A 117,500-nucleotide genomic window follows, 5' to 3' on the forward strand; every position below is an offset into this window, starting at 1 on the left:
AGTATGCATTTATTACATTATTGATACAAGGCGTTGTTGCGACAATAAAAGTGGGCTCGCAAAACATACATCATGCGTCTCAAAAGTAAATTCAGGCCAGTAGCTACAATGCTATAATGTTTAAATATGTTATAATCTGATGTACAGCTATTGCGCCACTGTACCCGTATCCCCTGTACGTCTAATAAATGCTTGCGTACTGCGTGTACCCCTACCCGGTTACTGCTGCTGTTTGTATTGTTACATTGGTGCTTTTTAAACAACGCTATGAGGCTTCTTGCGCCATAAATGAAATATAATCCAAGGGTATCATTTTAAAGCCTTGTCTTGATTACAGTCAACAGCAAAACCTGGCCTTCGGAAAAAAATACAAATAAAATTAAGACGCATAACACTAAGAATGAAAAATAACGGGATGCACGGCTGCTGTGTCGATACAATTCTGAATTAATATTAACGGTTTTATATCATACAATTCTGAATTAATATTAATGGTTCTATATCATACAATTCTGAATTAATATTAACGGTTCTATATCATACAATTCTGAATTAATATTAACGGTTCTATATCTTACAATTCTGAATTAATATTAATGGTTCTATATATCTTACAATTCTGAATTAATATTAACGGTTCTATATATCTTACAATTCTGAATTAATATTAATGGTTCTATATCATACAATTCTGAATTAATATTAATGGTTCTATATATCTTACAATTCTGAATTAATATTAACGGTTCTATATCATACAATTCTGAATTAATATTAATGGTTCTATATATCTTACAATTCTGAATTAATATTAACGGTTCTATATCATACAATTCAAATCCAGGTAGGTACCGGCCTATATAGGGGATATACTGAAAAACTATACATGTATGTACTATATAAGAAGCTAATTATACATATTCATATCGGTTTCTCAGAGTCAGCATGTTTCAACGCACAATATTTCACGTATTAAGTTGTCAAACCAGCTGTTGGTTTTTGTATGTTTGTTTTTAACAAGGAAGGCGTTAATAAACGTACACTCACATTAAAAAGAGTTCTTAAATGGTTCTTTGGGTGTTGTCAAGGTTCTCTGAAGAGCCTTTTGTGTGTGAAGAACCTTATACCTTATCAGATCGTTCTTTTTAAACCATTTAAAAAGGTTCTTTGAAGAACCAAAAAAGATTCCCCTACGACATCGGTGCAAAGAACATTTAATGGTACCAGATAGAGCCCTTTTTCAAAGAATGTAAACCACATTAAAACACTTTTCATCTGGAATACCTGGAAGCATTTTCTTTTACTGTCTATTTAGTATTGCGATCAAACATGCAGGCCTAATAAATACTGAAATCCTGCATTTCAAGCAATACAGCCTAATGATGGCCGTGTGTGCTACTTGTGAATAATGGAGTTAAGTGCAATGCTTTAATTTTTAATGATTCATCTTGGGGTTTAACGCCGGATTTAATAATGGAGCCGCAGCTGTGCAAAACTAAACGAAACCCCAGACTTCACAGGGCTATTTAAAGAGATAGACTATAGTCTACAGTGATATTAAAATGCATTATTGTATTCGCTTCAGTCTCCACACTCATTTAAACGGAAGGTGGGATTTTTTTCTAAAATCGCACACTGTAGTTTTGTTTTTCTTCTTTGCCCCTCGACCGATGCTTACAGTGCTTGTCATTTTATATCAAATGCCCAAAACAATTTGAATGGCTCCGTGGACATTTTAAAATAAATACGTGTTCGAAATTAAAGGGCTTTTTATGTTATGAAATATACAATAAATAGAGGTAACGCATATTATTATTATTATTATTATTATTATTATTATTATTATTATTATTATTATTATCATGCAATTGCAAATGCAATGGATTTAGGGCCGAGTATCTTTCATTGTGTTCAGGCAGTAATGTTTTCTAAAATATAATTAGTGTTTTTATAGTTTCATTAGTGTGAAATGAGAAGTCCTCGCTTGCTGTCCCGTGTGTATTTGTGGGATGAGAAGTCCTCGCTTGCTGTCCCGTGTGTATTTGTGAGATGTCCTCGCTTGCTGTCCCGTGTGTATCTGTGGGATGAGAAGTCCTCGCTTGCTGTCCCGTGTGTATTTGTGAGATGAGAAGTCCTCGCTTGCTGTCCCGTGTGTATTTGTGAGATGAGAAGTCCTCGCTTGCTGTCCCGTGTGTATTTGTGAGATGAGAAGTCCTCGCTTGCTGTCCCGTGTGTATTTGTGAGATGAGAAGTCCTCGCTTGCTGTCCCGTGTGTATTTGTGAGATGAGAAGTCCTCGCTTGCTGTCCCGTGTGTATTTGTGAGATGAGAAGTCCTCGCTTGCTGTCCCGTGTGTATTTGTGAGATGAGAAGTCCTCGCTTGCTGTCCCGTGTGTATTTGTGAGATGAGAAGTCCTCGCTTGCTGTCCCGTGTGTATTTGTGGGATGAGAAGTCCTCGCTTGCTGTCCCGTGTGTATTTGTGAGATGAGAAGTCCTCGCTTGCTGTCCCGTGTGTATTTGTGAGATGAGAAGTCCTCGCTTGCTGTCCCGTGTGTATTTGTGAGATGAGAAGTCCTCGCTTGCTGTCCCGTGTGTATTTGTGAGATGAGAAGTCCTCGCTTGCTGTCCCGTGTGTATTTGTGAGATGAGAAGTCCTCGCTTGCTGTCCCGTGTGTATTTGTGAGATGAGAAGTCCTCGCTTGCTGTCCCGTGTGTATTTGTGAGATGAGAAGTCCTCGCTTGCTGTCCCTTGTGTATTTGTGGGATGAGAAGTCCTCGCTTGCTGTCCCGTGTGTATTTGTGAGATGAGAAGTCCTCGCTTGCTGTCCCGTGTGTATTTGTGAGATGAGAAGTCCTCGCTTGCTGTCCCGTGTGTATTTGTGAGATGAGAAGTCCTCGCTTGCTGTCCCGTGTGTATTTGTGAGATGAGAAGTCCTCGCTTGCTGTCCCGTGTGTATTTGTGGGATGAGAAGTCCTCGCTTGCTGTCCCGTGTGTATTTGTTGTAAAATGTTTGAAAGGGTTACACTGGTTCCAGCGCACAGACCTCTGGGGCTGAATTGCTTCTCTGTTGAGTCTGCCAGTGATGTTTAATTTATAATATGGTTTATTCATTACACAAAATACAATTGACTAAACATTGAATTTGTTTTCATATTACTGTGCAATAGATCTCCGTCTTGTAGGCATTTTAGATCTATGCTGTATTTATTATTATTATTATTATTATTATTATTATTATTATTATTATTATAAAATGTTGCTATTAGGAAATCAATCACTGCACTCCTTTATATTATATATATTAGATATTATATATATATATATTATATATCTATAATTATATATCTATATATATATATAATATATCATATCTATACCTACTTACACTACTTGACCTACTGCTGTACTTGATACAGGGAATTGAATTGTGTTCATTCGTATGGGATATTGCCCAGCTTGCTATCATTAAAAAATAATGAACACATATATAAATAAGTAAATAAAATACCATGTATTCAATTCAATTTATTTACTTTAAATTTTGGAGTTAAGATTTGGGATTATTTTTCAAAACCCAGCTACTGTTAATGTATTAAAAACCATTCTGTTACTTCTTCTTCTTCTTCTTCTTCTTCTTCTTCTTCTTCTTCTTCTTCTTCTTCTTCTGTATTTAGAGGAAATAGTGTGTACAGTCCATTATCTAGAAATCTGATAACTCTGTTAACCAGACTGCATACACCGCCCATTAGTCCAGCTGTGCATCATACCTGCTGCTTGTCTTCAACTGAACTAACACAATGAAATGTTGCAACAGTGAAACGGCAGCATACCACCATGATAAACAAATGGCCAAGCATAGGCAAGCACCGCAAAAAGTATGGTAAGAAACGGGTACGGTCGTGGTAGATCAAGATGAGAACACGGGGCAATAGCAGATCTGCTGTGCGTGTTTCCCCTGGCTGATCCAGTGGCAGGCACTGCAGGTGCTGAATGATGTCCTTCCTCTTGCAGGGTTTTTGGTGCCGCTATCTTCCTCACCTCGATTCTTAACATGCTGATCCCCTCAGCGGCTCGGGTGCACTACGGGTTAGTGATCTTCGTCAGAATATTACAAGGGCTTGTTGAGGTAGGTCGGGATGCCTTGATACTTTCTCATTATTGGTATGCTTTTACAGTATTCAGCTTCTTTAAGGTGCAATAGATTTTAGCCACAATAACGGAAATGCTAGAATTTTTTTTCTACATGTGGTAAAAACGTTTCTTTATGCACAGCCATCTCTTCCAGTTTCCCCAAAGACCAGGCAGCTTTTACAATGTAATTTACCACCCTGATCCTAAATTTCCTGCAGCGCAGTTTACGTTTGGCAAGCTAGCGCAGGATCTGGGTGGATTTAGCATCAGCAAATATCAAATCTAAAAGAGAGAGGTGCCCTTTGCAGCACTCATTTACACAAGTCACTTGTATAATATATTAAATCAATGCTGCAGGATATAGCTGTCTGCTTTGCAATCTCAACAGAGATTGATATTGCGAGGGACTGGGTTGCCATCTCTGCTGGCATGTGATAAAGTTGGAATCCTTTTTAATTACTCTCTGAAGGAATTTTATTACAGTCGCCATGGGCATCAATCAAGAATATAGGAAGTCTTTTGCAAGAATGCAAAACAAACAGGAGAAAAAATGACGCAGAAGCAACATGAAAGTATGATCCCTGTGACTAAAAACACAAAACAGTTTTCACCCCCCTCCCCTTGCGTTTATTATTGAAACACAATTGCTTTAAAACAGAAAGAAAATAGGAAATGTCAAAGTGAAGATGGTGCTTAGCTGTCACTTTCTTCAATATATGTGCCCAGGGGATAATGAATTCCATGTTTTTCCATCCATTGGAACATGCAGGTGAAACACACAGGTTTTGTAGATTATCAGCGATTGGGACTGGGTTGGAGAGTAGTGGAAAGGGTTGGATTGGAAAGCCTGTCACAAGCAGACCCAGGCCCTCACTGTGTGGTATGTTTCCACTGACCCTCTGCCAGCAACTAGGCAAGCCCTGGGCAGAACCAGGCTGTGTGCAAAGGAGGCAGGTCAGCCTGGGGTTGCAATGCGGTACACTATTCGTCAGTGTAGTGTGTGTGTTTCAGTGAATTTGAACCCAGTAAGCGCTGAGGGTTAGAACTGGAATTTGAGTCCACTCAGACCTTACCTTGTCTGCGATTTTCACAAAAGATCATGTCGGACACAAAGCTTCATTTAAGATGAAAAAAACTCCAATTCCCAATTATACGAAGATATGTGATGAAAATGGTTAAGGACTATTTTTCTAAGTGTGTTTGCAAACATTCCCTAAAAAGTTAGAGAATGTTTTGAAACCAATGAGAAAGTATTAGTTTTTACAAACCTTCTTTAACTGACCCTCAAACAGAGAACTCATGTTACTCTGCATAGTATTCTAACTACAGGATATTAAACAACGGATTTTAAAACATAGGCCTATTGCAAAACAAACCCTAGCAATTCACATTTGTCAATAGTTTGATTGTCTGGCAATTAACACATAATGAAAATTGAATAGAAAAGTCTCTTCTTACCAAATAACTAACTGATCTGTTTGATTGTGCTGCGAATCTCTAATTGAGCCATTAATCTTAAATAAAACCTAATTTACAGGAACAGTGTCGTTGTAATTTAATCTTATTTGGGAGTCACAATGAATCTCAGGCAGCCTCACTGCGTCCACAGAATGCTATTAAAACCAATCTGTGTAGCATTCTCTTGATTGGCAAAGCACAATATGGAGGCACTCACATGTGTGCATGTATATCTGTAAATGCAATCTGCTCCCCCCCACTCACTAATATGTAAAACAAGGGCTCTCTAAGAGCAATTTATCCATTTAAGAGCCAGGCTTTTTGCAGTAAATGGTTGAATTGTGATTAATCTGAAACTAATGCACAAAATGGAAAATTACTGGCAACACTAATAACCAAGAAACTAACCCGCATTAGCACTGTACAATACAGTGTTGTGATTTTATTCTTGTGCACTCATTCAACAAGCAATGAGCATGTTTCATTCATTAATCTCCATTCTGATACCTGAATGAACCTAGCTGATCAATCATTGCTTCCAAAACAGGGTTTTGGTGCTGTAGAAGCTGCTTTGTTTTCCATTTTCATCTATAACTATTAAACTCTCAGGAGCGCTAAATTGTGGGGTTGTGATGGGTTCTCTTTACAGGGAGTGACCTATCCAGCCTGCCATGGAATATGGAGTAAATGGGCTCCACCCTTGGAGAGAAGCAGGCTAGCTACAACTTCTTTCTGCGGTAAAGAGAATCCCGTGTTTTAAATATATAAATACAGGAGGAATCCTCATTTCACTCTATAACCATTTACAGTGCCATTGAGGGGTTTACAAGGCTTCCTGGCCAATGTTTGAGCTGATCTTATGGAACTTTCTCCAGAATTACTCTGCGTTGCAAGAGAACGAGCACTCTGTTTAACACTAACTGCAAAATATATTGCTGAAGTTAGGAATACTGCACTAAGAACAACTTCAATTCAATGAAAAACATTTTAACTGGAAGACCTTAAAAAAAGACTTCTGGGAGAAACATGTGCCATTGGGTTTAAGTTGTAATATTTCTAAAGTCTGAAAGACCCCTAGACTGCAATGTAGGTAAATGTACGTGGTCCAAGATGTGTATGTTAGCCCCTTAATATGCCATCTCTCCTCTCTTTTGACAGGTTCCTATGCAGGAGCTGTGATAGCCATGCCTTTAGCTGGGATCTTAGTGCAATATAATGGGTGGTCTTCTGTCTTCTATGTTTATGGTATGTTCAATATCTGGTTTTTCTATTATATTAAGTACTTTTATCTGCATTAATCTTAAATTGCTTCTACCAACAGAATGACAGGGAGACCTAGAATAAACAGCTAATTATGGGTCATACCAAATGAAAGGGGGGTGGGGGGGTGGACCATTTGGCTCCATCAATTACTTTTTTGTTGGAAAGCTTTAAAATGATATACTATCTTTCATGTTACTGTCTAGGTCAAATATCATCAAAATGGGCATTTTGGCAAACTACAGGCTCATAGTCTCATGCTAGTCCCCTTTGGTTTATCAAACGGGGGAAACAGTCTTGCCAGAATTCTGACCACTTGAACACGGATGAACCCTCTCTCTGCATTTTTTCTTTACATGATGCTTTGAGTTTGCTCAATGGATCCCCGAGTCTCGTCTGTAAATCCAGCCCCCATGCTCTTTCTCTGATTGTGCTAACAGGCTGTTTCGGGATATTGTGGTACATGTTCTGGATCCTGGTGTCCTATGAGAGTCCGGCTGTCCACCCCTCCATCACGGCCGAGGAGCGCACCTACATTGAAGAGAGCATCGGGGAGAGCGCCGGTCTCCTCGGACCAGCAGAAGTAAGGCTGAAAAGTGACCGCTGAACTACGTTAATAAAAAAAACATGAATCCCTTTTTGCAATCTGATCTCACGCATTCTCCTGCATGGAAACCAATGAAGGTGGCAGTAAAATGTTTTTGAATATAAAATGTGTGTCTGGATTATAATTTTTTAATAAATCATCAGTAAAATATATATTTCAATAATACGTGGGGTTGATCATATCCTTGCTTGCACTTCTTCAGTCACGTTTTTGGTTTCCTCTAGTCTAAATTCTCATGAGACAGTTACACCATGGGAGAACAGCTGAACACTATTGTGCTTGTCTTATTTTCTTTGAGCTGGCATCCAGCTTTCTAAATTGGTTGCTTCCCGTATAAACTTGTTTGTTGGTCCCAAGATTTTATGAGGTAGTACAGAGGTTTTTTAAATTGTTCCACTTTCATATAATCAAATACATGTGCTGCTTCCTTTGCTGTTGGTAAGTGATGGATTGATAACAATCTGTCTGTGCCATAGGGCTGCTTTGGCTCTGAGGTGCAGGGTAGGTGGCAACCGTCACACTAAAGTCGGTCTGCTTGTAAAAGGAAGACTATCCTGCTGTTGCTGCTGCTGCTGCTGCTGCTGCTTCCCCCACTGCATACGAACACTTTGACAATTGCAAGATGTGCACATTGCACCCTGAATAGCTGTGAACTGCATGAGCAGATCATACAAGAAGGCACCAGCTACAGCATAGAATTGATCTCCCAGCTAGCTAGCTAGCCCAGCCTCGGTTCCATTAGGCAAAGGGAAGTTAGAGATTTCTGGAATCAATCTGGCATTTGTGTGTCTCCATGCCTTGATCAAGGTAACATTTTATTATTATTCCCATTTAATTTCAGAAGTACAAGACCCCGTGGAGAAAGTTCTTTACTTCCATGCCTGTCTATGCAATCATTGTTGCAAACTTCTGTAGAAGCTGGACTTTCTACTTGCTGCTAATCAGTCAGCCTGCCTACTTCGAGGAGGTCTTCGGGTTCGAAATCAGTAAGGTACATGCCGGGAAAATGAAGCTGGCCAGGAATTATAGGAAACAGGGGTCTGTCACGAATTGGGATCAATATAATGAACAGATGAATGCAGTGCGCCCTCATTATTTGTTGATTTGATCATTCACAAATTTGGTTATTTCATGGTTAGACCATGTTGACAGAAAATGTTATAATGTTTTTATATGTAAGAATGACACAATACTTTTTGTATTGTTAGGCTACATGAACTAATTCAGGTTACAGCACTGTACCAGCAGTTTCAGTGTAATTACAATCTTACCTGAACAAAACATTTACGAATACTAAAATAAACTTAGGACATTCAATGTACTAAGAATGTAATTTTATTGGCATAAGAACGAATAAAGGATGCACATGCTAAATTCACATGTGATGCATCCCGAGATGTAAATGCCTTTTTTTTTGCACTTTAATTTATTTGCCCTTTGCACTCATGACCATTGAAGCAGCTGAGCCAGGCTGTGTCTGGGGCTCTCGTTCTGTTTGCATTTGCATTCATTTGTTGTGACTTGTCAGTACAGAGCACCACAGGGAAATGTTTAATCTGCTACCTGAGCTACAGCTCTTCTGCTGTGATTTGCATCTTCCAAGATTTATGTGCATCAAGACTTTCTGTAATTACATATTCTCGTCTCTTAAATGCTAATACAGAGCCTATTTGCTGTGATCTGCATAAAATATGCCATTGGTTTGATGAATGAGGACTAAGAGGAAATAAATTAGCACAGAGGTGAATGTTATAAATCTATCCAGATCCGTTCTCTATCTGTGACTCGAGTTGCCATTCATTTTTAATGACCGGCATTTCACTTATCAGAATTCAGACTGGGATGGGTGTGGGGAAGTGGGAGGGTAAGGTTTTAGAATAAGACAGATACTTGCTGCAAGATGACATGCTGAGTTAAACATTTTACCTTTCTGTCATCCTTCCAAGCTCCTCTCAGCTGAGTTTTATCCAGCAGTGGAAACCCGACTTTTCTGAATGGTCACTTGTTTTTGTTTTACTGTTTAAGGTTGGCATGCTCTCAGCTCTGCCACATCTCGTCATGACAATTATTGTGCCCATCGGAGGACAGATTGCAGATTACCTCAGAACCAAGAACATCCTTTCAACCACCACCGTCAGGAAGATCATGAACTGTGGAGGTAACGCCTTTGTCACAGTCTCTTACAGCAGCACACCTCGGCAAATAATGCCACAAGGCCACTCAATGAACCCCTTCAGGTACACAAGGAATTGAGCACTTGTTGTTCAAATGGTTGCTTAAAATACATTCAAGAGTGAGTATCATGAGGAGGAAGCTGAGCCAACCAGTCAGTACATTTTAAACCCTGTTTCATGCACCTCATTGCAAAAATAAGACAGTTAGCATCTTTTTTATTTGTGGGGCACACCTGTCCTTTGTACCTTAAAGGTTTACATTATTGCCAAAGTTTAATTTTTGGAAGATGCTGAGATAAGAGTGTAAAGTACAGATTATTTACCGCCTTCCTGTCAGTCTAGATGATCCCACTGCAAACACCAATATGCTCATCCAAAAGTCCATGTTTTTTATCGAGTTCTGATAAAATGTGTTTAAACGGCCTGCAGGTTTTGGATTGGAAGCAACGTTTCTCCTCGTGGTGGGATACTCTCACAGTAAAGGCATTGCCATTTCATTCCTGGTCCTTGCAGTGGGCTTCAGTGGGTTTGCTATATCAGGTAAGAAGTTCTTTCCTGCTAATGTCTTACCAGTTGTGCTTTTACCGGTATCCACAAAGCCATTAATTGCAACGCAGGTTAATGTCATTGCAGTAATTATGTCTAAGAAGACTATGGGTCATAACTGGTTAGAGGGAAATGAAAAGAGTGGGGACTTGAACAAAATCTTCCATGTCAACGTTCAACAACATGGTCCACAGCCATGATATACATAACATCCTCCAAGAAGAACTTGGGCAGAATTTGAACAAAGTGCAAACGCAGTGGTTTCGTGTAAAATCAGTTTAAAAGAAATAACAGCAATCGCGTCTGCATAATGCATGTGTTCTTTTTTATAACTGAAATTAACTGCATGTGACATTGTCACTGTACAAATTTGTGTTCCATTAACAGATGAAATGATGAAAGGGAATATTAAAAAAAAAAAAAAAACTGTAAAAAGTACTCCAGTGAGAATTCTTTGTATCGCATTGTAATGTTCTTCAGTGCATGTTCGATTTTCACACCCTTGAGAGAACCCCATTACAGTCACTGCATATTGCTGGTCTTCTTCAGGTCTTTGTTCATTTAAAACAGCACCACTCAGGTACCACAGACCTAGTAAGTTAAAAGGGTCTTCATGGGAAGCTTTGGTTGCTTTTCAGAGAATAACACAGAGAAGGATTTCAGGGAATTTTATTTCAAGCAAGCAAAAAGCAACATTTATTTATTTTCTTTTAGAAAAGAATAATAATTAAAGATATAAAAATAGGAAGACGCTGCTCAGAAATGTGAACAGATGTTTCTTACTAGTTGCTTGCAATTACTCTTCTAGTACTTGCATAAACACACAATATTAACAACCTATGCATCGTATCATGCTGAGGCTTCCTCGAGGTTATCTGTTTGAAAATGACCCTAACCATAAAGATTCTTCCAAGTGTAAACAACCTTTGTTCAAACCAGAACCATGCAGGCAATCCCAAACCCATGTACCCAGAGAAGCATGGTGCCAATGGTGATTTTCCTTTTCTTACCATAGGGTTCAACGTCAACCACTTGGACATCGCGCCACGATACGCCAGCATCCTAATGGGCATCTCGAATGGAGTGGGAACGCTGTCAGGAATGGTGTGCCCACTGATAGTTGGGGCAATGACGAAGCACAAGGTACTGTTTCTACCAAAAAAGAATGCAAGGGGTTCACTGAACTAATAGACAATGATATAGGATGCATGCACACTGTGACAATCACCTTCATAATAGCCAATATAAAGGTATGAGTAGAAGGGGGAGTAAATTTTAAACAAAAGGTTATCCACTTGCAACCTTCATCAAGGTAGTATTTTTGAAAAGTAATGAACTTTAGACTTGATGGCCAGCACTAAGAGCATCACAGAAGTCATACAACTTCTTCTTTATCGGCATAGAACTGCAGTCAAAATTAGCATGCTTGAAACAAAGAGTTAGTTTGCTGATTTTGTGTGTATGTGATGCTGGGCAATGTCAGCCAGTCCTGCGGGTGGACCACGGCTTGCTAATAAACTTGTGTTCTTGTCCACAGACTCGAGAGGAATGGCAGTACGTCTTCTTAATTGCTGCGCTGGTCCACTACGGGGGAGTCATCTTCTACGGGATCTTCGCTTCAGGAGACAAGCAGTCGTGGGCAGACCCCGAGCTAACGAGCGAGGAGAAGTGCGGATTCATCAATGAGGACGAGCTGGCGGAAGAGACTGGGGACATTACTCGGGGCTATAGCAACCTGGGGACGGCCAAGACCTACGGTGCTACAACTCAGCTTAATGGAGGGTGGCCTGACGGCTGGGAAAAGAAAGAGGAGTATGTGCAAGAAGGACAAGATGCTCGCCGTTACAAGCAAGAGGAGGACTACTCATAACAGAAACACGATACAGCTGATTTTTTTTTTGTAGTGTTTGTGACGATATTCCATTGTGGTTGTTTGCACAAAAAGAAAAAGAAAAAAAAGAAGTGGTGTAAAAAATATATATTTATTGTAAAACATATCAAAATGGCAGTTATAATGTATAAATGAATATATTAATTTAAGTGCAATCTGTATAAAATTGTGACACATTATCACCTCCATTTAGGGTTACCCATGGTAGAAGACTTAGGACTGATGTATGGTTGGATTACCAAATCTGTATTTGGCAACTAATCCTCACTCTATGAGCCAGTGTCTGGTTGTACCACCGACCGTTTTAGTATCAAGCAAAGAGAAAAAAAAAACAAAGTATTTTTAAATGTGTTATTGAATGCACTATACTATGTCTTGGCCATCCTTTGTGCTGTGTTTTACATGTCGTAGATGGCAAAAAAAAAAAAAAAAAAGAGATTTCGTTTTCTAGGGAGTGTCATGGTCTCAAACCATTTCAGTGATCTGTCTGCCAAACAGGTCCTTCATATTTGTGTGTTACTAATGATCAAAATGTAGACAACAGAATGGGTACTCTTGACTGAGAGTGTTGGGACGAGTACGGCGAACAATGAAAATTAAAGGATTTTACTCAGATTTGCAAAGCACACTTTTGTAAAAGACATTACATTTATGCACATGTTACTCCAAGTCTTTGGAAGCCTCGAGCAACATTGACATTCCATTAAATGTATATGGGTCATTAATTTAGTCAGCCAGGTGCTTACTAGCACCAGCTTGCACAAAAAACCAAAGGTAACATCAAGAGTAGGATTCTAGGAGGAAAAAATCGCTGCAGCTTCAGTACCTGTTTTCATACTGTAGCTAAGAGACTTGCAGCATTTGGTGTACCAAGCAATAAACCGATGGTACTGAGTGGTGTTATCCCATCTTCTAAAATATATGTAACAATGTAGCTTGATGTAGATGTTTTGGGGTTGTGTTTAAAATAATAATACTCATACTAAAAAGAAACTAAAGTCAGCAGTCTATTCCAGCCGTTGGGTAAATGACACTGCAGGGCTGTGAATGGATGGTTCCTAAGACACAAGCCAAACATTCTGTTGGTGTTCTATATGTTCTAAGTAATCTTATTTGAAGGGGTGTTTTATTGGTTTTTAATTTATTGGAATGTATTAGTGCTAGTGGTTGGAGCCCCCCCCCCCCCCCCCCCCCCCCCCCCCCCCCCCCCCCCCCTGCAGTTGCATTGTGATGACTTGAGGATGACTTGTTTTCAGAATATTCTATTTGAACTCAAGGTTCCTTCCTTTGCTTCGTGCCTCAAAGTGATGTAAAGTGGGTTTTGTTTCCGTTTTTTCTGCTGTGTTTATTGGAGAGATGTGGATGTCACCTTTGTTGCTGTGGAAAGTGTTAATAAATGCTCTGTTTATCTTTTTATAAAAAAAAAAAAAAATGATGTCGCTTACAGTGTTGTTTCTTTGAGGTAGTGTGAGAAAGCTTTGCCTGTGAGTGAATGTGCTCAATCTAGCAGCTCCATCCTAGAGAGAGAGAGAGAGGGAGAGAGAGAGAAAGAGAAGAGACCCAATAAATGTTTTTCATTTTCTATATGGATTGTTGCTATGGGGCAACTCTTCAATATCATATCCTGTAAATAATAACATCAATGTACCCTTCCCTTAGGCACAACTTTCATGATATTGCTGGTGTGATTGTTTCTCCCTAGAATAAAACGTTTCAATCCAGGCCTTCTTCACATATGACAAGTCATACATTCTTATCCTGGAACCCGAAGCAGTACCGTCCCCAAGAATGAGGGTTTGGGATCTTTCTCGAATGGGCCTTAAATGCAATTCGGTATGGTTCCCATATTCTAGATTCAACTTCTTCTCTAATGGACCTCCAAACAACAAGCAGAAAATGAAACAAACTTTTACCTCAAAATAACAACACACTTCCTTTGCCATGGTGACTGCTGATGTGCTGCTTCTTCTTAAACTGTGTATAGACTTTTGATTGCTGTGATTGAGAGCATTTCAGTAAAGACAATTGTAAATTAAACAGGTAGGTCTGAAGATCACAGCAAACATGAAGATCAATTTATTGCACAGTTCAGTACACTTGATAAAGATCTAAGATGACCTGATTTATCCAAGCAGGGCACGGTTCTACTTTGGAGCGATCAGCTCCAGCAAATTGCATGTGTTGTTCCTAAAAAGCTGCTCACCAGCAGGCTGTCTGCTATTTCAGCTCCCTGCTTGGGCAATCAGATAACAGATGTGCAGCTAATAGAAACACATTTGTGAAAAACAAATAAAAACATATTCTTGGCTGGTGCTGCTGAAACTGGAGACAGCCGACACTAATTCTGGGACAAAGCAACAGTGATGATCCTTTACGATTTACAAAGAGCATCGACTGTTTTGAAAGGCAAAAATCGCACAATAGCTAAAAAGGTGGACTGTGTTGTAAGTCAACAGAAGGAACAAAGCAATGTTTACAAAAGACTCAAGGCTATGTCTCCGTCAGTGGGGTCCAACAATGCAGTCAGTGACTCATGGCTGTTTATAAAACGCTTCTAAAGCTGATGGCTGAGCAAATGTTCAGACAACAATGAGAAGAACAGGCCAAGGCTGCACTTCCTTTCGAATATAAAAGGCATTACATAGTTCTGTTCATTACCAATCAAAACATTGAAATAGGATGCTCTGCAAATTGACTTTACAAATGTGTAGGAGGCTGTCTATTGAATCAATGAGAAAAGTGAGGAGACAGAATGTTATTTCACATGGAGGGTTACATTCATACCCTATTAGCATTCCTGAAAACGCCTAAGATGCTGTACTGAGGCTTTGGAGAACGTTCAGAGGAGAGCAACTTGACTAATCTAAGGGCTAAAGATACAAGCTGTGAGCAAGAGTCGAGGAAACTCAACCTCTTTAGCCCAGGAAAAAGAATTTTTAAAACTAAAAAAGGCATAAAGTCACCCAATACAGTCACCATTTCAAGCTCAGCAGAGCCCAGAGGCCTCATTTGGAAAGGAGACAGACTGGTAGGAGTCACATTTTCACACAGTGAGTTGTGGGTGTAGGGAATCTGTTGCCAAGCTAGGTTGCTAATTCATCAGCATCCTTTGAGAGCCACCTGGAAACAACAAGCTATTAGGAATCGAACATGCATTGATGAAAATCTTCTGTGTTCAGAACTTTTCAATTTGTTCTTATGTTCAATAGTTTTTATTTCCTGGCAAGCCGAATCAATTTGTCTACGAACCCCATGAACACAAATGTTTATTACTAGTTTGTGCCTCATTAAAAGTGTTTTCATTCTAAGGAAGAAAATAAGGATGCAGGTTTTGGAGCACAATGCTTCTTGTCACCTGGCCCAGTGTGCCTCTCAATGTGTTTTCAGTCTGATATTGATATCTCTGGTTTGAGTAATATGAATGATATCCAATGGTTCTTTTCTTGATCGTCGCATCATAGTGGCTTTTGATAGTCCAGTACCCTGCACTCCACTCGCTCAGCCATACTCCAAGACACAAGCAGTCTGAAAACCACCCCTTCGGTAAAGCAATGTGTGGAGCTGTTTCTACAGCAGGGCTCAGCCTCTGTGTCTTAGAGCCAAGACCCTCCCAGGGGAACCAGGCCTCATGGCAATCAATAGCCTGACTTGTCACAATGCTCTATCAGACAAAGTTATTGACCCGGAGCTAGTGAGGATAAATTAACAGCTACAAATCAAACTGAAATGAATTCCCAATCTATACCATTTAACACCCAAATCAGCGTTCTCGACACGCACACACACACTCACGCTATGGAAGGCTGTAATGTGTGTGTGTGAGAGACTTGGGAACGGAACCCAATCTAGACACTGCTGAGACAAGTTGTTTTCAGAACTGTGTCTGCTGTGTTAGAAAGAGCCAGACTCAGCTTTGCAGAGCAGATGGACAACCATATATTACTCAACTCAGTAATTATTATAATTTTTTATAAACTTATAAACTTGCTTACTAGGTTGAAGTGTTACGTTAATTGAAGTTTCACTCAGATATCGGTAGTCTAATTTTTTTCATGTTTTCTTCCGATTCAAGTCAAGGACATTTTTACTGGAACAATGCTCTCCAAAACAAGAGGCTTAAGTGTACAAAACTTCATCAAAACGAGCTTCAACAAAAGCGCATTATCTCCCAGCTTTAAATCTTGCTCAATTCGCCTGACCCATCTTTATTCATGTAGCCTTGCCACCTGACACATGGAAAAGGCCACCAATGTGGGACAGACTAAATGTCAGCAGAACAGCTCCTTGACGCCCCAGGTCCTCTGCAATGATAAACAGCTCACCTTCGGCTTCAATCTTCCAGCATGCCTGGACGGCAGTCAGCTGAGATGTATTGCCTTGGGACGCCGGTAAATCTCCAGGGATCTGACACCGAGCCATTAAGGCTCCCAGCCCACACCATTGAGGCTGTTAATTTGACAGGGCTGTGTCACATTAAGTCGAACAAACATGTTTTCACCGGCTCAACCAGCCCGAACGGTCATGGCTGTTACTTTAATAACTGGCTGTTGACTGGAGCTGCTCTCTCTCTCTCTCTCTCTCTCTCTCTCTCTCTCTCTCTCTCTCTCTCTCTCTCTCTCTCTCTCTCTCTCTCTTTCTGACCTATAGCTAGACAGAGGATAGAGTGAAGGGGCTGCTGACTTCACAGTGCGTGCAGCGTAGAATCTCACTGTGATACGGTCAGAATTCCAGTTCTGAGGCGGGGCGGAATTGTGGACAATATTACAGACCATTGCAGAACTGGCTGAGAAATGCAGAGAAAAAAAAAAAAAAAACCTAATAGAATTGCACCCAGGAAATCCTCTTTTTTAATTTCTGTTTTGCAGCCTGTAACACAGCTGAACTATGAGTGCACTTGTCACATGCTGTATTTTTAACCTGCATTGGCAGCCACCTAGTTTGACTGATGCAGAGACTTGGGTTGCATGAAATCTTTGAAAAGGAAATTAATACATAAATAGGAAATCCTTCTGCCTGAATAACCTTGTACCTTCATTATGGGTAGCTGTGGACATGAATCAATTTTAACATCTACCAACAACTTACTAGAGATGAAGAGATAACCAAACCTCACACCCAAGTGAAAAATATTGGTTTTTGGTGAAGGAAAATCAATCTTGCTCTTTGACTTTCCCTGTGTGTAAATCAATCAGGGAACGAAGAGAGAAAGAGAGCGACAGAGAGAGAGAGAGAGAGAGAGAGAGAGAGAGAGAGAGAGAGAGAGAGAGAGAGAGAGAGAGAGGGAGAGAGAGAGAGAGAGAGATTAGATCTTTAAAGAAATTTGTAGGTTTACAATAAAAACGTGTGTGTTTTTTATTGCAAATATGTTTAGATATTCATGTGGATGTACATTTTAAATAATGCTGTCTGCGCTATTTAATGGTGTTTAATGGTGTTTGCCAACAGGTTTAATTTAAAAAAAAAAGTAACCTCTCAATGCATGTAAAACAGTCCAACATGTTTTGATAAAATGTATATGTATATATATATATATATATATATATATACAATATCAGTATATATATATATATATATATATATATATATATATATATATATATATATATATATATATAGAGTATTGAATGGCTTAATGCAACAATGGAATATAGACTGATAGATATAAAATCAGATATAGACAAGCAGCAAAACATGTTCTACTTTGCAATAAGTTGTAAGCATAGAGTTTCAGAAACACACACTTGTGGTAACATGCAGAAGACAATAATCAAGAATTCATTTGAGAAGCACCTTCGCTATATTCTCATACTCTTAATGATTTTTACTGCAGTGTGAGTCTGCACTCTGTCGCCCGACTGCACAGAAGCGTGCACTGTTCTTGTGGATTCTGGTATCTAGTGAAATCGATTAACCGCTGCTTTTCTTGTGCTTGTGATACTCATTTCTGATGAGGTCTGGCACCGTGGCGCAGACACGGATTTAGGATTCATCAGAGGTTTGGGGCAGTTGGCTGTTGCAGAACGAGCCACCAGGGCGCCATAAAGAGCTAATGTGAATCCAGAATAAGACCGGAATTATTTTTTGATGGTAGAGGCAGGGGTGTTGAGAGAGAGAAATATTCCATCCACAATCCTGTCTTATGACTGGAGATGAGGAAGGGGAATTACACTGGGTATCATTCTAGGTAAGCTGCAGTTATACTGTGATTAGGTGCTGTAATAAAATCTGAATAATTTGGCTGCATATGCTTGCCTTCCCATTATTCTTACAGTCACCAGTGGCCAGACATTACTCGATATTGCAGTATGAATGAGACTGATATATGCTAATGGTGCAGCAGACAGGTTCTGTACAATTAAACATTCAAAGTTTAGCTGAGGCAGCACTTGCCTGTCAATGCAACATGTTTTATTTTCCTTTCATTTCATCCCTGCATTATTAAACTCCTCTTCTTGCATTTAGACAAGGGCACGGCTCTCCCATGAAGCACCAGAAAAGGATATTCAAACATTTTAACAGCAGCTGCTTTTAACAGCGTAACATCCAGCGTTCATTTTTCATTAAGGGTCAGTAAAAGCTTTGGTTTTAATGGAGATGCGCCTTGAAAGTTATCACCATTACTAGTAGCTGCTTTATAGATGCTTTCTCTCTTTCAATGCATTCAAGATTACAGCTGCTTCCTTTCTTCCAGCACAAGTAAGTCTTTGATCTGGGACTGCCCATTATTTATTTAGTCATTTTTGAATCTAGGATGTTTCTTATTGATAGGAAAAGTCACGTTGTGCAGTTTGGGGTCCATCTGCTCAACTGGTAATCGAGTCAAATTCCTCGGCAATATTACCCACAATACAGACATGCAGTTCAGGGCAGAAAATTGGAGGGGAATTCTGAAACGCTGCTGTCCTGTGACAGGATCACGTAACTCCCTGGATTCCCAGCAACTGGGACATCAGAGGCCATCTAGACATCACCTCTGCATAAATCAAACACCTTCGAACACAGTTTCAAGTATTTGAGAACAGCATTGCATCAAAGTTAAGATTCGCTAAAAAAACAAATGAGTCATCAGGAACATTTTGTATTCTGAATGGCACGGAAGTGTGAAGAGGAAAGTGAGAATCTTCTGCCAGTGGGAACATGTTTTCCTGCTTCATACTCTGAGAAGCACACAGACACACTCCCCCGCACACCCTCTCCCACGCACTTCTCTTATTTTCTTTCAATTAAATGGATTTTCAAGTTACCAGCTAGTTTAATAGGCAATATCAAAGTCATTGGAGATGAGCCAAGTCAAATTGGAATAAACTATTGGCAAGACCATGGACCGCTGCTGTTCTTCAAAGGGTGCTTTCAAGTTGGTTTTGTTTTATTGTTTTTCAATTCACATTAGACGTGTGAGTGCTGCTCAGCTATGCCGTGCAGAATTGACCTGGCCTAAATAATGCTATAAAAACCACAACAGAATCCATTCATCAAACAATCTGCTAGCAACACCTCTCTTCTGCATGATCCGTCCTCTTCATGAAAGATTTTGCTCTATTGGTCTGTCATCACAAGATGTCAAGAACACACATCTTGTATTACTGCAGTACTGTGTATGTTGGTAACAGCTTAGCATGGAGGATTTTGAGTAAAGCAGAAGGTACAGCAAAGGAAAAAACAACCAAGGATATATTTCGTAAACTAACAGTATGTGCACGGCAAATAGAAAAAGGACAAAGAAAGAAGGGAGTGCTGGTGGACACAGGTGGATGCCACAGTTTCTCTGACACTCCAGGCAGCCCCAGGGCCCTGGGGAGGGTGAAGAGATGGAGATTGAAAAACAGGCCCCCTTTCAATCAAAGAGAGGCTTAGCGCGTGTAGAGGGAGGCTCTCTCGGCTCAGAGAACAAGTCCCCTGAGGAGCCTGCTGAATTGAAGCCTGCCTCTCAATGCCGCAGGCCCAGATGGGGGCGAGACGGTTCATTCGATTAAGGCTTTCTACCCCCCTTCCTTCACTTGCACAGAGTCATCACTCCATGTGTGTGAATGAGAGCTGAGATTTCAGATAAAGGAAAAAAAAAAAGCAGTTTGACGTTGAAACTGGAGCGTGCCAGCCATCGATGTATGCTCTTCAAAACAACAGGAGAGGAAGGAGAGGGGCACACAAGAAATCAGATTACAGCGCAATGCATTGATATAATCAATCTTCATTCATATGGCGTTGTATCGTGAGAATCGCTACTAAAGCATATTAAAAGCATTTGCTATCAATTTTGTATTTAATACGAATTGCCTGGAGGAAGGTGGAGAGAGATCAAAATCATTCTATTTCTGCGATTCCCATCTACCCATTGCAACAATTGTGCACAGAATGCACCGTCTGTAATCGATTACTATAATGTCCAGGGAGCCCCAAATAGCAAGCCAACCACCACTAGCCCTTACACAGTACTGTAGTAAACCTAAGCCTTGAGTCTAGATTTAAAAATCGAGATTTAGACTATAGGTGAAGGTTTAAATAAAAAGCTGCAGCGACAAGGAGTGCAGTAAACAGCCTGCAGTCTTCAAGATTATACTTGGTACTGGCGCAAAGCTTGTCTCAGCAAGTTCAACAGAAGAGAGTTTGGGACGACAGGCTTGAGCTGAGAATTTAGAGCTATATAAGAGATCTGGGGTTCGAATGACATGAGGTGCATGATGTCAAAAGTGTTTATTCATTCCTCAAGTATAGCGGGAAGTTTACTCAAAAGAAGGAGATCAGGGGTAAACCGGCATTCATGAAACCGAAAGCCAGTGTCCAAACCAGGAGGAGGCACACTCCTGTACTTAACTTCGCCCTTACTATTCTCCATCTAGCATTGTTATTTTATTGGTCAGAAGCGCCACTGAGACACACTGGAGTGTGCGGGCAGGAGACGCTGGGCATGACGCGTTAACCTCGCTCGCGGTTCGTGAATAAACAGGCTCTCAAAGAGATTTGTTTGCACTCAATCATTCATGCCAGAGGGGAGGTGGAAAGGGTGTCACCAAGGAAGAGATCTGTGTTTATGACGTGTGTCTGATCCCAGAGGGAGAGAGAAGTGCAAATTAGAGGACGGAAAAAAGATGCTGAGATAAAGAACGTTCCTTGACTGTAGCCTCGTCACATTACTCACTGTTTTTTTAAATCAGCCTCTGCATTGGGTTTTCACAAAGGAATCATCAACATACCTTATACTTTACTGTCTCCAAACTAGCCATTCTTTAAAAAATAATTCTACACACACAAACTAATGCAGAACTGTGAGCTAGATTCTCAGAGTTATTTACTTCAAATTATCATCAGAGCATTTTTTAAGATAGACTCTGGTATTGCAATTGTATACAATTCAGATCTGTTACTACTCTACGACTTGATATGAATGTCTGGATTTATTGCATCACTTTTAACTCCTTGGACTAAGAATAAAAGCAGAATTATAGGAGAACAGCACTGTGAAGTGTGCTCCTTCCTGGATCAGAATTAAAATCAGCCCTTGTTGCTTCCTGCATGATAAAAACCTATTTAAAAAAGTACATGGTAAGCACTGTGTTGTAACACCACCATGCCGTCTGAGTCATCCTAGTGCCCCACTGCGGCCAACGAGAACCATAGTAATTCCAAGCTGCTCATCAGAATGACCAACATGCTCCTAATGCTTCATACAATCAACTGTGCACCAAGGTAGCACTTTGCCTCTTTAGAATTCAATGCCTGGCAGTTGCAGATAGATTTTATTCCCCCTACAGCTTCCATAAATCATCAAGACAGTGTGGTTGGGTGGTGCTGACAGTTCAGATGACATAGTAAACTGTTGTTACAGGATTCCTGTTGAAGTACAGGACTTGGGAAGTGTATCTGAAGGGTGACAAAAGAGAGCCACACTTCAGTGTAAGGGGAGGGGGGCTGCAGTAATGATTTAAAATTGCACACAGGTCATTTATAATCCATTAAAAATGCATTACTCAAGTATTGTTTTCACTGATGCCAGGCGTGTGTAATGCATCTTAATTGCGTTTTAGAATAAAGATTGATACAAGTATGCATCTACATATATGATTGCACCATGCACTGTTAATATAATAATACTTTAGTTCTTCAAAGCACCGGCAGAAATATTATAAAGTAGTTCCACGCAATTACACAGATGCATCTGCACTGCAGTAATTCCGTTAATGAAGTCTGCAAATGCTTTTAATTTCAACTTGAATATTCTTAGGAAATCTATCATTCCAGAGATTTGTTACAAGTAAATAAGATGTGGTGGCTATTTGCTTGTGATGACTCCTCGTAAAATAACACAGTATAACAATCTCGTAAAATCAAATTATAATTGATTAAATAAGTGGTGTTCTCCAGACAGGCAGGCAGAGAAATGAGGGCAAATTGAAACTCGGGCAGCACACTGTAATCAGATAACGCCAGCTTCAAGAGGTTCTGAATTCAGAGGTCTGTTGTGTTTATGACACAGCCCTCCAAAGCCAGCGTGTCATTTTCTCCCTGGAATGACAGCAGGGAGGAGACCTGTAATCTCACTCACTGGAAGATTACAGAGTCCTTCAGCGGGATATTGTCCTATCTGGGTAATCACAATCCTCGTGCTGCAAGTGGCTGTTTGCAGGTCGTAGCTGTGAGGTAGCTGGTTTGCAGGGATAATAAAGAAGCTGAAATGAAGGGTGAGCTTCAGCCCTGCTCACTCTGCCTCTGTCTATATCATAGAAAGGCTCAGGCTTTCAAAGTGCTTGAGTTTATGTATGCCTTATATGAGGGACTGATAATTCTATCTGATTAACTGACCAGAAGTGTGATTTACATAATACCCTTGCCCTCACTCAAAAACGAGGAGCTAAATGTAACAGGGTGAAGGCTTGGCACAAACCGCAAGAGGGGGTCTTAACCACAATGCAAAGGAATCGGGCTCCTCTGCATCCATGTTTTTTTTTTGAGCCTTCAGTCTCCTCTCATCTCAATGCCAGTGGACAGGGCAGAATCCCTAATGACAGTGCATCACACAACACTGCCTGTTACACAAAGCAACCCCAAACAAATGAACGAGCATTAAACAGTTTCTTAAGCAGCTCCTGCCCTGCAATTCCTCTGTCTGCCTTCAGGTATTGGTTTTCTGTTGCGAGACATTACATGTTCATTCTTCTGAGGCACTGAGAACAGCTGGTCGTTTTGTTTAAGCGGTGCAGCCCCTCCCGTGTCAATATCTCAGGGGTTTAGATACCACAATCAGACTATCAATAGTCCTCTGGTGAGCGGAGACGATTAATGGATTTCATGCAGAATGGATATGTTTGCAGACAAATATGATTTAAAAAAAAATGACTAGAACATTACAATACTACTGACAAAAATAATTAGCAATTTATTATATATTTTTTACACATATCCTACAATTATATCGGATGATTATTTAAATTTTAATAAATATATATATATATATATATTATATATATTATATATATATATATATATATATATATATATATATATATATATATATATATATATATATCACAATATATAAACGTAAACAAACGCGTTTCGACACCTAAATTGAACGAGACACGTTAGGCATCGAAACGCGTTGTTTGTTTGTGGTCATCACCATGTTTTTTACAAATAAATGAATATAAATGTTAATGAATATAAATCAGCAGGAGTACATGACTCTCATGTTGAGAGTACAGATTGATGTCCTTAGGAAAAAAACCCCCCACCACCCCCCCCCCCCCCGGGGGTCAGCCATAATTAAAACGGAAATATCTCAAATATATAGTGTAGTTTTAATCAGTCCAGGGAAAAAACTTTTTGACTCGCACTTTTTAAATCTATACCCGAAGTCAACATCTAATGTCGAAAACACAGCTTTCGACGTTTAAAGAGCGGAACGACCCAACACGGTTGACTAGCCTGCCTGCCAAGCGCTCTTGTGTTAATTTATTTGTCTTCTCGTTCGTCCCTTTTACATCCTGCGTGGGGGTGGGGGGGGCACATTTGTGTCTCCACGCCGTGATTCATTCGACCGTCTGCAGGTTCACAACTCGCTCTCTGACGCAGGTCTATGCTGAGTCAGCACCGCTCACAAGTCCAGTCGTGCAGCCGGGTCGACTCGGCCCATCCTCCCTCTCCTCCCTTCGAAACGGAGCAGCCGCGGTTGACGTCAATCCCACTGTTGTAGACAGCGTGAGGAGATTGACATGCTGGTGCAGAAGAGAATGTGAATGCAAGAAAATTGTCATCCAGATTTCCCTCGAGTGCCTGGAGTTCGGGTTAAAGTACATGCTAAATTATTTATACTCATGCACTGGTTTCTTGTTTTTGCCTGTGACAAAGAGCAAGTCCATATAACAGATGGCCATGTTGATTCGCAATTTGCGCTATACGTTTGCAGTTTTATTGATTTGTGTCTTATTTTACTGGGTGTTTTTTCGATTGAGCTTTGCCAGTCGTTCATTGAGTTTCCAGTGCGTTTTCTGGACATGGGAGCTTGGCCCTGCACATTGCCTCGGCTGCTTTGCAGAGCAAGGGCTATGTAAGAGGAATATACAGTAAGGTGCATTGCTCAAGTTACTGCTGTGTGACACAAAATCTCAACCCGGTTTTTATTTATAATATTAAATATGTAAATAGTTTCACGAATGCATGATTTCACATCGACAATAATTAAAGAAAAAAACAGTACTGGGACACCGTTTTTTACTTGTATGTTTCAGTAATGTAAAACAAATAGAATTAAAAAAAAAAAAAAAGTCCATGGATATCTGCTTTAACACGTCTGCGTCGATCCAATCAGACGGCTCAGATAATTACCCTCGCTGGGGTCAAACTGTATTTCCTCCTCCAGAGTTTTCATTCCAGTGCGTAACAGAATAAGTTCTTGTTCGATTTACACCTGCAGGCCCCCCCCGGCTCTCCACATCCTCGTACACAATTACAGTTAAGCAGACAGGTGAAAATGAATGTTCTTGCTGCGCTAGGTGTGACACAGTTGCTAATTGAAATGCTGCCTATTTTAAGAAGTGCAAGGAGCCAGCAGCTTGACAACGACGTTTGAAGTAACTGACTGCAGCCATTCGGTGTTTATTTTTTATTTTTTAATTTTTTTTATGTGAATACCTTATAATACTAATGTACTTTTTAAAATATTTTTAAATTAATAAATCTGCATGCTGTTACAATGCCAGACAGTTTTAAGATCAATATCGGTAAATGTGTTACATTATATATATTTTTATTATAATTATTATTATATTATTATATTATTATTATATTATTATTATTTATTGTTTATTTTAAATAGTTATTTAGCTAGTGGCTCTAACTTAAGAGTTACATGAAACATTCAAAATGAAAATCGACAAAATAAGGGTTGGGTAAAGGATGCCAACTTTTGAAACAGTATGCTTTATTAGATTGTTGTGGATCCTGGTCTCACTGCTTCACCTCCTGCACACAGGCGAGCTGAAAAAAAAAAAATATTTTTAAAAAATCAAAATACCTTTTGTTTTTCATTGGTCATGTGACTTCAGAGGCCATATCCTTTTTTTTTTTGTAACAAAAAATAAAAACAAAAAAAACAAAAAACAAGAATTAAAGGAAACCTACAAGGATATGCACACACACCCACACGCACACACATTGAATAAGAAAAATAAACACTGCTGTTACTTGATATAGCTGGAACAACGATGTGCATTTAAACTGAAGGGTTTGAGTGTAAATGAAAAATCAGTTACCGCTACAACAAAATAGAATAAAAAAAAAACAGAAAAAAAACACGTTTATTTCCACAGCCCTCACACATATGCAGGCAAATGTGTCAGACAGAAACTCATTTTAGGTACAGTCACCCTGGCAACAGCCAGGACAAATATACAGCAACATTTAGTGAATGCACTAGCTATAACGAACCAATTCATAATTACAAGCTGTGGATGTTATTTAAACCAACAACCATAGCATCAACAATTTGTTAAATTGCTAATGGGGAGAATATAATCGGGAAATAGCTGTGTTTAATTAGCGCTGTACAAATCAAATGGGAAATTAGCCAAAAAAAAAAAAAAGCTTGTCAAATTGTATTTTGAGCTCTGCCGTGACAAATACAAATGTTCCTGTACGTAGCGCTAATCAATTGGATATGCAAACCTTGTCACGGTCTCGTTGACCCTCGCCAGATTTAATTCCCTGATTCTAATTCAGTGTTAAACCAGGCGTGGCTGTGTTTACTCTGGTGGCACCAGTGTAGTTCCCTGAATTTGTGCGGAATCGTGCACAGATGCACTGGAAGAGAGCCCTGGAAAGACCCTTTTAATTGATCCACGAGTCTCCAAGCTCCCTGCAGCAGCCATGCTTGGCAAGAGATGGAGGTTGTTCTGTAAAGCTCAGCTGGGCAGTTCAACCAGAGAGAGAGAGAGAGAGAGAGAGAGAGAGAGAGAGAGAGAGAGAGAGGTCAGTGTTTCATTATACAGAGCAAACACCAGTTCATCAGTGTGGAAAGACAATGATTTAAAACCTTATTAATGAGATTTTTGACCAGCTTTATTTAACACAACCCTAACTGGGCTGCAGCTGAGCACATGTGCACAATGCTCTCCTCAAGCTGGTTCTCATTGGTGGTTGCCATGGTTCCCTGATTTGTCTATGGATTAAAAAACAAAAATCTAATTAAACAAATTATATCAGGGTTGAAACAAATTCTGCAGGGGGGGGGGGGGGGGGGGACCATCGTTATTTGGAACAGACAATTCTGTATATGATTTTTTTTCTCGTGTTGGTTTGAATGCTATTTATTGAGAAAACCCCCCAATCCCCGCCAACCCCCACCCCAAAGATTTCATTTGACACGAGAGAAACCATTTTCATATTCCAAACACGTTGCACTGACGCACTCCTTACCAAAGCCATGGCGATAAACAGCAGAGCAATACACCCGCCAGACTCAAGGAATAGTGCAAGCAGTAGAGTGTGTGGCTAGGAAGCAGACTATCTGTTTATTACCCTAATACCACCGCAATACATTTTCACAGAATCTCTGCAGGTACGGGCAGAAGCTTGGGGTAAAATCCTGAATGATATTTTTTTCTCTAATGCAGCAATTACAGCAGCTGTACTGAAAAAAACTGGGTTTCTAAATAATTAATGAAACTCGTTTTAAAATGTCATTTTTCTGGTATCTATTCCTACCGGATCAAGCTCCATTTTCCATAGGCACCTTTTTTATTCATATCGGAGCTGTATTGTTTAAATTAAACAGCAGGTGTATGTACTTATGGTTAGGATGATGAAGGTCATTTTCCAAAGCAGGCTGTACTGGTAATTGTCTTTAAGAAGTATTTATCAGCAGGTAATCAATAGATCTGTATTTTTTAAACACCCACCAATAAATTATGAATGACAATCTAGCACATGAGCAGTGGATATATGACACCTGTTGCATATAGCTAAGATGAAGAGGTCAGCAGCCTCCAGTAAGAGGATGGGTAGAAATGAGATTGTTATTGACACATTCTCTGTAATAGACTGTAGACACGTGCCAATGGCTTGCAAATTGAGTGCTTCAGAGTTTCAGTATCAGCTCATTAAATCTGGACGTGTTCGGAAGGAATCTCATGTGTGCAGTAGTTTGTACTGAAGAATGTACTGAAATAGAAACAAGCTGTGGAAGTACACGTGATTGAAAGTTTGCCCAACATTTGTTCACAGCCTCCTAACTTTAAAAAGAATACAGCAGCAGGCAGAAAGATATGTGTTATAAAACGTGATCTGCATAATGCATGTAAATTGATTCTAATTGCGCCATGTGCTCTATACTCTGCAATAATGTTTATCCTATATTGCAAAATGAACGCCCACTAATTTTCTTGAAAGTCGCAAAATAAATACCAATACAAAATATACACATATCACTATTGAATTTAGGTAATCTATCTGCTTATTTATATACCGTTCATAAACATATGACCCCACCTGCATTCATACTATTTCATTAAAAATTTTACACAAGCACTGTGTGAAGATTCGCACGGGCACCACCACTTTGTGATATATATATATATATATATATATATATATATATATATATATATATATATATATATATATATTTATTTATATGTATTTTTTACTGACAGTTGGGAAAGCTATAACAGTTTAAGCCTATTGGGAGAAGCCACGCAAGAGACACAGTTTTGGTAGCAATTTATGGGGCTTCACTTGTGATTTTCTCAGCTTTCCATCACAGACAGGGCTTTAAAACATGAATCGACGGTTCGTTCTCCCGGGAGGGACCCGGCCCCACATGATTCTCTTCGTCTCTATCAAATCACCTGCTTCTTTGTGTGGAGCAAACTATGTGGAATAATGGCCTCCGGTCCTTTCAGAAGGGCAAATCAACGGGCAGTTTGCATACTGATAGCTGTATTCACACAGGCATGGCTGTGCTTGTAAACGAGTCACTCCCTAACCCCTCATCTATACCTGATGAAAGCACAATCACAACATTTAGTCTGGTCCACTGCATGCTGTTCTCTCTGGTGATTTTTTTATATATCTGAAACACTATATAAAGCACCAGAGACAGCCCCGTTTTTGTTATTTAAGTGGTGTCTGTAGCCCAAGAAAACTTTGCCCATTCTGAGCATGGCTCTTGTTCCACAGTCAGTTTCAAACTGGATCAAAATGCGCATAGAAAACATACCTACTCAAATGACCTAGAATGAATGTCAAAATGCATCAGTTTTACATCTGCAAGGATTCACAAACTTTGGACAAATGGTGCAAAAAAACGAAACTTTGAAAAAACGAGTGCTTGTTGCTTCTAAAATGCATCTCAGAAAATACAAAGAACTCACAGTCACGGAGTGTATGGATTCAGATTTTTGTGAGATAACTCCATCTCTCCTTCCCGACCCTTCATTTTAATGACAGAACACCTTTTTTCAATCCTTTTTTTGCATGCTCAGATTCCTTGTTGCTTCATTGTGCTCTTGCATTCAGAGCAGCTGCCAATGGCGCGCGCGTGTGTGTGTGTGTGTGTGTCCTTGGCTGTTTCTCATACCTTTTCTCTGCATCTCCTGAGAGAAGGGCTGTTTCCATGGAAACTCGGTTACTTACTGTGCGAGAAGGCAGAAGAAAAGAAACGAAACATGGTGCATATTTAAAGACATTTTATGTAAAAAGAATGTATCTTTTCTTGCCGACATTAAAAGTGGAAAGTGACACAAAAATGGAAAACCGCAGAGCGATTCAAGCTCATGAGTTATGCCTCTTTTCCACGGTACTAATGAGCCGCACTGGGGCAGTGTTAGATTCGGCAAGGTCACAAAAGAGTAACATTAATCTGCCAGAGTGTGCTCAGGTACACACAGGACTCCCTGGCCTCAGAAATGGTGTGGCCACAGAGGTTATGTAACTTCAAGTAGCCTTTCATTTTACAAAGTAAAAAGATACCATGCACTGATGCACAGTGATGAGTATCTATCTATCTATCTATCGATCTATCTATCTATAGTGTGTTGTGTATATATATATATATATATATATATATATATATATATATATATATATATATATATATATAGTGTGTGCACTGTATCTGTAATTTTATTAACAGCATTTTTATCTAATAGATTAAAATTTTAATTCCCTAAAATTATTTCATAAATGTGAAATAATAACTGGCCAATCACATGCACTCCATTACTCCCAAATTCGATTCCAGCGCTTCACCCCTGTTTTAATGATGCAGACGATTGTGAAAATAGATCCGACTTGGATTCAAGGTTCGGAATGTTTACCTCCTCCAACACTAAGTTTAAAATGTATTTTGCTTGTCGCAAATTATGGATTAAATATCCAAAGATATACTATTGTTCCACTGATCGTACAAACACCAGGTTTCAGGAGAGACAATCCAGGGGATACTTGGGGTTTACAGCAAAGTTGCCTCAAACTCCCGGTCTCCTGGAACCAGGTTTGATGCCGCTGTTCCTGAAAGAGCAGCTTTTTGTTCACTCAGCTTTAGATGTCAGCAGGCTGAAAGAGGCAAATCATGATTAATTCACTTTGTTTCCTAAAAGTTATCAAGAAGGTAGCCACACAACACATGTTTGTTAGATAGCAGAGAGCTGACACCTTGCTATAGCCGTGCAAGCGTTCATTATTTGATCTCATAAATATGAATACCGGGCAGCATTCCTGGGGGTCAAACACTAAAGAGAGTTAAAACTCATTCAAACGATATTACCACTATCAAGCAGAAGGTAGGAATGTCAATATTGATGCTGGAGCAAAAATTGGACTACGATTTTACCAAGGGAGAGGCCTTCTTCACACGTTCATTTCAAGTTTATTTTCAAACTTGGTGGAATTTACCATGCAAACCAAATACTGTCACGCCAAACTAATTATATAAACTCAGTATCTGATACTGTACATTTTCTGTCAGGTTTCACAAGCTGTGACAGTTTTCCCTGCATTTTATTCCTTTAAAGTTTTCAAGGCGTCAGGTCTCCGTGGAAGTGAGTAGAATATCTCACTCCTTATCACGCAGCAGACCGCACTGCCTTGCCAATCCCAGAACCTCCAATAATAGGCATATCTTTTATTGTTTGGCTTTAGAAGTTGCCTGCTCTTTGCATGGTTGTGCAGACACAGCAAAAAAGATCTCTTACCTCCATCACTTTATGACACATATTTCCATATAAATGAAAGCACTGAAAAGGTCAATCTGTGATTACTGTATATGCAGGTTCTCATCCTTCAAGGAACTGCCTGCTATTTGTTTAGTACTAAAAGTGTGCACAGGTTCATTCCTCAAGGAGGCTTGCAAGCCATCCTTGTCATAAGAACAGTTAAAAGTGCATTTTGACTGGTGCGTTTTTGTCAGCTGCTGTAATAATTTGCCGTAACAGATCCCCTGAAGCAGAGCTTCTTTGTAGTGTGTGATCACATCACATGATCCGATTGCTGGCTCTTTGTAAAGTAGAAAGGCAGGCTTGGTACTCATATGATATTGAACCGCTGATGTGGTTAGATGCTTTACTGTGTAGATCTATTGAATACACACTCCTGTCTGGAGATGCTGCTGAGATATATCCCATGCAGACTCTGTGAGTCATACAGTATCGCATGCAGACCAATACCATAATACAGATCACAGTAATTTGGGGTGGGGTGAAACGCAAGCCTGTAATTGGAGCGGCTCAATGGTTTGCTGATTTAACGAGACCAAATCCACTGGTATCTCATTGCAATGTATGGACATGATAATCAGAAGCTTGTGCCTGGAAGCATAATACAATCCTTAAGGACTGACTGCCTCCACAGGGAAGCTGCATTCCTTTAAGATGATGTCATGTTTATCTGATTCTAATTCTTTTAATTATATATATATATATAGATATATATATATATTATATATATATATATATATATATATATATATATTATATATATATATCTTCTAGATATATATATAAGTAATATATGTAAGTATCTCTACTGTTTGTTTTCAAACACAATATATAGCAGGTGTAAGGGCTTTGTATTACAGTAATGAATCAAATATTGAAGACCAAAGCACAAGCCACCGCAAAACCTTAAGCATATACATCAATAAAGTAATGAAACTCCAGCACTCAGAATTTAAAGAACTGAAGAACTAAAGGAGTCAAGACTTGCATGTGGCGCTTTACCTGGAAGAGGTCACTTTCTAAAAGAGTTTAAAAAAGCCTTCAGAAGGGATGAAGTCATTCCAGTTTACTGAACAAGCCTCTTTGAAGCTGCCCTTTGACAGGCTGCACAGTGTTGGAGATTAAACGATGGTGTTTTAAAGCGAGGGAGCAGGATAGAGAGAACAGCAGCAGCCACCTTGTGACTCTAAATTGACTTAATAGGCCTTTCACAACTGAAGAGCTGGTGCCCTCTACTGGACAAATGGGATACAGCACCTGTTTTAATAATGGAACTGTAAGTCTTTAGTGAATTCAAATTTATGTGACTTGAAGTAAAAAAAAAAAATATTTAAAAATAAATCTAGAGTATTGATTTTTTAATCTATGGTGTTGTATTTGACAAATAATCTTTACAAATAAAAAACATCTTCGGCCCTCTGATAGGACTGGTCATCGCTAAGGCTAATTAGAGGTAAGCAAATGGTTTTAAAACCCCTGTTCTCTCTCTCTCTCTCTCTCTCTCTCTCTCTCTCTCTCTCTCTCTCTCTCTCTCTCTCTCTCTCTCAAGAATACCAAAACCCTTTCCTTTTCACCTGATAGATTTCATGCGGTGGGTTTCGCTGCTCTCCTCCCGGTACGAAGGCAGAATGAGATGAGTAAACAAGCAGAGCTCCCTGGAGCAAAGCACTCTCATTGCTCAACAGTTACAGTGCCTGCGAGGCAGGGAGGTCCCTGTACCTTTTTTTGTTGCTTTTTTTAATAACATTCCTTTTTGACAGAGTGAGCTGAAAAAAGCTGAAGCCAATTCCTGACACAAAGACCAGCCTCGAGAGGCCCCGTCGCAAATGTGGAGAGGAGGAAAAGAAAACTGAGAGAGAGAGGGAGCGAGAGGGAGAGGGAGAAAGAGAGAGAGGGAGAGGGAGAAAGAGAGGGAGATATAGAGAGAAAGAGCAGGGTGGGAGTGTGGGACAGAAGAGAGGAGGGGGAGAGAGAAAGAAAGAGACAAGATGAAGAGAGAGAGGGAGTGAGAAGAGAAGAGAATAGGACAGAGGCAGAGCGTATTAAAAGGCAGTGAAGCTGCTGGTTCTCCATGGTGACACACTGCACCTTCCAGTCTAATGGATCAAGGGTTTAACTCCTGTTTGCAGATAACGTCTGTGCTGTTCTGGAGGTTATCTTTCTTAATTCGCTGTTGAAACAAGGTCCCTGTATTTCTCAGAAAGTAATTATCACATACTGTTATATTGTAACAACATATCATTGGTAATTTGACACCAACCTTAGTGTAAGGCAGTGTTTCGCTATACTACTGCAGCAGAGGTGGTGAAAGCCAGTCTGGCCTCTGCATTGCGCTTGTGTCTGGGGGTTTGGTTGGAGAGGCTGGTACTGAGGGTAAGATTCCCCAGAGAGACTAGAGAGACTGTCCCATCTGTTAGGATCACTCCTCCAATCCAGGGCATCCCTTTTTAAAGATGCCTCAGTCTCGTTGCTATGGGTACAGGACTGTTTAAAGTGTTCAGTCAGAGAAACCTCAAGGCCGACATCAGTCCCATCTCGTCCTCTTGTTGCTTGCCTGAGACTTTCTCTCTCTGCAGAATGAACATGGCAAATACACAATTGGAATATATACATGCTTGACAGAAGACTCGCTAACGTTAACTCCTAGCTGTCCTGAAGTCAGTTGTCATCGAGGCAGGCTCGTGTTCTGTTGTCCACATCAACTACACGGCAAAGGTATCAAACTCTGAAAATCTGCCTCTGTGCCTTCCTTTATTTCACTCCACTGGCACTTTCACCAGCTCAAGAAATAATAAAAAAAATAATAGCAATAATAATAAAAGAAAAGACATTTGAAAGATGATTGCAAAGCAAGATCGTCCCTAGTCATCTGCAGCAGGTAGCAGAAGGAACATTATAATTCAGAACGTTTCTTTGCTGTAAATGTCACTTCCCTCATCGGCATGGAATCGTGCTGATGCAGGACTGCAGGAGCCCATGTCTCATCAACAACACATTTTACCAGCTGGGCGTGTGCATGAAGACACTGCCTCTGCGCTTTCCAGTGTAAATAAAACCAGTTCTTCAAATGCTGACCAAATACAGGCAAGATAAATACATAGCCTATTAGCTTAAATAGCCTGCAAAGTATGCATCCTTCCTTGTTTGACAATTCTTGCAAAATAAATGATTACATTCATTTTGGGAACAAATTGGTTTAGCTTGCAAGCAACAGTTTAAATGGTTACACTGCATCAACAGCCTTCAACAGGTGAGTATTAACAAGAACTCAAAATCTCATAGAGGGTAAGTGCCATCCAGTACAAAAAAGTAACCCCATCTACTATCTATCTGTGCTATCCTTTGTAATGAATTTGTGTTCTTTAAAAGTCTTGGCAACTTCTGATACTCCTATAAGCTCACATAAAACAAATTCTAAAAATGAAATTAACAAGTATCTATGAAACTCTCATCCAGCCCATCTTTCTGTCTGCTAACAGACAGGTATCCTTGACCTTACCCAGCTTGGGTTAGATGAGTCATGGTAGTGAAACAGCACTACGCGAAGGAAAGCTGCATGGTGCTGTGTCTCCTGTTGGTTGGAGCAGTTCTCTGTGATGAATGAGACTTGATTGTTAATATTATTCGGTCACCTCAGGGCGGGTGACCCCCAGCTCCCAAGTAACACGCCACTAATTCCCCCGTCTCCATCACCTTGCCACGAATAACCATTTCATTGAGACGGATTCGTTCATTGCAGGCTCTGCTAAGTGCTTCATTTGAGTTTAATATGTTTCCGTGCAGTTCATGCTGCCTGTGACTTCATTAGGAAGTGCCAGTCGTGTTAGATGCAGCTTTATTATGAAATTAAGGCTGCTCAATTATTTTATAAGGAGCAATGTATTTCACAAGCCTCTCTAGTACACTGTACACTGCTTGTTACTTGCACCAACCAATATTATATATATATATATAGATATATATACTATATATATATATATACGTCTAATATATTATTCAGTATCTGGGACTCTACATAAAACTATATGTCTAGTAACTCAGGATCCCAGTCCGGGGGTATCTGAACCTTCCATACTTTTTAGAGAATCACAAGGCACTCTATATTCCTGAGATGTATTTTGATATAACAGTATCATTGAAATAGGAATCCTAGGGTCAGGCAGCTAGTTTTCACTTGGAAGGTATGAAAATGCTCACTTTCACTAGACTTTTCCTGGAACAAAAGCTGTTTTATCTGATGGAAACATTCTTTTTGCCTCTTCAGATTTTCCGCGCTGAATAAACCTCATCTCTGTACAGTGGGGCTTGGGAATAAGAAAGTGAAGAAAACCTGCCTAGATCAGCTGATAGAGTGCACACTCCACGTCGAAGACATGCTGCTTCTTTCAGGACTAGGGGTGAAAACCCAGACAGGGCTTTAATTAGAAAAATACTGGTGTGACTCCAGGCAGCAGCAACACAGAAACACAGCTGAGGAACCTCCACCTGCTCTCCCTCATGTCCCCTGGGACCAATTTGCAGGCGGACAGCACAGCGAGCCAAAGTTCCATCGACTCCAATTAGAGGATAGGACTTGGTCCTGATGGCTGCGGTTGCCATGACAATACCTGATGCCCCCATCTGTCTTGCTGTGACTGGTGAACCACGTCATGTACCTGCTATAGATTGTTCTAGTCAGTCACGTACAATTTATTTTTATGATCTGTTCATATGAAGACAGACAAGGTCCAGGGATCAGCTCTCTAGTACATATTAGAAAAGCTTAATTAAAAAAACCAAACACATATACATACAAAAAAGTCAGACTGATAAATCCACCGTATATTTCTTTTTCACATTTAAACAACATATGAGGAAACAATGAACATTTTCAACAGAGATAAAATAATGCTTTAAACTGCTGCAATATACAGGAAAAGTTGAACTAATACAGTTTTGCATTCTCACATTTTGTTCGAAATTAACTTCCAGCTATATGTATTAGTCCACATCCTAGAAATCAAACACAAAACAGATATCTTTCTCTCGATCAGAATCAGCTAAATGCTTAGTAAAACAAGTGAAGTCAAATGTCATTCAATATGTTCACAAAACATTATTCAGCAGGTTTCATTCCAATTTATGAAGCAAAATTGGTTAATTACATAGGGCAAAAGTGTTGGCCAGAGCTGCTAGGTAAGGCTGTCCAGTATTAGTGCAAAGCAGGGTCTGTGAAACCCGCTGGTAGTGTACCAGTACACCCACTAACACCGAAGGGAAAGTTAGCAGCGCAGTCCTCCCGCTCGGAGCTCCAACTGCTCCCTTGTGATGGGTGACCTTGTTACCACCTCGCTGGCTCTGTGATTGATAACACCCTCGCAGCTTGTGGCAGGAATCAATTCAATCCCCCCTCCTTCATTTACATTAATCACAAATAAATACAATTTATATTAATGAAATGCACAGAGGATTATGAATAGGGACACAGCTGAAGGATAGGAAATGTGGCTTTACAGTTACTTGAATACAAGTGGAGTACTGTTATATAATTTTTAAGTGGTCTGCCCCATGAGAAACTGTGCATTGAGATATTGCAAAAAATTGTTTCAGCAACCACAGAAAGAAGCAATATAAAAAAAAAGTTATGCACGTACATAAAAGATCACCTACTGACCCTTCTAGGTGGTTTCTGCAATGCTGTCCTGTTGCAGGGTGGAATGCCAGCCTGGAGGTGGTGCTGTGACATAGACTCGAACCCGAGCGAGTGCTTTTACATGAGCTGTCTCAGTCTGATTCAGGCCTCCTGAAATGCAGTGTACAGAAATGCTTTTGTCAGCACTTTGTGATGCCAGCGTGCTGCAGAAGAACCAGCAACACCTTTTCGAACCAGCAGTCATTCCCGCGTGCTGACAAGCCCGCACCACTCTGCTGATTTACTTCTTTTACAATCAGTGCATTTTAAATTTGCACAAAGCAGATGTAAACGCCTTTACTGCCTGTCCAGATCTGTCATGCATTTACAATACCCCCCCCCCCCCCCCCACACACACACCCCACCCCATGCGCTTGTCCTGTGATCAGTATGGTATAAAACCCCTTCATACATTTTATTAGGTTTTTATTCACATGACACTCTCTGACATACATTGACTGCACCCTATAGACCTATTAGAGTCCTTCATGGGCCAGGTATGGAATTTAATGATGTCATTCACAACCAGCTGCAGAATCCAGACACACTCAGAGAGCGAATAGACACAATGCTTCCTGTTTTAACCATACCAGCTTCTGGTACTAAATCCCTAACCCTACCTCAGAGATATTTACAGTACCCCCCTTCCCACATTTCTTTTCAAAAGGAATACTATTGTTAGGCGTTTTGTGATTTTGTTTAAATTTTTGGGGGGTCAATAACATTAATGCTGTACAGCCCCCAACATAGTGACTATGCGAACGAAAAACAAATAATACAGTTTTATATACATATATTTAACATAGCATTAGTAAGTTCCTTAGGCCACCTGGGTTTTGCATTACAAGAACTCCAGACATTAAAATGAAAGCATATGGAAAATGTGTCTATGCCTCCCCAGTGCACTTCTTATTAACAGGACTTTCCTTTTATAAATCTTCATGAGTCCCAGGTGTAAAATGCAATATTCAATTTCATCAAGTTCACATGAACACAGGCCATTTCTGCAGGAGTTTTTTTGTTCTCACAATTATAACATAAAATAAAACTTAAAACAAGAATATAACAAAGTATGGCACAGTATACACATTGACAAAAAATAGAAAGAAAAAAAAAACCTAGCACGACGTTTATATGAGGAATTTCTAAGTTTGTGTGGTTAGTCGTCCGTCATGTGATGCCCTAGAATTGCAGTCTTTTAAGAGTCAAAAACAGCAAATATATTTTCTTTAGTTCATTAAGTCCGCCCACACTTCAACCTCACCATCATCTGCTTTGAAACAAGACTGTCGCCTGTTTTACGAAGGTCGGTCCCTCCAAAAGATTCCTAAAACGGACCAGCAGTTCCCTCCAGTTCAGTACTGGCGAACTGCCATGTCTCCGGTCCCCGCAACTAAAATCATACTCCATAGACCGCGGCCATTTGGTCAAAAACTCCAGGTAGGCGCATCGGAACAAGGGGTACCGGCGCGCCAGTACGGAGAGCAATGCGCACGGCACGCTGTGGTAGAATGATTGCAGCTGGCACGTTTTACTTTGCAGCCACTTCAAAGCCAGGTCCACCGCACCGCTGTCTGTGCTTCTTGTTTGCTTAGACAAGGGAACAGCAGCCACGACCGAAAAGGCTGACAACAAGATTGTCCCGCGGGCAAGCAAACGGGCACCGCATCTGTGTCTCCAGACTTTTCAATAACATCTCACCTTTTGTTTCCGTTTCGGGATCCAACAAGCAAGAGTTCGTTGCGGTGCTGCGGTCTAGTTTTACGTCGTGTGACAGGACTTTTGATGCAGTTTTCAACCTGGCGATTCCGATTAGGTGGTTTAGGGCAGACTGGTCACGCTGCCCTGTTGTATCACAGCAAGGAGGACGGAACCTGGCGAAAAGAGTGTCGGACACGGTTTGGGGAGGGGTCGGGTTCGACACCAGCGAGGCGAGCAGACCGCCTCGGCAATGACCCATGGCTTCGAAGCTGAGCTCACGGTATAGTTCAAACGTGTTGCTCAGGCTTTCGTTGATGGACAGCAGCTTGTCCCCCAGTCCTTGCGGACGCGGGTGTTCGTGCGGTATGGTGCAGTATGGTGCCCAGGGAAAAGCCCGCTGGACCGTCTCGGGGTCCCAGTGTGACACATATGCGCTCCTCGCCACTGCAACAGTTCAGCAATACCATTTAGATTCTGCAGAATGCTTTCCATGATTTACATTATCCAGATAAACTATGTGAAACACACATTTTTAAATGCAGCTGCGTTAGGTAAATGTGTTTTATACTCCTACAGTCATATACTAGCGCTACCACACGTTTAAAACAAAAATCTTGGATAATAAACACCTGACTCCTTCATAACAATTCTAGTATTTCAGTTTCCACTTTAGTAACTTATTGGCTGCGTCTGCCGTCAAGAGACTTTGAACGGAGCAAAACTTCCGGGATGTTGAAAGGTTAAATGCGTTCTCAATAGAGGACTTTCAAATGTGACGTATTAGTTTTAGAAAGAGGCTGCAGATGCGGCACAAGAGTTCTAAAAGCGCACTCTCAGAGAAAGAGACAGGGTGTGTGTCTGGAGAAAATGCTATCTGTAGAGCCCTGAATGAGTCAGTGAGGTTTTGTGCTCAGTTGTTTTCAAGCGCATCCGAGGCAAGTCTCAGTTTGGAACAATGATCCAATGAAGTAGGGAAAAGAATGATCATTTAGCCTGGATAGTGAAGTTGTTGTAACAGATGAGAGAAAGAAGCAAACTATATATATGAAAAGCCAAACTGAAAAGCCAATCATTAAGCAATTTATTTCCATGCATATCACTTGTTGACTCCAAATGAGACTTATTCCAATCCCACTATTTGTTATATATATATATAGTTTAAGGTGTAGCTAAAACTTCATTACGTTTTCTTTCCAACACACCCACAGTAGTGCAGTGGTCAAATTCCATTTATTCAGGTGCACACACATGTATTTAATTGTAACTTGTCAGATTAGTTGCAGAATATAATGGTGAAGATGTGCAGGAGGCTTGCTTCTTGTTTTCCAGTGGGCAGACAAAGAGACCCAGTGTTGGAGGCTGCTCTGTAGGGTAAAAAATGTGGCACTTGGCTGCTGACATCCTGACTGGGTGTTAAGATGTGGACAGTGAGTTGGCTGTTTAAATTCCACAGGGTCACACACACTGGCTCTGTATCGCGCAGCCTGGAAGCCACAGGGAGCAGACACACAGCGTTATCTAAATTGCAGCATGATGGCCTCTAAGGAAAGATTTGAATCATACAGCAGTCATACTGCCCTTTGACTAGCAAAATTACATATATATATATATGCTAACAGATTGGATACAATAATAATAATAATAATAATAATAATAATAATAATAATAATATAGGAACACCTGCCAAAACACTGTCAATGGGATGCAGGGACCAGTCCTCCTGACGCACCTATTATCTGCCACCTGTCAGAGTGGGTTCAGTAGGTGATAATAGATTCTGTAGGTGCGTGACACAAGCTTGTTCTTTAAGTGTACGTCACTAACAATAATGCTAGCTGCTGGTATTGCCGTCCGAAAGGAAGAATTGAATTGAGTTTTAGGCTGTAGAGCTGTCTCGCCTCTAAAGGTGTGCTAATTCGGATTAGGGTGAAGGCAGACACATCACCGTGATGCATCAATCTGGGCGAATTACTGAAATATACTTTTCCCAAGGAGGCCTGTGTTTGCCCTTCATAAAGCCTTATTCTGTATCTACTATATAAATGGATCACATCAGCTGAGTTACTCACACTAAAGCACTTATTGCCATTAATAACCCATGCTGCACACATACAACGTACAGTACATAACCCTACTGCCTATTACCCATTGCTGCGAAAGCATAATCGTGCTGCGGACACATCAAGCGAGCGCAGCTGTACATTGTAAGCAGTCCTGCCGTGCAGTAAACAAATACAGCACGAGACGAGTAGGCTGGCTAGCACTAGCACTGTGGTGTTGGTATCTCGTGCTTCAGTCCCAGACAGAGGAGGGCCGCGTGTGTCATACAATATCCGATTTCAAGGGTAAATCATTGACAATTACATTTGCCGTGCTCTGTGCTGTATGAAAAAGCAAGCAAGCAACCAGTAACCATTTGACTCCCGTCTATGCAGGAGCTATGCATGCAGGGGCACTGTGACGGCCGGCTGTGCACAGCGTGCGATGTTTCTGCAGCTGGGTGACCCTGGGGAGAAGTTGTCACATTCAAAAGTATGAAGATTTGTAATTTGGACAATTTTGGATCCAGCCAGAGTGGACCCGCATTGGATTGTTGCATTGCAGAGGAAAAGTGAGTGAAAAGTGGCGCGCGCAAGTAAAGGAGAGAAAGAGAGAGTTAGTAACAGTAATCGACGGGCAGCATTCTGTACCGCGGTTTATCAATAATAGAATTGACAAGTTTGGGCTGTTTAACCACATTCAATAATCTGGTATGCACCTTTTAAAAAGTGCAACTGGTGACTTATTATTATTATTATTATTATTATTATTATTATTATTATTATTATTATTATTATTATTATTATTACTGGATCTGCAATACAAATATTACACTTTATTCAAAAGTCCACTAGAATATATTGGTTGGTGCCCCTGCAAAATCCAGTGTTTAGTTTTCTAATGGACTTTAAACCGTGGTGTGCTGGACATTTGTTTTCAGTCAAATAACGGGACAGATGGTAAACAATGTTTTTAACAAAAATAAAAGTTCCTCATATTTTTTTGTAACTTTTTTTCCCTACCTGGTCGACTATCTTCCAAACAAGTGAAGATAGTCGATCAGATTGTTTTTCCTCCGTTTTGGTGTTTTCGTAAACGATTATAGCTCTACCAATTTTAATTTATGAGTTATTGTTCTATGGCGGTGAACTCGGCAGGGCTTGTTTGTCTATGATTAAGATTAATTCCTATTTGGAATCTCTTACAAGTATGCAGTTCATTTAGTTTGTATTTCACCAGGTTAGGCCTGTATTATATTTAGTACAAGCTTGTATGAGAGGTAGAGTGGTCCAGTGATTAAAGCCCAGGGCTTGTAACCAGAAGGTCACTGGTTCAAATCCCATCTGTACTACTGACTCAGTCACTTGTGCTCCATCCTGCGTATGAGATGTTAAACCAATGCCCTAATGTTTAATGCACAGTTCACAGCCTACCTCTGTAAAGTGCATTGTGATGTAGTCCATTATGAAAGGCACTATATAAACATTTTATTATGTAGATATTATTACAGGCAATTACACACATTTGGCTACAAATACAGCATCTTATTTTTAAACTGGCAGAAGCAAATTTTATTATGTATATAATTTCAAGCTTTACCAAGTTTGCTTTCGTACATAACTTTAAACTCAGTACAATACAGTTTACTCTGCTGACTGTGCATTTACTGTGCTTTGCATGTGTTACACGTTTCTCAAGAAACCAAAAGTAGTCTAGAACAGTTTAATGAAAATCAATCTTTATTTAATCCATAACAAAAGTTAAATGTCTTTAAAAAGTTTTGTGAAAATAGCCAATATGAGACACAGCTTAGTGTTGTATGTATTCAGTTGTAGATTGTACATAACATGTACTTAAAATAGCCTCCCCTCCATGGTGGAATGGTCTTACTGTAGCATCACTGATAACAGGATGCAAATTGCCCTGCTGCCACTGCGCAGTATTTGCTAGTGTTGTATATTGATCCATGGCAATACACCACTGTATCTTACTAGCTGTGATTTTATAGCTGCGTCATTCTGCTGGCTTTCCAATTAAGTCTTCATCTTGGATTGCAATGGAAATTGAGACTTATTTATTGCTTTGACTGATTTGAAATATTTTCTTTTATCGTCACTTGGCTTGCAGGAGCTTGTGAGTTTATATAATCCTTACAGTGCATGCTTAGATCTGCAAGGGTTTCTGTCTTTCTGGAAATAGTTGTCAATCGCACATAGCTTGCTATGAACTGGAAGCACTATGTAGTGTTTTATGACAGTGTGGTTCTGTTTGCAGGAAAAGCAGCACTCAGGTGACACCTGCCCTTTGTCGGTACTGAAGAGCAAGGGTCTTGATCCGTGTACAATGGTTCATATCCTCTGCTCCAGATGGTTCATTTTCCTACTAGTTGCCCAGGCAATATGGGACCACTTTGCAAACTAACACGTACTATTAAAAAAAGGCCTCCCTTTAGTTTTACATACTTCTCTGTTACCCTACCAAAGTTATGTTTCACTAAAATGGTCAATTTGGAGATACGGCCAGAGGAGAGTTCACTGGATAATTGATAGAAAAGCTAAATTGTAATAATGCAAGGGAATGTATACATTTCATATCAGACAAAAAATATGACATGCATTTTATATACAAGAGTTTTCTACATGTGGAATAGCAATATACAGCAAGCATATTTTGGTTTATTTTACCAGTAAGATGGATGGCACTCCATTTAATGTGTCTTATTTCAACTAAACAAGTAGTATTTACATTCCCCCTGTATGTGAAAAGTTTTTTTCCCATATAAATTCATTTGCCACAATAAACTTGCCCAGTAATTCTGCAGTTTACTATGCACTTAGTTAGTTTGCTAGTTAGTCCCTAAGTACATTTAAAGCAAATTATAGTCCAATATTTGTTATAATTCTATAACGCATCTTCAGCATCAGTAAAAACATTTATTCAAATGATCCTTTGTAATGGTGGATACATTACGTGATTAGGAAAGTGTGTGCATGCTAAAAAAACAAACAAACAATAAACAAAAAAACTGTCTATAGCCATTAAAATGACCCAAACCAAACCCCTTTTGAATGAACGTCAGTGTCTTTTGAGCTGATGTAAAATGAAGCTGCATTCCGTCACAGTCTGGGATGACAATAATAAACGCATCTCACAGTGGCATTGCAACTCATTACAATCCTGACATTGTTGTTCCCTTTTTACTGAAGCTGCCAATAAAACAACAGAGAGGCTGCTTAGTTTACACCTGCTCTGCCTGCCAGCACTGCAAGTAACTCACAAAGTATCACTGGGTCGAGAGGGAAAAAAGGCAGTTTGGGTTACAGGGCACACAAATCCGTAATCTTAATCAGCAGCACCATGCTTTTGCAAGATAAATGCGCCACTGTACTGTACCGGTTAGCATAAAAAGTTTCCTGTTCTCTCTGTTTGAAAAACAAAAAGGGAAAGGAATTTAGCTGTCAGGGTTATTGAGAAGGTTACATGTCATTAGATATCCTGTAAACGATCCTGGGCTGAGCTTGTAAGGTGCACAATGCTTCTTACAATCTGAGCTTTCTCCTCCTCTTCTCCTAACACGCAGCAGTGTGGACAAGAAGCACAGACTGGGCACAGGCCCCTGTGCTTGCTTTCCAGTGCTGTGGGAGCTCTGAGGGGACACACCTGTATCTACTCCACATTACAGTGTGCATGCTAAAGGTAACATCTCTCCTTTTGTTCATATTGATCAGTGTTCACTGAGTCAATGCAAAGTGGAGGATTAGCAAAGTGTAATAAAAAAAAAACTTAAAAATCAGTTGGGGCTTTACAGATTTTGATTGATTCATTCTCATCATGTTAGCTATCTATCTATCTATCTATCTATCTATCTATCTATCTATCTATCTATCTATCTATCTATCTGTCTGTCTGTCTGTCTGTCTGTCTGTCTGTCTGTCTGTCTGTCTATCTTGGTCTCTGTCTTGTTTTATAAATTGTATGAATCAAATCCAGGTATGGAAAAGAATGGTGAATACACAGCACAGCCAGAGTAAAATCATTGCAAACTGCAAAATAACTGTCCAGCAGTAAGGGTGGTGATGTACGGGAATTTCATTTCTGATAGGATCATTTCCAGTTCTTGTTTCCCTGTGTGTATTTTGCAGGAGGGTGTCAGTGGGGAAATGATGTGCAGTGCCTTGAGTCCCAAGGAGTCCCGGGGCCCCAGCCTCTCCGACATGCACCAGTACAGTCAGTGGCTGGCCAGCCGACATGAAGCCAGCCTGCTGCCCATGAAGGAGGACCTGGCACTGTGGCTCTCGAACCTGCTGGGTAAGATCTGTGGATCTGATTACGGGGCTCTTTCACAAAGCTTTACAAAAGAGAGTTCAAGCAGCAAGCAGATGGAAATAAGACTCTTATTGCATAGCAGTTTCATCCATTCCAGGTTTCAGTAAAAGCTTGATTTGCAACAGTGTGTAGGTAACAAGCTCAGGTGTGTCTTATTAAACTCACAGTAAAACCAGGAATGGATCAAACTACTATGCAATGGGAGGGTTGTTTCTATGCCTGATATACAACACAACTAGGCCAATGGGTCGTCCACCTCCCAAATTCAGAAAATAAACTACAGCTACTATTTAAATTTTCTTTCTCTCAAAATTGCATTACACTCCAGTCTGCCGTTCTCCACTCAGCTCAGAGTGTTAGCTGATTAGAATGAAAGACGATCCTAACTGGCTATTTATTATTTCACAGACATTAGCTGCTCAATCATTCCTAGTCAATAACAGGCTTCCATTGTCGAAAATACATTGAAGCATGACAGTATTGATCCTTAAACAAAGAGATCAGTTTTACCATATTGTAACTGTCAGCATTTGTGAATCTAATTTTAGCATTTTGAAATGTTAACAACTGTACAAAAACTCTGGATATAAAACAAAATCCTCCAACTCAGACTGCATGACCTAAATCAGAAACTGTAAGACAACTGACAAACATTTGGGCTCATGCCTTTGTCTGAGTTATTGGACTTACGTGTAAAAAGGGTCAAAGTCTAAAAGCTTACGTTTAATGAGACATAACTGTAGACATTAAATGTGCTGTTTTGTTCTGGTTCATAAACCACAGTGTGTTCAGTTACATTTTGCTTAAATTGTATCTGCTGCTCTTGGGCTTCAGATTGCTGAAATGTATCTATTTGTGCTCTTCTGCACTGTAGGTGATTATCCTACATGTCTGAAAGGGTTAACCTGGGGATATGCATAAAGGAGCTGGACCATGGTGCGGCATAGAAGTCCTGGAACAGTTAGCTGATAGTTAGATGCTTGTGAAATGGACAGACTAGAGAAGGGCACAGCAAGGTCAAATGGCAAACAGGAGACGCGAGCTAGCCAGTCTGAGTGTTGTTTTTAGATCAACAGAAAATAAACAGCTATATGTACTATGTACATGTATATATATATAGGCGGGGTGCCAGTCAGAGTCAGTGTGATCAGGAGAAAGAGTATAGCACCTTTCTTTTTTAACCTAGAGAGCACGCTGCATAGGCAGGGCTGCACTGTGAAGCGTCTGCGTGTCTCAATTTAATGCACATTCCCAGCAGTTGCTTTTCCTGTGGGCTTCCCTTCAAATGTCACAAGAAAGCAGCGATAAAGAGCACTAAAAACACGATCAATAATGCATTTGTAAAAAGGGGTCAGTGATCCTTTATATCTAGAAAACAAATGTCAAATGCTTCTCCATTTACCTTGCTCTTGTACCTCGACATTCGCTTTCTTTTTTATTTATTTTTTTCGTGCCTGCGCTGGGTTTCCGGAAGTCTTCTGTTGTTTGCAGGATTTTAGTTGTAATGACTGTGGTTGACTTGATCAGGCATTCTGTGGAGACTCTTCACCCCAGACAGACCCATTCGCTTCCTGCAGACGAATTGTATGTGGTCAGCCCATTAGTAACCTATTGTTTTTGAAAGCAATTAAAAACCCGCGGGATGAAAGCAAAGACCTCGTTTTTATCGCAGTTTATTGCCAAGCCCAGGATTATCACAGGAAGCGTCAAACTTTATGTGAATCTTAATGCATATGTGTGTGAATACTTAGCTTTATTAATTTTGTACATGCTTATGTCATTTGAATTTCCTATTGCTATTAAAAATAAAGGTTTCATAGTTTTACTTCACATGTATGCCAATATGCTACACAATTCCTTAAAAGACAACAGTATATGACAGGGCTCAAATTACTCCTTAAATTATTATTTTGTAAGAATGTGTACGTGGGCATATAACATAATTCGCTGACAATCTTGTAAATAAGATTTTAGCAATTGACTGTCTGTTTCTGCCTGTCTTGATTTGGGTCTCGATCTTTTATGATTTTCCCACGATATTATGATTTTTGGAGTTAAAATCAAAATGAACATGTACGGCTAGGAATGTAGCAAATTATGAAAAAAAAAAAATTAAACAACATCTAAAATGACAGGGGAGCGTGGATGCATCTTCCATTTCTAAAGTGTTGCTGCTGGTGCTCTGAGCATGCACAGCAAGCCCAAGAGCAGAGTCTGCAATCACTGGGCTGGAGCAGCAAGAGCAGAGCCTGCAGTCACCGGACTGGAGCATGCACAGCAAGCCCAAGAGCAGAGCCTGCAGTCACAGGACTGGAGCATGCACAGCAAGCCCAAGAGCAGAGCCTGCAGTCACCGGACTGGAGCATGCACAGCAAGCCCAATAGCAGAGCCTGCAGTCACAGGACTGGAGCAGCAAGAGCAGAGCCTGCAGTCACAGCACTGGAGCATGCACAGCAAGCCCAATAGCAGAGCCTGCAGTCACAGGACTGGAGCAGCAAGAGCAGAGCCTGCAGTCACCGGACTGGAGCATGCACAGCAAGCCCAATAGCAGAGCCTGCAGTCACAGGGCTGGAGCAGCAAGAGCAGAGCCTGCAGTCACAGGACTGGAGCATGCACAGCAAGCCCAAGAGCAGGGCCTGCAGTCACAGGACTGGAGCATGCACAGCAAGACCAAGAGCAGAGCCTGCAGTCACAGGGCTGGAGCAGCAAGAGCAGAGCCTGCAGTCACAGGACTGGAGCATGCACAGCAAGCCCAAGAGCAGGGCCTGCAGTCACCGGACTGGAGCATGCACAGCAAGCCCAATAGCAGAGCCTGCAGTCACAGGGCTGGAGCAGCAAGAGCAGAGCCTGCAGTCACAGGACTGGAGCATGCACAGCAAGCCCAAGAGCAGGGCCTGCAGTCACAGGACTGGAGCATGCACAGCAAGACCAAGAGCAGAGCCTGCAGTCACAGGGCTGGAGCAGCAAGAGCAGGGCCTGCAGTCACAGGACTGGAGCATGCACAGCAAGCCCAAGAGCAGAGCCTGCAGTCACAGGGCTGGAGCAGCAAGAGCAGAGCCTGCAGTCACAGGACTGGAGCATGCACAGCAAGCCCAAGAGCAGAGCCTGCAGTCACAGGACTGGAGCATGCACAGCAAGTCCAAGAGCAGAGCCTGCAGTCACAGGGCTGGAGCAGCAAGAGCAGAGCCTGCAGTCACAGCACTGGAACATGCACAGCAAGCCCAAGAGCAGAGCCTGCAGTCACAGGACTGGAGCATGCACAGCAAGCCCAAGAGCAGAGCCTGCAGTTACAGGGCTGGGTCCTCTCTCTGAAACTTTCATTGGGCCAAAGGCACTGAATTTATGAGCTCTGTTCCTGGAGTTTGTTTACACTGGCCAGTGAGCCTGAAAGGAAGTGTGGAGCCCTCGGGTGTGGAATTCAGATCCCAGTACGAAGGTTTGATCTGATTGTACAGTCTCTAACAGATTCCTTTAGCAGCTGGGAGAGAGTTAATTACCACATTTGGAACTCATTTAACAAAGCTAAAAAAACACACACCAAAAAAAATGTGTTTGAGCTTTTTTTTTTTTTTTTTTTGATAGTTTAAGAAGAGTGATCTAAGTGGGTAGGTATTTCAAACAGAGAGTATTGCCAAAGCCTTCCTACAGTAATTATGTATTTTCATGGCATGCCGGTACCCACTATGCAAAGGTATAGCATAGTTCAAATAATTTGTTAATAATAATAACTGTGGTTAGTTTGAGTTTAATTTCTTGAAACTTTTAAACTTCCGGATTAACATTTTAACACGTTTGCCCTTAGAAAAGTTTCCCACAATAAAAGCATAGCAAAGATTAATAAAGCACAGCGACAGCATGGCAAAGCATTGTAAAGAATAGCAAGGAATGGCCATGCATATTAAAAACATGGCAAACCATGGTAACCTATGGGAAATGCACAGTATAACCACAGTAAAAGTATGGGAAAATTGTAAAAATATCATGCAAAAATACTATGGCAGATTTTTTATGGTAGGTGCTGCAAAACTTTTTTCCATAGCTGTATATCTATATCTTAAGTTCACTGGTTGTGAGTCCTATCTTGAACTGGTTGAAGTGATACAGGGAAATCTGTGTCTGTTTCTTAATCCTGTTTCTTGGTCTTTTTTTCCCCTCTCCCCCCCTTCGACTCCAGGCAAGGAGATAACTGCAGAGAGCTTTATGGAAAAACTGGATAATGGAGCTCTGCTATGTCAGCTGGCAGAGACCCTGCAGGAGAAATTCAAAGAGCTGCCGAACTCTGCCAAGGTACAGGTGCTACACACAGAGGCACTATTATCTGCGCACTCAGGATCACTTTCGGATTTAGAAGCAAATAACTCAAAGGTAGCTCTGACAAGAGCAGAGCTAGCACAGGCTTTATACCAAGACAGGCTGTAAAAAAGAAAAGAGTTCCTCAGCTCGGAGAGGGAGGAACGCTGTGATTTGGGTTCGAGGCTTTCTGCTTCTGTCTGGTTTTAGAGTTTGTTCGGAGGAAGCTTTCTTTTCATGTTTGGCGATTCACTGTCTTATAGGAAAACAGTGCCAACGTGTATTTATGCCAAGCTTTCTGATTGGGCAGTCTGTTCTCTAGATACAGCAAACAACGTCAAGCACTTTTTGTCTTTCCTTGACTTGAGGGATATGCATGCCAATGCAAATTATAAAGAGGAGAAAATGTAATTCAGGGGTGAATAATAATAATAATATGAATTCCAGTTCTGTGAGTGTGGAGATTCTTGGACACAAGAGATTAGAGTAATGTGGAAGATGAAGGCTGTAGTTTCAAGCCAAGATGGGAACAAGATCAGCTGAGCTGATCAGGGAAGGAATGGACAGGACAGGACCACAAATACCATCTGATATCAGACAACATCCAGGGAACACAAGGAACAGCACACATGCTTTATGAAGCACAAAGTGCTTCTGTCTACGGGAATCACGCTGAGAGTGTCGTCAGTTTAAGAGAAGTAGAATAAAAACAGATTCCTTTTGAATTAGGGAGCCGAAAAACAATAACAGAATATATTGCTGTTTTATAGGGAAAAATAATAGGGACATACACAGTACAGGAGTAGTTTTCTAGTCTGTTGGACTTGCTTTTACTGAGACAGCAGTGTCTAGTTTTGAGTGGGATTATCTTCCTAGAGTATGCTAACGTTGCAGTCTGAAGGTATGCCATCTTTAAAAGTTAAATAAGTTGGCTGATCAAACTTATGGTTTTAATTCAACTAAACTCAAATCATAATCATACATTTTTTGTGCATGTGTTTGTTAGAGCCTGTTGTGTTGTTCACATGTTTTTCCTTTACTGTTTTCCTTATCTATTTATATACAGTCTATACTTAGCTATGACACGCTGGACTTTAAACTAGTATTGCATCCATCACTCTCTATCATACAGCCTGAGTACAAACACACTAGAACTCCAGAAATGATAGCAATTAGTATTCTATTTACCTTTCATGTATATGCAAACCAGTAAGTTCAAATAGCCGTACGCTGCCTTTAACACACAGAGAGAAAACTGTAGGGTTGCAATGAATTGTGATACTGTCAATAGCAATGTGCAAACCTGCAGAGCTTTACACTGCAGATAGAATGACTCCTGCCCGTCTCAAACAGAAAGGTTTGAATTATGCTGACCGGCTTATTTTGGGATCTGAAAATCACACAAAGTACCGGCATCTCTGACTGCTGATCTGAGCCAGACTGACATTCTCCCTGCTTGACGGATAAAGGCTGAACTTTCCACCAAGTCCCTGCTCCTGTTGGTTTAACTCGGAGACCGCAAGATTAGCAGAAATCTTGGGTTCTTGCAGGTTTAGGAGTGAGCTGTGTTCTGATGCTTCTGGGTGAATCCCTTCTCTCGAGTTACAGTGATTGCGAGGCTAATTGCGCTGACTGTATTCTCATAAGCCTGAGGTCTCTCACAGTGGTGTGCTTTACATTCACTTGACAGTCAATATTGCTTCCTGCTGTTGGCAGCCCCTGCAGCCCCTTTGTTTCTCGTCTCATCTATAACACTCACCTGAAGTGTTTGGCCAGCCCTTCACATTAGACCTGCATTGCCCCATAAGGTCAAATAGAATTGCGCCCTATGAAAGATTATTTATACAACTTTATGGATTGCCATTTTTGAAACTTGTGGGTTCGTAGGTCAGCATATACTGGCAGCTGATGTTAGGTTGTTGTTATAGGGGTCTCATTATAGAGCTGATAAGCGAGTTGAAAGGTCACATGACAAAGTGCACAAGGGAATTAAATGCAAAATTAAACAACCGTGCTGTACTTTAAAGGCCTTCAATGAAATACCTTATTTCTTGCTTGCTAAGATTAAACACAGTTTTTTTTTTTATATGATTAAGATTCCTCCACCCCCCCAGTCCCCGTTTCTGTGCAGTTTTCTTTTCCTGTATCGTACGCTGCTAAGTGTATTCTTTATTTTTTCGTATTATTTATACTTGACATAACAAACCTTTCTCTTTATAAGAAGGTGCATTGTAATGTGTACCAGTTCACGGTATGTATGATCCTGGTTGACAGATTGGCTTGAGAGGGAAGCATTTTAAATAAGTATTGTAGGAAATTGCTGTAATTAATTTTTTTTTTTTTTAATTGCAAAGCCAAACCTTGGACACAGTGAACTGCATTAAGTTGCTTTAATAGAACCAAACCAACAAAATCATATGCTTGTGATTAAGACACAGAGACGTTCTTTGTTAGCAGAACAGGCTGTTATATACGGCAGTGCTGCCGGGAAAGGATCCAATGCGCTATATATCTCTTTTGATTGGTCTTTAATGTAAAACGGGTTACCTTATTGAGTTTCGCAGATACAGCCCCTGCTTAATGAAATGATGCTGGAACTGGGTTTGGAAAAACAAACACAACAGAAACACAGAATCAGCGTCATGGGGTTCTGTAAACCAAAGCACATTTTGTTGTTTACCGAGGCAAGTATAGCAAATAAAGAAGTATGCATTTAGTGGGCACTTTTCGGCACACACAGAGCCGCAGCAATGCCAAAAGGATGCCCCTTGTTCATTGGAAGTGCACCATTTATTCATGTGTTATTATTTCTTATTTGTTACAACTACTTAATGGGATTAGTTTTCAGGTCACACATCCAAGATAATGCTTGCTTGTGAGGCTTCTTGTTTAGGGGATTAAGTGGAAAAGGATACAGAAGCTATACTGCACCTACTTCACAAAGTCTAGCCAAAAGAAAAAGAAGGGACTGACCGTAAAGCACAGCTAACACCACACTGGTCTGAATCTTGCCACGGCACAGACAAGACAGCATAAGTACTGTTAGGCAGCCTCTAATGGTCCCAGATAATGAATTGTGCAAATGTACAACCCAACCTGATCTAGCTCTCCCGTTCCCCTGGGACAATTATTAGAAAACAAATAACCAACCAATAACATACTGTACATCGTAAAACCTAAATTAAAGCACAGAAAAGTTTTGTTCACAACAAAAACAAATGAAATACAGTTGTGTTCTTTTGATTCGTATAATCATCATCTCGATGGCAGCCTAGGATCTCAAAGCTTTCAGGCTTTCCAGTAAAGAGGTTTGCTTTTTTTTTCTCTAACAAAAGGGAAGAAAAGGAATCTCAACATGAGGCTGCATTTTTTCAGCATGACATCACTTTGCCCTCCTCTTTCTCAAACTCTCACATCCTGCACTAAGCCACACTCACGCACATGAAGTGAGCAGGAGGACTGGCGGGAGGGAAAGTCGCTCGCTGGTCATTCGATACCGCTGACTTAGGCCACGGCTGTTTAAAGAATACGCTAGCCAGAGTTAACATTGGCCATCATTTCCATACAGAAAGCTAATTACTTTAAAGTCGCTTCAACATTTATACCAAGAAGGAGCTGTGAACAAAATAACATAGTCACTAAGCTGTGAAGTCTGTGTGAGATGAAACAGACGGATTGATATGTAGTGGAGAGGGGGGCTCTCTGGGAAATTACCCATGACCCAAATCATAATTTAACATGTGATTTTAAAAAGGTTCTTCCATCTGGAATTTGTAAATGTTTATTTCTTAGCCGTTTTATATCCTTTTTAATGTACTGTGTCGCTTATCATTGTAATATTCATGATACTGAACTTTACAGTTGAAAGGAAAGACGTTTCTTACATATCTGTTGCTCGTCAAAACAAGGCCTGGTGTTTTCGACACCGCCTCACGGGACAACCAATCAGAACACAGAAATCCGTTCTTGAACCATTAATTTAGATTTGTTTACAAAACGTGTGATGCAATGTGGCAGTGTTTTGTTTTTAAGTTGCAGCAACATTACTAAACATATTTGTAGCCTAGTAAACTTTTTTTGAGGAAAAATACAGATTTATGTGGACCAATTAATCTTACAGATGTGTAAAAATGTGTATTATTATTTTTTGTTCACCAGGCTTATTGACGCAAGCCAAGCCCTGTTTTTTTTTTTTTTTTTTTTTTTAATATGGGGGCTGTTTCTGGAAAAAGAATAGGTGGTACAACTGTAATTTCTGCCCCTTCTGCAACAACTGTGGCATCTGGCATCCAAATTGCGGTCTCTCTAGCGCCTCAGCATGGCAACCGTTAAACACACAGCAGTATTTGTACCCCCCCCCCCCCCCCCAATGCATTCTCCCATTGATCCAGCACTACCTTGAATTCCTGTGTGCTGAGATCTGAGCTGACTCTCTGCCCTCTCACCCCACAGAACCTGCCCTTCTGCCGGATTCCCTGCAAAGCCAGCGCCCCCTCCGGGTCATTCTTTGCCCGCGACAACACTGCCAACTTCTTGAGCTGGTGCCGAGAGGTTGGGGTGGGAGACACCTGCCTGTTTGAGTCCGAAGGGCTAGGTAAGCGTCCAGCAGTCTGTCACAGGTGGTTATTCCATCTGCCTTGTTCTGTCGGCTGTCTGTTTGTGTATTCTGTGTGTTACCTATCTAACACAAGAGATGAAATACAATCCAGATCTTATGATTCCTTTATAATAATGCAGTTTAGCTTTTATGTGATGGTTTTGTTGTCTTTATCAAACCAGATATATGGTTCTGTTGTATATTGTACTATCTATCTATCTATCTATCTATCTATCTATCTATCTATCTATCTATCTATCTATCTATCTATCTATCCATAAATAAGGAGTAAAACAACTTGTAAAGAAAGTTGCTTATGCACTTTTGAAGTTTAACAAGAAAGCCCCCTGGTAGACAGAACAGCACAAGCATAAAACAGGTTTTGATTTCCGTGTCCAGTATAAAGATGTCTTTTTTCTTTCCGTGAGTGCTAGATCTTTGTGAGAAGCAGTGATTGTTGACTTGCGAGGGACGTCTCGGTTGGAGATGAAAGGCTCCCTTTTTATTTCTCTGAATGGCTTATCTGTTTCTCGCCAGGAATAAGCAATCGAGACCTGCCCCTCCTCTTTGTAAGGCACTCCAAACTCCCCTTTGACAATGCGAGGTGCACCCTTATCTCTCCTGAAACGGATACACGCTCCTTGTGTGTTAACAGAGCCGGGTCTTTACACATTTTGTTGTGATCTCTCCCGTATCAATCTGGCCTGTCCTACTTGCACCTTTCAAAAACAGCCTGATGAGAGATTGAAAAAACGAGAGAGAGAGAGAGAGAGAGAGAGAGAGAGAGAGAGAGAGAGAGAGATGCATAGCCGTGACTGACAGCTTAAAGTATGTTCTGGCAAACGTTATCTCTATCAGCGAATTCCCAGTGTGGTCTGCACTGGGTCGTCTTTTGAACTATGCAGCATACATTTTTTTTTAAAGAGGAACGTAGCAGGCAGTGGGTTTGATTTTCACAATCTCAACTCCTTGCTTGATCATTGCATATCATTATTTGTAATGGCTGGTTTCACAGACCCTGGCTAGCACTAACTGTGCCACCTGATCTCCTGATGTTACCTGAGGTAAGGTAGTCCAAGATTAGTGTTAATTGGGGTCTGTGAAACTAAACTGTAGCAGAGGGAGACTGATTAGAAAAGGAGAAACGTTAGAATCTTAGAATGCACTAACAGTAGCCTCCACTACACAATGATCGGGGAGGCATGGAATTGATTCTTAAGCTAATGAAAGGTTGATATGATTCACATGACTATGAGTTACTGTAAATACAATGATAGACAAAGAGAAGGAGATGTGATACCTTTTATTGGACTAACTAAACAATAATTAATCGCAAGCTTTTCAAGATCTTTTTTTTCCCTACTTTCACCTGAAGAAGAGACCTTTGAGTTCTTGAAAGCTTGTGATTAATTATTGTTTAGTTAGTTCAATAAAAGGTATCACATCTCCTTCTCTTTGTCTGTCATCTCTGGACTAATACGGCTACCATTTCATCTACCCATAAATAAAGTAAATTAAGTCTACAGTATTTTATAACAGTGTCCAAAAAACTATAGTGCTCTATTGTAAACTAAGTGGAATTCTACATTCTACTGTAGTAAACTATAATGTTTTGCCCATAACTATATGTTTTTTGATATGTGTATCTCATAACTTGCTTGTATATGGCAGCACATTCTTGCTGTGGTACAACAGAGGAACTACTATGCAATCAAATAGCTCTCTATTTGAACTCACAAAGAAGAATGCTGCCTCTGTGTGTAGAAATGTTATACGAATGTTAATAGAAAAAACAAAGCAGCAAGCAAGATGTGTTCGGGACTCTGCTTTTCCATGTCTAATGCAATGCACTGGTTTGATAGCATTGTGGGAAGCAACGGGAGTACAGCTCCAGTATCTGCTGCTATACTGGAGATCAGAAGGTCCCAAAGACACTGAAAGGTGGAACTGCTGCTGTGTGTGCATGTTGGTTTGTGCTCTACCATCACACGTGTTGCCATGTGTGCGTGCTGGTCTGTGCTCTACCATGACACGTGATGCCGTGTGTGCATGCTGGTCTGTTCTCTACCGTCACACATGCTGCCGTGTGTGCATGCTGTTCTGTACTCTGCCATAACACATGCTACTGTATGTGCATGCTCGTCTGTGCTCTACCATCACACATGCGGCTGTGCATGCAGTTTCATTGGATTGCAGTGGGTTGTATTGTGTCTGGTGTTGTGTTACTAGATTACTGAGGCTGGTTCATAGTTTAGATCGCCTTTGATCGCCAGACAGTTGCAAGACTAGGGAGACTAGAAATCTCCCTCACCACTGCACCAGCCTTGACATCACACCGGTTATTACACAGAGAGGCTGATGTGACAGGTGGAGGTTCCCAGTTAGCACATGGCACTCCTGTGTTCTTTGTTGTTTCTGACCTTGTTGGTGTGCAAACTACCAGGGCTGTAAAAAACCCACACTGTATGTGATGCAGATCTGCATGGGGTGGCATTTTATCGTAAAACTAACAAAGAAACCTTCGACGTTCATTTAATTCAATTACTCCTACCTTTGTGTAGAACTGAATGCTATGATTACTGAGCGTTTATAGGGATGTATAAAAACTAAAAGAAACAAATTCAATCAGACAGAAGGTTTCTTCAGTGTAATTATTACTACTCATATTGTACTATAATGTTGGTGTTGTTTACCTCTTTGCTAGTATCTGATAAATAGTGTCTGAAGCCTAGCAGAGAAAGATGTTATAATCCTACTCCATATTCAATATTCTGATCTTTAGTTTTGGCTGTTTGTCATTTGACAGTTCTTCATAAACAACCCAGAGAAGTGTGCCTGTGCTTACTAGAGCTGGGGAGAATAGCATCCAGGTAAAGTTTTACTGTTAATCTAATAGAGCTAGCTCAATTCAAATATCCTTTTTTGGTTCAGATTCACAAAACATGTGTTTTGTGATTATACCCGCCTGTGCTTTAGCCACAATCTACCTGCAAAACCAGGTTCATCCAGACCCTGAATAAACACTGTGCTGTGTAAATAATTAAAAACAGTGTGAAGACAGCTCGAGGAAAAGGTGAAAATGTGAACCAACATCTGGTTCCTTAACCTTTAACCTCACATTTATGTGATGTTCCCTTCTTTTCCCCTCTTGGGTAAGACAAGAGCATTCAGGTGAAAAAAAAAAAGAGCGAGAGACATTTTTGGGACTAAAAATTGTTATTTTCCGGCCCATTTAGCTGTGAAATCCTTCAGCTGGTCTCCAGGCCCATCGCTAACCTTCCCAAACAAACGGGTCAGGTGTGACACAGAGAGGGCTTGTAGACGCGGGGGCCGGCGGAACATCTTGAGGACAGCTGTTCAAATAGTCGGGGTCTGACGCAGTTAGGTAGATCGGTTACTGGGGCTGGATCAACACAGGGCAGCAGAGTACAACAAGCCTCGGCCCGTTTTTAAAACCCATCAAGAATAAAGTTCTCTTTCAAGGCAAATCCTAGGGTTACGAGAGTACACCAAAGCTCCAATCCGTATATATATCCCTTACGGTTGTTTAGTTTTTAATGATCAGATTTTGAATTTACAGGAATGTATCACACCTGTAATGATTCTCCGCCTTTCCACAGAGACTGGGTTTTAACAGTGGTTGAAACTGTAGGCACTTTATTCAAAGAACAGTAACACTTCTCAATTAACATTGTACAGCATTTAGTGTAGTGCTGCCTACGGCATGCTTTATTGAGCTAACTGCATGGACTGCCAGATAGCTTTGAGCCTGTCTCTGTTGTGCGCCTCTCCTGTGCAGGTACGGAGTGGAGCCCCCCGGGCTCATCAAACTGGAGAAAGAGATCGAGCAGGAGGAGAAGATTCCCATCCCGCCCCCCTGCCCCGTCTCCCCCGTCTCCGCCTCACCCACCAGGTCACCCAGCAGGAAAGGCACAGGGAAGCTTCTGGATGACGCTGTGAGTAAACCCAGAGAGAGATGCTACTGTAGATACTATTCCCTTTCTCAGATCCCCTCGTCTCTGTTTGTTTTTACTATTATTTATAAAGGTTTCCTGTAGTAAAAGCATTGCAATGTGCAACAGTGCATAATTAAAGCATTGTAAAGCCCAGGGAAATATGGTAAAGCACACGTAAACTATAGTAAATGCATAGTATAACTAATTGAAAAAATCGTAGGGAAACTGGAAAATTACCATGCAAATTTACTATAGTTAAATTTTATGAGAGATGATCTCTTTCTTTCTTTGGAAGTAAGGTCTAATATAATTTTATAGAATACTCATTCGTTCTAATAGACAGTCTGACTCCCTTTGCAGGTGAAACACATCTCTGAGGACCCTTGTTGTAAGTGCCCTAACAGGTTTTGTGTGGAGATGCAATCCCAAGGAAGATATCGGGTGGGAGAGAAGATTCTGTTCATCAGGGTACAGTAATTTACCTTCGATTATACCACAATCTGTAGTACCACTAACCCCCTACCAGAGCCTACAGTGACCCCTGCTGGTAAGGTGGTCAAAGAATTCCTGTAATTCAGCAATTAGCACAGAGCTAGCATTGTCACCGCAGAGCTACTGTTCTGATCAGCAGGCACATTAGTATATGCTGGCACAGATTTCTTCACAGGATGGGGTGTTTTGTGGCTGTTTTTTGCTGTAAAAGCTGGCTTTACGGTCACCAGAACAAAGCTGTCACCAACTGTTAGGAGCCAGTAATGATTTTTATGTACCTGTTTTCAGTACAAGTGCAATTCAGGGACGCAATGAAAATAACGGTATTGCAAAAATTGCTCGTATCAGACATAACAAGACTGCCTTTATTTAAAAAAGGTTCATGCATGCTGAAGCCTTACTAAATACAATAATTGGATGGTTTTTGTGTGTGTGTGTGTGTGTGTTTGTGTGTGTGATGAAAGACACTACAATTGGTGGCAAATGACCTGCATTTACAGTAACCCATCAGGTTTGCAGCAGTACGGTTTGCTGGAATCAGCCAAGCGCCTCCAGTCTCTAATAATAATACAAAAAAACAACCGCTCCTCAGAGTAGAGGCTGCAGAGCTGTCGTCATGACAACGAAGGAAGAGAGAATTCTGATGGGATGCACTCAGTCTGTGCCAACAGGTACGGCCTGTGAAACTTAAGGGCTCAAGTAATATGCTCGATCGTGACTAAACTGTGCCGACCTCGAAAATATACATCAGCACGGAACTCAGTCAAGTGTTGCACGGGCAAGGCAGTTACCTTTCAGAGAGCATGCTGGGATAGTTTATTTTGTTTTTATTATCGATAGTATTTTGTTCGGGCAGCAAGGTAAACAGCAGGATTCAACAGTGAACTCAAACTGGAGTACAGGGGAGACAGACCTGTAATTCACAGGGAGAGGGGTCTGCTTCTGTCTTGTCTGGTAGTTTACCTGTTTTGGGAATTGGGAAAATGTTTTCTCAATGTACAGACTCAGCTCCCTTCTGCTAACTCAGATGCTGGGCTCTTATTCAACTGATCTGCCGCCGCTGTTTACATTGTAAAAGAAATAAACAAACCTGCTTTTTTATAACTTACTTTTAAAGAAAAGTACAGTAAAGTGAGTCACTCACAGTGTAAAAAAGTCTTTCAACAATTCTAACAGGCGATGTTTAGAGTCGTCAAGCCCATTTAAAACGATGGGTAAGAAGTTATTGGAGGACGTGACCCCCATGCAAAAGCCACACCCCCTGGCTGTTGTCATCAATCAGAAACCACACCCCCTGGCTGTTGACATCTATCAGAAACCACACCCCCTGGCTGTTGATTTCAATCAGAAGCCACACCCCCTGGCTGGTTGATATCAATCAGAAGCCACACCCCCTGGCTGTTGACATCAATCGGGCCGAACAGAGAACGTATTAGCGGGTGTGAAGCAGGCAGGCAGGCAGTATAGCGACTTGCTGCAATTAAATCTATTGAACACCGTGTCCTTCCTTGCTATCCAGAGCACCAGGAAGCAGATTGGAAATCTGCCCATTGGAAATCAATGTCAACTTAATGAGCAGTGCCTCCTGATCTGGTGGACACTAATTGAGGACTGACGTTTACAGCGACTCGTGAAACACTGGGTGCCTGAAGGATTAGCTTTCAAAACTAAATGGATCGTGCTTGCAGGTAATCTAAGAGTTTCTCCCATTTGTTGACTGTTAACATGCCACCCGAAGCATGCTTCAGTCCAACCCCTAGCTGTGCAGACCCGTGAAGACCCTCGATACAAGCTTGAGCCTTCGTCATTATTGTCACCAGCAGCCTCTAGTGGCCACAAGCTGATATTGCAACTCTTTTGCGATTTAAAACTGTACAGCAAATTCGTTTTAATTAAACCACTAAAAAAAGTCATTCAAATAATAAAACTACATTTACCTAATACAACAAGTAGAAGCAGCACGTCATGTCAAATAGAACCAATTATCGTGACATTGGGTTGACCTGTCTGCTTGGCTGGCGCGCCGCGGTCCCACACAATATTGAAGAGTACTGACCTACCCAGGAGCGCTATTGATATTTCAAATGAAACAGAGTATTTATTGGAGTCCTGTTTGCATTTATTTGTGTACTCGGAGGTTACAGCATCTACTTTTCATATCACAATGTCACTTAGCAACCAAGGACATGTTCTCTTTGAACTGGGTCCTGCACGATTCCCTCCTTGAAGGCACTGCGAGTTCTTATTGTGCACACCGTGAATGCGCCGCGTTGAACCCAGCGATGCCTCGAATCCGCTCGGATTCTTCTTTTTGCTGTTTGTTCGTGTGATGCAGAAGGGCCGGGTAATTCTGCGGGGTCAGTGCGACCCTGCAGCTGTGTCTGCGCTTGCTTCCCTTGCAGTTTTTTTTTTTTTAATTAAAAATTCCAGACGGTGCTATCTGTCTTTCATTTCAGCTCTTTGAATTCATTTCTTTCTTTCTTTTTATTATTGATTTTTTTTTTTTTAAAGTCAAAGCTCCAGAGTCTGATTTGCACTTGTGTTAGCAAGCTGGGAAATTGAACTGCAATATTAATAAGAACACAGAAAGAAAGAAAACTCGTGTAGCTATCGTAAATGTTACACGCTGGAAGCATGAAGAATAAGCTCAAATGTCTTAAGACTGTATGTAGTTCAAATCAGGTGCTGTTTGATAGATAACGGTGTATTATATACCACTGTGCCTTACCTAGTTGCACTAGACAAAGACAGCGTTATAGAATGAGTGAACTATACATTCATACTTCACATGTGTTCTGGGTTTAATTGTGATTGATGCCCTCAGTACCAAGTGAACTGGTTCAATGTGAAGGGATAACTTGGTTAAAGCAATAGTCAGGCCATCCTCTGGGCTTCAGACTGGAACGTTAACTTGGTGACAACACTGTAACCAAATTACGCTTTAGTCAAGCTCATCTTAATCGCGAACACGGCTTTACTTGGTTCATTTGTTCCAGCCGCATGGGGCTGAGGGCTGTCAGAAAGCAAGAACGCATTGGTAGGGTTCAGGATCAGTCCCAGACCTGAGCCTGGGTTAGTACAATGCATTGGGCAGGACTTTGTTAACCCTGTATAACTGGAGATGTAACAATCTTGAGTGAGACTCTGTTAGAGTACAGCAGGGCAGTGAGTTTATCAACCAACACTCCAAATGCTACTACCACAAAAAAAAAATGCAACAAGCATAAATGAAACAATGGTACTGTTTTATTAGATTAGAAGAGATCTTTACGGTACACACTTGTATTCAAGAACACATTACAGGTGTGATCTGTATCAACACAAGGATATTGGAGTAGGTGTTCAGCAACATTGTCTGCATTACCAGGGAGGGATTTCCTTAGAAACAATTGCCACGCTGTCAGAAATGAGCAGGGCTTCCTTGAGCAATCCCCAGAGTGCTGCCAAGGAGACTGCTATCAGTCCATAGTTTATGGTGCTGTCGATGTGATGCAGGGTCTGACTGAAGCCCATGCTCTTCCTCCAGCAGGCTGTCAAAGTATTTCCCCTTAACCAGTAACTCTTACAGTATTGGGCACCCCACTCCCTTAGTTTCGTGCTGAGCCGTGTGTAAATCATTCAGATAATCGGAGTGCTGTCTAGTAATTAAATTTCTGTCAGGCTCAGTATGAACCATAAAGTTGGGCCGTCTAATTGCTACAAAAACAATAGATCGGGCAAATGAAAAGAGTGGTTAATGTGACACAGGCTCGGAAGAAGAGTCATTATGTTGTCCGCAGTGCAGTGTACACTTATGAACCCCTGCTAACTCACCAGAAAATGCAACATCTCGTTAGGTGCGTAATCTAGCAGCAGTATCCAGGACTGATTCAGAATTTGAGGTGGAATATGCATATGTAAGAAAAATAGTAAGAAACCATAGCTATTTGTCCTTCTCTATAATATGAAGTGATGAGTTTCTTCTGAACTCGGCTGAACTGTGATTTGAAGCACTAGCATGCTAGGAGTGACTGCTGAAGAGCTTGCTATTTGTATGCAGCAGTGCTGACCAGACTGAGGCTGGCTACACTTCAAGTACATTTTCATTTATTAAATGGCTCTTCATATTTCATGAAGCCCAGATACATTCCTAAAGGCTTGTAGACAGTGTTGCAGTCCTTAAGCAATGTACAGTAATATCTGAGTGTTGCAAACTAACATCGTCAATCAGTGTCCGACAGGACAGTTGAGTTGGGCTTGCTTGCTGAGCAGGTAGCCCATGATTTCAGCAAAAACAAGACTTACCTTGACTGCTTGATCGCTGGTCCATGCACATCATCAGGCATTACACAAGCCTAGTACTTGATCAAGTTATTTTTAAGTTATTGGCTATTAATTAAGTCATGATGGTTCAGTGGGAACGAGAGAGGAAACTTAAACATGTGTAATTACCCCTTTACAGCACATATTTTTATTTTTTGGTTTTTATTGATTAAGCTTTGCCATTGCTCTGGATTTACCGTGGCTAAACCAATAATATTGTAATGACAATACTGCTGCGTGCTGGCCACTGAAACATTATTTACTTACAAATACACTTTATCTATCTAAGTATTTAAGTAAACGGGAGATACATTGGTCTGATTTCCATTTACCTGCAGTTCAGTGCATTACACTGGGTCTTTCTTTCACTAACGGTATACTTTCTGTTATGCTATAATCATGTTATACTGCAGTGAACCTATAGGGTAGTTCTGTTGGGTAGAAAACCATTTTTTTTTAAAGTCAGGCATATGGCATCAAAATAAAACAACAACCGCACAGTGTGTTTCTCAAAACGCTCTACAGGGATTGCTTTGTGGAGAAATATTGGAAACTGCTATTGCCTAGGAAACCAGGTCTTTGAATATTATGGCGTGTGAGTGAAAAATTGCATTTTGCATGTATAAAGTATGCACGATTAATAAGGTAAATGAGACCAGCGCCTTTGTAAATTGTAACCGAGGCGCAGGGAATGTGTGAGCCAGGGCAGTGGCAAGGGCAATCCAGCAGAATTAATGACGGGGCTGTCAAATGCAAGCAGGATTCTCACACTGTAACCTCCATCACCCAGCAGAGAGAAGACAGCACTGCATTAAAGCCTTATTAAATAATACTAATAGCCCGCCCGGGGCAGAGTACAACAAGGCAATACCTCCACCTGTAATATGGGACAGTTATCCTTTAAATCCAGCCTCGGTCTTGTTGGAAAGTGTGCCGCTTTGCAAAGCATCTGTCGGCATGATTGAAACCCGCTCCCCCATGCAAACCCAATTATATCATCACTCAGGCGCGGTGGGGACTGGCCCTTCTGCTGGAACAGCGACCTGATAATGTTGTCCTTGATTGATCTTTCGAAATGGCTTATAAATGTTTCATTATATTATACTGCAGTGGGGGGAGGAACGACTCAATCGGGATCCTTCCTTTGAAGGGAAAAAGGACAATGCTTATTTTCTTCTAGTAGAGGGACTTTAGCCAGTATAGTTTAACCTACCAGTACTTTACTACGCGAACATGACATGTAACTCATTATTCCAGGGCTGCTTGCACTATATCCAGGACTGAGACGTGTTCTTTAAAGGTTTTGTTAGATAAACTGAAAGAGAGGCGGTTCATCCTGTTCTAATTTCATGTTCCATTTTAGCACCTGTTACCACCACCCAGATCCAGCCATTCCTAATGAGCTAGAATCCAAAAGCATAGTATCTGTCCTGTTAGTGTAACTGCACTCAGATGATCTACAAGGACTCACAGATACAGCACGGTTCAAGAGGCTCCTTCTCTTATCATGCTTATTATAGTTTTCTCACAGGATCACGCTAATGTAGCTGTACATTTCATCCATAATATCATTGCGCTCCCTGTTCTGGTCATGAATCTTGCAGGAATCGTCAGGGCTAAAACCCTGTCCTGCCTGTCCCGCATGGTCTATTAGCAGCCCTAGGTTCTCTGTTTCAATGCTTTCTTTTACCAGATTGGTTGCTATCTTTTCCTAAGGATCACTGTCCTGTTACAAAGCAGACCTTGTCTGCTTCATGCTTGAATAATGTACTGTCTTTAATATCTCCATTGTACCAGTGCTGCCAGTAAACTCAGTTTTAGCCCTGTTAAATCCTTAGCCAGCCCTGACTTTGTAATCCAGTGATTAACAGCTGATAGGGAATCAAAAGGCTTTAATGCTGCCTAATTGGAAGTAGTAATTAGCTGCCTTTTGTGTGAGATATTTACATACAGCACTCTGGGCTCTGTGTCACATTAGGTGATTTATTACAATGGAGGAGACTGTAAATCTGCCTTGCCATACCAGAGACTTAATAGCAGTTTAATAAATGAGTTAAGAAAAAAAAAACAGTAAAATTTGAACAGGAGTGCCGGGCTGACAGAAAATGGATGGCTTTGCAAAGCCTCAAGGGAACATCTCGGCCTCTCTGCCAGCTTCTGAAACGAGGCCCTGCTGTCCTTCAGTATAGCTGTTGTCATGGCAACAGGGCCAAGGCTTGAACTATCTTTGTGCCGTAGCAGAAGGGGGCGGGGGGTTATATATATACTGGTACAGCTTTTTGAATTGCATTTAGGTGCAAGCCTTTGTAACATTTAGACAGTCAGGTTTTATTATGAGAGTCTGCTGGGCATGTTTAATAGTGGCTTTATTACACAGAACATGCCTTTATTTAGACTAGGGATTACTTTGAGTGAGAGTTGATTACTTTTTTGTAAAGGTGCTGGACTGGTTTGATTTGGAAATGAACCATATTGTGTTAAACATTGCAATGCAGCATTACACCCATAAAGACAACCCAGTTCATTTATGGCACCAGATATTAGTGATTCACCACTGTGAATCACTAATCACCACCATCAGCAGTAGAGGAGTACAGCAAAATGGAAGAACTGTCTCCTGGCACCATCCTTGTATGGCATTAATACCCAGATAGCCTGGACTGCACCCAGTTGATGTTTTAATTAGTGAAGTGACAAGCCTTACTTAAAAGGAGATCTCTCTGTGGTGGAGGATTATTTCATCAGCCTGTGCTGTTTGAAGTTTCCTCTCAACATCCCGCTGTGTGGCTCAGGCTGGCTTTTGAAGCAGGAATTAATTTTGCATTATGAGATTTTAAACATGCACACTCTTCCTGGGAAGTCATTACTCAAAGCCGGGTAACACGAGCACACGAAAGAGAATGACAGAGGTTAATATTGACTTAGTCAGAAAATGACAGCTGTTTTTGTAACTATTCCCTCGCTCAGTCTGAATTTTACAGTGTCTATAGAAAGCATATAGGTGTGGTGGTTCTCTGTACAGTCATGTTTACCGTGCTTCTCATGTGATTAAACTCCTTTATGCATTTACACTGCTTTACCATGGTTTCACCAGACCGGTATGGGATGCACTGTGTTTGCAGATGCTTTGCAATAGTTTTAGTATACCTTCAATATACTTACACTATGATTTCATGTTGCTTTACTGCACTGCAGTATAGTTTTCTCAAGGCAGTGAAATAATTTCAGGTTTTGAAAACTCAGCCCCTGTCAGTGGTATGTTCGTTCTGTGGTACAAACATGTCTTTGAAATAACATTGAAGTGTATGGGAGCACTGTTAGTGCACAGTTCAATAATGATTTAGCCATACCGACGATGCATTAAAGATACAGTGATTTCATGAAGGACGCTTATACGCCTGCATTTACTAATGCACTCATCTCAATATTTGTTGATGTTGTTTTTTTTTTAAATAGGAGAAGTCTGAAAATATGCACCTGTCTCAACAAGAAATGTAGTTACTTAATTGCTGCACTGTATTACAAATAGAATAAAACATTAAAGCTGGCGTTTATTTCATTTTTTTCTGTCTCACAAACGCAGTGCTGTTGCCATAAAAGCAGATTCATTAAGCAGAAGGAAGCTTCAAAGTGAAAATCAATGGCTGGATCAGCCCTTAGATATATTACCCTAGCACATCGAACACATGGACTGCTACTGAATATATATTTTGGGGTGAATGATTCCTGACTAGAGTAATGAACACTGCCCTGGTCTGTCTCTGGAGGCAGTCCGGGCATGTTCCCAGTGTTTTAGATCTCACTACACCTGGCAGGCTATTCCATGCATTTATTACTCTGGGTAAAAAAAGTGCTTCCTACCTTCTGTTCTAAACATTACTCAGCTTCCATTTCTGCCCTCTTGTTCTTCTCTCTGAATCAGTGTCTTTCCTCCCGTTTCAGATGCTGAATAACAAGCATGTGATGGTGCGCGTGGGGGGAGGCTGGGAGACCTTCGAGAGCTACCTCCTGAAGCACGACCCCTGCCGCATGCTGCAGATCTCCAGGGTGGAGGGCAAGATGTCCCCTGTCCCGAACAAGTCGCCCAGCCTCAAGGATCTCAGCCCCGACAGCTACCTGGTGGTGGCCGCTAACTACAGGAGCAAGAAGTAGCCACGCTGTCCCACACCTTGACTGCTGACCACGAGGCAGAAGTCCTTATGTTATTTGACTGGTGCCTCGCTTTCAGTGTTGTGCAGAGTGGACAGGGTCTTCAGACATTCGGCAAACTTTGGAGCTTTATGATAATCAAATATGTTGCATTTTAACAGCAAGGTAAATTAACACTAGTGGAAGCCCCCCATCCCATTGTAGTTCTGCTATGATAACTGGGGCTGTTTGTAAGGCTCTGGATTGCTCTTTCAATGGAGTACTGTCCCATGTAGAATCAGTGTTTATTCATGATGACCCCGCCCCCATCTTGACCCCACTCACCCATGTTTTGCAGTTGGATCAGCTTGACTTAAAGTGAACTAGCATTCTAATATGGTGTTTGATGAATGCTTAGTTGTTAGTTCACAGTGCAGTAATTGCACATCAATCCTGAGCTCTTGAAGGCTGCGCCTGCCTCTCACATGGCCCCTAATCAGGCTATCAGCTTTTAAAGAAGCGATTAACTCATTTTACACCAGAGCCAATGTTTAGGAGAACAAGTCCTGCTTCTCAAAGCAAGGTGGGTTCAAGATGGGATTGGATGGATCTTGAAAATGTAGATTATTTATTTTAATCCTTAAATCAGATTTCAGACTGATGGCTTCAATTGACTGATTATTAGCTTAGTTTAAAAACAATTAAAAAAAAGAAGTTTCCATCTCAGTTACAATGGTCACTAGGTGGCGCTGTGTGCTATGCAAAAATCCCAGTCGACTAACAGCAGTTACAACATTTAGCCATCAGTGGCACTATGCTCTATGCAAAGAACTGAATGTTATGTCAAAGGGTAATAGATTTATGCTGAGCTACCCTTTGCAGATCTTCAATGTTACGCTATAGAAATAGTTAACTGGTTTAAAGAGTTGCCTTAAAAATTATACATTTCTTTTCTCAATATCTGAATTAAATGTTATTGATTTTGTAGCTAGAGATCGTTGATCAATTCAAACACTTCCTAACACTTTTTTCCCCAGCATACAGCTATGGCTAAAAGTTTTGCATCATCTAGAATTTTAGGATTGAGACAAATAAAAGAAAAAATAAAACTAGAAAAGCATAATTTTTATTTAATCAGTATCGGAAGCCATAATAGCAGTACAATACTTCATGTTAGATTTCGAAATGTCACATTTTTCAAGTTTTTGGTTAAGGACCTGGAAAACTACAAAGCGGTATGTAAGTCAATATCTTATTATTCAGCAGGTTTCATTTGACTTGATGAAGGAAAATGTGTTTATTCTATACAGAAGGTGATGCAAAGCTTTACATCGCAGTACATGGGAGTCGTATAGTAATTCTACACAAGCACTCAGTGCATTCTCTAATTTTATTTACATGTCCCTTGGATATTAACACATGAACAGTTGGCTTTAGTTTTCCACGCAGACGATGGTAAGCTAATACTGCTGTTACTGGAAAGTTGAGCAAGTCATACAAGGTATCTCTTACTTATCTTGTACTCTGACATGTGTTGCAAGGGTCTGGGTGTCAGGGGTGTAATTGTTCTTCACGGTGATTCATTTTTCACGCCGGTGTGGGTCGTCCAGAGCTCAGCAGGTGTGAAGAGTGCTGCTCAGGGGGAGCACGGGGCTCCTAATTAGGAACTGGCAGTGCTGTACACTGCGGAGAGCAGGACGGGGGCGGCAGGCTTCAGCTGTGAATAAATCTGTCTCCTCAAGACCGAATGACTCATCCTTGCCAGAACATCACCTCCACAACCAGCAGCTTTCACTTCTCAGGACAAGCTGGGCCTCACAACACAGACAAGGAAGGTACATGCTGCCTAAACAGGGATGTCTTTTGTCTTTACTTTCAGCAAGAGGAAAGAAATCTGTATTTTCTGTACAACAATCTATATCTTGTGTACATTATATAGAAAAACCAATGCAAATTTTGCTGTTGGGTAGTGTTTAATAGCTGTATTTATTTCTGAAGCTAAACTATATAGTCCCCTAGTGCCATCTAGTGGTGCATGTCTTAGTTTACATGCATTTGGAAACAGGAATTCCTGTTCCTAAGAGCCACCAAGAAGTGCATTGCATCCCATCATTACTAAGTGTTTTAAAAGAGAAACGCTAAACCTGTGCCAGACTTTTAAACACACATTTTAAAAGGGTCTTGTTTGAATGCACTATAGTGGACTCGGAAAGGTATATCACTTTCTTGAATCCGGTAATGTGGAGAATATAATTAAACAGCAAATTAAACAGAAACAGAAATGCTTCTAAGGCAATGCATAAAAAATGTCTCCAGCGCTGTAACCTTCTATAGACCTTAATCTGATGATTCAAATAGGTCATTACTTTGTCTAACTATCCTCAGTTCCTTTGTTTCCAGTATTTCTCATGCTGCAAGCAGTCGATGTTAACATGTCTGAATGCAGTTAAAAGATTAAGACTCATTAAACCTATTGGGTTAATCTTGCTTTAGTAACATGGTTAAATATTGGGATGGAATACTGCCCTCTTCTGGCAGCTGAGAGAATTCCTACAGTAGTGCTTTGCAACTCAGCTAACACTGTTTAGGGATTTTAACCTAATTTAGTGTTGTGAATGCAAACTGGTGGCAAACTTTGCACATCAAGGGAAAAACTAGCACCTGCAATTAAATTACAGAACCAGTAACAATAATCTTAATGATCTGGCAGAAATCGTGATATTGGATAAAGCTAACATCCCATAATAGGTTGATTTTCCAAATACAGTTTTGCTTAAAACTTGGGAAGCTATTTAGTTAAGCAGTGGTGATATTTCTGCGTGCGTACACGGTTTGCTAGATAATGTTTTCCATTTGCATTGTGGCTAAAGAAGGCGTGTCGTGGAGATATTAAAATGTGAACAGAAGAAATGAACAGACTTTTGTTCTCCACGCTCTTGGTTCCTGGAGCCAACGAGAAGGGAACAAAAAAGGCCAAACCCAGGGATTTTCTTTCTAAAATATTTATTCTAACAAACCAAAGCAATGAACTAAGCATTCCTAATGCCGTACAGTCCTTCAAGGCACTGGGGCTGTAAGTACACAGTGTTCAATAGGAACGCATGCCTTTATCTGCTTCAAGAGGAAATCATGATTTTTAAATCATGAATTTAAATCATGTTTCTAATGTCACCCCCCTCTTACACCTCTATACTGTTCAGAGCCGATAATAAATAAAGAATTGGTACTACTTCAGTCATCCTGTGAACTATGGCAGCAATATTACACTTAATTACACACTATGAACGCCAGGGTTACTAGTGTGTAAACTACCTTGGATTCAAAACCAGTAACATGAGCCTGTCGAAGCTGACTTCTGAAACGTTAAGACTCGGCTGCATGGCTGCATGGAATTGAAAAAAAGAAAGTGTGAAAGTTTTAAATGTAAAAGCAAGGAAACCAGCAAACTGAACCAAATAATAAGTTAACTGAGACACTAGTTCTATATCAGTAAACACTGGCCTTAGTTATGAGAACTTACAAGCAATCATTTTCTTTAAGGTTGAAGAACGCAGGTTGCAGAAAATGTCTTTGAAGGTACAGTCAGGGAGGTCTGGCGATTGCAAGCTGGCGTCTTTCTTGGCATGTCCTACTTTCCTATGAAGCACGTGGGGTGGACAATCCTGAGACATGGCACTGAGAATGGCACGATACCGAGTCTCTATGCACTCAATACCAATAAGCGACACAGTAGAGAAGGAGCCACTCTGTCAACCACACCTACGCTGGCAATACTCAAAGCACATGTCTTTCTGCAGCGATGTCCAGTACCTCTTTAACCAACCTGCCACTAGAACAAAAGACATGGGGGGGGGGGGGGGGGGGGGTGACGGGGGCTAACCACCTGTAAACATTTATCGTACATGATATCCGTGTTCTGTGGTGAAGTGTAAATTTAGCACTCTCTTTTTGTTCTACAAGATGGTATAATTGGAGTCAAAGTAATTTTAGAACTGAAGGTAGGAAGCACCTTTCTTTACAGTTAGAAATGCATGGAAAAGCCTACTAGGTGAAGTAGTAGGATCTAAAACACTGGGAACATTTGAAAAAAGACTAGATCTTAAATTAGATTAGACCCCCCCCCCCAGTATGGGAGAATGATGTGCTAATGAGGGGCGAGCCTCGATGGGACAAATGGCCTTTTGCTGTTCCCAAACTTTTAGTATGTTTCTTATACTAACTCATGATAAAGTTGAGTGAACTGAACTTCTTTGCAGCTCTGGTTATCCCCCTGCAACGTGCACTCCAGCCAGGCTTGGTTTACCTTGAGTCCCCCACCCTCTCCAGATTTCGAGGACGTCAGGGCATGCTTCTCCATCTCCTCTAGTTTCTTTTTCTTCCTCTCCACCGCCTCTGGGTTCTTGATTCCACGATTTGTTACCTGCAGGGGTGCAAGAAAGGACAGTTAGACCGGGCTTTAAAAAACAGGAGTCTTGCGCTGCACCTCAATTTATTCTGTAGTGTGAAAAATCTTACTCTTTGTAATAAAGGAAAACACTTAGCCACACAGACCCTTGCTCTGATTAAACTGAATCTTTTTCGACAAAAGAACTGTGTCCACTTCTGGCAGGGATTGCTTTAGGAATAATTAAAGGAACAAATGACGGTGATGCTGTCACAGACAATGAGTCACACTGCAATCAACAGTCGAGAGGCCCTGCGTATTTCATTAAAAATCTCAAACTCAACTGCGCGATCTCAATAAGAAATCCATGGACAAAAAATGCAATAGACAAAGTGACATCCACAGATTAAGGAGGAACATTTCCTTTTTTTTTGTGAAAATGCGCTCATAAAACTAATCCAGAAATGACAAGCCTTAAGCCAAGGGAACACAGCGACACTTTGTGGCTTGGAACTTGGTTTCAGGAGACTAGGTTTCAGGCCACTGCACAGCACACCAGACAGGGAGACTTGGGGTTTGATACACCAACCTCAAACTAGGTCTCCAATGGTCTCCTGGAACCAGGTTTCAAGCTGCTGTTCCCTCAGCGTTACAATTTAAAACAAGATCCTTTCACAATGCTTAGGCAACACTGTATACTATACCTCCTTTTGTCTTTTTTCAGCTGCTTCTGCCAATTGTTTCCTTCTGATTTCCTGCAAAACAGGCAGAACGATTAGGATTTTACCAGGTTTCAAGTTCACTTTACTGGTAAATGTGTTTGTCCCTAAAAACAGCTAACCAGGAATGTAACTTGATACCCTTTGACTCTCAACAATGAAACATGCTTTAAGCCCGAGGGCAGATGACAGGCCCGTACATAACAACATATCTGTCCTACAAACTTGTCTTTAAATCCTAACCTTTGTTGTTAGGAAATCTTAAATATTTGATCTAGAGAACACAATGTTATCTCCTCGTACACTTGAGTAAATATTTAACCAACCCTAGACTTATTCTACTGTAGGTTATTCAATGACCCTGCATCTGGGACACAGTCCATTTTACATAATATTGTTTACAGTAAACTGGTGTGTGTGTGTGTGTGTGTGTGTGTGTGTGTGTGTGTGTGTGTGTGTGTGTGTGTGTGTGTGTGTGTGTGTGTGTGTGTCAAGACTTTCTCCTCCCTGACTGTTCCAAACCACTCTGTACAAGTGAATGTACCTCTTAATTCCAAACCACTCTGTAACAAGGAATATGTACAAGTCTAATTTGTTCAGATTTTCCCCATTATATATATATATATATATATATATATATATATATATATATATATATATATATATATATATATATATATATATATATATATCTATCTTTCTACTGGTGGCTGCCTTTTGGCGGTTCCTTATTACCACTACAATCTCCCAGCTGCCAGTAATTCAACATCAAGACTGAAGAAAGAAAAATCCTTCTATTTTTATTGTCGAGAAATGGATATTTATATTAAGAATGTGTTTTGTGCAGCTATTACAGAAAGACGTACTAACGGCAGCTCAGATTGGTTTATATATAAAGGCACTGTTTTATTAAAAGGTATCGCGGCTGTATCTGGATATATTGCTGATGATGAGGACTCGTCCTTAGCAACACAGGCGTTGCCGTCTATTGAACGGCGATACTTCAATTTTCATTTCAATACACTGCAGACAGAATGTGCATGACGTCGCCCCCAGCCTGTAAACATGGTGTCACTTATATTTTATCCACAGACCCTATCTATTCCTCAGCTAAACCCTGCTACAGTATCATTACTGACGCACGGTTAACCCTGTATTACTGTACTGTGCATGTGGAAAACTAAAACAACGACTATTATTATTTACTTCACAAATTATCTTTCATCTTTCTGCCAAAAATAGAACGATAACAGTATTAATAATAAACGGGGAAACTTACGGGATCTGGCGTTTGTACCACGTCTTCGGGGGCTCTGCTCAAGCAAGGCAGGCACATCCCCATTCTTCACAATAATTACAGATTCATTTGATAATTATATATATATATATACCGCTACAGGCTAACGCGCAAATTTATCAAACAAAAAAAAGACACTATTAACCGGAGACACTGAGATTCGAATTTGCTGGTACTCTTGATATTAATTAGTCTGATAATATTAACGTTACGTTTTCTACGTGCTGTTTTTATGGCAGTTTATGGCAGTTTTCGGCGCGGCTCTGGGAAAGCCCTGTTCCTGCACAGCGTGTTCCAGAACGGGGCTGCTGTTGATAAACTGGAAGCGATGCCGCCTGGAGTGGAGGAGTACATCTCTCTAATAACAATATACAGCTAACAAAATAATTGGTAATTAAGGCTTTGTAAATAGGTATTTTCTTGAAACAAAACCTAACCTGAAACGCTCAGCGGCTTCATTTTTGATAGCTTTTTTATTTTATGTTTATCTTTATTTTTATTTTTTAAACTAAAGCATGGACAGTGTTTAAGGACACTATCTAAATTATTTTACTAATCCGGTAAAATACAGACGAGGTAGACGATTGTATTTTGAGGATGCAGCCACCAGATGGCGGTAGAGAACCGTGCTGTAAAAACCATGCAGTGGCAACGCTGTTACCAAACAGGCAAATAGAAAGAGACTAACCATTAACACACAACAAGAGATCCCAGAGACATCACTCTGGGTGGGTTAAAGTTAATTTATTTAAAAGTTTAATGCAAAGTATTTCAAATAACAAATAGTTTCTCATTCAAATGAAATTAGACATGAACTAAAACATAACAATGCCATTTCATTTTGGCAGATTGTGGTATCCAATTTGAATTATGGCATAGCTAACCTTTAACGAAGTAAACAAAATAAACAACCCGTGAAAATAAATCGATAATTGCAAGTACTGTATTTTCTGTTAACCTAAGCATCAATTATCTGTACTGTAGGCTTGTTTTCTGTGCTGTATTAGGTACTCATCCCAGTCATACAGTAGAGTTGTATAGCTTTTTAGACCTTTCAATTATTAAATGTTACAAAGCTATTTACAGCCCCCCCATAAAATAGACATTCTAGCTCTAAATATTAATATAGCATGAAAATCAGATAATCTGTAAAACTATGTTCTTGTCTTCGATATTAAAAATACATGCAAGGGCAGTTTTTTATTATTTAAACTACATAAAAGTAGAAATTGTAGATTAAAAATGTAAACTGTATTTGACAGGCTTTTGTAGGCAAATCAGAAGAGAATTCATTCAGGTTGAAGAGTTTTCTGGCTTTAAACATAAGGCAACGGTTCTTCAGAAAGTGATGCGTTTCTTCATTGATTCCATACCCTTGTTTAATCTACTAACAGCTACCGACATGTGTGCAGTGCTTAAAATAAACTTACAGGGGATTTCTAAATGTAGGGTCACTTGACAGATATTGAAGTAATATTCTATAACTGTTACGACACAATTGGTAGTCAGATTGTGTTGCTAAAATGATCAGAACACCCAATGAAAGAAAACTCTGTTTGACTAGGTGGTGGGAGACACAGGGCTATTTCTTGATGTTCTGGACGTGCCGAGCCTTGTTGGTTAAAGTAGGTTCAGGGTCAGCAGGGTCAGAATCAGGGTGACTGCAGCAAATGCTGGGCTTATTTTGTGTCCAGCAGAATATGCTACAAAAGAAAAAAGAAATGTAAGTAAAATCAGAAAATCCCTTATTCTTCAATCTGCCAACGATTTACATGAAGTGTCTCTAATTACTGTGTATTTACATAGTAGTTACTTAGTAAATACATGTGTACTTACACATAATTACAATTCATCTACTTGATTAGAAAAAGCTTCTAGAAAGAGCGTTCAGAAATGCCTCACCAGGATTGGTTGCTCCAGCGTTCTCATTCAAGGCCTGCAGTTTCAATGTATCCAGCTGTGCCTTCTGGTCACTCGAGACAGCGGCGAAATTATCAGTCCCAAGGTTTCTCAACTGCTCTAAGGAGAGGCTCTGCAACAAGCAAAACCACAGCTAAACTAGACCCTTTTCAATGTATCCAGCTGTGCCTTCTGGTCACTCGAGACAGCGGCGAAATTATCAGTCCCAAGGTTTCTCAACTGCTCTAAGGAGAGGCTCTGCAACAAGCAAAACCACAGCTAAACTAACCAAGCTGGGCACGCTATACCACTGTATCAGCAACCCTAACCCTAACCTCTAACCAAGCTGGGCACGCTATACCACTGTATCAGCAACCCTAAACCTAACCTCTATACAAGCTGGGCACGCTATACCACTGTATCAGCAACCCTAACCCTAACCTCTATACAAGCTGGGCACGCTATACCACTGTATCAGCAACCCTAACCCTAACCTCTATACAAGCTGGGCACGCTATACCACTGTATCAGCAACCCTAAACCTAACCTCTATACAAGCTGGGCACGCTATACCACTGTATCAGCAACCCTAACCCTAACCTCTAACCAAGCTGGGCACGCTATACCACTGCATCAGCAACCCTAACCCTAACCTCTATACAAGCTGGGCACGCTATACCACTGTATCAGCAACCCTAAACCTAACCTCTATACAAGCTGGGCACGCTATACCACTGTATCAGCAACCCTAAACCTAACCTCTATACAAGCTGGGCACGCTATACCACTGTATCAGCAACCCTAAACCTAACCTCTATACAAGCTGGGCACGTTATACCACTGTATCAGCAACCCTAAACCTAACCTCTATACAAGCTGGGCACGCTATACCACTGTATCAACAACCCTAAACCTAACCTCTATACAAGCTGGGCACGCTATACCACTGTATCAACAACCCTAAACCTAACCTCTATACAAGCTGGGCACTCCTCACCACTGTATCAACAACCCTAAACCTAACCTCTATACAAGCTGGGCACTCCTCACCACTGTATCAGCAACCCTAAACCTAACCTCTATACAAGCTGGGCACGCTATACCACTGTATCAACAACCCTAACCCTAACCTCTATACAAGCTGGGCACGCTATACCACTGTATCAGCAACCCTAAACCTAACCTCTATACAAGCTGGGCACGCTATACCAGTGTATCAGCAACCCTAACCCTAACCTCTATACAAGCTGGGCACGCTATACCACTGTATCAGCAACACTAACCCTAACCTCTAACCAAGCTGGGCACGCTATACCACTGTATCAGCAACCCTAACCCTAACCTCTATACAAGCTGGGCACGCTATACCACTGTATCAACAACCCTAACCCTAACCTCTATACAAGCTGGGCACGCTATACCACTGCATCAGCAACCCTAAACCTAACCTCTATACAAGCTGGGCACACTATACCACTGTATCAGCAACCCTAAACCTAACCTCTATACAAGCTGGGCACGCTATACCACTGTATCAGCAACCCTAAACCTAACCTCTATACAAGCTGGGCACACTATACCACGGCATCAGCAAGGCACAAGCATGGTACAGGTAAAATCAACAGCAGGAATGTGTCATTCTCTGTTACAGGGATTGCAAACAAAGCTGTCAAGCAAAAGTCTAAAAATGTTCTCTGGGAGAAGAACTCACATTAAATCAAGTAAGGCAATTTGACAATAAACAGGTTTAAACTGGTCATCTTTTAAATTGTGAAAGAGGCTGTTTATCTTTTGGTCAAACCTCTGTTTTACATTGAGACGTGTCTGGAACTAGAAGCAATGTTAAAAGGGAGGTTTTCTTACTGTCCATGCTAAAGTAAAATTCCCAAACTGGTTGTTAATTGAAAGTGTTCTTTTTTTCTTTCGTGTTCACACTTTTGCACAGAGAAAGACCCAAATATTAAAACGAAAGGTCGATGATAACACTTAACATTTTTTTAAAATTTTTTTTATCAAACCTAAAAACAAACAAAAACATACTTTAAACAGAGCAGGAGGAATGAGGGAGACAGCTTCTGGAGTAAGATAAGGCATCACTTTCTCTCCAAGTTTACTGATTTCACTTCCATTGAGTCCAGCTAGAATAAAAGCAGAAGAAGAAACAGAACTAAATTAATCTCAAACATTAACATTGATTAAGTTTTGATTTGGAATTCTATAGCAAATAGCTTATTTTTTTCAGTTTAATTTTAATAAGGTTAAACACAACTTATTATTAAAATAAATTATGGATGGCCCCTAAATGAAATGGCACATTACAGCTTAAAAAAAAAAAAAGAGATTAAAATCAGATTCAATATACAGGTGCATCTATTCACATACAAAGGCAGTGTTCCATTGGCATAGCTCAATTTGACTGTAGTAAAATGCACAGGTTTGCATGACTGGGGATTTGACTGGCCCTTTTTTATTATTCTGCTTGCACCTATACATATATACTTCCTAATATATATATTCAAATTGCTCACTGGCTTGGATCCCAGGGTGTCAGCTTCAACAACATTACTGGAGAGTTGGTTCCAGACCCTCACGATTCTCTGTGTAAAAAAGTGCCTCCTATTTTCTGTTCTGAATGCCCCTTTGTCTAATCTCCATTTGTAACCCCTGGTCCTTGTTTCTTTTTTCAGGCTGAAAAAGTCCCTTGGGTCGACACTGTCAATACCTTTTAGAATTTTGAATGCTTGAACCAGGTCGCCACGTTGTTCAAGACTGAATAGATTCAATTATTTTAGCCTGTCTGCATATGACATGCCTTTTAAACCCGGAATAATTCTGGTCGCTCTTCTTTGCACTCTTCCTATAGCAGCAATATCCTTTTTGTAGTGAGGTGACCAGAACTGAATACAATATTCAAGATGAGGTCTTGCTAATGCATTGTACAGTTTTAACATTACTTTCCTTGATTTAAATTCAACACTTTTCACAATAGATCCGAGCATCTTGTTGGACTTTTTTACACCTTCCCCACATTGTTAGATGAAGACATTTCTGAGTCAACAAAAACTCCTAGGTCTTTTTCATAGATTCCTTCTTCAATTTCAGTATCTCCCATATGATATTTATAATGCACATTTGCACGATCGATATATATATATATATATATATATATATATATATATATATATATATATATATATATATATGGAACTAAAAGGGATACTATATATTCCGTATAATTTCCTTATATAATTTGTTGCATGTTTAAGGAATATATGAGTTTCCAACGGACAAATTCACATAAACTAAAATAGGATATATATATATACTATATATTATATGATATATATAGATATATTATATCTATATATATATATATATATATATATATATATCTATCTTTCTACTGGTGGCTGCCTTTTGGCGGTTCCTTATTACCACTACAATCTCCCAGCTGCCAGTAATTCAACATCAAGACTGAAGAAAGAAAAATCCTTCTATTTTTATTGTCGAGAAATGGATATTTATATTAAGAATGTGTTTTGTGCAGCTATTACAGAAAGACGTACTAACGGCAGCTCAGATTGGTTTATATATAAAGGCACTGTTTTATTAAAAGGTATCGCGGCTGTATCTGGATATATTGCTGATGATGAGGACTCGTCCTTAGCAACACAGGCGTTGCCGTCTATTGAACGGCGATACTTCAATTTTCATTTCAATACACTGCAGACAGAATGTGCATGACGTCGTACCCGAGCCTGTAAACATGGTGTCACTTATATTTTATCCACAGACCCTATCTATTCCTCAGCTAAACCCTGCTACAGTATCATTACTGACGCACGGTTAACCCTGTATTACTGTACTGTGCATGTGGAAAACTAAAACAACGACTATTATTATTTACTTCACAAATTATCTTTCATCTTTCTGCCAAAAATAGAACGATAACAGTATTAATAATAAACGGGGAAACTTACGGGATCTGGCGTTTGTACCACGTCTTCGGGGGCTCTGCTCAAGCAAGGCAGGCACATCCCCATTCTTCACAATAATTACAGATTCATTTGATAATTATATATATATATATACCGCTACAGGCTAACGCGCAAATTTATCAAACAAAAAAAAGACACTATTAACCGGAGACACTGAGATTCGAATTTGCTGGTACTCTTGATATTAATTAGTCTGATAATATTAACGTTAAGTTTTCTACGTGCTGTTTTTATGGCAGTTTATGGCAGTTTTCGGCGCGGCTCTGGGAAAGCCCTGTTCCTGCACAGCGTGTTCCAGAACGGGGCTGCTGTTGATAAACTGGAAGCGATGCCGCCTGGAGTGGAGGAGTACATCTCTCTAATAACAATATACAGCTAACAAAATAATTGGTAATTAAGGCTTTGTAAATAGGTATTTTCTTGAAACAAAACCTAACCTGAAACGCTCAGCGGCTTCATTTTTGATAGCTTTTTTATTTTATGTTTATCTTTATTTTTATTTTTTAAACTAAAGCATGGACAGTGTTTAAGGACACTATCTAAATTATTTTACTAATCCGGTAAAATACAGACGAGGTAGACGATTGTATTTTGAGGATGCAGCCACCAGATGGCGGTAGAGAACCGTGCTGTAAAAACCATGCAGTGGCAACGCTGTTACCAAACAGGCAAATAGAAAGAGACTAACCATTAACACACAACAAGAGATCCCAGAGACATCACTCTGGGTGGGTTAAAGTTAATTTATTTAAAAGTTTAATGCAAAGTATTTCAAATAACAAATAGTTTCTCATTCAAATGAAATTAGACATGAACTAAAACATAACAATGCCATTTCATTTTGGCAGATTGTGGTATCCAATTTGAATTATGGTATAGCTAACCTTTAACGAAGTAAACAAAATAAACAACCCGTGAAAATAAATCGATAATTGCAAGTACTGTATTTTCTGTTAACCTAAGCATCAATTATCTGTACTGTAGGCTTGTTTTCTGTGCTGTATTAGGTACTCATCCCAGTCATACAGTAGAGTTGTATAGCTTTTTAGACCTTTCAATTATTAAATGTTACAAAGCTATTTACAGCCCCCCCATAAAATAGACATTCTAGCTCTAAATATTAATATAGCATGAAAATCAGATAATCTGTAAAACTATGTTCTTGTCTTCGATATTAAAAATACATGCAAGGGCAGTTTTTTATTATTTAAACTACATAAAAGTAGAAATTGTAGATTAAAAATGTAAACTGTATTTGACAGGCTTTTGTAGGCAAATCAGAAGAGAATTCATTCAGGTTGAAGAGTTTTCTGGCTTTAAACATAAGGCAACGGTTCTTCAGAAAGTGATGCGTTTCTTCATTGATTCCATACCCTTGTTTAATCTACTAACAGCTACCGACATGTGTGCAGTGCTTAAAATAAACTTACAGGGGATTTCTAAATGTAGGGTCACTTGACAGATATTGAAGTAATATTCTATAACTGTTACGACACAATTCAAGTCAGATTGTGTTGCTAAAATGATCAGAACACCCAATGAAAGAAAACTCTGTTTGACTAGGTGGTGGGAGACACAGGGCTATTTCTTGATGTTCTGGACGTGCCGAGCCTTGTTGGTTAAAGTAGGTTCAGGGTCAGCAGGGTCAGAATCAGGGTGACTGCAGCAAATGCTGGGCTTATTTTGTGTCCAGCAGAATATGCTACAAAAGAAAAAAGAAATGTAAGTAAAATCAGAAAATCCCTTATTCTTCAATCTGCCAACGATTTACATGAAGTGTCTCTAATTACTGTGTATTTACATAGTAGTTACTTAGTAAATACCTGTGTACTTACACATAATTACAATTCATCTACTTGATTAGAAAAAGCTTCTAGAAAGAGCGTTCAGAAATGCCTCACCAGGATTGGTTGCTCCAGCGTTCTCATTCAAGGCCTGCAGTTTCAATGTATCCAGCTGTGCCTTCTGGTCACTCGAGACAGCGGCGAAATTATCAGTCCCAAGGTTTCTCAACTGCTCTAAGGAGAGGCTCTGCAACAAGCAAAACCACAGCTAAACTAGACCCTTTTCAATGTATCCAGCTGTGCCTTCTGGTCACTCGAGACAGCGGCGAAATTATCAGTCCCAAGGTTTCTCAACTGCTCTAAGGAGAGGCTCTGCAACAAGCAAAACCACAGCTAAACTAACCAAGCTGGGCACGCTATACCACTGTATCAGCAACCCTAACCCTAACCTCTAACCAAGCTGGGCACGCTATACCACTGTATCAGCAACCCTAAACCTAACCTCTATACAAGCTGGGCACGCTATACCACTGTATCAGCAACCCTAACCCTAACCTCTATACAAGCTGGGCACGCTATACCACTGTATCAGCAACCCTAACCCTAACCTCTATACAAGCTGGGCACGCTATACCACTGTATCAGCAACCCTAAACCTAACCTCTATACAAGCTGGGCACGCTATACCACTGTATCAGCAACCCTAACCCTAACCTCTATACAAGCTGGGCACGCTATACCACTGTATCAGCAACCCTAAACCTAACCTCTATACAAGCTGGGCACGCTATACCACTGTATCAGCAACCCTAACCCTAACCTCTATACAAGCTGGGCACGCTATACCACTGTATCAGCAACCCTAAACCTAACCTCTATACAAGCTGGGCACGCTATACCACTGTATCAGCAACCCTAAACCTAACCTCTATACAAGCTGGGCACGCTATACCACTGTATCAGCAACCCTAAACCTAACCTCTATACAAGCTGGGCACGCTATACCACTGTATCAACAACCCTAACCCTAACCTCTATACAAGCTGGGCACGCTATACCACTGTATCAACAACCCTAAACCTAACCTCTATACAAGCTGGGCACGCTATACCACTGTATCAGCAACCCTAAACCTAACCTCTATACAAGCTGGGCACGCTATACCACTGTATCAGCAACCCTAAACCTAACCTCTATACAAGCTGGGCACGCTATACCACTGTATCAGCAACCCTAAACCTAACCTCTATACAAGCTGGGCACGCTATACCACTGTATCAGCAACCCTAAACCTAACCTCTATACAAGCTGGGCACGCTATACCACTGTATCAGCAACCCTAACCCTAACCTCTATACAAGCTGGGCACGCTATACCACTGTATCAGCAACCCTAACCCTAACCTCTATACAAGCTGGGCACGCTATACCACTGTATCAGCAACCCTAAGCCTAACCTCTATACAAGCTGGGCACGCTATACCACTGTATCAGCAACCCTAACCCTAACCTCTATACAAGCTGGGCACGCTATACCACTGCATCAGCAACCCTAACCCTAACCTCTATACAAGCTGGGCACACTATACCACTGTATCAGCAACCCTAAACCTAACCTCTATACAAGCTGGGCACGCTATACCACTGTATCAGCAACCCTAAACCTAACCTCTATACAAGCTGGGCACACTATACCACGGCATCAGCAAGGCACAAGCATGGTACAGGTAAAATCAACAGCAGGAATGTGTCATTCTCTGTTACAGGGATTGCAAACAAAGCTGTCAAGCAAAAGTCTAAAAATGTTCTCTGGGAGAAGAACTCACATTAAATCAAGTAAGGCAATTTGACAATAAACAGGTTTAAACTGGTCATCTTTTAAATTGTGAAAGAGGCTGTTTATCTTTTGGTCAAACCTCTGTTTTACATTGAGACGTGTCTGGAACTAGAAGCAATGTTAAAAGGGAGGTTTTCTTACTGTCCATGCTAAAGTAAAATTCCCAAACTGGTTGTTAATTGAAAGTGTTCTTTTTTTCTTTCGTGTTCACACTTTTGCACAGAGAAAGACCCAAATATTAAAACGAAAGGTCGATGATAACACTTAACATTTTTTTAAAATTTTTTTTATCAAACCTAAAAACAAACAAAAACATACTTTAAACAGAGCAGGAGGAATGAGGGAGACAGCTTCTGGAGTAAGATAAGGCATCACTTTCTCTCCAAGTTTACTGATTTCACTTCCATTGAGTCCAGCTAGAATAAAAGCAGAAGAAGAAACAGAACTAAATTAATCTCAAACATTAACATTGATTAAGTTTTGATTTGGAATTCTATAGCAAATAGCTTATTTTTTTCAGTTTAATTTTAATAAGGTTAAACACAACTTATTATTAAAATAAATTATGGATGGCCCCTAAATGAAATGGCACATTACAGCTTAAAAAAAAAAAAAGAGATTAAAATCAGATTCAATATACAGGTGCATCTATTCACATACAAAGGCAGTGTTCCATTGGCATAGCTCAATTTGACTGTAGTAAAATGCACAGGTTTGCATGACTGGGGATTTGACTGGCCCTTTTTTATTATTCTGCTTGCACCTATACATATATACTTCCTAATATATATATTCAAATTGCTCACTGGCTTGGATCCCAGGGTGTCAGCTTCAACAACATTACTGGAGAGTTGGTTCCAGACCCTCACGATTCTCTGTGTAAAAAAGTGCCTCCTATTTTCTGTTCTGAATGCCCCTTTGTCTAATCTCCATTTGTGACCCCTGGTCCTTGTTTCTTTTTTCAGGCTGAAAAAGTCCCTTGGGTCGACACTGTCAATACCTTTTAGAATTTTGAATGCTTGAACCAGGTCGCCACGTTGTTCAAGACTGAATAGATTCAATTATTTTAGCCTGTCTGCATATGACATGCCTTTTAAACCCGGAATAATTCTGGTCGCTCTTCTTTGCACTCTTTCTAGAGCAGCAATATCCTTTTTGTAGTGAGGTGACCAGAACTGAACACAATATTCAAGATGAGGTCTTACTAATGCATTGTACAGTTTTAACATTACTTCCCTTGATTTAAATTCAACACTTTTCACAATGTATCCGAGCATCTTGTTGGCCTTTTTTATAGCTTCCCCACATTGTCTAGATGAAGACATTTCTGAGTCAACAAAAACTCCTAGGTCTTTTTCATAGATTCCTTCTTCAATTTCAGTATCTCCCATATGATATTTATAATGCACATTTCCTGCATATATATATATATATATATATATATATATAATATATATATATATATATATATATATATATAATATATAACTAGATATTATATAATGGATACTTTATTCCGTATACATTTCCTTAATATATCATTTGTTGCCTGTTTAAGTGTATTTGATTGGCTCAGTTATAAAGATGAGGGACGACTTTTCCTGTTAATGGATTTATTGAATACCTGCCGATAAATACTTCTGATCACAACTATATCGAATAACAGATAAGTCACAATTAATGGATATTGTAAGAAATAAATACTGGAACGGTTAAATTAATTTGGCTTAAAACAAAACTCTGAGGCTCTTACCCAGTGTGGTCCCCAAGGATTGGACAACATCCTCGGACCAGGTGTCTGGAGAGCCAAAGGTACTTATTGCTTTATTCTTTAAAGCAGTCAGGACATTGCTGGGGCACTGAAGCGCTCCAATATTGCTTGCGGCAGTACTGTCATGCAAAGAGAAAAAGACAAAATGCATTCATTTCATGTATTTCTTTTTTTCGGAATCCCACATGTGTGGCTCAAGACAGGGAGGCAGACTACAGAGCCCACCTTGTGGGCAAAACCTTCTTAACAACATCTGGCTGCAGAAACGGCGCTTCACAGCACAGCAGTGCCTTCGAGGAGGAAAGCTACTGGTTTAGTCAATCACTTCTATTCGTGGTGTTATTCTCTTTGAGTTTCTCAATCTATCTAGTGAATGAATTACCTGTATTCCGTATTGCTGATGTTTCCTATTTGTTCAGCGCTAAGCACACAGATGAAGTAGCGCATTCCCACCAGGTCACTGCTAGTCAGATTGCTCGCTGGCTTGGTTTTCAGGAAGTTCTCAGCTATGCTCTTTGCTTGGGATTGCGTTGCTGGCTGTGAGACATAAAAAAAACAAAACAAAAAAAAAAAAAAAAAAAAAAAAACTGTAGACAATTCCTTACAAACAACGTTTCACTAAAATTCCTTTGGCAGATTTCTAATGGCCAAGGACTGTAGAGTTCACCCCTTTACTGTGCCCATGTGATTTGCTAGTGTACAGCATCAGAAAATGGATGAAAATCAGACATGTGTTGTTAGGGCCTGCTTTATATTAACTGCAACCCAGTAATTAGTGTCATTAATGATTTGGTTAAGAATAGAGCAAGGCCTATGCAGTTACTATGCCAATGCACCAAGAGTGCAGACTGTTGTGTATTAAAGGGAAGGTTGCACTCACACTGAGCCAGTCCTTGCTTTCACCGACCGCAGACAGCATATCGATATCCGGAGTAGCAAAGTAGTCGTTGACTTCGTCTTGAGAGAAAGCCAATGCGATTCCCTTCAGGCTGGTGATCTGTTTCACCAGATCTGCTTTCTGACTGTATACCTTTGGACAGAAACACAGGGTTACAGTGCCAGCCTGAAGGCATGTTTACAATAGTAATGCCAAGCATCATTCTAAACTTACGTGCAAAGAAAAAAAGTTCAAGAAATGAAATTCAAGTCAATGTTTTGGCTAGTGCCTTCAGCCTTTTTAGGCACTAGCTGATGATTAAGGCACTTGTCAAAATAGTTTGTCTACTTTTGTCTTAAGTGCATGTATACCTGATAAGCTACTTTGGAAAGCACAACCCCCTTCTTTGAAATACCATCTCATTACAGCACCAGGTCTACCCCAACCCTAATCTCGACCTCAACCCTAACCTTAACTCAACCCTAACTTTTACCTCAATCATAACCCTAACCTTAAATCACAATTTTATCTTAATTGTAGATTAGTCATCAAGGAAAAAAAAAACTAAAATAAAAACTAAAGAAACAAAAGAAATTGAAACTATGTACCTGTAACGCCTTCTCTTTCAAGGCGGTGAGCTGTTCCATGCTGAATCCCTTCACGGAGGCTAAGATATCCAGAGTGTTGGTGAAGGTGTCTGTTGACATGCACTGTAGCTGCACAGGGGAGAGCGCTGCGCATCCGGCATTGAGAATTTGTATTTGATCCGTAGTGGGCGGGGTAACACCGCTGCAGTTCACTGCAATAAAAAAAATAGCACTACAGCAGTTTACAAAAATCACTAGCGGAGCAACATCAGCAGAGAGGATCAAGACAGGGTTAGCATCAACAAGAACTTGCAGGAATCCCCTGTATGTTTAGGGTAGTTCGATAACTTGGATTTTCTATAGGGTTGTGATTGAAACTACCTGGTAATGACATTGCACAGTCCACGCAATTCAATAACTAGCTTATACATTAAGGATTTCTTATTCAATGAAAGTGATGCGCACTGTACCTGCTGCTCGCTTTCTCCTTTTGCCGGAGGGTGTTGCTGCTGGATCTCCGAGGACCATTTTGGAGAATGCTTTGCTCACAATGTCCATTTTGGGAGTGAAGTCCAAATCTGGGGCTACAAATCCCTCTGGTTTTATCACCCGAGACAGAATGTCTCCAAGGACTACTCTGATGTCAGCCTAGGCAGTCAGAACAGTATCATGGGGCACATTCTGGTGCAAGTACAGTGTTAATTTCAAGCCACAAGTTATACAGATCCAGGTGTAATGGTTAGTCAAGGACAAAAAAAGTGTTACCAGAACATATCAGACAGGAAAACTTTGAAACGTAAATGCAAGGAATATAAATGGAAATCTCTTATGAACTATTATTCTTCAGGAAACAGTTTAATTAACAGATCTTTAGGAATGCACAATAGATGTAAGCACAGAAAAAGGGTTAGGGTTATAGCATACAAAAAGATGTACACATTAAGTAGACTGTAACTATGCACAATGACATTGCAGTTATGTGTAAGTACCCATGTAGTTGATAAGTAACTACTATGTAAAGGCACAGTAATCAGAGACACTTCATGCACAGTGTTACTGATGTAAGATATGCTTACGGTGGGTTGGAGCTTCTCCAGTTGTGTTGAATTAAACAAAGACAGCAGGGATTGAAGCTGATTGAGAACATCAGGAGTCCAGGTGGAGGAGTTACTGTGTGAAAAATCAGCAGCATCAGCAACCAGAACCATATCTGTTATTGATCTGTTACACCTCACAACGGTATAGATCTGTTACACGTCACAATGGTATAGATCTGTTACACCTCACAACGGTATAGATCTGTTACAGCTCACAATGGTATTGATCTGTTACACCTCACAATGGTATAGATCTGTTACACCTCACAATGGTATTGATCTGTTACACCTCACAATGGTATAGATCTGTTACACCTCACAATGGTATTGATCTGTTACACCTCACAATGTATTGATCTGTTACACCTCACAATGTTAATGATCTGTTACACCTCACAATATTATTGATCTGTTACACCTCACAATATTATTGATCTGTTACACCTCACAATGTTATTGATATTTTACACCCCACTATAATATTGATATGTTACACAGTACAATATTATTGACATGCATTTTTTTTTTGGCCATGCATCACCACACTGCATTCTTTTGCCACGGTACATGGCAGTGCATGTTTACAAATGCGAGAAGTTCGGATCACAAGTAGACAAGTTTAATGAAACTGTCACATTTAGGGAGATGAAATAACTCATTCTAAGATGCTGTTATTCGTCAGACCGTGTGTCTTGATCATCTGATTAACCTATCGAAAAAGACCAGCTCTGCATTTCATACCCGTATGTAGCTGTTATCTTGCTGGCGAGCGACTCTTTCATTTTGCCCTCGAATTTGCCACAGTCTTTAAGCTTGTCGATGGCCTCTTGGAAAACGTCGGTTCCCATGTTATCAAAGTCCTTTGAGTTGAAGTAGCAAACAGCAAGACCCAGATCACGGACCTGGCTAGCATTCAGGGTTATGGTATCATTAAGTTTCTGGAATGGGAAACATGAGTGAGACAACATACATGTGTTGGAGAAGCTCACTGCAGCAGGCTCTTTCGTGTCTATAGGTATAAATAGGATCTTTAATCTCCCTTAACACCCAGTTAATGTATGAACTGAGTTCTGGCCCCACCTCAAATCTACATCAGAGTTTTCTTCTAAGCTCTGCTAAGCAATGATTAAAACCCAGACATGGTAACGCAAAACCGCATAAAAACACTGAAAGGGGTTTGTAAGCAAACACTGAAGTAGCCTACTAGGCAGCTTTTGATGAATGTGAGTATCTCCTGTCGTCTTGGAGAGCTCCTGGACAGGAGCTTTGGGTTAGCCTGAGCCAGGAGGGACACTACTGAAGAACAGGAGGTGCTTGGGATCTTCATCAGCTCATCAAAAGACCTGCAACAGAACGAGGAGTCTTACAGCCTGGTTCAATTCACTAGTCTAGCTGGAGGGAAATGATCCATTGGGGGAAATGATTCATTTCTACTTGGATACATATTTTATGAATAACACTGGTCATGTTTTAACTGTACCAGATTGCTGTTTACATTTGCTCTGTTAATTGAATACACTGGTGATTGCCTTAAAGTTTAGCTCAAGCTAAGCTAAGACTGCCCACAGTTTTCTAAATGGCTTGGGCAAAGTAATGCATTTCAGAACAATGATGCTGCTTTCTGACATGCTTCCAGTAACACACAGACAGGGAAAGACATATTTTTATACAAAACACGAATAACATTGTAACTTACTTTAAGGACAGGAGAAAACTAGGTGGAATCTGGGTTATTTCAACTGCTGTCAAGGCAGTCAATGTCTTGTTTAAGGCTTTAGAATAAGCAGCAGCAGCACAGCGAACCTAGAGGTGAACAAAGGCTCCAGTTACTTGTGAATGCAGTCAAAATGTGAGATAAGCCGATCACATAATGTTAAACTGAATCACGCAAAATAAAAAGCCGTTACAAATAGTTGCAGCAAGGATGGCCACGGCGCCATCTCACAGTGCCACAGTAGCCCTGAAGTCTTGCTTCCAACAACTTGGTGTCTCCGCCTGGCAATTTCTATTGCTTTTTCAGCTCCAAGTTTTAAGTGCATTTGAGGAGCAGCCATTAAGGAGTGCTGATACTTGTACTCGTAATTGCCTTTAAGAAGGTTTTAAATAAAGCTTCTTTCCCTCACCTTTACAATCGAGCACCAATCAATGGCAATTCATTTCTGCTCTGAGTGTTCTGAAAGACTACTGGAAACGATTTTTTTCTTTCATCCAGGGCGCTGTCATCTTAACTGCCGTACTGAGGCTGTAAACTAACAGTGATATACAGTAATACATTCTCAGTATGTCTTGCACTGCACCTACCTGGTCACGGGTAATTTTTTCATTTGCAGCCAGAGCTCTCAGGTTATCCACAGACATGCTTTCTATGTTACTGCAAGTCAGACCAGTCACAGCGTCCCACAGTTTTCTGTAATAAAAGAAAGAAAGGAAAATTCATGTTGCCAGTATGTACTGCATGTAAGCATAAATAAAAATGGTACAAATGAATCATGACCCACTACAGATGTAGCGTTAAACATATTTAAAAAACAAGTCTCTCACTTAATGTCTTCGGGAGTCTTAAGATTCTTAAGGATTGTCTTAATGATGACTAAAGCCTGAAAAGAAAACATGGAAAGATATTTTACTGCGTGTGTGTGGGAAGCATGTTCTTATGCAATGTTGAAAGTGCCAGGACTTGTTTTTAAACTCAGTTTAATACGACAGCTTTGCAACACATAGCTTGTGATTCTTTAATGAGATGCTATCAATTCCAGGACATAGGCAAACACAATATTCCAATTTTTTAAAAAAAAAATGTCCAATTAATTTTTTTAATGTAATGCACAGGATTTTGCTGGAAAGGGACACTGTATTACAAAAGATTATCAGTTCTGACCATCTTAACTACATGTATGTATCACATTTCTACAAATGTCAATCTTTGATGAAAGTTACAGAATTGTACCTTGATAAGTCTTAAAAAAAATATATCATCTAGTCCGAATCAACATGTACTGCCTGGTTGGGTGATGCTTTTCATTAATTTGGTTTTACAGACAGAAAAGTTACGGCGCTCGCTCTTTACCTGTCCCTTGTTCCAGGGAATGGGTTTATCAAGGAAGTCCAGAGTCAGCGTGCCCACAGTCGCGTTCTTCAGTGTCTGAGAGGAGATTTCACTCATCAATGTGGGTGGCAGCTCTTTCAAAGCTTCATTGATGGATTTGTCCTTCAAGATCTGCAGGGGAGAGACAGTGTCACGATAACTGATAATTCAACATGGAGCTCGGAGTTGTGTGGAAATGCTTGAAAAAAAAGGAGTTGAAATATTTAAGCTCTAATCCTAGAGTGCGTGAATCAGATCTTTATTTTAACCTTTACTCGGTAACTGTAAACAGCTCCCGTTCAAACGATGTATCTCTGTATGTACTGATAAACATTTCTGAGTGATGGAATAAACCTTAGCAGAGCTTGCAAGGTTTTCTGGCAGGAAATCTCATTAATACAAGCGCCTAGTACATTAATTGGTATAAGATAGATGAACCTACTTCGCAAACTCAGTCCTGCCATGCTTTCGAATGACTTCCCTAACCAGCACCACCTCACTCCCAGCCTTGTCGTATACTCCTCTGCCTAATAGTTTTTGTTGAACATGTCGCATAGATTTATTATTTTATTGTTTGTTTTTTAGCAGGTGGTAACGGGATGATGCTCTGCTCCAAAAAAATTTCTCAACTTGTTTTTCTCTAACTATTGTTTGGGTTCAGTGTTTTTGAAAATCTGTAAGATTTTGTATTATAGTAAAGGTTGCTACTTAATGCAAGATTGCCCTGACTGAATTATTAGTAATCTAATAAAGAGATCTTAAAGGGTTTAAAACCCAAAGAGATTATATATATATATATATATGTGTGTGTTCAATATGTATAATATATAGTGTACGTACGGCTCTGACAATCGTTTTTTTCTGGATGGGCTGCATGGACTCTGCAGATTGTGCGACATCCTGGGATTTAAAGGCCGCAAGCAGTTCACTGCTGTTCAGCTTGCCCAGGGCCTTGCTATCCAAAGCACTGACCAGGCTGCCCAACTTTTTAAGGCCCTCTGCACTCTGGGTCTGAAAAAAAAAAGGTTTTATTCACATGCCTGTATAGTACGATAATATGAGCTAGATTCACATAGCTTTTTACTCTAAATCGTCATAAAAGCGAAAAAAAACAAACACGCACAATAAACTTAGCGACCCAGATAGAAAAACTGTACTTTGTGCCCTGCTGTATTGCAGTTAACTGTATAAGGATGTTGTTGTCTTGTATGTTTGCTTACATCTGCTGTATCAAGGACTTTTTCCAGCAGTGCTTTCTTCTGTCCCTGGGACCAGCCTTTGACTTTTGTAAGTTGGTCCAGAGATTCCTGGATGGCTTTTTTGCTAAGGTTGCCCAGCTGGCTCACACTGAAGCCCACAGCTGCGTCCCCGAGATTTTTCAGGTCGTCTGCATTCATACTGCCTGCTGGCCTCGACTTCATGAGATTCTGGTACACCTGCAGAGGAGAGAGGCTATAAATAAGAACAGCGAAAATGATGCATTGCAGCTTAAACCCCATGACACTTCAGTGGTCTGCTGTTACTGTAGATCTTAATCCCCTTACTCTAAAAATCATAAATCCATTCTACTGCAGAACGTGGTACTGTATAAACCCTATAAGTGTTTATACCATAATAACTGATTGTTGCAATGCAGTCATAAGAACATGTAAAGACACATGCTCTGTTATATGTTATATGTATCTATAGATAGTAACTTTTTTTAAATGCATGTAGTTAATGTGTGGAGTTTGATTCTCACGAGCACAGTGTTCTAAGTGTATGCGTAAATACTACTACTGAATGGTAAAGACAGTGCAGCAGCATGCACCTGGATTTTGAAGTGTGTCCTGGAAACTCTTTAATACATGCATGTGATTTGACTGGATGAGGGCACAGGTACTTACATTTTTCACATCTCCACTGCAGTTCTTCAGCTGCATCATCAGAGCGTCGATGGCAGATTGATCCAGTTTACCAGCAAAAGGGGGAAAGAAGCAAGCCATCTGTCCAAGCCTGCAATAAAAAAAAGATAAAGCCGCCTACAATCCCAGCTCCTGTTGTAGACCCCCTTCTCCACAATAAACCCACTACAAAACATTTTTAAACCGCATAACTAACTAAAGGTTAAATACATACAATTTAACATTCCAATATATTTTGCACCATTCAAAAAATCTAACCATGAATAAATTTGGTCTGTAAAACTGCATGCAAATGTTATGCAACAAGGACCAAGCTATTCATCATCTCCTGTAGCTGGTGTCTTGATATCTTGACCTTTTTGTATTGCTATTAGTATTATCGCTAGTTCATTTATCATTAGCTTCAAATAGGTTATCCTTACTTTGGGATCTCGTTTTTATCTGTTATGTTGACGTTGCACTTTTGGAGCCCCTGAAATAAGAAGTTGGCTTGTGCTGAGTTAAGGTCGTAGAATTTGTCAAAGGGTCCGGTGACATTGCTGTACAAACTGCAGAGCTGTGGAAAAGCAAATACAACGAAATATGAACTTCTTTAAAAATACTTAAATACATGGGTGAATGATGCACAAAACCAGAGCCTTTTATGTAGGAGTGACTGGAAGAGTCCTGATACATCACACTAATAACTGGTGCATTTGGGTTACATTATCAGATAAAGTAAACTATAGGGTTTTGCTAGTGTAGTGTAAGAAGTGCACACTGTACAAGTGCTTTTTAAAGTCATGCAATTTTTGTAGCGCGACCAGAACATCTTCTAACGATGCATGAAATGTGACGATTGTGTGTGAATGAGCTGTTCAGTGGTTGTGTTTATTGCACGGTATTATTTGAAGTGCAAGCGCTCAATGACGCTGTAGGTGTGCATTTACTTACACTGTTGACATTCCCTCCAATGTCCTTGATGGCAGAAATGGGAGCTTGTAAAAGAAAACGGCCCAGCAATTTAAGAACATTCACGGTGATCCAATTGGATTTGCCTGAAAAAAAACCCAACAACATAACCATTAGAAATACAGAACAGTTCTCTTTTCTTCAATTCATACTTCCATTTACCTGGAAGTCAAAACCATAGGCAATTATATTATACATGTTCATTTATATAAGCACTCGGAAGTTTAAGCAGAGCAATCCCAATGATACTGTGTGCTAGGTTCTCAAAGCTATTTACTCCAAAACGTCAGTAGCATGAAATTATTATAAAGCAATAATACACCCAATGAGGTTATCAAACCAGAAATACTCAACTCAGACATTTGATGCCAGTGAATGTGACAATGTGAATGTTCAGCATGGGCAGAACATTCACATTGTCACTGCTGGTGCTGTCCCTGCAACCAACCAACCAATCAATGAATCAAAGCAACCACACGTGAAATAAAGACAGTTGTTCTGTTGGTTCACTTTAAACACTTTTTCAGAACCAAAAGAGGGCTCTGTGTAGCACCATTTTACAGAACTTCACCATTGACCCATTTTCCATTGAACGTACCTTTCTCTTGGTCTGGCATGTCATTTTTCCCAGGTTTGTCACTAGGCTTCCCATCTTCCTTACTGTACATTTTTTCAATCCACAAGTAAACCATTTTTCTGGTGCCAGGGTTCAGATCATCATACACCTCATTCAAGGCCTTCATTCTGGAGAGCAAACGCAGGCTGGTTTACAGACTTGTGTGGTTTGCATGGTTACCCTTGTACAAGTTCACCACTGTATTTTTACACAGTATTTGTGCAGTTTTCCCATTTGAATAAATAGTGGCTAAATATGGTTATAAATATGATTTGTGAAAAGTAACAATTACTTGAAAATATTTAAATACAGATCGCAGAAAGTAACTATTATTTGAAAATATTTAAATATGGTTTATGAAAAGCAATTATTATTAAAACTATTTAAATGTGAGTAAAGTAGTTGAAATGCATTGATATACTTTAAACTCTTCATAAATATGTAAACATCACATTTATTATTATCCTGCATTCTACGCAGGTTAAGCCTTGTCCTTGTTAACCACTCAATTACCTTTTGTAAACTGCTCTATTTCAGATAGATTTCATTTGATCAATTAATTGAAATATTTGAATATTTTATTTCAGTGGGTAAATATTTGAACACAATGAAATATCTTTAACCTCTGGTTTAATGGCCTGTTTTGAAGTTATTGAATTGAACATGTTTAGCATTTTCCTCGTTAGAAATCCTCCTGAACCACCATGTGTTAATTGCAAGACTTAATCCATAATCATACATTTAGGGTAATAATTAAGTTTTAGTTCTTAATTATTCATTAACTAGTAGAGAATAATTGATTTACATTATATTTCAAATAACAAAATGTTTTAATATTTTCAAATAATATTTGACTTTGTGCAATTAATATTTGAATATTTAAAAACCAAATGGATTTATTAGAGCATATATATTTATTTCAACTATTTGAAATACAAATAAAATATCAAATACAACTACATTTGTCCCAGGTCTGGTAGGTAGTAAAAGCACAGAGAGGCCAGTGTTTCGTAGCTGAAGGTCTGCTCTACTCACAAATCTGCCACAGCGCTGGCGTTGACGGACTGGTTGAATGACATCACACAGCCGCTCGACAGCTTGGGGAGATTCTTGCTGTTGGTCTTGAGGAAAGAAATGAAGTTCGAAGGCACTGTCAGCTGATTCGACAGAGTCTCCTCCCACCCTGAACATCTTCCCTGCAAATCATAGGAACAGAATATAAATACCCCCATCCCCCAAATAATTTATTCCCGTGTTTGATGGGATTGTGTTGTTGCTTATTCTGTTAGTTTATCTTTAATTGTACTGCACAGCCTGCTGTTCTGCACAGAGTATGTCCAAGGGTCTAAATTTTAAATGTATCAGCTGCTGTGTTAAGGAAATAAGGTTTCATCTATCTTATACCAATTAATGTACTAGGCGCTTGTATTAATGAGATTTCCTGTATATAAAATGCATTTTCCAGCTGTCACTTACTGTCGATTTGTTCTCTTCCTTATTGGGGTTTTGACCTGGAAATTGAAAATGTATTTGTTAAGTTAGGCTATAACTGTAGATATCATACAGATGTCATGCAAAATTAAGAAATACAGTGGAAACTAATTGTATAGCGCCATCCTGGTACCTTGCATACTCTATCAAGCAAATTAAATGGACAAGGCTTGTTGAACCTGTTCATTAGCAGAGAACATTCAACAACTACGGATATGAAATGTATACAAATACTCTGATGGAAATTTTGTTCCACGTCTCAGTTCCACTTCCATAAAGCTTTGGGGAATCTGTCCAGAAGCACTTTTTGCTAGGACAGTTAATAAGCATGGCAAAAAAAATAAAAATAAAATACACACACACACACACACATTATATATATATATATGTGTGTGTGTGTGTGTGTGTGTGTGTGTGTGTGTGTGTGTGTGTATATATATATATATATATATATATATATATATATATATATATATATATATATATATATATATATATATATATATATATAAGATAATATATATATATAAGGATTATCTGATTCTACTATAAGGAATTAGAAGTTCAATTTTGCTTAGAAACTTTATCTTAGTATAACTACATATTCTACCATTTATAAAGTAAAATCAATAAAAGTCAATCTTTTTCTTTCACAATTAAATGCACAGGGTTGTGTGGCTACTGCAAGCAGCCTGACTGAGGACTGGTTTTCCTTGTTTGCTATAGCCAGTATGCACAAGAGAGGGGAATGCAGTGTTGCTTTATGATTTGTTGGAGTGGGTTCCTCTTTGTAACTGAAGCCCTTGCTTGTGTGTAATTTAATATTTCTTTGTATCACTTCCCGTCGCTGTCTGCGTAGCACAGGCAGATGAGACTGAAGTGGTGTTCTGAAGTATGTGTCAGATTAGAATGGGAGTAGGTGGGGAGGTATTATTATGCAAGAGTAGCTAGGGGAGAGGCAGTGACACAGTCCCATTCATGCGGAATTTCATGAATTAATTGTTTTCTGTTGGAAGGCTCTTGTCTCATAGAATGCTGCTAACATTATCTGTCTAGGTGGTGAAGACAACACAATGGACATGTTTCACATTGACGTGTTCTCACTGCGCAGTTACGCAGCCCTTCTTAATCATGCACACAAACACCTACGCTGGATTATCTCTTTCCTCATTAAAAGTGGGTTATGTTATGAGACAACTCCGTAGAATGCAAGGGGCATGTCAACACTAGAGCCAGCCCAGCCCCATGTTACACATGACAGCGAGCTTCTCACGGGAACAGGAAAGCTGAACACAAAGGAAAGCACTTTGCCGCACTTACCTGCTGATGTGTTCACAAGGCACAAGCAGCAAACAGCCACACAAAGAGTGGATAGGCCCATGGCTGGAACTGAAATGCGACTGTCCTTTTCTCCTGCAAAATTAAATCAACAAAAACAAGTCTATTTTGAAACGTACTGTTGGTTTTATCTGTCATGATGTTTCTTTATTTAATAGCAGTGTTATGCCACAGGCAGGGTCATGCAAATTGCACAATAGAATGTTCCATGTTGTTTGAATGCTGGGACATGTATTTACTTGTTCACTCGTGGGTGAGCGAAAACAAACAGCCTTTCTGTTTCCCCTACAGTTGTTTGAAAGGCTTTGCTTTTTAATTTCTGTGATTGCAAAACTTTACAATCCTTCCCTGTGTTTTCCAATGCTTTCAGTGTGCCATATTATTTTTTGTTATGCTTTTAAACTTTTGTAAGGGCTGTGTCCTGCCAATATTATCTCACATTATATATATATATATAGTTTTGTTTTGCTCTGGAGAATTATTATTATGGCTAATTTAACAGGGGGAAAAAAGAGCAAAAAAAAAAAGAACTAAGCAAATAAAATAAAAAATAACTTTTCTCATCAGTGAGCTTCTATCAAGGATGTTAGACATAGATTTCTATCTTTCTAGTTCCCTAGGAAGTGTATGGAACTATGCATGTAAAACAGTTCCAGTAAAAACTTTGATGCGTCACAGTTGTTCTCAGTCTCACATGGCATTTTTGTCAGTAGATGCAATCTGGAACTACATGGGCTGCTCAAATGGGTTGTGGATTTTACTTTATCAGATCACCAGAACTGATATATGAAACCGCAGATTTGTACTGTCCACACTTCAGCTGTAAGCTCACAGGATCCTGTTTTGCAATCATTAGTCATCATGTAAATATCATGTAAATGTAAATAAATATTGCAACCATGGTGCTATTGTTAAGATGTTTTCTTGGAGCTAGATTCACAAATCATCATTAGCACAATGTAACTTTTCTCAACGGAAACAAACAGAAATAATAACCCTAAAAGGAATAACCAGCTCAAGCCCCTGAATGAAATGGCTGAATTGTTTATTGCTGTTTTCGTCCATTTATTGGGTGTGTTTATTTTTTATTCTGAAAAAATGGGGTAAAGACAATTTGGAGTAAAGCGCTCTAAGGGCCTCCTTTACTAAAGGTCTTAATAAAAGTAGCCATAACACGCGTCTTAAAACTATGCATAAGTTCCTATTTACGAATGTGAATGCCGCTTATTAAGACGAGTGCTATGGAAATCATTAGCATATTAACACGTGTGCTATCACAGAAGATAAGGCGCATCTTAACGAAATGACGACATAGGGGCCACTAACTATAAAGGAATGAGCAGAGCTTGAGAGATGCAGTTGTCAGTTCTTGACTGTCCCTAAATATATGTATTAATTACTGTATAACGGCATTCGAAAGGCAAGATTGCAAGATACACACACACACACACACACACACACACAAAGTTACATAATAAATACAAAGTTAGAAACAATCCTACCTAGACACCGTCATGGCTGTGCAGTACATAGAAAAAGCATTTCGCTTATGCTGTATAGTATTAGTAGTCTGTTCTTTTTAGAGTAGATCAGTCTGCAGCTCTGAGGCTACATTTGTGAAAATGTAACTACAACAAAGTATGGAGTTGGCATTTAGACCAGGTGGCATATTTTAGTGATCAGCGCTTTTCTGTGCATTGAAATGCCGTTCACGTGTTTTACAACGTGCATCTCGCCAATATTGCAAGAAATGCACAGGTAATAATAACTAAGAGTAACTATACTGTACATAGTGTACTCTGTAATCGAGTGTAGCTAGACAAATAATCATTTTGTACAGAAAAGTGCAAATCGGTTACGCTTGAAGGTACAGAATTTTACAGAAGTTAAGCAGAAAAGCATAAGGTATCGACCACAGTGCCAGCCGACACATACAATTGTATAGCTGTTACCAAATCGTGTGAAAAAAAGCGTGCAGATGTGTGATTTACACTTCCTTTTTATATTATGTTCTCTTGTGATTGTAAACCCAATTTCCCGTTTTTATTTGTATTACTTTTTATTTATTTATTTATTTATTTATATGTTTGTTTGTAAACTATTCAGCCGACCATATTCACGCAAAATCATTATTTTTGCGTAAGAAAAATTTTTGGTCAGAACGAATAAATGTCGCTAAGACAGCGATTCTGATGTGCAGTATCGTACATACATATACCTGTACCTTTAAGACGGATCTCGGCTTGTAACCCCTGCTTTGCGTCAGGACTCTCTAGCACGCGATTTAAGGTGTGCTTCAAGGTTAGCACAGTTTAGTAAATATCGCCTGACTGTCATTAGCCTCATTAGTACTCTCTTGCCACTTCATTTGAATACAAAATCATGCATTTTGCATATTCAACAGATGCTAATATACCCACCGTGTTATTTTCAGTGCGTGCTAATATACATCTTACGCTTTAAATCGCGCTTTATCTTGGTTAATAAATACAGCATTATCTAGCGTGAGCCTTATCCTCTGTTCTCTAGTTAAGATTTAGTTTCCATTGCAAAATTATCATTAGGAGGTATTTTACTCATAGCTCTTACTCCCTTTTTGGAAAGAAGAACAACTTTTAAATTTTAGACGTCAACAACAACTATGCTTCTCAGTGTTAGGTTTTGTAATTCAAGAATTGTTTGTTTGCCAGATTTGTAACATTAACATGGACATTTCTGCTATCATAATATGGCATATTTTAAATAGGAATACCGATATCCAATTATCCCGTATAAAATTTATTCCTTATGATATAATATCATATATATATATATATATATATATATATATATATATATATATATATATATATATATATAGAGAGAGAGAGAGAGAGAGAGAGAGAGAGAGAGAGAGAGACTGTAGAACCCTCTACACCCTCTAGTGTACTCGAAATAAAGTCTTCAGCGAAAGTAAGAGAGTCCTCTCACCATGTCCTTATGTCATGGAATTAAGTTTTTGGAAGAAGAAGAGTTACGTCGTCATGTTTAAATACAAATTATTATTATTATTATTTTTTTTAACGTAAATAACATGAGGCAGCTGCATTTTATGTTTACTGCTGTGGTATATTTATACTGTGATACCAACCTAAATAATGTGCATCTTTTAACAAAAAAATCCACCACTGTAAGAAGTCCCACACATTTGAAACTTGAGAAAAAAAAAAAAAAAAACCTGTTTGAAGTTTCTTACATTCTGTTATTCTTATATGAAATGAAGAAGGAACAGGTCTAAGGTGCCTTAAATACAGATTAGAGGAGTCTGATGCACACCCATGTAGAGTAACCAAAGCAGAAATAAAAAACTCATACCACACATGTAGTGGCTTGTTAGGACCCCTGCTTTGTTTCGTATTCATTTTAAAATTAGATTTGGTGTTCAAGTAAGTTTTTCAGACTCTTGCTCTGTTATTAAACTTTAAAAAAGGACAATCCTTACACTAATACAATAAATCCTGTTTAATGCAACCCCTTTGCAAACATGCATTCTGATTGAAATCGATGGTCCTTTTTTATATATATAATCAGGTATGTTTTCTAAATACACACAGTAGAATCCTTATTTACATTTTGGAGAAAGTCAAATGAATGCAATCCTTTGAATTACAGGATATACTTGAAGATGTTCTTCGACTGTATGCCTTGTAAGTGTTCAAATTGTATTTGGTACCTTTGTATTTATTTTTAGGTGTATTTATAGATTTCGCAGTACCTCTGTAATTCAGTACACTGTATAATCCAGCACAATTTTCTGGTCCAAAGCTTTTACTGTAACTTCAGTTCTTTAAAAGGTTTATGCCTATTAGTCAGTAGCAATATGAAAATTCAAAGAATTCCCAGTATGTTCAATTGAAGACACTGAGTCAAATTCTCAGAGTTCTTTACTCAAAATCATAATTAGTGGCTAAATTAAATGGCTGCATTGTTTGTCGGGAAGAAAATTGGTCAAGACAATTTGGTAAATGGGTTTGACATTCTAATCTTTGTACAAAGAGTTTTCAAATAATCAGTCAACACATCTGCACAGGTTACAACAGTTTGCTTTGTCTTACCTGTGACAGCACAGCGTGGAGTTCTGGAAGAGTTCTGAAGGAAGAGGAGTTCTCACCTGGTGTATATGAGGAGAATGAGAAGGGTGTGTTCATATATCTCTCTCAAGCTCTCTCACCTGTCTCTCTCTCACTTCTCTCTCCTTCTCACCTCTCTCTCTCTCACCTCTCTCTCTCTCACCTCTCGCTCTCTCTCTCTCTCTCACACCTCTCTCTCACCTCTCTGTCTCTCTCTATCTGTTTCCTCTACTCCAACAACTGTTAATTTCAACCAAAGGGAGATCTATGGATGAGGAAATAACCATAAGATATTTGCTGTAATGGTACTGTAATCCTGCAAAATTGTCTGGCTTTTTAAAATGGAGAATTGTAATAGCTTTTTTCCACCTGTAATTGGGTTTTTCTGCTGTGCCTTGACCCAGAACAGGTGTATCATCTATGTCTATCAATGAAAACTTTCCATTGCATTATGTTCCATTGTTACTCTTGTTTGAGGTTTAAAATAAGCTTTGATCATTGCTTTCTGTGTGTTTAAAAATACTGAGAACATGTTTGTCTTTCTTCAATTACATTACCAAAGGTTTGGCAACTGCTGAAAAACTATTCTAGATGACATTTTCAGAAGTATTTAACAGTGATGTAAAGGTTTACTCATTAGGTGAAGAATATGTTTAATTATTTTTTTGTGCTTGTGTATGTAATTTCAGTTCATCACAATTACCAGTTGCTCCATATTTACATTACAGAGATGTTAAAAAGAACATGTGGTAATTCAGTGGTATTGAATTTCACGGAAGCAACTGTCCAACAGCAACAAAGATTCCCAGATACATAAGAAGTCCCAAGCAGAAATACAGTGTGATACGCACAGCACAGACAAGGGACATATAGGAAGTAAAACTACTTCCAAACATATTGTCTTTCCCATTTAAAGAACAAAACAACAAAGTAGAGCTGTTTTGCTCTAGGCTTCAATCATTGTGTAACACACTCCTGGCATCTCTTAAGTAAGGAGTAACACAAAGGAAAGCAACAGCTGTAAATGTATAAGACTAGCAGGAGCCAGTTTAGCTGCAGTAATTTACATTTTAATTCTGAGGATACCCATAGTAAATGCACAGCGAAGTGTAGTAATGTATTGTGAAATCATGGTAAAGCAGAAGTAAGCATTGTAACGCACAGAGAGGTATGGTAAGTTAGAATAAATAAATAAACATGTACAATTCCTTAGCAACATGTGGAATGTGCTGGGGATGCCACTAAACATGTACCTGCATGAAGCAGTTACTTGTCGAGGTAAAAAAAAAAAAAAGAATTTGGTTTTACTGGTTTTACTGATTAACATCTGGACTGAAGAAACTGAAAAATGTTACTTGTACTTTAATAATTTATTTCAAGAACACTGGCTGTTAATTTAAGTTATACAAGCAGAGTGCAGCCATGATGCAGTTCCACAGAGGCTCCACTTCAGCCCGAGGGCGGCTCTGCTAACCCAATTCAATGCTCCCTATGTAAGGGGTTTGCAGAAGAGGTCATTTGCTGGCTCATTAGTTCAGAGATGTTAGTAGCAGACCTAACACAAGCTGAGGGTGTTTGCCATTCGCTTCAACAGATGGTGCTGTCACCACAGCTATAGTTTTAGCAGGCATCCTGAGCAAACTGTGTTCCAGCGTGTCTGATCTGTACCTACGACAGAAAGGTGGGTTTCTTTGGAGGGGGTGGAATGTTACAGCCAGCTTTTGAGTCCTATTATTCCAGCTGCACAACGTATGGGACCCCCATCTGTACAGGCACACTGAATCTCAGTGTACGAGGCAGCGTGTGTAAGTGTGGGAGAGAGAGACAGTGATGCAATGATAAATGAAAAGGGGAGCTTGCAAGCCATAAGCCATTTCTATACAGTAATGCTGTTCATTAATATGAAGATTGTGCAAAGACTCCCAGGAGCCTGCCTGGGAATTGAGTTTACAGCTGATGGCTAGGCTTTGCAGCACCTGCTGCTAATTATTGCCTCTGGCTTGATTTTTATTATTTATTTATAGTTCTTCTATTGCTTGATCAATTTCCCCCGGGACCTGTTGATTACAAGAGAAACGCTTTTAGGATGATTGCTTTCATATCTTAATCTCACTGTTTCCCAAGCCTGTAATTTACAATGTACCAAACCAGTGCAGCAATGCACTTTATTAAATATCTTCTTCTTCTTCTTCTTCTTCTTCTTCTTCTTCTTCTTCTTCTTCTTCTTTTCTTCTTCTTCTTCTTCTTCTTCTTCTTTGAAATTATCCTAATGAGAAAATCAAAAACTTGGTGGTTTTGCTGGTGACAAGGAATACTTGTCTGAACTGGAAAACTTAAAATTTCAGGATCCAGAATTAATTTGTGTATGTAAACAATACCCACTTTGGTCAAAGAGTCTGGTAATACAATCATTTAGAAGAATAACTTTGTGTTATAGACGAACAGGTTACCTGGAGCCCAATCATGATTCTGAAAGCTCTTTTTGTGTCTACAAGGAAATTATACATTTGTTTCAAAGTCAGAGGCTTTGTGAACTCTGCCTTGGCTCATGCTCCTTGTCTCTTAGGCATACTGTGTACAGTAAATCAAGGAGCCAAGCTCATACCATATAAGCTCATGTACACATGAAGAGGTAACTGCAGCTACACGGTGATGGGGATGTGACTGTTAATGGTAGTTTAAATCACATACGCTGTGTTTCTCGCATCCGTTTCAATTTCATGAAAAATCACTTCTGCAGCTGTTTTCCAGCTCTGATCCCCATCAGTTAGATCTGAGAGAAGGTGGCAAAAAAAGTGTTGTTTTTCTGCCTTTGCAACTTTTTAAAACATTTGCACTGCTCTCCTGTGTCAGTCCAAAAAACTCAGTGGCATTCCTGCTAGAGTTTGTCAAGTTCACTGCACAGCCAGCGTTCTCGGGACAGGGGTCCAGGTGTCATTTTTAGAAGTGTCACTCCAAAGTGAATTTGACTGCCAAGACCTTATCCTGCTCATTATAACTCATTACACAGCGTTCCATCAGCACTGTCAGACTGGGAAACAAGTTGGATATGGCGTTGAATGTCCTCTCTCATGGTAGATAAACAGATTCAGGTTCCCCCAGGGAAATTCAATACTGCTTAAAATAGAAAAGACAACAATTAACATGTGCTTACAGAGGGATAGAGGACGCAGCCACTGTAGTTTACTTTACAGGTCATTCAAAAGGACCAAGAGTCCGTTTCCATGGTGCTTATTTTATTGACGAAAAGTTTTTGTTTTTGAAATGGAAAGTCAGAGTGTGTCATAACAGTGCCACAATCATCTTCCAATATGAAACGTTATACAAGAAGAACACATCACACCAATTTAAATACGAATGAACTAATCATAATTTCATCTTTAATTAATATAGAATCCATGTGAAGTCAACCTGTATTCATGCACACCAGTTAGCAGTGTGGACCAGTCCACTACTGGGAGGGCTATTTCCAGACCAGCACCAGTGCTGATAATAATAATAATAATAATAATAATAATAATAATAATAATAATAATAATAATAATAATAATAAAAAAGAATCTGATTGGCCTGCTGCCTTGCTTGCTGTAGCCCAATGGATAGGAAACTTGCCTTTGATCCCTGAGGTACTAGTGTTACAGGCAATGCTGTGTGATGCACAGCCGTTACAGATTCTATCCCTTGCAGGTGAGCTGGGATGAGGTCAAAAGGTCTAAAAAAACACAACTGCAAATGAGCCCAGTCTCCACGCTGTTACACTAGCATCGAACCCTGCATCTGAAATGAGCATCTTGAAGAAGATTATTCATATAATATCACCTTCCTTTACTAATTGCGTCCACGTGGATCGTAGTTTCTTTTTATTGACCAGTTTTGCTTCTCTGTGTTTATCTTGTGTTTTTTACATGCCAGGACGCAGGTGAGCAGCAGCAAAATTTGTATTGGGTCCCAAGTAGATGAAGCAGCAGAAATCAGAACTTGCTATGTGTAGGATTCAAAGAAGTGAGGACCCAGGTTAATGGGCATTTCTCCATTGTGGATCAATGTAAAGTCGCTGGCTACAGCCTGCATGCAGTATGAATGTTGTGTGGTAGTACCACTCCTATAATAATGATATTGCTGGGAAGACACTAGCTGAGGATAGCATTGATATTCCGAGTCTGTAGATATGCTGCTGACGGATAGTGATTATAAAAATAATATTATTTTATTGCATGGTGGGCTCCACTTCCAACATGGGAAAAGACTATCATGTAATGACCTACAGAACTAGTCCTTTTCCTTTTGTGGGAACAGAATTGGGAGCTTAATCTTTTCTGTTGTCTCTCGCGAGGGACAGTCTTTTTGGAGAGTAACATTTCAAGTTGGGCGCTATGGAAAAGGGTGATGTTAAGATTCTGCTGGTGGAGCGCTAGGTAGAGATGCCTTGGTCCATTGTTTGAGTTTAGCTCCGGGCGGTGTGTTGTAGGTGGGCGCATTATTAAACAGCGTCTAGCTGTTAAACTTTACCTGCTGTTTGAGTGGTGAGTCATTCCCTGTCAGCACTGTAATTTTAAAATAGACTACTAAATAGTGCCGCACATGATCAGGTCCACCGTAGCACTTAGAGTTGTCAAAAAGAAATGCATTTCTCTAGGTTTACAAGAAATCATTATACAAATTCAGCACAGGATTGTGTGAATCACCAAGCAGATCACATGAAATGTTAAGGAGTTGCACGTTTGAAGTTTGAGCTTCACAGATAAAAGGATGGGGATTGTCCATGAAAACGTACTAATCATTTTGACTTTTGTTGTATTGGGTATTGTTGGCATCTCAAAAGCAATGAATGCTATTCATGAAAAAGTGTCCTACTGGTAGAACCACAATCAAATACAGCTGAACCACAGTCAAATAATCACCTAATGGAGCCCGGAAAAAACCCCCCAAAAAAACATTCTTGCATGTTGCCGACAATGCTTCTGTTCTTCTGTCTTTTGATAGAATTGATATATTGTAGGATGAAAGATAAGATGGTAAATGTACTGCAGCACATCACTTAGTGGACTGCATCTGGCTTAAGTGCATATCTACCATTTGTATGATTTAATACGATTTTTGTTGCATTATGAATGGTGCATTCAAAATTTGTTGACCTTTCCCAGGCACCTTCTAGTTCAATTGCAAAGTACTATAGGTGTAGATTATAATTTGCAGCTTCTTCTGCTACTGTTTCTTTAATAGTAACCTAAAGTAATGCATATTTAAAAACATCCAGGGCATGTTCTGTTAATGACAGATTTAAAAGCTTTCAAAATAAAGTTTTTAATTTGAACACAACACAAAGTTCATATAACACAATTGGAGTATCAGCATGAGTCAGAACTGAACTATGCCCACATGTCTCAATCTGCATTGCCAAGAGAGGCTGGTTTTAGTTGATGAGTCACTGGGGACCTTATTCATCTGTTTTCTAGTCTTTCTATTTTCAACAAATAAGCCAACCTTTCCCAACAGCCAAAGCCAGCGAAACTGGATGTGTGCTGTAACTAAGTTGTGGTAGATTGACTTTCTGTCACAACTTGAGTAAGACCTTATATGTTTCCCATCCTGAAGCTATACTGGTCCTGCATGAGATGATTCAAACATATAACCATTTTACATGGTGTCTCCAATTACTGTGTATTTACATAGTAGTTCCTGGGTAAATACATGAGTACTGACACATAATTACAATGTTTTTATGCATAGTTACAATGTACTCAATGTGTAAATCTTTTGCATGATATAACCCTAACCTTAACCTTAATATAAAAAAATGACACATATCAAAAGATGTTCACACAAAATACATGCAAGAGAGATTGTAATGTACCAGGGTGAAGGTCTTTCCCAACTTGGTATGAGTTCCCATTATTTCTCACAAAAATCTGTTGTCAGTTTCAGAATTAACTTCTTTGTTCTAAGATACGCAATGTCTCTTTCTTTGAATGCGGTAGAATGACCTCAGACACAAAGCCTTTATATTTTAATTGTTTTTTCGCCTTCCTGTTCAGTCTGGGCTTTTGTTCTTAATAACTTGTATTGAGCCCAAAGCTAATCCTGATCTTTAAAAAGATATTTCATTTCAAAATTCAAATCAAGTCTCGGGCCGTGTTGACGAGGAAGCTGAAATAACTCAATTCCCAACCTAACTTCAACCAAACAAGCCATGGACAGCATTAACGAAGGGTTATCTTTCTGTAAAGTTGTGTGCCTCACTGTAAAGTGGAAGGATGCTTCCACTACAGCCCATGATGCCAGGGGATATGACTAATATTTAAACACTAATCAGGGTGGAAAATGTGCAGAAACCATGACTGGGTTATTTTGGGTCTATGCTGTTTCTATAGCGAATTCTCTCTCTCTCTCTCTCTCTCTCTCTCTCTCTCTCTCTCTCTCTCTCTCTCTCTCTCTCTTAGCTGGTTTGCTCTCATTAAAAGGTTGGCAGTTGAAGAATTTGTCGAGGTGCTGAGATCAGAACCCCTTGCTGTTATTAGACACATGGAACAGTGTTTCTGATAGCTTTATTTTTACGACTTGCTCAGAGGACATCAGTCACCCCTAGCTGTTCCCTGCCCTGAACCAACCAGTGTGCAATGCAGGCAGATTGATTGGGACCCACTCATACCTAGAGGTGAACACATCACCTGCTGAGTCAGCTGCTTAGTACAACCACAGTTAACCTACATATGGAGGTTATAAAAAAATAGATACATAGTTAATCAAGAATACCCAACACATGGGGAAGGAGATAAGGAATGTATAATTTATGTATGCAATTTTTAATTTTTTTGTGTGTTATTATTGGCTCACCATCACTCACTCCCCTTTAGTGTAATTACAAGCATGTTTGTATATAGTCAGCAATGCCACAGTATATATCTGCACTGCCTTGGCAGAATATATTACTTAATCCACTAAATAAGTATTTTATTGGAAATCCTTCCTTTCCAACTTGAATAAATACTATTAAAATCTACCAAGAATTCTCTTGCTCAGCTGGCTGTAAAGCATAAAGATCAATTTGTTGAAACTTGTCGGGATTAATAAGCACTCTGGGACCTGTGACATTATATAGCAATGCATCTGTACTGTTTATATATATATATATATATATATATATATATATATATATATATATATATATATATATATAATACATTTTGTTTAATTTAATTGTATGGTTTAATTGTATTATTATTTGTTTATTGTTTAATTATCACCTGCACCTGGTAATTATTGCAAATTAGTGCCAGGTGTGGGGTTTAGAAAGGGTGCAGTCAGTCTGCTTGAGGCTGCTGCACAGTGCAGAGCCTGGTTGTGTGTGCAATTGTAAAATAAGGTAGTGAGAAAACTTGTGTGTTAATTTGTGTTTTGTTTTTGGCAGGTAAACAGCTTAGCTGTCCTGTAAGTTAGTCAGGGTCCTGCCGGTGTTAGTCAGTGCTCGAATACAGCTAGGTTTTGTTTGTGGGTTTATGTTTATTTTTGTTTATATAATCGAATATAATTGCATCTGGCTTTTTGTGGGGCAGGATAGTTGAATCATAAGATGCAAAAACTCTTTGGTATAACATCACAAACATATATAGTTTATATGGGGTTATTTGGGGTTGAACATGATACACAAAAATGAAAATATTTTGTATTTCCACTGTAATCACAGCCTCATAATCTACAATCATAACCTTTCATAAGTGTATACACCTGGATTACAGTACAAACATTACAGTACAAATATATATATATGGTTAGGATTAGGGTTAGATGCATGTGGCAGTGTCAGGATTAGGATATGGGTTAAGGTTAGAAATGCATACAGCTCCATCCTTTTCTAGATCAGGTCACCAGAGTCTAGTTCATAGTGACAAGTCTTCAGCTGTCATCCTAAACTCAAGATGCACATTTTTACAATACTTGGAAGTGGTGGGAGTTTCCATCATTCAATTCAATCATTCAGGCAGAAATGCAGAATAATGTGCGATAAAAAAAAAATAAAAATACTGTGTGAAACAAATAGAATCACTCAGAGCACCATGACATCATAAAGGAGATAATTATCTCTTACCAAACTCGCTGTGCTTTATTCCCCTTTCAAATTAAAGGTAACATTCAGAATTTTAACACCCACCTTTGAGTCACTTTTATGAGGAAACCTACATCTGATCACATGTCCTATATACCGATATTTATCTCAGCTTAGACTACAAATGCAAACTATATAAATGAAGCCTCTTACTAGGTTCTGTAGCAACAATAATTGATGTGCAAACATCCCCATAGCAAGAGGAGAGGGCACTTTTGTCCAAGGTTGGTCTCTTATTGCACTCATGATTCAGTAGATGTTTATGTACAGCAGGGATGTCCAACCCTGGTCCTGGAGAGCCCCAATCCTGTAGAACCAGGGTTGGAGACCACAGATGTACAGTGTCACCTTGCTTTATCTGTATCACTGCTGCCCTCTACTGGACCCCCTTGTGTACACCACTAACTCTGCTGTACGGCCTCGGGCCAATAGTGCGTCTATACCATAAGGCAGCATTAAAATACATAGATACATTTATTTCTGCATTTCTTTTGACCAACTCTCATGGTATGCCACAAGCTTGCTCTGAACTTTTTTTCTACTGCATTCAGAAAGAGTCCAGGGTACAATTATGCTGAATTGCATGGTGATTTTGCAGTGTGGACTTAATTGACTGGCACAACCACACTGGTCAATATGTAGTGTTTGTTTGATGCCTGATTCAATAAAGCTTTTAATGCTTGGTTCTGTCTGATAGTACAATAAATAAATGCAGTGTAAAAAGATTTCAGAGGTCTTCAAAGGGTGCTCGCTTACACAGGATTATGCAAAACAGACAATTGATAAAGCTACAGCATTTAGGATAGGAGCTCCCACAGGCTATCTCCATTGTGCTAAACCCGAGCCTGTAAAAATCCATTTCTCCCTATCAAATCCATCCTGGAGATTAATTCTGATGAAAATAGACTCATTGGTGACAGCACAGTATCTGACAGATATGGATGAACCCCGGTGAACTAAAAACAAGTAAAACAGAGCTCTGAAATAAGGGGAAGCAGAATGGCATCCCTAGTTTAGTTTTGTTGGAAACTGTATGTTTCCAATTGTTTATATCTGCTTTTATTTTTGTGTTTTTTTCATTCTCGGTAACACTTTCTCTAATTGCTGTGTATTTACATTGTAGTTACTTGGTAAATTACAATATTTTTATGCATAGTTGCAATGTACTTAATGTGTAAATCTTTTTGCATGATATATGTAACACAGTTATATCAGAACAAGGTTAGGGGGGTTGGGTTAGGGTTAGGGTTATATCATACCACAAAATGTATACATTAAGTACATTGTAACTATGCATGATAACATTGTATTTATGTATTATTTTAAGAAGCATGCTGTCTCACAGGTATAGCATTCACTCTGTTATCAGTTTCTTAGGAATGCAGAATGACTGGAGGGGAGATTTCTCTGTATTTTCATTGCATTTAGTAATCTTAATAAGTGTGTAAACGAATAACCCTGGGAGATAAACCCCAGCATTATGATCGGTGACTACTTACGTGATTACGATTATCTCAAATGGGTTGCTGCCAAGACTGGTAACACATTGACTGTCTTGAAGAAACACGCCTTTTTGCAGCAAATGTCCCACCCAGCCATTCCACATTGGTAGAAACCAGATCCTGAAAGATATTCTCTGATATGACAGCATCCATCTATGGGCTGTCAAATTGATTGCAAAGTTATTGAAAGCAATGCATGCTCAAGTCTTTCTGAGATTTACTTTGTGAATGCGACTTATGATGAACAATGCTTTTTTTAAATTAACTTTACTGTTATTAACAGTGATCTCTTTCGCCATGTTTCTTATCAAGAAACCACGCAGTCTTATTGATGACGAAACACGACTAGGCAAGCTTGTCTGGCTATTATAACTGGATTCACTCACTAATAAATATCAGATAGGAAAAATATCAGGCCCGATGGTAGTCACAGATTCTTTTGTTACAGGACCTGCTTTCCTGTAAATTAATCTGTTGGCAGGCTTGTGGAGTGACCATGTGAAGGAGTGGCAAAATTAAACAAAATTAATTTTATCATTAAAGCTTCAAAAGTTTGTTTCAAGTGGGATTTTTTACAATCGCAGCAAGAATGACTTAAACCTGGTAATTTTTTTCCCTTATTGTTTCTAAGCTTTTGTCCCACTGATTCAATGCTAATTTTAAGGGCTCCTACGTCTAACAAAGTGATTACTAGTTTTACAACACTGAGTTGTCAAGAACTTAAATTTAGTTCAATTGTCACGGTTTGTAATGTATGTTTCAATGAGGGTTTGTTGCATGCAGTTAGTTATCAAGAATAATGCATGCATATAATGCTCATCCAATTCTTAAAGTGTATTCAGGTTTTGCACAGCCAAAATTAACCAATTTTAACCAAGAAATCTTTTAAACATAATGCGGTAATGTGACAGAGACAGAAGGATTCTTGGTGATACATCTCTCTCCCAACCTGTGAGGGCGCTATGCAAAGGGAACAGAGTGCCCCGGACTGGATAGCCAGACAATTCATTCCCAGAGTTAGAAGGAAGTCGGTCATCTAGAAAGGAGGCGGAGCTACGATACACAAAATCATCGACCTGGAATGGAAACGACATGACAGCCGCGGATTGGAGGAGCGGTTGTACAAGCTAACCAAGAGGCCATGATTGACAGTACAGAAGGGGTGCAGGGAAATTATCTGTTCCTTTGTATGGTTACAACTGAACCAGAAGGAGACCATGTTTGTAATCTTGACTGTTTTGTTTGTTTTGTTGTTATTAGATGGCTGAACATGATCTGGAGTTGTTGCCAAAGGCCAGCACTTACCCTGACATCACTGCACATTGTTTCACGAATTACTGTATTTACACAATGAGCACTTTAGCACGCACTGTGGACTTGTATTTGTGTTTTGTGTTATGTGTGGGTGTTTAGGAACAGGGCTGTTATTATTATGGGACCAAACTGGGGATTAACAACAGAGCAACACACATCACTGTATTGTCTGTTCTCAGCACCTGGATCATCATTGTTTGTCTGTTCATTGATCACTGCTGCATTCCTGCACCTGCACACTGTTAACCACTTTGCCACAGACAAGCAAAAAGGTCCTTTTTGTTACACTGACTTGAACACATTGATTTTGTCTAGCCATTATTCTGACACAAACCTTTTATTATAGTTATTTTTGGAGAAAGTTTTTTTTTTTCATGTTTTGTATCAAATGCTCTCAAATGCAATGCATTTAAAGTATCTATTTCTCATGGCATAGTATTGTATTTTATTTATTTTTTTAAAACAAAAACTAAAAATGTCAATAAAGAGAACGAACAATAGGCTGCTTTATGTTATAATTTCAAACGCAAAATGTGAAGCACTGTAACAGAATGGTTTGGGACCATTCCATTAAACTGACAGACTGAACTGCAAATCAAAGCACTACTAGCAAGGAGAAATGTTCTTTAAACTGCTATCTTATAGGCATTTTTTATTTCCTTTCAGTTTTGGGCGAACCTTTCTTTCATTGTCTTTAGGACAATAAGAATGGCTGTAATATTGTAACAGTGTTGGTGTATTAGTTAGGGTTAGAGTTAGGGTTAGGGTTAGGATCAGAGTTAGGGTTAGGGAAAGTGGTCTTAAAATTAAGTTTTTTGTTGAAAACGCATGAAAAAATTACTTTTTTACATAAAAATAAGGTGGTACAAATAATCAGAAAGGGGAACCAATATCTTTGAATATTGGTTTTCGGGGGGGATTAATATTATATAGCTAGGACCCCCTTCTGGTTAAGGGGGGGGGGGGGGGGGGGGGGGGGGGGGGGGGGGGGGGGGGGGGGGGGGGGGGGGGGCAACCGGTGGGGGGGTGGGGTGACAAACACCTGTTACTGAACAGACTTTAGGGTTTAAAAAGCATTGCATTCTCTTCACTAGTTTCCTGCTTTGTTCTTAATGAGCAGGTAGGGCAGATAAACCAATCAAAACGTAGACATTTGGGAGAGGCATCTGGAACCAATGAAATGCTTCCGATTGAACAGGTTGAATTGAAACTGCTGATGTCGTGAATTCAGAAGACATTTTGATGGGGAGGCCCAATACAAAAAGTGATGCGCGACGAAAGATAACTGGGGTCCAAACCTGATTTATGACAAGGGATACGTCTTTGAAAAAATATCCAGAACAGATTATGTCTAAAAAAGATATTGCAGGAATGCATAAAACAAAGTCGGGACACTAGGGCAAGCAAAGCGTTTTAAACCCTACAGCCTGTCCAGCTACTCTTTAAATAGGGCTCTACCTTTTGTGGTTACTGTGTGTCCTCTTCTTCCCTTGACTGGAGTCACAGATCCCCATGTCTGTAACATTAAACCACCCCTATTGAGAACCCGCTAACTTTGTGATTGGACAAGCAATGTTTTACCCCAGAAGACACCCACAAACCAACTCACAAGACAGACTACGGACTACTAGGGAACGGGACAACATGTTATTTCTTTTGAAGAGTCCTTTCTCGCTGAATGCTAGTAATCAGTGATGCACAAAAGCTGTACTTGGCTGCTGAAGATGGATTGATTGTTTTATTTATTTATTTATTTATTTTTATCTCAGAGTAGCATAGAACTCGCCCTCTGGCATGAAGTGAACATTTTCAAATGTGGTTATTTTTCTTCACTGGGTCTGAATGGACGATTAATCAACGCGCAGTTTAAAGTCCCTTATGGAATGGAGTTTTAGTTGTAGCCTACCCCAAAACATTTAGTAAAAAGCATTATAATATTAATAACTAAACTGGTGTTAAACAGCAAATGTATTACCAGTATGTTTAAGCCTTTAATCAGCTTTTGGAAAGGATTCCCAAAGTCAAATTGAAAGCTAAGGTGTACTGGCTGCACATTTCTGATTTAAAAAAGAAAATGAAAAAAAAAAGATTCTGCTAAGTTTGCTTCACAGACAAAAACCTCGGCAAGCAGGAGAAGCACTCTTACTGCTAAATTGTTAAAGGGATAAATAATAAGGGATTTAAGGGATTTGTATGATGGCATTGCCAGATTATCTATTGGCACAGCTCTGTAATTATTTGTTTGGTTGTTAAAAACAAATGCTTATTAAATATTGCTTAAAGCGATAGGATTGCAGGGCATTGCAAGACGCCGAAAGTCTGTTTGATGAGATTACAGCGAAAGCAATATTTCTGACTTGCAAATGTGTCTCTGTAATGGTTTACTGGGAAGTATACAGCAGATTGCAATGGAAACCACATTCCCATTTTAGTTAACAAACAATGACAGTTATTACTGTATGAGACCATTTCGACATTCTGGAAAATGATAGGGCATGCACTCAGCCTGCCATTTGCGCTGCTGCAAATTTTTGAATCAAAGAGCATGCACTGCAAGTAGCTTGAGCTCCCCTGGAGTCTGGCCAGTAGAGACTATTTGAGTGCAGTAAGGGGACTCCTAGCCTACTGGAACCAGTGATAACAAGACCCTCTTTATGTAATCCCCAGTGAAGACTGGCAACATTGCACAGCCAGGATGCACACCTGCATTCTCTTTATAGTACTGTATGACTCACCCTGCACACTACGTGGTCCTGCCTTCACCAGGGGAACCACTCTGGGAACCCAGGTGTGACCCACTTTTCTTTTTGTACCCTAGTAACTCCTCTGTAGCTGAATTCATATTTACTTTACATAGAAAGGAGGCTTTAAAGCTGCAGGATACATACATTTTTACTCAAAAGCTACTCAAAAAGAAAAACATATTAAAATTTAACTTTGAAACACCAAACTGGCATATTTATTGTATATGAAGATTCATCTTTCAAAATGTTAACAAAAGCCACCAGCATGAGAACAGTAACCCCAAGACGCAGTGATGAAATCCTGTTTCAACAGTGCCTGCTCAAACAACCGCACCCAAAAGTGTAATGCTTGTTATGTCGATTCCAACACTTTGCTCAACTTGACGAGGCTTGACATCCACAGATGACATTGCATTGTCCACATCTCCACATTCCAGGCAAAGATTAGGTCTTCACACTTGATAACAAGACAGCTTTTATGAAGGGCAATTACAGATAAATAAATAATATATATATATATATATATATATATATATATATATATATATATATATATAGATATATATATATATATATATATATTATACAGTCAGCTAGAACATGTTCTTTGCATTCAATTTAATAAAATCTGATAAAATCTGTTGAGTAAAGTGACCCTGGTTGAATGCTATAGTGCCTCAGATTCGAATGCTTTAATCAGCTTTTTAGAAGCTAAGCAAGGTTGGGAATGGTCAGTCCAAGGATGGAAACCTTCCGAGGAAGACAGGTGCATCAGGTGTAGTGGAGCTTTGTGCTCCATTAGGGGTCGCCGTCACCATGATAATTGAACTCAGCCTGTGCCTATACAGGTATTGGTGGCACTGAATGAGATTTGAAATGTTCTTTCTGCATTGTGGATGGACATTAAAGATCCCATTTTATTCATTTGAAAAAGGATAGAGATGTCATCCCCATTGCCCTGCCCTATTTGCAATAAAGTAGCACATCCAATTAAATCCCTATGAGAAAATTCTAGAAATGATGATACCAGTAGTGAGAAATGATGCACCTTGGTAATTATAATGTTCTGCCTTTGAAATGGAATATTATATTCTATTTGCGTACAGTAAAGCCTTTGGAAGTTATCATTTTGTGTTTGTTTTTTGTGGGTCTCCAAAAGTAGTTTTTTGTAACCTTCCTTTTTGATATACTTTTCTTTGTGTGTTTTTTCTCCCCAGCAGTATGGTAATAAATAGTTTCTGACACAATGCATTTGGTCTCCCTCAAATATCAGTGTGTCAGTGACTTTAACGCTGAATAAATTGCCTTCCTTTATAATCTTCAATCAATTCTGTGCTATGGACGCATTTGTCAGAAACCTTAATTCTTTCTGAAAAGCAAATGCATTTTGTCACAAAAAAATAATCTTTTCCATTGACGTTTCTTTTTTTTTTTTTTTTTAAAGCTTTGAGAAAATTAATTCTGTCGTAGCTTTGAGAGTGTTCCACAAGCGGAATAGGCTTTGTGATTTATATTTAAAAAAAACCACACACACATTGTACTTTTTTATTTTCAAACCATTCCATCTGGAGATTGGTAAGGAGATATCTAAAATATATTATATATATATATATATATATATATATATATATATATATATATATATTATATTATATATAACATAAATATATTGATCGATTACTAAAACTTAATTAGGTTTTTATTTTGGGAACTTAATTAGGTTTTTATTCAAACCTTGAAGAAATGGCATCAGAAGAAGAGAAAGCACCAGACTGTAGTCTTTCTTTCACTTGGAAATCTTTTAAAATCTGCTCCAACCTCATTGAACACACTTCATGCTTTTTTTGCAGTCCATACAATTGTATTCACCCTGTCATCCATGGTTTTACTGCATAGGACCAAACAACAGACACAGGAGATGGACATTTCCAGTTAAAGCATTTCTTTATTTACTTATCAGACCAAGATCAACCTTAAAACATGAGTTATAGAAACCTATAAAAAACCCGCTTAACTTAAAAATAAATTAAAATAATATAAAACGAAAAACTGTTCCTGCTATCGTTCGGTGGGAAAATCAGCAGCTTTCAAAATGTCAATCATCTTCCACAAAAATGTGGTGGGAAGACTCGATGCAAGCAAAGGGACCCAGCCTAGTGATAGACTCGGTCCCAAATTGTGTTATGGTGCAAGAGGCTAATAACACTGAACCACATGAATCAGTGGGAAGGAGAACAGAATTCAAAATTAATTCTTTCACAACTCAGAGGAAATGCATAAGATATTCAGGTGTGACTCCTGTGGTAGTCAGCTGGAATCCATTATAACTCTGTGGCCATTATTTTTAAGTGTTACCATGGCAACTTATGAATATTGCTGTAGAATTTAGGTGCAGCACCTTGTAGAGAACAGCAGCTATTTTCAAATGATTCTGTAAAGAGTTAAGCTTGATTGCATTATCCTTAACACAATTGCTTAATTTGTTTTTTTTTTAATGCTTTGAAAGATAAAGAGATTCCGATTGTCTTTTATCACTCGGTGAAAGCTTGGAGACAGGTTGTTTTAACAGCAGCTGTTCAGAGAGCCGCGTGGGTCCATTTCAACCACACAGACCCTAAACCACTCCATTCCTGTGTCCTGGCTTCAAATCCCAGTCCACATGTTTTATTTATATATCATTCTGGCAGCCTTCAGTTTCAATTTTAAACCTTCATTGCAACAAAAGGAGCATCATCTTTGAAAATGAAATACTGACATGGTAGCCCATCTGCACTCACATCTTCAAATGCACAGGAGCACAAGAAAGGCAGAATAAAAATAAAAAAAATATCTAAAAAATATTATTATTATTATTATTATTAGTATTATTATTATTATTCCCTATAGCTTATGCAGTGTGGCTAATTGGTTATTGGTTCTTATTATTATTATAAGAAGTAGTCATAGTTGTAAACATTCAATATCAATCAATGTAACACAAAAACAACTTCTGAGTAATCTGTTTGATAAAAGAAGAAAAACTACACAAAGAAATGGATTAAGGTTTCTACATCTGAATGACAAAAACAACTGGATCTAATTCGACTGAAACAACTACAACGTTGGGCTCATTTGAAATTCAGTAAATGGCAATCACACCCAAATTAGCAACATTCAAATCTGTGTTGCATTCTAATACAAATTAATTGTTTGTTGTAGTTAGACACTGTTGTTAAAAAAAATGCAATCACAGAAATTGTTTATTTACAAATACAAATTAAACGAGTCCCTTATCTATTGCAACACTCCACAAATGGGTACTCAACCTGAATCAAGCTGAACATCAAACATTTCAATGAATGCATGCAGAAATGCTAAAAAAATGTTGTGTACACATAGTAGTGAGTGAACACAGATAAAAACATTTTACCTTGTTTGTTTTCTCTCCAGTTTTGAATGTCCAATTATGTTCCCTCATTGCAGTAACTTTCTCCTGGCAAAGTAATGGCCTCTTACACCCAGTAGCTAGACAATGGATGTCAGAGAGTTACCAATCCCCGGAGGGCAAACACCAGACTTGCAGGTGTCCACTTTAAGCTCACTGGGTGCTTGGCCAGCAGAGGCCACTGTAGCTTGATCAAGAGGGACAGTCCCTGCTGACTTTCCCACCAAAACCCACCTCAGAGTGAACGTGTCATTACTTTTTTGATCTGCTGCTATGAAAACGCAAGAAGGGCCATGGTACCGTAGAACCTTTAGAAAGACTTAAGTTTGCAAACTCTGTGTCTTTCACAACTGCATATCAAAGCTCTTTTCTAAAGGCTGTGATACCTGAATGC

The 117,500-nt window shown here is 39.7% G+C and overlaps 4 protein-coding genes across 7 annotated transcripts in view; 2 read left to right on the forward strand and 2 right to left on the reverse strand.

Annotated features, from left to right (window-relative positions):
* Positions 1-13,494, forward strand: part of LOC121295048 (vesicular glutamate transporter 2.1) — a 29,614-nt gene extending 16,120 nt beyond the window's left edge. For both annotated transcript variants that reach the window (XM_041219341.1, XM_041219340.1), the window contains exons 4-12: positions 4,013-4,127; positions 6,240-6,327; positions 6,749-6,835; positions 7,291-7,433; positions 8,299-8,448; positions 9,483-9,615; positions 10,061-10,171; positions 11,193-11,320; positions 11,715-13,494. In XM_041219341.1, coding sequence (XP_041075275.1) covers positions 4,013-4,127; positions 6,240-6,327; positions 6,749-6,835; positions 7,291-7,433; positions 8,299-8,448; positions 9,483-9,615; positions 10,061-10,171; positions 11,193-11,320; positions 11,715-12,047 — 1,288 coding nt within the window. In that variant the 3' untranslated portion in view covers positions 12,048-13,494. The remainder of the gene's footprint in view (positions 1-4,012; positions 4,128-6,239; positions 6,328-6,748; positions 6,836-7,290; positions 7,434-8,298; positions 8,449-9,482; positions 9,616-10,060; positions 10,172-11,192; positions 11,321-11,714) is intronic.
* Positions 13,495-40,315: 26,821 nt separating this feature from the next.
* On the forward strand, positions 40,316-67,373 carry LOC121294316 (growth arrest-specific protein 2-like). 2 transcript variants are annotated; one of them, XM_041217912.1, is made up of 9 exons: positions 40,316-40,489; positions 40,580-40,755; positions 44,327-44,492; positions 48,685-48,797; positions 53,253-53,394; positions 56,204-56,267; positions 57,197-57,353; positions 57,714-57,821; positions 66,090-67,373. In XM_041217912.1, exons 3-9 carry the CDS (start codon positions 44,345-44,347, stop codon positions 66,297-66,299), a joined length of 942 nt encoding a protein of 313 aa, XP_041073846.1. In that variant the 5' UTR covers positions 40,316-40,489; positions 40,580-40,755; positions 44,327-44,344; the 3' UTR covers positions 66,300-67,373. The 2 variants fall into 2 exon arrangements, with proteins under 2 accessions (XP_041073846.1, XP_041073845.1); XM_041217911.1 differs by lacking the exon at positions 40,316-40,489 and having other exon boundaries at positions 40,498-40,755.
* Positions 67,374-67,529: 156 nt separating this feature from the next.
* LOC121294976 (small VCP/p97-interacting protein-like) lies at positions 67,530-74,176 on the reverse strand. Of its 2 annotated transcripts, XM_041219239.1 has the most exons (4): positions 72,658-74,176; positions 71,364-71,414; positions 70,579-70,695; positions 67,530-70,104 (listed from the first exon to the last, which is right to left on the reverse strand). In XM_041219239.1, exons 1-4 carry the CDS (start codon positions 72,718-72,720, stop codon positions 70,090-70,092), a joined length of 246 nt encoding a protein of 81 aa, XP_041075173.1. In that variant the 5' UTR covers positions 72,721-74,176; the 3' UTR covers positions 67,530-70,089. The 2 variants fall into 2 exon arrangements, with proteins under 2 accessions (XP_041075173.1, XP_041075172.1); XM_041219238.1 differs by lacking the exon at positions 67,530-70,104 and having other exon boundaries at positions 70,237-70,695.
* A 5,135-nt stretch (positions 74,177-79,311) lies between these two features.
* LOC121294743 (otoancorin-like) lies at positions 79,312-100,109 on the reverse strand. The gene is made up of 26 exons (XM_041218799.1): positions 100,004-100,109; positions 95,892-95,984; positions 94,557-94,591; positions 94,116-94,276; positions 93,063-93,208; positions 92,447-92,550; positions 91,936-92,069; positions 91,496-91,604; positions 90,830-91,045; positions 90,450-90,620; positions 89,592-89,741; positions 89,066-89,121; positions 88,826-88,931; positions 88,221-88,327; positions 87,729-87,867; positions 87,266-87,462; positions 86,504-86,597; positions 85,898-86,075; positions 85,449-85,639; positions 84,844-84,993; positions 84,346-84,500; positions 83,946-84,082; positions 82,511-82,608; positions 80,646-80,728; positions 80,474-80,520; positions 79,312-80,274 (listed from the first exon to the last, which is right to left on the reverse strand). Exons 2-26 carry the CDS (start codon positions 95,950-95,952, stop codon positions 80,192-80,194), a joined length of 3,108 nt encoding a protein of 1,035 aa, XP_041074733.1. The 5' UTR covers positions 95,953-95,984; positions 100,004-100,109; the 3' UTR covers positions 79,312-80,191.
* Positions 100,110-117,500: the final 17,391 nt, after the last annotated feature.

The sequence above is a fragment of the Polyodon spathula genome, chromosome 19, assembly GCF_017654505.1.
Source record: "Polyodon spathula isolate WHYD16114869_AA chromosome 19, ASM1765450v1, whole genome shotgun sequence".
Taxonomy (NCBI): Eukaryota; Metazoa; Chordata; class Actinopteri; order Acipenseriformes; family Polyodontidae; genus Polyodon; species Polyodon spathula.

Coding starts and splice junctions, on each gene's coding strand:
- LOC121294316 (XM_041217912.1), top strand. CDS start 44,345: ATGATGTGCAGTGCCTTGAGTCCCAAGGAGTCCCGGGGCCCCAGCCTC. Junction 56,268..57,196: donor CTGGGGAGAATAGCATCCAG/GTAAAGTTTTAC, acceptor TCTCCTGTGCAG/GTACGGAGTGGAGCCCCCCG. Junction 57,354..57,713: donor GGAAGCTTCTGGATGACGCT/GTGAGTAAACCC, acceptor CTCCCTTTGCAG/GTGAAACACATCTCTGAGGA.
- LOC121294976 (XM_041219238.1), bottom strand. CDS start 72,720: ATGGGGATGTGCCTGCCTTGCTTGAGCAGAGCCCCCGAAGACGTGGTA. Junction 71,415..72,657: donor TGGTACAAACGCCAGATCCC/GTAAGTTTCCCC, acceptor CCTGTTTTGCAG/GAAATCAGAAGGAAACAATT. Junction 70,696..71,363: donor CTGAAAAAAGACAAAAGGAG/GTATAGTATACA, acceptor GCACCCCTGCAG/GTAACAAATCGTGGAATCAA.
- LOC121294743 (XM_041218799.1), bottom strand. CDS start 95,952: ATGGGCCTATCCACTCTTTGTGTGGCTGTTTGCTGCTTGTGCCTTGTG. Junction 87,868..88,220: donor AGTTTTCTCCTGTCCTTAAA/GTAAGTTACAAT, acceptor GTTCTGTTGCAG/GTCTTTTGATGAGCTGATGA. Junction 86,598..87,265: donor AAGATAACAGCTACATACGG/GTATGAAATGCA, acceptor TTTTTCACACAG/TAACTCCTCCACCTGGACTC.